The sequence below is a fragment of the Oncorhynchus kisutch genome, linkage group LG15 (assembly GCF_002021735.2).
Source record: "Oncorhynchus kisutch isolate 150728-3 linkage group LG15, Okis_V2, whole genome shotgun sequence".
In the NCBI taxonomy this organism is placed as follows: domain Eukaryota; kingdom Metazoa; phylum Chordata; class Actinopteri; order Salmoniformes; family Salmonidae; genus Oncorhynchus; species Oncorhynchus kisutch.
Genome location: NC_034188.2, coordinates 77,215,756 through 77,359,934, shown reverse-complemented (window position 1 = coordinate 77,359,934; position 144,179 = coordinate 77,215,756). Strand labels below are relative to the sequence as shown.

General features: G+C 43.3%; 5 protein-coding genes across 12 annotated transcripts; 2 read left to right on the top strand and 3 right to left on the bottom strand.

The window, feature by feature from the left end:
• Positions 1 to 34,488: 34,488 nt before the first annotated feature.
• LOC109905882 (amyloid-beta A4 precursor protein-binding family B member 1) lies at positions 34,489 to 45,447 on the bottom strand. 4 transcript variants are annotated; one of them, XM_031791144.1, is made up of 15 exons: positions 44,855 to 45,203; positions 43,556 to 44,164; positions 43,201 to 43,409; positions 43,021 to 43,080; positions 42,452 to 42,528; positions 42,277 to 42,337; positions 41,938 to 42,084; positions 41,426 to 41,553; positions 39,654 to 39,659; positions 39,302 to 39,416; positions 37,488 to 37,572; positions 37,320 to 37,400; positions 37,017 to 37,132; positions 36,727 to 36,903; positions 34,489 to 36,561 (listed from the first exon to the last, which is right to left on the bottom strand). In XM_031791144.1, the coding sequence occupies exons 2-15, from the start codon at positions 44,145 to 44,147 to the stop codon at positions 36,406 to 36,408; spliced, it is 2,010 nt and encodes a 669-aa protein (XP_031647004.1). In that variant the 5' UTR covers positions 44,148 to 44,164; positions 44,855 to 45,203; the 3' UTR covers positions 34,489 to 36,405. The 4 variants fall into 4 exon arrangements, with proteins under 4 accessions (XP_031647004.1, XP_031647003.1, XP_020359123.1 ...); XM_031791143.1 differs by having other exon boundaries at positions 37,305 to 37,400; positions 44,855 to 45,201; XM_020503534.2 differs by lacking the exon at positions 39,654 to 39,659 and having other exon boundaries at positions 37,305 to 37,400; positions 44,855 to 45,447.
• A 2,323-nt stretch (positions 45,448 to 47,770) lies between these two features.
• On the bottom strand, positions 47,771 to 76,334 carry LOC109905881 (integrin-linked protein kinase). Of its 2 annotated transcripts, none has more exons than XM_031791142.1 (13): positions 76,153 to 76,334; positions 67,456 to 67,704; positions 52,505 to 52,670; positions 51,955 to 52,050; positions 51,755 to 51,851; positions 51,561 to 51,644; positions 51,234 to 51,319; positions 50,960 to 51,069; positions 50,650 to 50,777; positions 50,316 to 50,437; positions 50,067 to 50,166; positions 49,788 to 49,918; positions 47,771 to 49,655 (listed from the first exon to the last, which is right to left on the bottom strand). In XM_031791142.1, exons 2-13 carry the CDS (start codon positions 67,542 to 67,544, stop codon positions 49,506 to 49,508), a joined length of 1,359 nt encoding a protein of 452 aa, XP_031647002.1. In that variant the 5' UTR covers positions 67,545 to 67,704; positions 76,153 to 76,334; the 3' UTR covers positions 47,771 to 49,505. The 2 variants fall into 2 exon arrangements, with proteins under 2 accessions (XP_031647002.1, XP_020359122.1); XM_020503533.2 differs by lacking the exon at positions 76,153 to 76,334 and adding an exon at positions 69,008 to 69,217.
• An 18-nt stretch (positions 76,335 to 76,352) lies between these two features.
• akt2 (v-akt murine thymoma viral oncogene homolog 2) lies at positions 76,353 to 98,183 on the top strand. Of its 2 annotated transcripts, none has more exons than XM_031791141.1 (12): positions 76,353 to 76,434; positions 87,606 to 87,779; positions 90,498 to 90,629; positions 90,892 to 91,003; positions 91,294 to 91,444; positions 92,858 to 92,989; positions 93,309 to 93,374; positions 93,494 to 93,685; positions 94,280 to 94,408; positions 94,707 to 94,921; positions 95,002 to 95,192; positions 95,311 to 98,183. In XM_031791141.1, the coding sequence occupies exons 2-12, from the start codon at positions 87,734 to 87,736 to the stop codon at positions 95,388 to 95,390; spliced, it is 1,446 nt and encodes a 481-aa protein (XP_031647001.1). In that variant the 5' UTR covers positions 76,353 to 76,434; positions 87,606 to 87,733; the 3' UTR covers positions 95,391 to 98,183. The 2 variants fall into 2 exon arrangements, with proteins under 2 accessions (XP_031647001.1, XP_020359120.1); XM_020503531.2 differs by having other exon boundaries at positions 76,354 to 76,806.
• Positions 98,184 to 99,273: 1,090 nt separating this feature from the next.
• Positions 99,274 to 112,104, top strand: ccnp (cyclin P). The gene is made up of 9 exons (XM_020503530.2): positions 99,274 to 99,427; positions 106,814 to 106,939; positions 107,376 to 107,451; positions 107,544 to 107,716; positions 109,742 to 109,840; positions 110,061 to 110,216; positions 110,440 to 110,598; positions 111,081 to 111,259; positions 111,394 to 112,104. Exons 1-9 carry the CDS (start codon positions 99,374 to 99,376, stop codon positions 111,569 to 111,571), a joined length of 1,200 nt encoding a protein of 399 aa, XP_020359119.1. The 5' UTR covers positions 99,274 to 99,373; the 3' UTR covers positions 111,572 to 112,104.
• A 13,386-nt stretch (positions 112,105 to 125,490) lies between these two features.
• Positions 125,491 to 138,989, bottom strand: LOC109905877 (sodium- and chloride-dependent GABA transporter 2). Of its 3 annotated transcripts, none has more exons than XM_031791138.1 (13): positions 138,602 to 138,989; positions 138,206 to 138,340; positions 137,241 to 137,381; positions 131,380 to 131,467; positions 128,919 to 129,051; positions 128,521 to 128,759; positions 128,211 to 128,335; positions 127,996 to 128,108; positions 127,769 to 127,906; positions 127,451 to 127,637; positions 127,123 to 127,223; positions 126,688 to 126,858; positions 125,491 to 126,154 (listed from the first exon to the last, which is right to left on the bottom strand). In XM_031791138.1, exons 1-13 carry the CDS (start codon positions 138,867 to 138,869, stop codon positions 126,032 to 126,034), a joined length of 1,962 nt encoding a protein of 653 aa, XP_031646998.1. In that variant the 5' UTR covers positions 138,870 to 138,989; the 3' UTR covers positions 125,491 to 126,031. The 3 variants fall into 3 exon arrangements, with proteins under 3 accessions (XP_031646998.1, XP_031646999.1, XP_031647000.1); XM_031791139.1 differs by having other exon boundaries at positions 125,787 to 126,154; positions 127,451 to 127,553; XM_031791140.1 differs by having other exon boundaries at positions 126,050 to 126,154; positions 126,648 to 126,858.
• Positions 138,990 to 144,179: the final 5,190 nt, after the last annotated feature.

Sequence of the window (144,179 nt, the reverse complement as noted above, 5' to 3'; positions counted from 1 at the left end):
ACATGTTGAACATCAATACGCCCACATGATGAACATCAATACGCCCACATGATGAACATCAATACGCCAACAAGATGAATATCAATACGCCCACATGATGAACATCAATACGCCCACATGATGAACATCAATACGCCCACATGATGAACATCAATACGCCCACATGATGAACATCAATACGCCAACAAGATGAATATCAATACGCCCACATGATGAACATCAATACGCCCACATGATGAACATCAATACGCCCACATGATGAATACGCCCACATGATGAACATCAATACGCCCACATGATGAACATCAATACGACCCACATGATGAATATCAATACGCCCACATGATGAACATCAATACGACCCACATGATGAACATCAATACGCCCACATGATGAATATCAATACGCCCACATGATGAACATCAATACGCCCACATGATGAACATCAATACGCCCACATGATGAACATCAATACGCCCACATGATGAACATCAATACGCCCACATGATGAATATCAATACGCCCACATGATGAACATCAATACGACCCACATGATGAACATCAATACGCCCACATGATGAATATCAATACGCCCACATGATGAACATCAACACGCCCACATGATGAACATCAATACGCCCACATGATGAACATCAATACGCCCACATGATGAACATCAATACGCCCACATGATGAATATCAATACGCCCACATGATGAACATCAATACGACCCACATGATGAACATCAATACGCCCACATGATGAATATCAATACGCCCACATGATGAACATCAACACGCCCACATGATGAATATCAATACGCCCACATGATGAATATCAATACGCCCACACGATGAATACGCCCACATGATGAATATCAATAAGCCCACATGATGAACATCAATACACCCACATGATGAACATCAATACGCCCACATGATGAATATCAATACGCCCACATGATGAATACGCCCACATGATGAATACGCCCACATGATGAACATCAATACGCCCACACGATGAATACGCCCACATGATGAACATCAATACGCCCACATGATGAATACACCCACATGATGAATATCAATACGCCCACATGATGAACATCAATACGCCCACATGATGAACATCAATACGCCCACATGATGAACATCAATACGCCCACATGGTGAACATCAATACGCCCACATGATGAACATCAATACGCCCACATGATGAACATCAATACGCCCACATGATGAACATCAATACGCCCACATGATGAACATCAATACGCCAACAAGATGAACATCAATACGCCCACATGTTGAACATCAATACGCCCACATGATGAACATCAATACGCCCACATGATGAACATCAATACGCCAACAAGATGAATATCAATACGCCCACATGATGAACATCAATACGCCCACATGATGAACATCAATACGCCCACATGATGAATATGCCCACATGACGAACATCAATACGCCCACATGATGAACATCAATACGCCCACATGATGAATACGCCCACATGATGAACATCAATACACCCACATGATGAACATCAATACACCCATATGATGAACATCAATACGCCCACATGATGAATACGCCCACATGATGAACATCAATACACCCACATGATGAACATCAATACACCCACATGATGAACATCAATACGCCCACATGATGAACATCAATACGCCCACATGGTGAACATCAATACGCCCACATGATGAACAACAATACGCCCACATGATGAATACGCCCACATGATGAACATCAATACGCCCACATGGTGAACATCAATACGCCCACATGATGAACATCAATACGCCCACATGATGAACATCAATACGCCCACATGATGAACATCAATACGCCCACATGATGAACATCAATACGCCCACATGATGAACATCAATACGCCCACATGATGAACATCAATACGCCCACATGATGAACATCAATACGCCAACATGATGAACATCAATACGCCAACATGATGAATATGCCCACATGATGAACATCAATACGCCCACATGATGAATATGCCCACATGATGAACATCAATACGCCCACATGATGAATATCAATACGCCCACATGATGAACATCAATACGCCCACATGATGAACATCAATACGCCCACATGATGAACATCAATACGCCCACAAGATGAATATCAATACGCCCACATGATGAACATCAATACGCCCACATGATGAATACGCCCACATGATGAACATCAATACGCCCACATGATGAATATGCCCACATGATGAACATCAATACGCCCACATGATGAACATCAATACGCCCACATGATGAATACGCCCACATGATGAACATCAATACACCCACATGATGAACATCAATACACCCATATGATGAACATCAATACGCCCACATGATGAATACGCACACATGATGAACATCAATACACCCACATGATGAACATCAATACGCCCACATGATGAACATCAATACGCCCACATGATGAATACGCCCACATGATGAACATCAATACACCCACATGATGAACATCAATACGCCCAAATGATGAATACGCCCACATGATGAACATCAATACACCCACATGATGAACATCAATACGCCCACACGATGAATATCAATACGCCCACACGATGAAAATCAATACGCCCACATGATGAACATCAATACGCCCACATGATGAACATCAATACGCCCACATGATGAATACGCCCACATGATGAACATCAATACGCCCACATGATGAATACGCCCACATGATGAACATCAATACACCCACATGATGAACATCAATACGCCCAAATGATGAATACGCCCACATGATGAACATCAATACACCCACATGATGAACATCAATACGCCCACACGATGAATATCAATACGCCCACACGATGAAAATCAATACGCCCACATGATGAACATCAATACGCCCACATGATGAACATCAATACGCCCACATGATGAATACGCCCACATGATGAACATCAATACGCCCACATGATGAATACGCTCACATGATGAATATCAATACGCCCACCTGATGAATATCAATACGCCCACATGATGAATACGCCCACATGATGAACATCAATATGCCCACATGATGAATACGCCCACATGATGAATATCAATACGGCCACATGATGAACATCAATACGCCCACATGATGAATATCAATACGCCCACATGATAAATATCAATACGCCCACATGATGAACATCAATACGCCCACATGATGAACATCAATACGCCCACATGATGAACATCAATACGCCCACATGATGAACATCAATACGCCCACATGATGAACATCAATACGCCCACATGGTGAACATCAATACGCCCACATGATGAACATCAATACGCCCACATGATGAATATCAATACGCCCACATGATGAACATCAATACGCCCACATGATGAACATCAATAAGCCCACATGATGAACATCAATACGCCCACATGATGAACATCAACACGCCCACATGATGAATATCAATACGCCCACATGATGAATATCAATACGCCCACATGATGAATATCAATACGCCCACATGATGAACATCAATACGCCCACATGATGAACATCAATACGCCCACATGATGAACATCAATACGCCCACATAATGAACATCAACACGCCCACATGATGAATATCAATACGCCCACATGATGAACATCAATACGCCCACATGATGAACATCAATACGCCCACATAATGAACATCAATACGCCCACATGATGAATATGCCCACATGATGAACATCAATACGCCCACATGATGAATACGCCCACATGATGAACATCAATACACCCATATGATGAACATCAATACGCCCACATGATGAATACGCCCACATGATGAACATCAATACACCCACATGATGAACATCAATACGCCCACACGATGAAAATCAATACGCCCACATGATGAACATCAATACGCCCAAATGATGAACATCAATACACCCACATGATGAACATCAATACGCCCACATGATGAACATCAATACGCCCACATGATGAATATCAATACGCCCACATGATGAACATCAATACGCCCACATGATGAACATCAATACGCCCACATGATATCAATACGCCCACATGATGAATACGCCCACATGATGAACATCAATACGCCCACATGATGAATACGCCCACATGATGAACATCAATACGCCCACATGATGAATACGCTCACATGATGAATATCAATACGCCCACATGATGAATATCAATACGCCCACATGATGAATGCGCCCACATGATGAACATCAATATGCCCACATGATGAACATCAATATGCCCACATGATGAATACGCCCACATGATGAATATCAATACGGCCACATGATGAACATCAATACGCCCACATGATGAATATCAATACGCCCACATGATGAATATCAATACGCCCACATGATGAACATCAATACGACCCACATGATGAACATCAATACGCCCACATGATGAATATCAATACGCCCACATGATGAACATCAACACGCCCACATGATGAATATCAATACGCCCACATGATGAATATCAATACGCCCACATGATGAATACGCCCACATGATGAATATCAATACGCCCACATGATGAACATCAATACACCCACATGATGAACATCAATACGCCCACATGATGAATATCAATACGCCCACATGATGAATACGCCCACATGATGAATACGCCCACATGATGAACATCAATACGCCCACACGATGAATACGCCCACATGATGAACATCAATACGCCCACATGATGAATACACCCACATGATGAATATCAATACGCCCACATGATGAATATCAATAAGCCCACATGATGAACATCAATACGCCCACATGATGAACATCAATGCGCCCACATGATGAACATCAATACGCCCACATGATGAACATCAATACGCCCACATGATGAACATCAATACGCCCACATGGTGAACATCAATACGCCCACATGATGAACATCAATACGCCCACATGATGAACATCAATACGCCCACATGATGAACATCAATATGCCCACATGATGAACATCAATACGCCAACAAGATGAACATCAATACGCCCACATGTTGAACATCAATACGCCCACATGATGAACATCAATACGCCCACATGATGAACATCAATACGCCAACAAGATGAATATCAATACGCCCACATGATGAACATCAATACGCCCACATGATGAACATCAATACGCCCACATGATGAACATCAATACGCCAACAAGATGAATATCAATACGCCCACATGATGAACATCAATACGCCCACATGATGAACATCAATACGCCCACATGATGAATACGCCCACATGATGAACATCAATACGCCCACATGATGAATATGCCCACATGATGAACATCAATACGCCCACATGATGAATATGCCCACATGACGAACATCAATACGCCCACATGATGAACATCAATACGCCCACATGATGAATACGCCCACATGATGAACATCAATACACCCACATGATGAACATCAATACACCCATATGATGAACATCAATACGCCCACATGATGAATACGCCCACATGATGAACATCAATACACCCACATGATGAACATCAATACACCCACATGATGAACATCAATACGCCCACATGATGAACATCAATACGCCCACATGGTGAACATCAATACGCCCACATGATGAACAACAATACGCCCACATGATGAATACGCCCACATGATGAACATCAATACGCCCACATGGTGACATCAATACGCCCACATGATGAACATCAATACGCCCACATGATGAACATCAATACGCCCACATGATGAACATCAATACGCCCACATGATGAACATCAATACGCCCACATGATGAACATCAATACGCCCACATGATGAACATCAATACGCCCACATGATGAACATCAATACGCCAACATGATGAACATCAATACGCCAACATGATGAATATGCCCACATGATGAACATCAATACGCCCACATGATGAATATGCCCACATGATGAACATCAATACGCCCACATGATGAATATCAATACGCCCACATGATGAACATCAATACGCCCACATGATGAACATCAATACGCCCACATGATGAACATCAATACGCCCACAAGATGAATATCAATACGCCCACATGATGAACATCAATACGCCCACATGATGAATACGCCCACATGATGAACATCAATACGCCCACATGATGAATATGCCCACATGATGAACATCAATACGCCCACATGATGAATACGCCCACATGATGAACATCAATACACCCACATGATGAACATCAATACACCCATATGATGAACATCAATACGCCCACATGATGAATACGCACACATGATGAACATCAATACACCCACATGATGAACATCAATACGCCCACATGATGAACATCAATACGCCCACATGATGAATACGCCCACATGATGAACATCAATACACCCACATGATGAACATCAATACGCCCAAATGATGAATACGCCCACATGATGAACATCAATACACCCACATGATGAACATCAATACGCCCACACGATGAATATCAATACGCCCACACGATGAAAATCAATACGCCCACATGATGAACATCAATACGCCCACATGATGAACATCAATACGCCCACATGATGAATACGCCCACATGATGAACATCAATACGCCCACATGATGAATACGCCCACATGATGAACATCAATACACCCACATGATGAACATCAATACGCCCAAATGATGAATACGCCCACATGATGAACATCAATACACCCACATGATGAACATCAATACGCCCACACGATGAATATCAATACGCCCACACGATGAAAATCAATACGCCCACATGATGAACATCAATACGCCCACATGATGAACATCAATACGCCCACATGATGAATACGCCCACATGATGAACATCAATACGCCCACATGATGAATACGCTCACATGATGAATATCAATACGCCCACCTGATGAATATCAATACGCCCACATGATGAATACGCCCACATGATGAACATCAATATGCCCACATGATGAATACGCCCACATGATGAATATCAATACGGCCACATGATGAACATCAATACGCCCACATGATGAATATCAATACGCCCACATGATAAATATCAATACGCCCACATGATGAACATCAATACGCCCACATGATGAACATCAATACGCCCACATGATGAACATCAATACGCCCACATGATGAACATCAATACGCCCACATGATGAACATCAATACGCCCACATGGTGAACATCAATACGCCCACATGATGAACATCAATACGCCCACATGATGAATATCAATACGCCCACATGATGAACATCAATACGCCCACATGATGAACATCAATAAGCCCACATGATGAACATCAATACGCCCACATGATGAACATCAACACGCCCACATGATGAATATCAATACGCCCACATGATGAATATCAATACGCCCACATGATGAATATCAATACGCCCACATGATGAACATCAATACGCCCACATGATGAACATCAATACGCCCACATGATGAACATCAATACGCCCACATGATGAACATCAACACGCCCACATGATGAATATCAATACGCCCACATGATGAACATCAATACGCCCACATGATGAACATCAATACGCCCACATAATGAACATCAATACGCCCACATGATGAATATGCCCACATGATGAACATCAATACGCCCACATGATGAATACGCCCACATGATGAACATCAATACACCCATATGATGAACATCAATACGCCCACATGATGAATACGCCCACATGATGAACATCAATACACCCACATGATGAACATCAATACGCCCACACGATGAAAATCAATACGCCCACATGATGAACATCAATACGCCCAAATGATGAACATCAATACACCCACATGATGAACATCAATACGCCCACATGATGAACATCAATACGCCCACATGATGAATATCAATACGCCCACATGATGAACATCAATACGCCCACATGATGAACATCAATACGCCCACATGATATCAATACGCCCACATGATGAATACGCCCACATGATGAACATCAATACGCCCACATGATGAATACGCCCACATGATGAACATCAATACGCCCACATGATGAATACGCTCACATGATGAATATCAATACGCCCACATGATGAATATCAATACGCCCACATGATGAATGCGCCCACATGATGAACATCAATATGCCCACATGATGAACATCAATATGCCCACATGATGAATACGCCCACATGATGAATATCAATACGGCCACATGATGAACATCAATACGCCCACATGATGAATATCAATACGCCCACATGATGAATATCAATACGCCCACATGATGAACATCAATACGCCCACATGATGAACATCAATACGCCCACATGATGAACATCAATACGCCCACATGATGAACATCAATACGCCCACATGATGAACATCAATACGCCCACATGATGAACATCAATACGCCCACATGATGAACATCAATACGCCCACATGATGAATATCAATACGCCCACATGATGAAACGCCCACATGCAATAAGCCCCACATGATGAACATCAATACGCCCACATGATGGAACATCAATACGCCAACAAGATGAACATCAATACGCCCAATTGTTGAACATCAATACGCCCACATGATGAACATCAATACGCCCACATGATGAACATCAATACGCCAACAAGATGAATATCAATACGCCCACATGATGAATATGCCCACATGATGAACATCAATACGCCCACATGATGAATATGCCCACATGATGAACATCAATACGCCCACATGATGAATATCAATACGCCCACATGATGAACATCAATACGCCCACATGATGAACATCAATACGCCCACATGATGAACATCAATACGCCAACAAGATGAATATCAATACGCCCACATGATGAACATCAATACGCCCACATGATGAACATCAATACGCCCACATGATGAACATCAATACGCCCACATGATGAATACGCCCACATGATGAACATCAATACGCCCACAGATGAATATGCCCACATGATGACATCAATATGCCCACATGATGAACATCAATATGCCCACATGATGAATACGCCCACATGATGAATATCAATACGGCCACATGATGAAACATCAATACGCCCACATGATGAATATCAATACGCCCACATGATGAATATCAATACGCCCACATGATGAACATCAATACGCCCACATGATGAACATCAATACGCCCACATGATGAACATCAATACGCCCACATGATGAACATCAATACGCCCACATGATGAACATCAATACGCCCACATGATGAACATCAATACGCCCACATGATGAACATCAATACGCCCACATGATGAATATCAATACGCCCACATGATGAACATCAATACGCCCACATGATGAACATCAATAAGCCCACATGATGAACATCAATACGCCCACATGATGAACATCAATACGCCAACAAGATGAACATCAATACGCCCACATGTTGAACATCAATACGCCCACATGATGAACATCAATACGCCCACATGATGAACATCAATACGCCAACAAGATGAATATCAATACGCCCACATGATGAATATGCCCACATGATGAACATCAATACGCCCACATGATGAATATGCCCACATGATGAACATCAATACGCCCACATGATGAATATCAATACGCCCACATGATGAACATCAATACGCCCACATGATGAACATCAATACGCCCACATGATGAACATGAATACGCCAACAAGATGAATATCAATACGCCCACATGATGAACATCAATACGCCCACATGATGAACATCAATACGCCCACATGATGAACATCAATACGCCCACATGATGAATACGCCCACATGATGAACATCAATACGCCCACATGATGAATATGCCCACATGATGAACATCAATACGCCCACATGATGAACATCAATACGCCCACATGATGAATACGCCCACATGATGAACATCAATACACCCACATGATGAACATCAATACACCCATATGATGAACATCAATACGCCCACATGATGAATACGCCCACATGATGAACATCAATACACCCACATGATGAACATCAATACGCCCACATGATGAATATGCCCACATGATGAACATCAATACGCCCACATGATGAACATCAATACGCCCACATGATGAATACGCCCACATGATGAACATCAATACACCCACATGATGAACATCAATACACCCATATGATGAACATCAATACGCCCACATGATGAATACGCCCACATGATGAACATCAATACACCCACATGATGAACATCAATACGCCCACACGATGAATATCAATACGCCCACACGATGAAAATCAATACGCCCACATGATGAACATCAATACGCCCACATGATGAACATCAATACGCCCACATGATGAATACGCCCACATGATGAACATCAATACGCCCACATGATGAATACGCTCACATGATGAATATCAATACGCCCACCTGATGAATATCAATACGCCCACATGATGAATACGCCCACATGATGAACATCAATATGCCCACATGATGAATACGCCCACATGATGAATATCAATACGGCCACATGATGAACATCAATACGCCCACATGATGAACATCAATACGCCACATGATGAACATCAATACGCCCACATGATGAACATCAATACGCCCACATGATGAACATCAACACGCCCACATGATGAATATCAATACGCCCACATGATGAACATCAATACGCCCACATGATGAACATCAATACGCCCACATAATGAACAACAATACGCCCACATGATGAATATGCCCACATGATGAACATCAATACGCCCACATGATGAATACGCCCACATGATGAACATCAATACACCCATATGATGAACATCAATACGCCACATGATGAATACGCCCACATGATGAACATCAATACACCCACATGATGAACATCAATACGCCCACACGATGAAAATCAATACGCCCACATGATGAACATCAATACGCCCAAATGATGAACATCAATACACCCACATGATGAACATCAATACGCCCACATGATGAACATCAATACGCCCACATGATGAATATCAATACGCCCACATGATGAACATCAATACGCCCACATGATGAACATCAATACGCCCACATGATATCATTACGCCCACATGATGAATACGCCCACATGATGAACATCAATACGCCCACATGATGAATACGCCCACATGATGAACATCAATACGCCCACATGATGAATACGCTCACATGATGAATATCAATACGCCCACATGACGAATATCAATACACCCACATGATGAATGCGCCCACATGATGAACATCAATATGCCCACATGATGAACATCAATATGCCCACATGATGAATACGCCCACATGATGAATATCAATACGGCCACATGATGAACATCAATACGCCCACATGATGAATATCAATACGCCCACATGATGAATATCAATACGCCCACATGATGAACATCAATACGCCCACATGATGAACATCAATACGCCCACATGATGAACATCAATACGCCCACATGATGAACATCAATACGCCCACATGATGAACATCAATACGCCCACATGATGAACATCAATACGCCCACATGATGAACATCAATACGCCCACTGATGAATATCAATACGCCCACATGATGAACATCAATACGCCCACATGATGAACATCAATAAGCCCACATGATGAACATCAATACGCCCACATGATGAACATCAATACGCCAACAACATGAACATCAATACGCCCACATGTTGAACATCAATACGCCCACATGATGAACATCAATACGCCCACATGATGAACATCAATACGCCAACAAGATGAATATCAATACGCCCACATGATGAATATGCCCACATGATGAACATCAATACGCCCACATGATGAATATGCCCACATGATGAACATCAATACGCCCACATGATGAATATCAATACGCCCACATGATGAACATCAATACGCCCACATGATGAACATCAATACGCCCACATGATGAACATCAATACGCCAACAAGATGAATATCAATACGCCCACATGATGAACATCAATACGCCCACATGATGAACATCAATACGCCCACATGATGAACATCAATACGCCCACATGATGAATACGCCCACATGATGAACATCAATACGCCCACATGATGAATATGCCCACATGATGAACATCAATACGCCACATGATGAACATCAATACGCCCACATGATGAATACGCCCACATGATGAACATCAATACACCCACATGATGAACATCAATACACCCATATGATGAACATCAATACGCCCACATGATGAATACGCCCACATGATGAACATCAATACACCCACATGATGAACATCAATACGCCCACATGATGAATATGCCCACATGATGAACATCAATACGCCCACATGATGAACATCAATACGCCCACATGATGAATACGCCCACATGATGAACATCAATACACCCACATGATGAACATCAATACACCCATATGATGAACATCAATACGCCCACATGATGAATACGCCCACATGATGAACATCATACACCCACATGATGAACATCAATACGCCCACACGATGAATATCAATACGCCCACACGATGAAAATCAATACGCCCACATGATGAACATCAATACGCCCACATGATGAACATCAATACGCCCACATGATGAATACGCCCACATGATGAACATCAATACGCCCACATGATGAATACGCTCACATGATGAATATCAATACGCCCACCTGATGAATATCAATACGCCCACATGATGAATACGCCCACATGATGAACATCAATATGCCCACATGATGAACATCAATATGCCCACATGATGAATACGCCCACATGATGAATATCAATACGGCCACATGATGAACATCAATACGCCCACATGATGAATATCAATACGCCCACATGATAAATATCAATACGCCCAAACCCCACATGATGAACATCAATACGCCCACATGATGAACATCAATACGCCCACATGATGAACATCAATACGCCCACATGATGAACATCAATACGCCCACATGATGAACATCAATACGCCCACATGATGAATATCAATACGCCCACATGATGAACATCAATACGCCCACATGATGAACATCAATACGCCCACATGATGAACATCAATACGCCCACATGATGAACATCAACACGCCCACATGATGAATATCAATACGCCCACATGATGAACATCAATACGCCCACATGATGAACATCAATACGCCCACATGATGAATATCAATACGCCCACATGATGAACATCAATACGCCCACATGATGAACATCAATACGCCCACATGATATCAATACGCCCACATGATGAATACGCCCACATGATGAACATCAATACGCCCACATGATGAATACGCCCACATGATGAACATCAATACGCCCACATGATGAATACGCTCACATGATGAATATCAATACGCCCACATGATGAATATCAATACGCCCACATGATGAATGCGCCCACATGATGAACATCAATATGCCCACATGATGAACATCAATATGCCCACATGATGAATACGCCCACATGATGAACATCAATACGCCCACATGATGAATACGCCCACATGATGAACATCAATACACCCACATGATGAACATCAATACACCCATATGATGAACATCAATACACCCACATGATGAATACGCCCACATGATGAACATCAATACACCCACATGATGAACATCAATACGCCCACACGATGAAAATCAATACGCCCACATGATGAACATCAATACGCCCAAATGATGAACATCAATACACCCACATGATGAACATCAATACGCCCACATGATGAACATCAATACGCCCACATGATGAATATCAATACGCCCACATGATGAACATCAATACGCCCACATGATGAACATCAATACGCCCACATGATATCAATACGCCCACATGATGAATACGCCCACATGATGAACATCAATACGCCCACATGATGAATACGCCCACATGATGAACATCAATACGCCCACATGATGAATACGCTCACATGATGAATATCAATACGCCCACATGATGAATATCAATACGCCCACATGATGAATGCGCCCACATGATGAACATCAATATGCCCACATGATGAACATCAATATGCCCACATGATGAATACGCCCACATGATGAATATCAATACGGCCACATGATGAACATCAATACGCCCACATGATGAATATCAATACGCCCACATGATGAATATCAATACGCCCACATGATGAACATCAATACGCCCACATGATGAACATCAATACGCCCACATGATGAACATCAATACGCCCACATGATGAACATCAATACGCCCACATGATGAACATCAATACGCCCACATGATGAACATCAATACGCCCACATGATGAACATCAATACGCCCACATGATGAACATCAATAAGCCCACATGATGAACATCAATACGCCCACATGATGAATACGCCCACATGATGAACATCAATACACCCACATGATGAACATCAATACACCCATATGATGAACATCAATACGCCCACATGATGAATACGCCCACATGATGAACATCAATACACCCACATGATGAACATCAATACGCCCACACGATGAATATCAATACGCCCACACGATGAAAATCAATACGCCCACATGATGAACATCAATACGCCCACATGATGAACATCAATACGCCCACATGATGAATACGCCCACATGATGAACATCAATACGCCCACATGATGAACATCAATACGCCCACATGATGAATACGCCCACATGATGAACATCAATACACCCACATGATGAACATCAATACACCCATATGATGAACATCAATACGCCCACATGATGAATACGCCCACATGATGAACATCAATACACCCACATGATGAACATCAATACGCCCACACGATGAATATCAATACGCCCACACGATGAAATCAATACGCCCACATGATGAACATCAATACGCCCACATGATGAACATCAATACGCCCACATGATGAATACGCCCACATGATGAACATCAATACGCCCACATGATGAATACGCTCACATGATGAATATCAATACGCCCACCTGATGAATATCAATACGCCCACATGATGAATACGCCCACATGATGAACATCAATATGCCCACATGATGAACATCAATATGCCCACATGATGAATACGCCCACATGATGAATATCAATACGGCCACATGATGAACATCAATACGCCCACATGATGAATATCAATACGCCCACATGATAAATATCAATACGCCCACATGATGAACATCAATACGCCCACATGATGAACATCAATACGCCCACATGATGAACATCAATACGCCCACATGATGAACATCAATACGCCCACATGATGAACATCAATACGCCCACATGATGAATATCAATACGCCCACATGATGAACATCAATACGCCCACATGATGAACATCAATACGCCCACATGATGAACATCAATACGCCCACATGATGAACATCAACACGCCCACATGATGAATATCAATACGCCCACATGATGAACATCAATACGCCCACATGATGAACATCAATACGCCCACATGATGAATATCAATACGCCCACATGATGAACATCAATACGCCCACATGATGAACATCAATACGCCCACATGATATCAATACGCCCACATGATGAATACGCCCACATGATGAACATCAATACGCCCACATGATGAATACGCCCACATGATGAACATCAATACGCCCACATGATGAATACGCTCACATGATGAATATCAATACGCCCACATGATGAATATCAATACGCCCACATGATGAATGCGCCCACATGATGAACATCAATATGCCCACATGATGAACATCAATATGCCCACATGATGAATACGCCCACATGATGAACATCAATACGCCCACATGATGAATACGCCCACATGATGAACATCAATACACCCACATGATGAACATCAATACACCCATATGATGAACATCAATACACCCACATGATGAATACGCCCACATGATGAACATCAATACACCCACATGATGAACATCAATACGCCCACACGATGAAAATCAATACGCCCACATGATGAACATCAATACGCCCAAATGATGAACATCAATACACCCACATGATGAACATCAATACGCCCACATGATGAACATCAATACGCCCACATGATGAATATCAATACGCCCACATGATGAACATCAATACGCCCACATGATGAACATCAATACGCCCACATGATATCAATACGCCCACATGATGAATACGCCCACATGATGAACATCAATACGCCCACATGATGAATACGCCCACATGATGAACATCAATACGCCCACATGATGAATACGCTCACATGATGAATATCAATACGCCCACATGATGAATATCAATACGCCCACATGATGAATGCGCCCACATGATGAACATCAATATGCCCACATGATGAACATCAATATGCCCACATGATGAATACGCCCACATGATGAATATCAATACGGCCACATGATGAACATCAATACGCCCACATGATGAATATCAATACGCCCACATGATGAATATCAATACGCCCACATGATGAACATCAATACGCCCACATGATGAACATCAATACGCCCACATGATGAACATCAATACGCCCACATGATGAACATCAATACGCCCACATGATGAACATCAATACGCCCACATGATGAACATCAATACGCCCACATGATGAACATCAATAAGCCCACATGATGAACATCAATACGCCCACATGATGAACATCAATACGCCAACAAGATGAACATCAATACGCCCACATGTTGAACATCAATACGCGCACATGATGAACATCAATACGCCCACATGATGAACATCAATACGCCAACAAGATGAATATCAATACGCCCACATGATGAATATGCCCACATGATGAACATCAATACGCCCACATGATGAATATGCCCACATGATGAACATCAATACGCCCACATGATGAATATCAATACGCCCACATGATGAACATCAATACGCCCACATGATGAACATCAATACGCCCACATGATGAACATCAATACGCCAACAAGATGAATATCAATACGCCCACATGATGAACATCAATACGCCCACATGATGAACATCAATACGCCCACATGATGAATACGCCCACATGATGAACATCAATACGCCCACATGATGAATATGCCCACATGATGAACATCAATACGCCCACATGATGAACATCAATACGCCCACATGATGAATACGCCCACATGATGAACATCAATACACCCACATGATGAACATCAATACACCCATATGATGAACATCAATACGCCCACATGATGAATACGCCCACATGATGAACATCAATACACCCACATGATGAACATCAATACGCCCACATGATGAATATGCCCACATGATGAACATCAATACGCCCACATGATGAACATCAATACGCCCACATGATGAATACGCCCACATGATGAACATCAATACACCCACATGATGAACATCAATACACCCATATGATGAACATCAATACGCCCACATGATGAATACGCCCACATGATGAATATCAATACGCCCACATGATGAACATCAATACGCCCACATGATGAACATCAATACGCCCACATGATATCAATACGCCCACATGATGAATACGCCCACATGATGAACATCAATACGCCACATGATGAATACGCCCACATGATGAACATCAATACGCCCACATGATGAATACGCCCACATGATGAACATCAATACGCCCACATGATGAATACGCTCACATGATGAAAATCAATACGCCCACATGATGAATATCAATACGCCCACATGATGAATGCGCCCACATGATGAACATCAATATGCCCACATGATGAACATCAATATGCCCACATGATGAATACGCCCACATGATGAACATCAATACGCCCACATGATGAATACGCCCACATGATGAACATCAATACACCCACATGATGAACATCAATACACCCATATGATGAACATCAATACGCCCACATGATGAATACGCCCACATGATGAACATCAATACACCCACATGATGAACATCAATACGCCCACACGATGAAAATCAATACGCCCACATGATGAACATCAATACGCCCAAATGATGAACATCAATACACCCACATGATGAACATCAATACGCCCACATGATGAACATCAATACGCCCACATGATGAATATCAATACGCCCACATGATGAACATCAATACGCCCACATGATGAACATCAATACGCCCACATGATATCAATACGCCCACATGATGAATACGCCCACATGATGAACATCAATACGCCCACATGATGAATACGCCCACATGATGAACATCAATACGCCCACATGATGAATACGCTCACATGATGAATATCAATACGCCCACATGATGAATATCAATACGCCCACATGATGAATGCGCCCACATGATGAACATCAATATGCCCACATGATGAACATCAATATGCCCACATGATGAATACGCCCACATGATGAATATCAATACGGCCACATGATGAACATCAATACGCCCACATGATGAATATCAATACGCCCACATGATGAATATCAATACGCCCACATGATGAACATCAATACGCCCACATGATGAACATCAATACGCCCACATGATGAACATCAATACGCCCACATGATGAACATCAATACGCCCACATGATGAACATCAATACGCCCACATGATGAACATCAATACGCCCACATGATGAACATCAATACGCCCACATGATGAACATCAATAAGCCCACATGATGAACATCAATACGCCCACATGATGAACATCAATACGCCAACAAGATGAACATCAATACGCCCACATGTTGAACATCAATACGCGCACATGATGAACATCAATACGCCCACATGATGAACATCAATACGCCAACAAGATGAATATCAATACGCCCACATGATGAATATGCCCACATGATGAACATCAATACGCCCACATGATGAATATGCCCACATGATGAACATCAATACGCCCACATGATGAATATCAATACGCCCACATGATGAACATCAATACGCCCACATGATGAACATCAATACGCCCACATGATGAACATCAATACGCCAACAAGATGAATATCAATACGCCCACATGATGAACATCAATACGCCCACATGATGAACATCAATACGCCCACATGATGAATACGCCCACATGATGAACATCAATACGCCCACATGATGAATATGCCCACATGATGAACATCAATACGCCCACATGATGAACATCAATACGCCCACATGATGAATACGCCCACATGATGAACATCAATACACCCACATGATGAACATCAATACACCCATATGATGAACATCAATACGCCCACATGATGAATACGCCCACATGATGAACATCAATACACCCACATGATGAACATCAATACGCCCACATGATGAATATGCCCACATGATGAACATCAATACGCCCACATGATGAACATCAATACGCCCACATGATGAATACGCCCACATGATGAACATCAATACACCCACATGATGAACATCAATACACCCATATGATGAACATCAATACGCCCACATGATGAATACGCCCACATGATGAACATCAATACACCCACATGATGAACATCAATACGCCCACACGATGAATATCAATACGCCCACACGATGAAAATCAATACGCCCACATGATGAACATCAATACGCCCACATGATGAACATCAATACGCCCACATGATGAATACGCCCACATGATGAACATCAATACGCCACATGATGAATACGCTCACATGATGAATATCAATACGCCCACCTGATGAATATCAATACGCCCACATGATGAATACGCCCACATGATGAACATCAATATGCCCACATGATGAACATCAATATGCCCACATGATGAATACGCCCACATGATGAATATCAATACGGCCACATGATGAACATCAATACGCCCACATGATGAATATCAATACGCCCACATGATAAATATCAATACGCCCACATGATGAACATCAATACGCCCACATGATGAACATCAATACGCCCACATGATGAACATCAATACGCCCACATGATGAACATCAATACGCCCACATGGTGAACATCAATACGCCCACATGATGAACATCAATACGCCCACATGATGAATATCAATACGCCCACATGATGAACATCAATACGCCCACATGATGAACATCAATAAGCCCACATGATGAACATCAATACGCCCACATGATGAACATCAACACGCCCACATGATGAATATCAATACGCCCACATGATGAATATCAATACGCCCACATGATGAATATCAATACGCCCACATGATGAACATCAATACGCCCACATGATGAACATCAATACGCCCACATGATGAACATCAATACGCCCACATGATGAACATCAACACGCCCACATGATGAATATCAATACGCCCACATGATGAACATCAATACGCCCACATGATGAACATCAATACGCCCACATAATGAACATCAATACGCCCACATGATGAATATGCCCACATGATGAACATCAATACGCCCACATGATGAATACGCCCACATGATGAACATCAATACACCCACATGATGAACATCAATACACCCATATGATGAACATCAATACGCCCACATGATGAACATCAATACACCCACATGATGAACATCAATACGCCCACACGATGAAAATCAATACGCCCACATGATGAACATCAATACGCCCAAATGATGAACATCAATACACCCACATGATGAACATCAATACGCCCACATGATGAAAATCAATACGCCCACATGATGAATATCAATACGCCCACATGATGAACATCAATACGCCCACATGATGAACATCAATACGCCCACATGATATCAATACGCCCACATGATGAATACGCCCACATGATGAACATTAATACGCCCACATGATGAATACGCCCACATGATGAACATCAATACGCCCACATGATGAATACGCTCACATGATGAATATCAATACGCCCACCTGATGAATATCAATATGCCCACATGATGAATACGCCCACATGATGAACATCAATATGCCCACATGATGAACATCAATATGCCCACATGATGAATACGCCCACATGATGAATATCAATACGGCCACATGATGAACATCAATACGCCCACATGATGAATATCAATACGCCCACATGATGAATATCAATACGCCCACATGATGAACATCAATACGCCCACATGATGAACATCAATACGCCCACATGATGAACATCAATACGCCCACATGATGAACATCAATACGCCCACATGATGAACATCAATACGCCGACATGATGAACATCAATACGCCCACATGATGAATATCAATACGCCCACATGATGAACATCAATACGCCCACATGATGAACATCAATACGCCCACATGATGAACATCAATACGCCCACATGATGAACATCAATACGCCCACATGATGAACATCAATACGCCCACATGATGAATATCAATACGCCCACATGATGAACATCAATATGCCCACATGATGAACATCAATAAGCCCACATGATGAACATCAATACGCCCACATGATGAACATCAATACGCCAACAAGATGAACATCAATACGCCCACATGTTGAACATCAATACGCCCACATGATGAACATCAATACGCCCACATGATGAACATCAATACGCCAACAAGATGAATATCAATACGCCCACATGATGAACATCAATACGCCCACATGATGAACATCAATACGCCCACATGATGAATACGCCCACATGATGAACATCAATACGCCCACATGATGAACATCAATACGCCCACATGATATCAATACGCCCACATGATGAATACGCCCACATGATGAACATTAATACGCCCACATGATGAATACGCCCACATGATGAACATCAATACGGCCCACATGATGAATACGCTCACATGATGAATATCAATACGCCCACCTGATGAATATCAATATGCCCACATGATGAATACGCCCACATGATGAACATCAATATGCCCACATGATGAACATCAATTATGCCACATGATGAATACGCCCACATGATGAATATCAATACGGCCACATGATGAACATCAATACGCCCACATGATGAATATCAATACGCCCACATGATGAATATCAATACGCCCACATGATGAACATCAATACGCCCACATGATGAACATCAATACGCCCACATTGATGAACATCAATACGCCCACATGATGAACATCAATACGCCCACATGTATGAACATCAATACGCCCACATGATGAACATCAATACGCCCACATGATGAACATCAATACGCCCACATGATGAATATCAATACGCCCACATGATGAACATCAATATGCCCACATGATGAACATCAATAAGCCCACATGATGAACATCAATACGCCCACATGATGAACATCAATACGCCAACAAGATGAACATCAATACGCCCACATGTTGAACATCAATACGCCCACATGATGAACATCAATACGCCCACATGATGAACATCAATACGCCAACAAGATGAATATCTATACGCCCACATGATGAACATCAATACGCCCACATGATGAACATCAATACGCCCACATGATGAATACGCCCACATGATGAACATCAATACGCCCACATGATGAACATCAATACGCCCACATGATGAACATCAATACGCCCACATGATGAATATGCCCACATGATGAACATCAATACGCCCACATGATGAATATCAATACGCCCACATGATGAACATCAATACGCCCACATGATGAACATCAATACGCCCACATGATGAACATCAATACGCCCACATGATGAATACGCCCACATGATGAACATCAATACGCCCACATGATGAATATCAATACGCCCACATGATGAACATCAATACGCCCACATGATGAACATCAATACGCCCACATGATGAACATCAATACGCCCACATGATGAACATCAATAAGCCCACATGATGAACATCAATACGCCCCACATGATGAACATCAATACGCCAACAAGATGAACATCAATACGCCCCACATGTTGAACATCAATACGCGCACATGATGACATCAATACGCCCACATGATGAACATCAATACGCCAACAAGATGAATATCAATACGCCCACATGATGAATATGCCCACATGATGAACATCAATACGCCCACATTGATGAATATGCCCACATGATGAACATCAATACGCCCACATGATGAATATCAATACGCCCACATGATGAACATCAATACGCCCACATGATGAACATCAATACGCCCACATGATGAACATCAATACGCCAACAAGATGAATATCAATACGCCCACATGATGAACATCAATACGCCCACATGATGAACATCAATACGCCCACATGATGAATACGCCCACATGATGAACATCAATACGCCCACATGATGAATATGCCCACATGATGAACATCAATACGCCCACATGATGAACATCAATACGCCCACATGATGAATACGCCCACATGATGAACATCAATACACCCACATGATGAACATCAATACACCCATATGATGAACATCAATACGCCCACATGATGAATACGCCCACATGATGAACATCAATACACCCACATGATGAACATCAATACGCCCACATGATGAATATGCCCACATGATGAACATCAATACGCCCACATGATGAACATCAATACGCCCACATGATGAATACGCCCACATGATGAACATCAATACACCCACATGATGAACATCAATACACCCATATGATGAACATCAATACGCCCACATGATGAATACGCCCACATGATGAACATCAATACGCCCACATGATGAACATCAATACGCCCACATGATGAACATCAATACGCCCACATGATATCAATACGCCCACATGATGAATACGCCCACATGATGAACATCAATACGCCCACATGATGAATACGCCCACATGATGAACATCAATACGCCCACATGATGAATACGCCCACATGATGAACATCAATACGCCCACATGATGAATACGCTCACATGATGAAAATCAATACGCCCACATGATGAACATCAATACGCCCACATGATGAATACGCCCACATGATGAACATCAATATGCCCACATGATGAACATCAATATGCCCACATGATGAATACGCCCACATGATGAACATCAATACGCCCACATGATGAATACGCCCACATGATGAACATCAATACACCCACATGATGAACATCAATACACCCATATGATGAACATCAATACGCCCACATGATGAATACGCCCACATGATGAACATCAATACACCCACATGATGAACATCAATACGCCCACACGATGAAATCAATACGCCCACATGATGAACATCAATACGCCCAAATGATGAACATCAATACGCCCACATGATGAACATCAATACGCCCACATGATGAACATCAATACGCCCACATGATGAATATCAATACGCCCACATGATGAACATCAATACGCCCACATGATGAACATCAATACGCCCACATGATATCAATACGCCCACATGATGAATACGCCCACATGATGAACATCAATACGCCCACATGATGAATACGCCCACATGATGAACATCAATACGCCCACATGATGAATACGCTCACATGATGAATATCAATACGCCCACATGATGAATATCAATACGCCCACATGATGAATGCGCCCACATGATGAACATCAATACGCCCACATGATGAACATCAATACGCCCACATGATGAATACGCCCACATGATGAATATCAATACGCCCACATGATGAACATCAATACGCCCACATGATGAATATCAATACGCCCACATGATGAATATCAATACGCCCACATGATGAACATCAATACGCCCACATGATGAACATCAATACGCCCACATGATGAACATCAATACGCCCACATGATGAACATCAATACGCCCACATGATGAACATCAATACGCCCACATGATGAACATCAATACGCCCACATGATGAACATCAATACGCCCACATGATGAACATCAATACGCCCACATGATGAACATCAATACGCCCACATGATGAACATCAATACGCCCACATGATGAACATCAATACGCCCACATGATGAACATCAATACGCCCACATGATGAACATCAATACGCCCACATGATGAACATCAATACGCCCACATATGAACATCAATACGCCCACATGATGAATATGCCCACATGATGAACATCAATACGCCCACATGATGAATACGCCCACATGATGAACATCAATACGCCCACATGATGAACATCAATACGCCCACATGATGAACATCAATACGCCCACATGATGAACATCAATACGCCCACATGATGAACATCAATACGCCCACAAGATGAATATCAATACGCCCACATGATGAACATCAATACGCCCACATGATGAACATCAATACGCCCACATGATGAATCAATACGCCCACATGATGAACATCAATACGCCCACATGATGAATATGCCCACATGATGAACATCAATACGCCCACATGATGAACATCAATACGCCCACATGATGAATACGCCCACATGATGAACATCAATACACCCACATGATGAACATCAATACGCCCACATGATGAACATCAATACGCCCACATGATGAATACGCCCACATGATGAACATCAATACGCCCACATGATGAACATCAATACGCCCACATGATGAATACGCCCACATGATGAACATCAATACGCCCACATGATGAACATCAATACGCCCACATGATGAATACGCCCACATGATGAATATCAATACGCCCACATGATGAACATCAATACGCCCACATGATGAACATCAATACGCCCACATGATGAATACGCCCACATGATGAACATCAATACGCCCACATGATGAACATCAATACGCCCACATGATGAACATCAATACGCCCACATGATGAATATCAATACGCCCACATGATGAACATCAATACGCCCACATGATGAACATCAATACGCCCACATGATGAATACGCCCACATGATGAACATCAATACGCACCACTGATGAACATCAATACGCCCCACATGTGAATGAACAACAAACGCCCACATGATGATGAAAATATCAATACGCCACTATGATGAACATCAATATGCCCAAATGAATGAACATCATAGCGCCACAGATGAACATCATACGCCCACATTGATGAACATCAATCGCCACAAGAATGAAACTCAATACGACCACATGTTGAACATCAATACCCACATGATGAACATATAACGGCCCACATGATGAACATCAATCGCCAACAAGATGAATATCAATACGCCACATGAATGAACACAATACGCCCCACATGATGAACATCAATACGCCCACATGATGAATACGCCCACATGATGAACATCAATACGCCACATGATGAACATCAATACGCCCACATGATATCAATACGCCCACATGATGAATACGCCCACATGATGAACATTAATACGCCCACATGATGAATACGCCCACATGATGAACATCAATACGCCCACATGATGAATACGCTCACATGATGAATATCAATACGCCCACCTGATGAATATCAATATGCCCACATGATGAATACGCCCACATGATGAACATCAATATGCCCACATGATGAACATCAATATGCCCACATGATGAATACGCCCACATGATGAATATCAATACGGCCACATGATGAACATCAATACGCCCACATGATGAATATCAATACGCCCACATGATGAATATCAATACGCCCACATGATGAACATCAATACGCCCACATGATGAACATCAATACGCCCACATGATGAACATCAATACGCCCACATGATGAACATCAATACGCCCACATGATGAAACATCAATACGCCCACATGATGAACATCAATACGCCCACATGATGAACATCAATACGCCCACATGATGAATATCAATACGCCCACATGATGAACATCAATATGCCCACATGATGAACATCAATAAGCCCACATGATGAACATCAATACGCCCACATGATGAACATCAATACGCCAACAAGATGAACATCAATACGCCCACATGTTGAACATCAATACGCCCACATGATGAACATCAATACGCCCACATGATGAACATCAATACGCCAACAAGATGAATATCTATACGCCCACATGATGAACATCAATACGCCCACATGATGAACATCAATACGCCCACATGATGAATACGCCCACATGATGAACATCAATACGCCCACATGATGAACATCAATACGCCCACATGATGAACATCAATACGCCCACATGATGAATATGCCCACATGATGAACATCAATACGCCCACATGATGAATATCAATACGCCCACATGATGAACATCAATACGCCCACATGATGAACATCAACACGCCCACATGATGAACATCAATACGCCCACATGATGAATACGCCCACATGATGAACATCAATACGCCCACATGATGAATATGCCCACATGATGAACATCAATACGCCCACATGATGAATATGCCCACATGATGAACATCAATACGCCCACATGATGAACATCAATACGCCCACATGATGAATACGCCCACATGATGAACATCAATACACCCACATGATGAACATCAATACACCCATATGATGAACATCAATACGCCCACATGATGAATACGCCCACATGATGAACATCAATACACCCACATGATGAACATCAATACGCCCACATGATGAACATCAATACGCCCACATGGTGAACATCAATACGCCCACATGATGAACATCAATACGCCCACATGATGAATACGCCCACATGATGAACATCAATACGCCCACATGATGAACATCAATACGCCCACATGATGAACATCAATACGCCCACATGATGAACATCAATACGCCCACATGATGAATATGCCCACATGATGAACATCAATACGCCCACATGATGAATACACCCACACGATGAACATCAATACGCCCACATGATGAACATCAATACGCCCACATGATGAACATCAATACGCCAACATGATGAATATGCCCACATGATGAACATCAATACGCCCACATGATGAATATGCCCACATGATGAACATCAATACGCCCACATGATGAATACACCCACATGATGAACATCAATACGCCCACATGATGAATATCAATACGCCCACATGATGAACATCAATACGCCCACATGATGAACATCAATACGCCCACATGATGAACATCAATACGCCCACATGATGAATACGCCCACATGATGAACATCAATACGCCCACATGATGAATATGCCCACATGATGAACATCAATACGCCCACATGATGAATATGCCCACATGATGAACATCAATACGCCCACATGATGAACATCAATACGCCCACATGATGAATACGCCCACATGATGAACATCAATACACCCACATGATGAACATCAATACACCCATATGATGAACATCAATACGCCCTCATGATGAATACGCCCACATGATGAACATCAATACACCCACATGATGAACATCAATACACCCACATGATGAACATCAATACGCCCACATGATGAACATCAATACGCCCACATGGTGAACATCAATACGCCCACATGATGAACATCAATACGCCCACATGATGAATACGCCCACATGATGAACATCAATACGCCCACATGATGAACATCAATACGCCCACATGATGAACATCAATACGCCCACATGATGAACATCAATACGCCCACATGATGAACATCAATACGCCCACATGATGAACATCAATACGCCCACATGATGAACATCAATACGCCAACATGATGAACATCAATACGCCAACATGATGAATATGCCCACATGATGAACATCAATACGCCCACATGATGAATATGCCCACATGATGAACATCAATACGCCCACATGATGAATACGCCCACATGATGAACATCAATACGCCCACATGATGAATATCAATACGCCCACATGATGAACATCAATACGCCCACATGATGAACATCAATACACCCACATGATGAACATCAATACGCCCACATGGTGAACATCAATACGCCCACATGGTGAACATCAATACGCCCACATGATGAACATCAATACGCCCACATGATGAATACGCCCACATGATGAACATCAATACGCCCACATGATGAACATCAATACGCCCACATGATGAACATCAATACGCCCACATGATGAACATCAATACGCCCACATGATGAACATCAATACGCCCACATGATGAACATCAATACGCCCACATGATGAACATCAATACGCCAACATGATGAACATCAATACGCCAACATGATGAATATGCCCACATGATGAACATCAATACGCCCACATGATGAATATGCCCACATGATGAACATCAATACGCCCACATGATGAATATCAATACGCCCACATGATGAACATCAATACGCCCACATGATGAACATCAATACGCCCACATGATGAACATCAATACGCCCACATGATGAACATCAATACGCCAACATGATGAACATCAATACGCCAACATGATGAATATGCCCACATGATGAACATCAATACGCCCACATGATGAATATCAATACGCCCACATGATGAATACGCCCACATGATGAACATCAATACGCCCACATGATGAACATCAATACGCCCACATGATGAACATCAATACGCCCACATGATGAACATCAATACGCCCACATGATGAACATCAATACGCCCACATGATGAACATCAATACGCCCACATGATGAACATCAATACGCCCACATGATGAACATCAATACGCCCACATGATGAATATCAATACGCCCACATGATGAACATCAATACGCCCACATGATGAACATCAATAAGCCCACATGATGAACATCAATACGCCCACATGATGAACATCAACACGCCCACATGATGAATATCAATACGCCCACATGATGAACATCAATATGCCCACATGATGAACATCAATATGCCCACATGATGAACATCAATATGCCCACATGATGAATACGCCCACATGATGAATATCAATACGGCCACATGATGAACATCAATACGCCCACATGATGAACATCAATACGCCCACATGATGAATATCAATACGCCCACATGATGAACATCAATATGCCCACATGATGAACATCAATATGCCCACATGATGAACATCAATATGCCCACATGATGAATACGCCCACATGATGAATATCAATACGGCCACATGATGAACATCAATACGCCCACATGATGAACATCAATACGCCCACATGATGAATACGCTCACATGATGAATATCAATATGCCCACCTGATGAATATCAATACGCCCACATGATGAATACGCCCACATGATGAACATCAATATGCCCACATGATGAACATCAATATGCCCACATGATGAATACGCCCACATGATGAATATCAATACGGCCACATGATGAACATCAATACGCCCACATGATGAATATCAATACGCCCACATGATGAATATCAATACGCCCACATGATGAACATCAATACGCCCACATGATGAACATCAATACGCCCACATGATGAACATCAAAACGCCCACATGATGAACATCAATACGCCCACATGATGAACATCAATACGCCCACATGATGAACATCAATACGCCCACATGATGAACATCAATACGCCCACATGATGAATATCAATACGCCCACATGATGAACATCAATACGCCCACATGATGAACATCAATAAGCCCACATGATGAACATCAATACGCCCACATGATGAATACGCTCACATGATGAATATCAATACGCCCACCTGATGAATATCAATACGCCCACCTGATGAATATCAATACGCCCACATGATGAACATCAATATGCCCACATGATGAACATCAATATGCCCACATGATGAATACGCCCACATGATGAATATCAATACGGCCACATGATGAACATCAATACGCCCACATGATGAACATCAATACGCCCACATGATGAATATCAATACGCCCACATGATGAATATCAATACGCCCACATGATGAACATCAATACGCCCACATGATGAACATCAATACGCCCACATGATGAACATCAATACGCCCACATGATGAACATCAATACGCCCGCATGATGAACATCAATACGCCCACATGATGAACATCAATACGCCCACATGATGAACATCAATACGCCCACATGATGAATATCAATACGCCCACATGATGAACATCAATACGCCCACATGATGAACATCAATAAGCCCACATGATGAACATCAATACGCCCACATGATGAACATCAACACGCCCACATGATGAATATCAATACGCCCACATGATGAACATCAATATGCCCACATGATGAACATCAATATGCCCACATGATGAACATCAATATGCCCACATGATGAATACGCCCACATGATGAATATCAATACGGCCACATGATGAACATCAATACGCCCACATGATGAATATCAATACGCCCACATGATGAATATCAATACGCCCACATGATGAACATCAATACGCCCACATGATGAACATCAATACGCCCACATGATGAATATCAATACGCCCACATGATGAACATCAATACGCCCACATGATGAACATCAATAAGCCCACATGATGAACATCAATACGCCCACATGATGAACATCAACACGCCCACATGATGAATATCAACACGCCCACATGATGAACATCAATACGCCCACATGATGAACATCAATACGCCTACATGATGAACATCAATACGCCCACATGATGAACATCAATACGCCCACATGATGAACATCAATACGCCCACATGATGAACATCAATACGCCCACATGATGAACATCAATACGCCCACATGATGAATATCAATACGCCCACATGATGAACATCAATACGCCCACATGATGAACATCAATAAGCCCACATGATGAACATCAATACACCCACATGATGAACATCAACACGCCCACATGATGAATATCAATACGCCCACATGATGAATATCAATACGCCCACATGATGAACATCAATACGCCCACATGATGAACATCAATACGCCCACATGATGAACATCAATACGCCCACATGATGAACATCAATACGCCCACATGATGAACATCAACACGCCCACATGATGAATATCAATACGCCCACATGATGAACATCAATACGCCCACATGAACATCAATACGCCCACATAATGAACATCAATACGCCCACATGATGAACATCAATACGCCAACATGATGAATTCGCCCACATGATGAACATCAAGACGCCCACATGATGAACATCAAGACGCCCACATGATGAATTCCTACATTGCAACAGCTTCTTGTCTTTCCCTTTTTCCATCTCTCCAGTACATCCTAGTTTTCTAGCTCAGCAGGAGAGGCTGTCTGGCGCGGTTCATCCATTGTTTCCTTCCCTCCTGATTCGTGTGAAGTTGATCTACATCTGTGTTGTGCAAACTCCCCTCCTGTGGTTGTGATTGATTCACTATGACCTGACTGACTCAGAGCCCAACAGTGTCTTTCCTGATTACCAGAAACTACAGATCTCCAAAAAAGAGGAAAAACAAAAGTAACCTTCTCAATAAACGCACATTTCCACCAGAAAGCCTCTAAGGGTTTTGAGAATCCTCATTCAGTGAAGTGGATATATTCACACCATGAGAACCAAGAGGAGGATGCATCCTACAGGGATTTCTACCATCTCTCCCAAACCTTGATACCAGGTGTAAGATGAAGCTGCTGTTCACTTCCTTTATCCAGGCTGTTCTCTAGATGTGTGATTAGATTAAAGTGCCCAGCAGTGAAGATATGAGCCCACTCCACAGCTCTTAGAGGAGAAGCAATGTTCCACAAGACTACACATTCATTACTCAAAATAAATCTCCATTACACAAATGCCGTATGCATAATTATAGAAATAATTATAGTTGTGATTATTTCCTCCGTGAGCCGAACTCCTTTAAATTGTGATTGACACATAGTGTGAAAGACTAACACAGGCACATGTGAATAAATAAATCTAGTCACATACACTCACACACGTTGAATATGCTTTAGAAATGTGCTTCAGCGTGATGGCAAACAGTAGAATAAAGAAACATAACAATGGGACTCAGCATGGATGGCTAAACACCACCGCTCATTCATAATTATATGGAACAGTATGAATACATTTGAGGATACAGGAAAATCAGAGACAGAAGTAATTATATTTCCTTGCTTTTGAAGAGCACATTTTCAAGTACATAATTTTCTAATAGAGATAATAACCAAGATCAAATCTATAGCATGTTGTTTAAGCATACAGATGTATAGGCTAAAAAAAACTCAGTTGTGGGTGGAAGTATGGGAGGGGAGCAGGACATTGATATGGATCACCTCCATCAACAACGCACTGAACTCAGACACCCTCCCACTGTGAGCCAGCAGGCCTCAAATTAATCAAACTACAGTACGAATGAGGGACGCGGGAACACAAGCAAAACCCCAAACACACAACCAACCCAGTCTGAATGGGGCGGGGAGCTGGCCGATCCCTTATAAAGGACATGATTACAGCCAAGCCCTTCATGTGTCCCACAGCACAGTAGTGCAGTCCCGCTGGCAGGGAATAGGAGAGATATCCTCGTGAAGGAGTGTCCATTACACGTCTGGGCCTGGACCACTTGATGTGCACCTTTCCCCCCAAAGCCATCTCCTATGGAAACAATAACCAGCCTATATACAGCATCCCTCCCTGGGCCTTTTGATTTCATCCCTCCCTGGGCCTTTTGATTTCATCCCTCCCTGGGCCTTTTCAATACAACAGGAGGGGGAAAGCATAGACATGAATGAACAGGTGACATGGGGTGACCTCTGCATGTTATTCACGCATGGGCCTTGCACCAATAGAGAATGAGAGGCCTTTCGTGGCCAAAAGGCCTTATTAGCATGGACAGCGCAATTGAGGGCTTCCACCATTTTAATCTAGTCAACTGGGTGGGACTTCCAAATTCATTGGCTGATCCCTCCTGGTGACCCTGTTGGAGTCATGTCCAACCGGGTCATCAGGAGGGATCAGCCAATCATGAAGATTGACTACTTAAAAATGATCCTCAATGGCACTGCCCATGCTGTCACATACGCTACAATGGCACAGATAAAGAGTAGTCCTCTATCTATCTCTATGCTTGCACCCCTCACAATACATTTGGTAAAACCAATGTCAGCAGGTTTCATACATATGCAAAGGACTAGACAGCCTGCACGGTCTGGCTTCGCTTCCATTTTAATGCGATTACCAGGAATGTCAGATAAAAAAAAACATTGATTGAAAATTGAGGATTTGTGTGGTTCTACCACCGGTTACGAAAGGAGACAATTTACAGACTAATCCACAACTGCCTTTTGGAATATAATCTCACCAATCCACATGGCTTCACTCAAACACGTCACACCAAAACCATGAAAATGATTCCATTAAGCGGGTGAGAAAAAAATGCAACACCAAAAATAAGATATGTTCACATGTATTTCTTGTGCAGGGACTTTATATACAGATACATTTTATACACCTCATTTACATGAATTGTGAAATAAATGTATCAGCTAGTGTTCCAATATTCCTAATTTTTAAAGTTGACTTTGGAAGTACTGACATAACAGAATTAGAAAAAGGAGCACAATGATAAGTGAACAGTGACATGAGATATAGTATTATACAATTCAATCCAGTCTAATTATGTCAGATAGTGTTTCTATATTTTACATCTTTAATTTTGTTAGTCAAATAACTATTGCACTAAAAACTTCTGACAAACACATTTCATCTGTATTTTTTATTTATTTTTACATAAAAACCACAACTAGTCTGATTTTTTCTCTAATACAATCAATAATGAGCAACTGTGCAACTGCTCCTCAGTAGTGTCCATTATAGTGTATGAAAACAATACAAAATACATTACTTAGAGGGACCATGGCCCAAACAGAGCAAAAAGTGGTACAAAAAAATGTAAATAAATAAAATCATAAATCATTCTCTCAATGTTATCCCTGTCCAGGGCGCTGACTAAGGGAGACAGATACTGACCTGCTCTCAGCTACTCAGTGGAAAGGACCTGACAGTGACAACTAATCTACTACTAGCTAGCTTATATAGTGATAGACACGGATACAGGCTAGTGACATGCCTTACAAACACTTATTAACAGGTACAGAATTCAGGCCTCTTTACCATGAAGTAGCACACATCTAGTATGTTACAATAACTAAGAGTTCAGCACTAAACCGCTGCAGGCAGATATGAAGCTGGTTATTCCTCTAAGCTATTTAAACATGCAGTGTGTGGTGAGGTCCTACACTACTATTTGGTGGTGGTGGTTACCAGCTGCGGTTGACTGACTCAGATAGAAAACTCAGGCCTTGAGCTGTTGTGTTTTCTAAGTCACTTTTCCATGATCAGAGGTCTATTTTCACCATTGCCTCTTTTTGTTGGCTAAGTCCTAGTCAGATATAGCCAGGCCCCTACATTAAAGAACCCACAGCAGTGTGTGCTGCTATATAACCGTTTGGAAGCCATTCTACCAACACCACATATAGGAAAGTCTGATTATTGCACAGAAGCACTGAACTTGCAAATGTTCATGCAAATGTAGGGGAAACGCAACTACAGTACACTCTGAAATCACTGGTTGTTCACTACGACGTGACACGATTATTCACTTCTTTAATGGAAGACTAAAACACACTGTTTGCAGTGGGGAACATGAAGCTCTCTAGGTGACCCTCTACTTGGGCTCTTAGAACCTCAGTTGGACAGGAGTAAGGGTGAGGAGTGTACAGGGTAATGACACGGTAGAAAACAAACATCAGGAGACTCTACTAGGCTCGACAGTGACTGCATGACCTTCTTCAGACACCAGTAGAACATTTTTAAAAAGAGGTGCTGTTACTGTTTGGGGAAGAGCACGGCCCCATGACTCAACCATAGTTGCAAACAAATTAGATGTATTTCTGTGTGGAATCACCCTAGCTTCCTACAGTGAAGAAACATGTAGTTACATCCCATAATATGAACGCTTCCTGCCAGACATGGTTTCTGCTAAAACACAAAAATAGTGACAAACAGATTAAATCCCAACAACAGAACAAACAATGGGCCGTTGTCAGGGCTCATTCAGTTTGAGTACAAAGCTAAAGGAGAGTTATACAGTAGATGTATAGAAAAACCCTTTGCAATCACTAGTAAGTAAGCATTTCCTCAGTTACATATAACTCCATGCACTAATGAAAGGACTATCTCTAAGGAAGGCCAAAAGGAGTGTAAGGCCGACAGAAACGGCAGAAAGAGAGAGCGAAAGAGAGAGTGGAGGAGTGAGCTGGAGCTGCTGTGATGGGTTAGTGTTGGTGGGGAGGAGATCTTCTCTCTTCTGCTCAGGGGGACTGGGACCCTGACCTATACTGCTTGAAGCTTCCCAGCAGACTCTGGACCCCCATCCTGACCCGGCGGGCCATGGAGTCAGCAGGCGGAGTGGGCAAGCAGGAGCCCAGGCTGGGAGGCCTCGCGTCCAGACACTTCTGGTAGCGCAGCTGTGGACAGAACACACACACACACAGCATGGCTCCATCAGTAGACACTGAAACACATCAATACCATTCCAGTTTATTAATAAAATGTTCTATACTATAGACAACATATCATCCTTCAGCCCGTCTCTCTAGACCACTGATTAATCAATAATCAGTCTGACTCACCATGCAGGCGGCCTGCACCGCCTCACTCAGGCTGGCAGCGTTGGGCTCACACCAGAACATGTGACAGATGAAGTCCCCGGGGCCCTTGGCCATGATGAAGGCAAAGGTGTGGATGTCCTTTCCCACACCCATGAACGACAGGAACCGCACCCGGCACTCTGACATCACCTCCTCAGTCTGAGGAGGACAGAGGACACAGCATGGTCAGGAGAGAGCCATACTGACATGACTGCTACCAAATGTCTGTGTGTAACGGAGAGGATGTTGTGGATGGGTTAGTTAGTAACTACCTCTCTGGTGAGGATGGTGAGAGTGGCAGGGGCCACGTTGACAGAGACGGGGGTCCAATCCTGCTTCCTTGTGCTGTTCATTGCAGCCTCCAAAGCATCATTGATTGTGTCCACACCTAGGAGACGAGAAAGTTTGCCTGTTAACAGTATCCACAGGGCAAGGTAAACTGCATGGGAGTAGCTAGCCACATGAAGCAAAACACAGTCCCACACAAAGCACAGCCATATGCTTTATTGCACAGCTAGATATATTTACCTAACTACTAAGTAAATAAAAGATTTCCTTACCCATGCGTCCCTTACCTACAGGCTTGGTCACAGGTACGTTACCAAGGTAATACACAAGGAAACGTTGGAAATTCTCATTTTTTGGAACGGGAAACTCTGCAGAGGAAGAAGATAGGGATGGAGTTAGTGTCTGGTGTTTTACTTCTGTTCTAAAATTAACTGTAGAACTATCACAGGGGTTACCTTGAGTAGGAATCTCCATGGCTTTGCACTGGTCAGAATTGTACCTGCTCAGAAATGGCTTGGATAGTTTCCTCTCTGTCATTATCTGAATGTAAAGAGAGACATGTTCAGCTCATTGTGAAACGAGATTCCACAGGAAATAGTATATTAGATATGTGACATACAGTGGAAGTCGTAAGTTTACATACACCTTAGCCAAATGCATTTAAAACTCAGTTTTTCACAATTCCTGACATTTAATCCTAGCAATAAATCCCTGTTTTAGATTAATTAGGATCACCACTTTATTTTAAGAATGTGAAATGTCCGAATAATAGTAGAGAATTATTTATTTAAGCTTTTATTTCTTTCATCACATTCCCAGTGGGTCAAAAGTTCATATACACTCAATTAGTATTTGGTAGCATTGCCTTTAAATTGTTTAACTTGGGTCAAACGTTCCAGGTAGCCTTCCACAAGCTTTCCACAATAAGTTGGGTGAATTTTGGCCAATTCCTCCTGACAGAGCTGGTGTAACTGAGTCAGATTTCTAGGCCTCCTTGCTCGCAAACGCCTTTTCAGTTCTAACCACACATTTTCTATAGGATTGAGGTCAGGGCTTTGTAATGGCCACTCCAATACCTTGACTTTGTTGTCCTTAAGCCATTTTGCCACAACTTTGGAAGTATGCTTGGGGTCATTGTCCATTTGGAAGACCCATTTGCGACCAAGCTTTAACTTCCTGAATGATGTCTTGAGATGTTGCTTCAATATATCCACATAATTTTCCTGCCTCATGATCCCATCTATTTTGTGAAGTGCACTAGTCCCTCCTGCAGCAAAGCACCCCCACAACATGATGCTGCCACCCCCGTGCTTCACGGTTGGGATAGTGTTCTTCAGCTTGCAAGCCTCCCCCTTTTCCCTCACAATGGTCATTATGACCAAACAGTTCTATTTTTGTTTCATCAGACCAGAGGACATTTCTACAAAAAGTACAATCTTTATCCCCATGTGCAGTTGCAAACCGTCGTGTTTTTCTTAATGGCGGTTTATGAGCAGTGGCTTCTTCCTTGCTGAGCTGCCTTCCAGGCTATGTCGATATAGGAATCGTTTTACTGTGGATGTAGACACTTTTGTACCTGTTTCCTCCAGCATCTTCACAAGGTCCTTTTCTGTTGTTCTGGGATTGATTTGCACCTTTCGCACATAAGTACGTTCATCTCTAGGAGACAGAATGCGTCTCCTTCCTGAGCGGTATGACAGCTGTGTGGTCCCATGGTGTTTATACTTGCGTACTATTGTTTGTACAGATGAACGTGGTACCTTCAGGCCTTTGGAAATTGCTCCCAATGATGAACCAGACTTGTGGAGGTCTACAATTTTATTTGCTGAGGTCTTGGCTGATTTCTTTTGATTTTCCCATGATGTCAAGCAAAGTGGCACTGAGTTTGAAGGTAGGCCTTGAAATACATCCACAGGTACACCACCAATTGACTCAAATGATGTCAATTAGCCTATCAGAAGCATCTAAAGTCATGACATTATTTTCTGGAATTTTCCAAGCTGTTTAAAGGCACAGTCAAATTAGTGTATGTAAACTTCTGACCCAATAGAATTGTGATACAGTGAATTATAAGTGAAATAATCTGTCTGTAAACAATTGTTGTAAAAATTACTTGTGTTGTGCACAAAGTAGATGACCTAACCGACTTGCCAAAACTATAGTTTGTTAACAAGAAATGTGCGTAGTGGTTGAAAAATTAGTTTTAATGACTCCAACCTAAGTGTATGTAAACTTCCAACTTCAACTGTAGAAGACATGGGAGTCTCACCCTGGAGCACATCTCATGCAGACTGGTGGCGATGTTCTTGGCAGGTGAGTCACAGCGGAACACGTGACACTTGAGTACCTGGGTCAGGTTGTCTCGCGCTACATAAGCAAAGTCTCTGTTGTAACAAATACAGAAAAGTACACCATTTACATACTGGTACATGAACCCACGCATTTCTCCAACTTTAATGATAACAACCCACAAGAAAAAAACTGGCAAAACAAAAATGATTGCATGCAATCATGTTAGATATGACAATACAATAAATGTAACTATATGCAGGATAAACAACATCAGACATGAGAATACATTTCTAAAAGAAAAACTGCAAATAATCATATCTGTACAATACCTTTCCCTGTATAGGGCAGCGAAACGCAGCATGAAAATAAATAATGATCAGTTAATCACAGTTATTACAAAAACACTAGCAGAAAATTCTAATCAGATTCGTAGTGAATGTCATTGAAAGGAAATGTTATTGCAATACCATGGACAACCCACCAGAGGGCAGCTGTATGGACAACCCACCAGAGACAACCCACCAGAGGGCAGCTGTATGGACAACCCACCAGAGACAACCCACCAGAGGGCAGCTGTATCATTGCAACACCATGGACAACCCACCAGAGGGCAGTGTTGTCTCATGGGTGCAGTTCTGTATTTAAGCATGCCATTGCCAAGTTGGGTTCAAATCCTGTTTGGACCCATAGGCCGCATTTACAAAGTCAGCCCAATTCAGATATTTTGTTCGCTAATTGTTCTTTTGACTAATCTGTTCAGGTCTAAAAAATTCTAATGTGTAAAAATCTGATGTGATTGGTCAAAATATCAAAATGTGGAAAAAATATCAGAATTGGGCTGCCTGTGCAAATGCAGCTGTAATGACTCACACAGCTGGGCAAAGAACTGCTATGTGCAAATTCAGCAGGAAAACAGACCCATATCCACAGGTCTAGGATGGGAAAACACTACCCTAAGGCATGAAGATGAACATGTTTTAATAACACTTCTTTATTTTACCTTTATTTAACCAGGTAGGCAACCTGGCCAAGATAAAGCAAAGCAGTTCGACACAGACAACAACACAGAGTAACACATGGAATAAACAAAATTCCAAAAGTATATATACAGTGTGTGCAAATGAGGTAAGGGGAGGTAAGGCAATAAAGTAGGCCATAGTGGCAAGGTAATTACAATATAGCAATTAAACACTGGAGTGATAGATGTGCAGAAGATGAATGTGTAAGTAGAGATACTGGGGTGCAAAGGAACAAAATAAATAAATACAGTATGGGGATGAGGTAGTTGGATGGGCTATGTACAGGTGCAATGATCTGTGAGCTGCTCTGACAGCTGGTGGTTGAAGTTAGTGAGGGAGATAAGAGTCCCCAGCTTGGAGAGCGTGCTGTGGATGGGTGCTGCTATGGTGACCAGTAAACTGAGATAAGGCGGGGTTTTACCTAGAAAAATGTAATGCTGCAATATGTAACTTTTTGGGGGGGCCCGACCAAATTCACATACAAATGAGAGTTATAGATCTGTCACTCATTGAAAGCAAGTCTAAGAAGTGGTAGATCTATTCTATGTGCACTATTTCTATGCTTCAATGAGAATGAATATTTTTTGTGTACACCAAATTCAAACAGCTAAAAATACAATATTTTTAGTTATGCAAAATATATTTCACAGCAGTTTAGAAGGTACAAACATTCTCTACACTTAAACTTGCTTGTTTTGTCACAAACTGAAATTTGGTAAACTATTAGAATTTTTGCAACCAGGAAATGGAGTAGCAATTTCTACAGTGTGCATCTTTAAGAAAATTGAACAAATGACCAGATATTATGTAATTCCCAGTGTCTAATATCTCTTAATTAGGTGTGGATGGGTCATGATGAAGTAATAGTTAAGTGACGGCTAAGACTAGATAAACAATTTACTAATAGATTGTGCTAAATAAACACTATATAAAATTCAAAATGTACAAATTCCAAAGAGTTAAACAGCATTTTCTGTTCCTGTAAAAGTAGCTACACCACTTAAATCGGACTGCAACAGTTGTGCAGTGCTTTACAACCTCCAGATGTGGTGCCAAACGGTGACTAACTAGTAGACACTGACCTGCCGTTGTCTCGGCCCACACCCCACACGCGGATGCTGGCAATAGGCTGGGAGTGCAGCAGAGTCTGGCCCAGTGGGTCGATCAGATTCATAGTGTCATTCTCCAGGACCATCAGCATGTCCTTACCCTGGTAACACAACACAAACATATCACAATCCTCCTGAAGCACCACCATGCACGGCAAATTGAACCAAATTACATTTGAATGTGCCATCTGTTCTACAACTGATAATATTCTAGCAAACACCTGTTAGACTTGGTCCCGTTTTAGATGGAGACATTCCCAAGCATTGGTGCATATGGATGACTATAATTACTCGGATGTTCAACATTATTCAACACAGAGCAGCTGCAGGGAATAGCAGTAAATGTGAGAGGTTGCTGGGTAAAAATAGACCAAGCAAGGTAAACAGAGGGTGTTGCCCAGACATCAACCCCATGCCCAGGCTCTTCCCCCAAACAGGAAGAGCCCACCCCAATCCCTTACTGTAGCCCTGCTCCTCAGACTCACCTCTCCCCAGATGCCAGCAGTGTCATGGAGGTTGTGTTTATGGTAGGACAGCTGTCTAATGCAGTTGTTGACAGCCACGCTGCTCTTCGCTGGTGCCATGTCCTCTTCAGACATCTCCACCCAGCCCAGGGAGCGTACAGCAAAATACTGAAATAGCAAATTGAGGTAGGAGAGAACACAGGATGGTCCAGAGAGAGGGAGAGGGATAAACTGACAGATGCAGTCCAATTAGGAAAGGGAAGAGTAGTTGTATGTTGACAGGGAAGGGACAGACAGATGACTACAGTCTTCCTGCCTCAGTGCATTAGTGAGTGTAAATGAAAGTGAATTTGAATGTACCTTAGCCTCCAAGTCAGTGCCATGGGGATCAAGGTTCTCCTCTTCCTCAGATTGGGAACAGCTAGTTACCAGGCAGATATAGTTTGAGAAAGAATAAGAGAAGGGTTTAAGAGAAACTGTTTTGGCTGAGAATGAGAAAGCTTATCACATAATGTACTACCACCACACCACTTACTTCAGGTTGATGGATGCATAGCGCAGGGTTGCCCCTTCAAACTCCTTCAGGCTCTGATCAGAAGCCACCTCTCCCTCCTGCAATCACGAAAAATACGAAGAATTTGTCAATTCATTATCACCAAGTTGATCAACATCTAGATGTGTTGCCTTCTAAACTCCACTGTTTCTAAAACTGAAATATTGAGGGTTGAAGCTGGGAAAGGTCGTGTGCTCTGTTATTGTATTATTATTTTGGCTATTGAAGCGTAATGCTCTGCTTCTGTCCCTTAGTACACGCCAAGACAGTAAAAAAAAAACGTAAGCCTACTTTTTCCTATGTCAACTATTTTCCACATAATAATGATTTATCCACAGAGTCTGTGGTAAGAGTTTACGTTGAATGTATATTACAAATTGTTTTTCAATTAATAATCGGAGACATAAAAATTACGTTTCCCATACTCATTAAAATAAATAGAACATATTTTAACTGTCAGTGTTGACCTTTTGGTATAAGATATCCTAAATGTGAGGTCTTAGCCATGTCAAGTTTCTCATGAATACTTCTTAATATTCCCTGTCTCTTACCTTCCACAACTCTCCATCACTAGTCCCTTCATCTGGGTTAGAGAGGTCTCCCCATGTTTCCTAGGAGTCAGACAAAAACATGATGCCGTTTTTATTCTAAATTGGGAGAGCATAGATATAAGTCTTCTAAGAACAGAACATGTCACAAATCATCCCTAAGGCCTATGAGTAAGAGCTCACCTCCTGCTCTTCCTCACAGGGTGTTGTCTCCAGGGACATACTGGAGGACATCATAGAGTCTCCCACCTTGTCCAGAGGGGAGGGGGGCTCCCACTGAGTAGTGCCAGTAGGGATGTGCCAGTAGTAGGTGCCTGAGGTGTCTCGAACCCGCATCCACCCAGAGGGCAGGTCTGTGTCCGCCTCAAAGGCCTCCGAGTCCCAGAAGGACTCTGTGTGGAGAGAAGGGGAGGGTTAGAACGAGGAGTCCGCCAACATTGCTTGCAACCTGAGAAGCACTTGTTATGTTAGACTAGACTATAATCATCATTGCTCCAACAAAACAGTCACACGACCGATTTCAACAACTCGCCCTTACCTTTGTTTCCATTTGGAGGGATTTCAGCAGTGCTTTCCTGAGACAGTGCAGGCCAGTTGGTTTCTTCATCACTTGGTGTTCCATTCACGTTAGAAAACAGCAGACAGGGATTTCTAGCCACCCCACCTCCCTCTCTTTCAGCCTCCACATTACTCTGTTTGGACTCCCTATCTTCCTCTTTAAAACTGCAGGCCTCTTCATCTGCCTCAGATGGATCTTCCTTTTCTTTGTCATTTTCTTCGCCCTCACCCTCTTTATCCTCGGCAGACAGTAGAGTATCAATGAGTACTGGCTCCTTGAGGATGGTCTTGGCGGTCTTGGGAGATTTGGTCTGCTCCTCGTTCCTCTGCTCCTCCTCAGTGGTGTTATGAGGGGAGAAGTCCTCTTGGTTTCCATTCTGGTCCTGATGTTTCTCAGCAACTTTCCTCAGCTGGTTCTGGCCCTCCTTGACCCACTTAGCATTGTTGCCGCCAGTGGATTCTTGGTCACTCCAAAGGCCACTGTCATTCAATTTGTTTTTCAGCACTTCATCTTGATGATGGTTGTTGGCTACATGATAAGACATATCATCATCATCATCATGGCCACCCATGGTACTATACAGCAGCTCTGAGGGGAATACAGGGGGGTATGGTTTGAGAGAAAATACATGCCTTTGCCCATCTGATCACTCGAATGTCCAGAAAAATAACTATTGAGAGGTGTGTCAGTTTAGTAATGAGAGAAAGTGACCTGGCTGGCTAGTCAACTGTTTGACATTGTAAGGTTAACTAACATTAGTTAACTTGCCAGCGAGGTAAATGTAATGTTAGCAAGCTAGCCAGGTAGCTAGCTACCCAGCCTAACTAGTTCGCTAACTAACGTTGACATATTAAAGTAGTAAGCTAGGTAGCTAATGTTAACTGCGCCATTAGCTAGCTACAGTACATTATCCATGATGACACAAATCGTTACTAGATAACGATAGTTGGCTAGGCCTCTCTAGCTAGCTTGCTAGTTGCTAATTTAGTAAGCAATCAATAACAATTTAAATGCCATGACAATGTCAAGCGCTAGCTACTGTATTATTGCTAATTTAGCATACCAGCAATGTGCGTTAGCTAACGTTAAGTCAACTAAAAGGTAAGGTACGCGGCTTCGTTAGCCTCCTTGCTAGCTAGCTACAGAAAATAGCTAGGTGACCATCTGAAAAAACGGGCATCATCCGCCATCATCATCCCATAATATAGCCAGAATTGGTACACGAACACAAAGGACGGCACTTTAAAATGTGCGCAGTTAACTACTAAATATACTTACTTGTGCTGTCAGTGTGTCTTCGATGAAATATGTTCTCGTTATTGTTACATATTTCCACACGTATAGAGGGGTCGTTTATCTGGATTCCCAGGCAATACTGATGCTGCGCTGTTGTGTATAGTGATGATGAAAGATGGGAAGGGGAGGCGGGCGAACGTCAAGAATTTGTCGCTGTGTTGCCTCGAGGTTCTCTGCCTCAACCCTCTTACGATCGCTGATCGGAGTCCACAGAATACATTATCAAAATAGATTTATAGAGGTGTTTTCGTACTAAATCAGTGCCATAGTACAGTGGTATGAACTAAATGACTATCGCCCCATAGCACTCACTCCTGTCATCATTTAGTGCTTTGAGACTAGTCAAGGATCATATCACCTCCACTTTACCTGTCACCCTAGACCCACTTCAATTTGCTTACCACCTAAATAGCTCCACAGACAATGCAATCTCCATCACACTGCACATTGCCCTATCCCATCTGGACAAGAGGAATAACTATTTACAAATGTTGTTCATTGACTATAGCTCAGCATTCAACACCAAAGTACCCTCCAAGTTCATCATTAACCTTGCGGCCCAGGGTCTCAACCCCGCCTTGTGCAATTGGGTCCTGGACTTCCTGGCGGGCCACCCCCAGGTGGTGAAGGTAGGAAACAACATCTCCAATTCGCTGATCGTCAACACCGGGGCCCCACAAGGGTGCGTGCTCAGCCACCTCTGGTACTCCATGTTCACCAATGACGCCTCCAACTCAATCAAGTTTGCAGACGACACAACAGTAGTAGGCTTGATTACCAACGACGACGAGACAGCCTACAGGGAGGAGGTGAGGGCTCTCAGAGTGTGGTGTCAGGAAAATAACCTCTCACTCAACGTCAACCAAACAAAGGAGATGATCGTGGACTTCAGGAAACAGAAGAGGGAGCACCCTATCCACATAGACGGGATAGTAGTGGAGAAGGTGGAAAGTTTTAGGTTCTTCGGCATACACATCACGGACAAACTGAAATGGTGCACCCACACAGACAGTGTGGTGAAGGCGCAGCAGTACCTCTTCAACCTAAGAAAGCTGAAGAAATTTGGCTTGTCACCTAAAACCCTCACAAACTTTTACAGATGCACAATTGAGAGCATCCTGTCGGGCTGTATCACTGCCTGGTATGACAACTGCACCGCCCACAACTGCAGGGCAGTTGGGTGGTGCGGAGGGTGGTGCGGTCTGCACAACACATCAACGGGGGCAAACTACCTGCCCTCCAGGACACCTACAGCACCCGATGTCACAGGAAGGCCAAAAAGATCAAGGACAACAACCACCCGAGCCACTGCCTGTTCACCCCGTTACCATCCAGAAGGCAGGGTCAGTACAGGTGCATCAAAGCTGGGACCGAAAGACTTTAAAACATCTCAAGGCCATCAGACTTTTGAACAGCAATCACTAGCACAGAGGCTGCTGCCTTCATACAGACTTGAACTCATTGGCCACTTTAATAAATGGAACACTAGCCACTTTAATAATGCCACTTTAATGATGTTTGCATATCTTGCATTACTCATCTCATATGTACACTACCGCTCAAAAAGAAATGTCCTTGTTTTTGAAAGAAAAGCTAATTTCTTGTCCATTAAAATAACATCAAATTGATCAGAAATACAGTGTAGACGTTAATGTTGTAAATGACTATTGTAGCTGGAATCGGCAGATTTTTTATGGAATATTTACAAAGGCGTATAGAGGCCCATTATCAGCAACCATCACTCCTGTGTTCCAATGGCATGTTGTGTTAGCTAATCCAAGTTAATCGTTTTAAAAAGGCTAATTGATCATTAGAAATCCCTTTTGCAATTATGTTAGCACAGGTGAAAACTGTTGTTCTGATTAAAGAAGCAATAAAACTGGCCTTCTTTAAACTAAATTAGTATCTGGTGCCTCAGCATTTGTGAGTTCGGGTTACAGGCTCAAAACGGCCAGAAACAAACAGCTTTCTTCTGAAACTCGTCGGCCTATTCTTGTTCCTAGAAATGAAGGACTTTCCATGCGAGAAATTGCTAAGAAACTGAAGATCTCGTACAGCGCTGGGTACTACTCCCTTCACAGAATACCCGCAAAACACCAGTCTCAACGTCAACAGTGAAGAGGTGACTCCGGGATGCTGGCCTTGACAGATATGGCATATCAAGAACCTTGTGCTGGTGACAATAAAAAAACAAATCTAAAATGTGCAGTTTTGCCACACAATGCAATGCCAGGATGTCTCAAGTTGAGGGAGCATGCAATTGGCATGCAGGAATTTCCACCACAGTTGTTGCCAGAGAATTTAAAGTTAATTTCTCTACCATAAGACGCTTTCAATGTCGATTTAGAGAATTTGGCAGTACGTCCAACCGGCCTCACAACCACACCAGCCCAGGACCTGCATATCCAGCTTCTTCACTTGCAGTATCGTCTGAGACCAGCCACCCCGAAAGCTGATGAAACTGAGGAGTATTTCTGACTGTAATAATGCCCTTTTGTGGGGAAAAACTCATGATTGGCTGGGCCTGGCTCCCCAGTGGGTGGGCCTATGCCCTCCCATGGCTGCGCCCCTGTCCAGTCATATGAAATAAATTCATTAGGCTCTAATTTATGCAAGTTCATGGATTTCCTTATATTAACTCAGTAAAATCATTGACCTTATATTTGTGTTCAGTATAGTAGACCTAATATCTTTTTTAGAAAGTCAGATAATTGAAGACAAGCATTTCGCTACACCCACAATAATATCTGCTAAATGTGTATGTGACCAATAAAATTTGATTTGACAAACTGTAGTAAATGCTGGTAATTCTGCCAGATACTTTCCTGTCTGTGCCCAACTGCATGAATTAACCTCCACTATCATGCACTAGTCTGAGAAAAACACCAAAACAAGATCTTTCGGACTAGATACCAACATTTTATTTTATTAATATACTTATAAATTACATACATTTGTATAAGACATGCTTGGTTTTGACGTTTACCCCAGTGATTCAGCAGAAATAAGCAAGCTGGTGGAGGCACAAAGAACTTATGTTCAAAAACAAATAAGTATTGGCCAATAAAGACGGAACTCATATCAGAGCACAACAATGCAGTGAAGTCAAAAAGCAAGCGGAAACAAAGTAACAGATAGCAGAATGTTAATGTTATCCCCTTATTGTCCATTTCATCTTCACTCACCTGTGAAAAGTTGAGAATTGCCTCAGGCATAAACATAGCCACAGAATTCAACGAAGATGAGAGTATAAGAAAACAAATCCCAATGATCTGAGGGCAGAAAATACTGTGGATGAAATATACCAAACTGTCTGATGCAGTGCACAGAGAGGTATGCTTCCCAGTCTAAAAAGTTTGTGCATATATTGGCAAAATGTTGTCATTTGTTTTGGTGTTCAGCAGCATTCGACAGGTGGTTTTTTCACCTGTTACAGCACACTTCTCTTCCTTGATGCAAGCTGAAGTTTGGTAGCCAAAGACCACGCCCTTTCATCAGTGATTGGTCAACAGGAATTCTTCAATTATATGTTGTAATTCTATGAGAAGTTCACACACACATTTTGTTAACTTGAGAAATACTGCAACATGCAGCTTAGATGTAAAATTGTGCAACTAAGACCTCAGCAAAAAGGTCTATATTGATTACAGATTCCTTGATTTATGTTAGATTAATTCAGGCAATTTTGAGGAAGTATTATGGCTGTGTTGTTGTACGGCTTCTGATGCAGGCTAAAGTAATATTGACGCTTCTTTCTCGTTTTTCAAGCAAATGTCTTAATGAAATATGCAAGGCACAGACATTCCCGTCGCCTAAACAAGTTATGCTAGGATCAAACCGAACCTAGTATGCGGATGCCTTATAAAGTCAGATACTATACTTCTGACTTCCCACTCAGAGGGTAGTTCCCTCTTTCAACATCCATTGGAATCAAAGATTAACAATTAACACAAAGTAGCGCACGTGTAAAAAGTGGTTCCGCTCATTCCCCTGCACTTCCTGAAGAATACTGGACATGGAAATGCTTTGTTGGATAAATAGTGTAACAGCAGGAGCAGTCCTATAACCCTGTTTGCATACATACTACTTGCACAAAGGAAACAAGCCATATAGTACACACTCAGTTCCACAAGACAAGCTTCAGGATAATACAGCAACGTGTCGTTTTCGGAAGAGCTTTCTTTATCAGGAATAATAGGTTGCAAGTCACTTTACAGCGTCTGACCCCTAGTTAGTGAGACCTCCTCCAAAGGTAAAGAAAGGAAGCAGTGCGAAAGACAGATAGTCATCCTGACCTCCACAGGTTATTCAGTCAGAGGCTTGTACTCAGTCCACATGATTAGAACACAACAGTCGTAAGTGTCAGTTCTTAGCTCCAGCATGGACGCGATAAGACAGTGACGTAGATGAAAGTATGATTAAAACGTGTCTTGATAAGTCAAGTAAAAATCATAATCAAGAAGAGAATAAGTGACTGTCGCCGGTTTCAGAGGCTTAAGTTAGTGACATTGAGGGCAGCGGTAAGTAGTGAGAGTAGGTCTAAGGCAACACTGGTAAGCACCACATCTCTGGATGATATCTAGGGCAAGATATCTGGGGTTTTGCTCTGCTCAAGGAAGAGCAAAAAAGCAGTTCACTTGTCCTGCATTTTCTCTAGGATGGGTACGATCATGTCAAATTTAGGCCTCTTGGCTGGATCTTCGTTCATACAGATCTTCATGAGCTTGCAGATGTGGGGTGAGATGCCCGGAGGAATTGTGGGTCGTAGGCCTTCCAGGGCCACCTGAGGGCAGAACAGAGATAGAACCATGTCAGAGACACTGGGAAGGACAAGACTAAACTGAGACATGTGTTTTGAGATTCCTGTTGTAACGAATCCTATAACTTCCAGCACCCTGAGCTCCAGCGGTCTCACCTTCATGCCTATCTCCATGTTGGAGAGGTCAGCGAAGGGCACCTCCCTGGTCACCAGCTCCCACAGCAACACAGCGAAGCTCCACATGTCTGCTGACCGCCGGTTGATCTCCTCAGGCTTCTTCTGCAGGGCTGCATGGGCACAGGACAGAGACAGAGGATCACACACACGTTCATGGCTGTGGGAGTTGTATGCCTTATAGTTACATAAAGCAAATATTTACATTCTCAACGGTGAAAAGCGATAAGCAGAGAAAAAGTTGCTGAGTGTGTAATGTACCTTCAGGGGCTACCCATGCTGGGGAGTACATCCTGCCAGGACACTGGAAGGAGAACTTGACGTCTGACATGCTGATCCTGGCTGTCATGTCCTCGTCGATCTGTCACGGAATATCAGGGCATTATAACAGTGGGGTTCGAACACAAAGTCAGTCATCCACCAAGGCATAAGAAGCATGAGTGAAACACATGACAACTACAGTACATCACTGTAGTGAATATGTAATGTTAATGTGAGGTCATCTCTCACCATGACACTCTTGCTGTTGAGAGAGTGCCGCGAGATCATGGGCTCGAGCGTGTGGAGGAAGGCCATCCCACAGGCAATGTCCAAAGCAAACTTCACCGCCTGTGTCTGGTCAACCACAAAGTCTGACAGAAGACAACAGAGCCGTGTCAGGCATTTTCACACGTCAGCAACAGCTGTAACATTGTACTCCATCTCTAGTAACTAGTACAGTAATATGAATTGCTCTCTTTTCCAATACTTAAGCCTGCACTTCCAAAAGACGTCCAGGAATATTCTATGAATCAATGACCTTATTGGAAGTCTTTAGTACAGTGCAGGTTAATGTGGTACTCACTGGTGCCCTCGTGAAGCACGTTGTAGAGGGAGCCATAGGGCATCCAGTGTGTGATGATGATGGGGTGAGGGGCGGGAGGAGACTGACACGCTCCCAACATGGGCAGCACATTGGGGTGGGAGAATATCCTGGGATGGGCCCCGAGGAAGAGGGACAGGGGGGGAGGAGACAGACAAATATGCATATAGGATGGGACATATGAGGGACAATCCAATAAATAAAAAAGGTACAAGAGGAAGACAGACATGATATCCACACAACAGGAGAAATTACACCAACAATGAACAATAAGCAGGTAAACCGTTATTACCGGAGTTTGGGATACTCCTCATTGAAGTCTCTGCTTTTTCTGGTGGACCAGTCGCGAACCTTCAACACTTTCACCACAACCTCATTCCCCTGCCAGCGGCCTTGCCACAACTAAAGAAGAAAGAAGCATTGAGACAAAGTTCCAGCATAACCTCCACAATATGACAATATACAGTATAACTATGCAAAACTAAACATATGCTGGTGTGAGATTGATGACTTTGTAACATGCCTTATTGTGGACATCAGTAACAGATAAAACAACAGCTCCATACCTCTCCAGACTGGTTCTCATTGATCTTAGCCAGGAGGGAGAGCTGTTTGAAGTCAATGCCCGCTGCTTTGTTCAACGTGCCATTACCTGTAGGCATTGACACACAGAGGACAGAGTTGAAGAGCATAGCTAAAGCCCGAGGTCTGGCAAAAAGCCTTACTATTTCTGCACAATTTAGCACACTGAAAGGCAGTGGAAATGTCATCAGGCACCTTGGGGACAACCAGAGACCTCAGTGAGACATTTACTGGATATTCATTCCGACAAACTGTACCCGATATTCACTTCTCTTCTTGCTAGTAAATGGCTTTGTGGCTGTGGGACTTACGGGGTCGAGTTCTGGTGGTGCCTTTCCAGAACGTGTCCTTGAAGGGGACCTTGGTCAAACTCTGGCCCAACTTCTCTGCTTTCTCTGAGAGGGGGGCGAACACAAAGCACGCATTGATTAGGTAACAGGGCTAACACACAGATAATAATCACCTTTTTCTTGCCAACATTGCAGAGTAATGGGATGTTGAATACCTTGGAGGGCTTCACGCAGGTGAGGTTTGGCTTTGTCCAGAGGAGTTTCTCCATACTTATTACAGATGTTCACCTGAGCTCCGTTAGTCACCAGGTCCTGAGGAAGACAGACATCAATGTAACTCTAGTGGTAAAAAAGCTGTTGTTCACACAGAAAACAGAGACAGTAGCCAGAGTAGGCCACCAGGGGGCATACTGACCTCAGCCACTAACTCCTGTCCCCAGAAGCAGGCGTAATGCAATGGTGTGTTGCCGTGCTCATTGGCAGTGTTGGTGTCTGCTTTGCACTGGATCAGCTAGGAGACCGAACCACAAGATTAGACACAACAAAAGGCTGTCCAGATCCTGTTTGGATTATATACAGTGATGCTAGTAATCCAACTATGGCAGGCCTGGTAAAGGATATCTCCTGTCTGCTCACACATTCCAGAGGTATCGTGACGTCTAATATTAAACCAAATCATAACCATGGTTATGCAGCGCTACCAAACCAGAAACTGCGACTGATGTCAGTCAGCACTGCAACAAGAGCAGACAAGTTTTAAACATGCAGTGAGTTGGGGTGTTGGGCAGCCATCAACTCTGGTTTCTTAAGTTATTCCTGGCCTTTAATAGCTGAAGCTATATCAACCTAAAGAGAAGCTGTATCAACCCAATGATATAATTGACATCAAGTGTTTGTGTGTGTGTAGTAAGTGCAGTGTGTATATATGCAAGTCGTTTTTGTGCAGTGTCTCCACTCAGCCCCACCTTGCCCACGATGTCTCTGTGGCCGTGGCTGGAGGCCAGGTGCAGGGGCGTGTCATCTCCTCTGTTCATGACGTTGATGCGAGCCCCTCTCATGATGAGCATGTCCACCACGCTGGAGCGGCCTTCCCTGCACGCCCAGTGGAGAGGACTGAAGCCATGGTCATCACTGAGGACAGAATAACATCACACCATACTGCTTTCACACCACGGACCGTTTACTACTAGCAAGGAGGAAACTACTAGCCCCTGGTCATTTAACAACAACCACCCAACCCTGTCATATAACAGCAGTATAGATCTTAAAGCGCCTAGCAGGACTCTGTCTGATTAATGGTGTAGGCCTATCTGGATTCTCAGTACTAAATGACATGATACTGCTACCTACAGCATAGCCTTGTTCGTAACTGAGAGGTAAGCAAAAACTCCCTGTGCCTGCTTGGCCTAATGGCTTATAGAGGCATGAAGTGCCTTTAAGCCTAAGCCTATCTAGTTAAAACAGCAGAGTTTGGCAGTAGGCAGGGGAATGCAGTGCAGCAATGCACAGCTGTGAGCAAAGAACAGAGAAATGATGAAAACAGATGATCATGACTGATAGTGAAATTCTGTCAACATCCAGCCAGGAAACAGGAACTTAATATGAACTCAGCCTGCCCAGCAGTCAGTCACAGAGCAACAGAGGAGATGTGCTGCTGGCAGTGGCAACCCGTCCCACTCTGCCTTAGTCACATTGACAGAAACACATGTTAGGACAGTAGCCTGACTGGCCTCTGACAGGAAAGGAGTGACACCTCATGACAGCGTCCCCGCGATGACCTTAACAACCTTAACAGTGACAGTCAGACAGAGGGGCAAGAGAGCATGGTTGGTGCGTTCAGTCCAATTGAACGTTTGGTACGTTGCGTAACGCTTTGCACTGAACAACATGTTTCTCCAAAACCTTCTTCACAGGAACTGTTTAACTGAAAATGTCACATTTTCTTTTTCATACTGAACCCAGCCCAGGCAGAGAATGTGTGCATGAAAAGGAAAGCGAAGTAGAAATGTGGACAGACCGAGAGCTGGCCAGCGTATGGTAGAGAGGCAGTGGAGACAGACCGAGAGCTGGCCGGCGTATGGTGGAGAGGCAGTGGAGACAGACCGAGAGCTGGCCGGCGTATGGTAGAGAGGCAGTGGAGACAGACCGAGAGCTGGCCGGCGTATGGTAGAGAGGCAGTGAAGACAGACCGAGAGCTGGCCGGCGTATGGTGGAGAGGCAGTGGAGACAGACCGAGAGCTGGCCGGCGTATGGTAGAGAGGCAGTGGGGACAAACCGAGAGCTGGCCGGCGTGGTAGGCCTGATCACCAACAACGACAAGACAGCCTATAGGAAGGTCAGAGACCTGGCCGTGTGGTGCCAGGACAACAGCCTCTCCCTCAATGTGATCAAGACAAAGATGATGATTGTGGACTACAGGAAAGAGAGGACCGAGCACGCCTCCATTCTCGTCGACGGGGCTGCAGTGGAGCAGGTTGAGAGCTTCAAGTTCCTTGGTGTCCACATCAACAAACGAACATGGTCCAAGCACACCAAGACAGTTGAGAAGAGGGCACGACAATGCCTATTCCATCTCAGGAGACTAAAAAGATTTGGCATGGGTCCTCAGATCCTCAAAAGGTTCTACAGCTGCACCATCCTGACTGGTTTCATCCCTGCCTGGTATGGCAACTGCTCGGCCTCTGACCGCAAGGCACTACAGGAAGTAGTGCGAATGGCCCAGTACATCACTGGGGCCAAGCTTCCTGACATCCAGGACCTCTAATACCAGACGGTGTCAGAGGAAGGCCCTAAAATGTGTCAAAGACTCCAGCCACCCTAGTCAAAGACTAGTCTCTCAGCTACCGCACGGCAAGCGGCACCGGAGCGCCAAGTCTAGGTCCAAGAGGCTTCTAAACAGCTTCTACCCCCAAGCCGTAAGACTCCTGAACGTCTATTCAAAATGGCTACCCAGACTATTTGCATTGCCCCCCCCCCCTTTTACACCGCTGCTACTCTGTTATCATCTATGCATAGTCACTTTAATAACGCTACCTACATGTACATATTTCCTCAATTACCTCGACTAACCGGTACCCCCATGTATATAGTCACGCTATTGTCATTTTACTGCTGCTCTTTAATTACTTGTTACTTTTATTTCTTATGTATATTTTTTAACGGCATTGTTGGTTAAGGGCTCGTAAGTAAGTATTTCACTGTAAGGTCAACACCAGTTGTATTCAGCGCACGTGACTACTAAAATTTGATTTGGTATAGTAGTGAGGCAGTGGGGACAGACAGAGCTGGCTGGCGTATAGTAGTGAGGCAGTGGGGACAGACTGAGCTGGCTGGCGTATAGTAGTGAGGCAGTGGGGGCAGACTGAGCTGGCTGGCGTATAGTAGTGAGGCAGTGGGGGCAGACAGAGCTGGCTGGAGTATAGTAGTGAGGCAGTGGGGGCAGACAGAGCTGGCTAGCGTATAGTAGTGAGGCAGTGGGGACAGACTGCGCTGGCTGGCGTATAGTAGTGAGGCAGTGGGGACAGACTGAGCTGGCTGGCGTATAGTAGTGAGGCAGTGGGGACAGACAGAGCTGGCTGGCGTATAGTAGTGAGGCAGTGGGGGCAGACAGAGCTGGCTAGCGTATAGTAGTGAGGCAGTGGGGACAGACTGAGCTGGCTGGCGTATAGTAGTGAGGCAGTGGGGACAGACTGAGCTGGCTGGCGTATAGTAGTGAGGCAGTGGGGGCAGACAGAGCTGGTTGGCGTATAGTAGTGAGGCAGTGGGGACAGACTGAGCTGGCTGGCGTATAGTAGTGAGGCAGTGGGGACAGACTGAGCTGGCTGGCGTATAGTAGTGAGGCAGTGGGGACAGACTGAGCTGGCTGGCGTATAGTAGTGAGGCAGTGGGGACAGACAGAGCTGGCTGGCGTATAGTAGTGAGGCAGTGGGGGCAGACTGAGCTGGCTGGCGTATAGTAGCGAGGCAGTGGGGACAGACTGAGCTGGCTGGCGTATAGTAGTGAGGCAGTGGGGACAGACAGAGCTGGCTGGCGTATAGTAGTGAGGCAGTGGGGGCAGACAGAGCTGGCTAGCGTATAGTAGTGAGGCAGTGGGGACAGACTGAGCTGGCTGGCGTATAGTAGTGAGGCAGTGGGGACAGACTGAGCTGGCTGGCGTATAGTAGTGAGGCAGTGGGGGCAGACAGAGCTGGTTGGCGTATAGTAGTGAGGCAGTGGGGACAGACTGAGCTGGCTGGCGTATAGTAGTGAGGCAGTGGGGACAGACTGAGCTGGCTGGCGTATAGTAGTGAGGCAGTGGGGACAGACTGAGCTGGCTGGCGTATAGTAGTGAGGCAGTGGGGACAGACAGAGCTGGCTGGCGTATAGTAGTGAGGCAGTGGGGGCAGACTGAGCTGGCTGGCGTATAGTAGCGAGGCAGTGGGGGCAGACAGAGCTGGCTGGCGTATAGTAGTGAGGCAATCACGAAAGGGGGACTAAAAGAACAACAGGACAAGCATTCTCTGCAGGCCTTATAAGGGTCGGGGAGACTTCCTTCACCAGGGGCACACACACACACACACACACACACACACACATACACAACTCCCCAGCTGCTATGTGTTATGTCCTGCTGCATTTCTCGGGCCTCTGCTGCTTTATCCTGTCACTGGCCTTCATCACCTCAGCCCCCCCCTCCAGATTGTTCCCGCACACGCCAAAACTTCTCCACTACCCTCCCTTCTACCACTAGCTCCCTCCCTCTTTCCTTCTCTCTCTCACAGCCTGTCAACAAATGGAGAGGAATTTGACGATGAAATGTTCCATTCTCCACTCATTCCTGAATGTCAGAAGAATTCCATAGGGCTCTGATGTGCTTATGATTTGTGCCAAGATGTGTGACGCTCTGTGTATAAATTAAATCATGCTGCACTTGCTAGAAACACGACAGTGAGAGAAAAGTGCTGAATGTTTCGATCTGGAAGTTGAGAACTGAGGGGGTATTGTGATGAAAACAGCCCCCTTTATGGAGTTCTAACCTTCCACTTCCACAACAACACAAACAGGAGACAGTGTTCCAGGGAAAACAGCATCAATGAGGCCCACAGAAACCCTGCCTCCCCTAACACACACCATCCAGAAACCTAGGTGGATGACCTGTAGATGTGCTCAGAACAGATTTAGCCCAATGTACTCATACAGCAGCCCTCTCCAGCAGACAATGATATCAAGTAGGACAGTAATTGTAAATCAATGATCCCAGCAGAGTTCATTCAGGATGAATACTATGGCTGTACAATATGGGCCCCAAAAAAATCTAATTGCAATTTGCTTTCACCAAATATTGCGATTTGACACACAATATGAAGCAAAACACTTAGATGAACTGTTGGAATCAAAGAAATGTAATGACTTGTATTAAGAAGTAAAGTGGAAAGCAGCATCGTTCTAGTTTGGAACAATCGGTTGACCGCATTTGACATAACAGAACAGCATGCACATTTATATTGAATCTCAACAGCGGGGAGGAGGAACCGCACTCTTTGAGTGACAGGGGGCGGAGCTTGGTGTGTGTGGGAAGCAGCCACAAGGAGAAGAAACAGAGTAAACAATAAATGGAGATGCATTTCAAAATATTGCATGCAATATAGATATTGAGCGTCAATATTACGATTTCAATGTGAATTTGATTAATTGTGCGGCCATAGTAAATACAGGCCATTTAAAGCGACCTATCAACCCCTCAGTTGGTCACTAAAGAAAGCAGCGGTGTAGTGGTGCTTGGAGAAATGGGTATACTCAAATTTAGCAAAACATTTCCCAAATTGCCCACCAGGCGAAGATAACCCCCGTGAAAAATGTAATGCGAAACAGTGACATACCCTCTGAATGACCTAAAATTATCAAATATTGGTCTTTCACAGTAAGGCCAACCCAAGCTGTAAAAAGAGTGTCAACTGATCCAGAAATTCACAGGTTTCAGATTCTTTTTTTCCTCAGTCACTTTTTTTTTTAATCGAAAAAAAACAATTCTGTTGTCGAAGTCCATAACAATGCTTAAACCACAACACTTGAGGTCTGTAGTTAGTTACCCTTTAATTCTAGTGCACAGGCACCTAGAACTGTTGTTTGGTTAATGGGGTTTCTCTAGCACATGAGATGGAGGTTGCTAAACAAATGGCCACTGGATTGACGCAAATAATCATGGCGTCTTTGTAGCTTAGTTAACATTTAATTGAGGTTTTTCGGAAAGCCTTCCCCTCTACCAGAAGACTGTTAGGCCCATCATTAGCATTGCTATATTTTTACTGTTCCTTAATTGTTTGAAATCTGGACGTTTCACTTGATATGAGGCATGTCTTAACTTGCTTCAAAGTACCCTCTTGCCCAAATCCCACCATAGAAACATGGAGGCAATAATTTGATAATGGCATAGGCATCCTCATATGCATTCTCTTGTTCTATTGGTTTTCTAAATTCTTTGTCTAGAAGCCAAAGTCATTATTCCTAGTGTTCCATCATAAGAGCTCCTCTAAATTTCTAACAGATATTTCCATCTCTGTCCATGACACTGCTCACATAAACAGTGCGCATTTTAGAATGGTCTTTTCCCACAAATTGCATTTTTGAACTTTCACACGTATACCAGTGGCGGATTGTGCCGTTTAAGTTGAGGGAGGACGATTATTTCTCTCTCTCTTCATGAGCATGGCCTTATTTCTATTACAGCATATTGGATGACTGTCATTCATATTCCATTCACCAAGTTCAATTTAACAGCAGTAGGTTTAGGCTACTACATGATACTCTAATTTTCCTTATACCCATCATGAGGTAGCTACAGCCTAGACTATGAATGAACGTTTACTAGGTGCACAGGTCGAGAGAAGATTGAGGTGACACATGGACAGACAGTGACACATTCAATAACGCCTCGCACACTCTTGCCTGTATCTAGCTTATCTAGGGTGTAATCATTAGTTCCTTAGTCCAAACAGCTGCATACGAGTTTCTATTATACAAATTCAGAAATGTTTAACACCATTTCATTCACTTCCATTTAAGATTTTTAAAATTTTATTTCCCCAACAGAATCAGCAGAATGAATACACCCTTGAGCACACGTAAACACAGTTCACTTTCATAGCAGCCACGTTGTATTCCTTCTTGCATCTATGTGCTCTCCTCTTATGACCCTTTTCCTTAGTTTGTGGACATCAAATGCACAACACATCAGTTGTGTTACCAGACCAAAAAAATAAATCAATAAATTCCAAGCCTAACCATATGAGGGAGGTCGACCGATTATAATTTTTCAACGCCGATACAGATTATTGGAGGACCAAACAAAGCCGATACCGATTAATAGGCCAATTAATTTTTGTTTTTTGTAATTATGACAATTACAACACTGAATGAACACTTATTTTAACTTAATATAATACATCAATAAAATCAATTTAGCCTCAAATAAACATGTTCAATTTGGTTTAAATAATGCAAAAACAATGTGTTGGAGAAGAAATTAAAAGTGCAATATGTGCCATGGAATAAAGTTAACGTTTAAGTTCCTTGCTCAGAACATCAGAAAGCTGGTGGTTCCTTTTAACATGAGTCTTCAATATTCCCAAGTAAGAAGTTTTAAGTTGTAGTTATTGTAGGAATTATGACTATTTCTCTCTATACCATTTGTATTTCATATACCTTGGACTATTGCTTGAAGCATTGCGAAGAGTTGCTGGCAAAACGCACGAAAGTGCTGTTTGAATGAATGCTTACGAGCCTGTTGGTGCCTACCATCGCTCAGTCAGACTGCTCTATCAAATCATATACTTAATTATAACATAACACAGAAATACGAGCCTTAGGTCATTAATATGGTCGAATCCGGAAACTATCATTTCGAAAACAAAACGTTTATTCTTTCAGTGAAATATGGAACCGTTCCATATTTTATCTAACGGATGGCATCCCTAAGGCTAAATATTGCTGTTACATTGCACAACCTTCAATGTCATAATTACGTAAAATTCTGGCAAATTAGTTTGCAATGAGCCCAAACTGTTGCATATACCCTGGCTCTGCGTGCAATGAACGCAAGAGAAGTGACACAATTTGACCTGGTTAATATTCCCTGCTAACCTGGATTTCTTTTAGCTAAATATGACGGTTTAAAAATATATACTTCGTTGCATTGATTTTAAGAAAGGCATTGATGTTGATGGCTAGGTACACGTTGGAGCAATGACAGTCCTTTTTCGCGAAAGTGCACCGCATCGATTATATGCAACACAGGACACGCTAGATATCTAGTAATATCATCAACCATGTATCGTTAACTAGTGATTATTATTGATTGTTTTTTTATAAGATAAGTTTAATGCTAGCTAGCAACTTACTGCATTCGCGTAACAAGCAGGTTCCTCGTGAGGCAGGTGGTTAGAGCATTGGACTAGTTAACCGTAAGGTTGCAAGATTGAATCCCTGAGCTGACAAGGTGAAAATATGTCATTCTGCCCCTGAACAAGGCAGTTAACCCACCGTTCCTAGGCCGTCAGTCTTAAGTGACTTGTAAAAATAAATATTAAAAAATATTTTAAAACGTGTCAAAATTGGCATCCAAAAATACCTATTTCCAATTGTTATGAAAGCTTGAAATCGGCCCCAATTAATCTGCCATTCCGATTAAATCGGTCGACCTCTAAACCATATCCTAACTGCTACACACAACTTACATCGTTGACACCATATTACCTACGGTCAACATAGCTAATAGAACTAACGTGTTACAAACTCACAGTAATGTTACAGAGTAGAGGTCGACCGATTAATTAGGGCCGATTTCAAGTTTTCACAACAATCGTAAATCGGTATTTTTGGGTGCAGATTTCCGATTATTTTTTAAATGTTTTAATATTTTTTTTATAACTTTTATTTAACTAGGCAAGTCAGTTAAGAACACATTCTTATTTCAATGACTGCCTAGGAACTGTGGGTTAACTGTCTTGTTCAGGGGCAGAAAGACAGATTTTCACCTCGTCAGCTCAGGGGTTCCAATCTTGCAACCGCACAGTTATCCAGTCCAACGCTCTAACCATTGCACTCCACGAGTAGTATGCTTGTTACGCGAATGTAGTAGAAGCCAAAGTAAATTGCTAGCTAGCATTAATCTTATAAGAAACAATCATAATCACTAGTTATAACTACTGATCCAGTTTAGCAGGCAATATTAACCAGGTGAAATTGTGTAATTTCTCTTGCGTTCATTGCACGCAGAGTCAGGGTATATGCAACAGTTTGGGCTGCCTGGCTCATTGCGAACTAATTTCCCAGAATTGTACGTAATTATGACATACATTGAAGGTTGTGCAATGTAACAACAATATTTAGACTTAGGGATGCCACCCGTTAGATAAAATACCGAACGGTTCCATATTTCACTGAAATAATAAACGGTATATGAAATAAATGGTATTGAGAGAAATAGTCCTATAAATACTATATTAACTACAACCTAAAACTTCTTACCTTGGAATATTGAAGTTTCATGTTAAAAGGAACCATCAACTTTCATATGTTCTCATGTTCTGAGCAAGGAACTTAAACGTTAGCTTTTTTACATGGCACATATTGCACTTTTACTTTCTTCTCCAACACTTTGTTTTTGCATTATTTAAACCAAATGTAACATGTTTCATTATTTATTTGAGGCTAAATTGATTTTATTGACGTTTTAAGTTAAAATAAGTGTTAATTCAGTATTGTTGTAATTGTCATTATTACAAATCAATCTTTTTTTTTTTTTTATAAAATCGGCCGATTAATCGGTATCGGCTTTTTTGGTCCTCCAATAATCGGTATTGAAAAATCATAATCAGTCGACCTCTATTGCAGAGTACAGTCAGTAAGCGTTTAGCACTTACACCGCCGGTAATAAATTAGTAAAACCAAAAATGTACCATGATTTGGAAGAGTTCCAGAGTTGTGTTGGATAGTCATAGCCTGCTAGCTAACATAGCATCCCTCTGTTTGAGAAAGGTGTTTGAGTAAGCTAAACTAGCTAGCTGCATTTGCTAGCTAAGTAAGAGAAACTGGAAAAAAAATACAAAATCTCTTGCTTCTCCTTCATTTCGGAAGAAATTCATTTTTAAAAACTGTTCAACTATTGTATTCATCTCAGAGTCAACTACTCACCACATTTAATGAACTGCAGTTCTAGCTAGCTGTAGCTTATGCTTTCAGTACTAGGTTCATTCTCAGATCCTTTGATTGGGTGGACAACATGTCAGTTCATGCTGCAAGAGCTCTGAAGGGTTCGAGGACATCCTCCAGAAGTTGTCATAATTTCGGTGTAAGTCTATGGAAGGGGGTGAGAACCATGAACCTCCTAGGTTTTGTATTGAAATCAATGTACCCAGAGGAGGATGGAAGCTAGCTGTCCTCCGGCCATACCATGGTGCTACCCTACAGTGCTGTTGAAGGTCTACAGTAGCCTCATTGCAAAACAGTGTTTTATCTATTATTTGGTGACATTAATATATTTAGTAGTTATCTAAAAAGAATCACTTTTAAAATGTTTCACAATTATTTTTTTATTCACCCTTCCTCCTTTGAGGAGCATCTACTGGCGTAGACCTACCGCCGTGTGCCCATTTCTATGCCTAAAATGTTAAGAACCATTAACATTTTAAGATAAACATTCTGATTGGTTCCATCCGTCTTAATTGTTACGGTGTGTGGGGATTAAGTAGTGAGTATTCTCAATGTCAATTGAAGAGTACGTGGGTATACAGCGTATACCCTCCACTACACCACTGCAGGAGATATTTCACAGAAAATAATGCTTGTTTAGTTGTCCGAGTTGAGTGACAAAGTAGCTTACTGCCCTCTAAGGTCTCTTCGTTGAGCAGAGCAGCCCAAGCAGAACCGTTGCTATGGATACGCAGAGCCGCAATAAGCAGAGTGCATGCAGAGAGGAGAAGCTAACGGATTTACTAAAAGGAAGTTATTTCTGATTTTGGCCTGAACCAGGCCAATGAATCAGTCAGTGGAGCCAGGAGTGGGGGTGTCTCCAATCTTTCCCAGCAAGGTTGACCAGGCCAGGGGGCTTCAGAGGTGCTTTCTCCTGCCTGTCCCCCCCTCCCAACCCCCTGGGTGGGGTTATTTCAGGCAGTTCCACCTGCCAACAGGGCTCAGATTTGTAGACTGAAGAGCACCATCTACACCCTGTCTGTCTCTTTGCTGAGCTCACTGTGAGATCATATGACTCACATCAATAGGCTGATACGGATTTACTCTTTCACACTAGTCTATTTGCACACTCTAAAACACACAAGAAACACGCCATCCACACAGCCACAGAAAGGAGAGTCAAGCTACCAATTAAAGAGGTATGACCTTGATTTGAGAAATCTCATACTTGTTTCGTGTCTGACTGTAGCCTACAGTAGGATTGGTTGCAGCTGGCTCTAGTGGGAGCTGGGAAGGCCCAGAGTATACAGCTGGCTCTACAGTTCACACCCCAGTCCAGCCCCTCTCACACAGACGTAACGTTAGGTTGGTGACCCTCCAAGACCACTATGTGAGGGGCCAGTCAGGGGCTAGGCGGGTGAACAATATTTACCAACCTCCCCTGGGGAATTAAATATAAACAGCATTCTCCATGACCATACACAACCCACCCTGCCTCCTCACCAAACAAGGAGCCTCTAACTCATTACCATGGTATATCACAGCACTGAATATAGACTGGAGGTCGACCGATTAATCGGAATGGCCGATTAATTAGGGCCGATATCAAGTATTCATAACAATCGCAAATCGGTATTTTGGGGCGCCGATTTGCAGATTTTTTTATATATATAATATATATATATATATATATATAATATATATTTAAAAAATATTAGCAGATTTTTTTATATATATATATATATATATATATATATATATATTATATATATATATATATAATATATATTTAAAAAATATTTGCAGATTTTTTTATATATATATATATATATATATATATATATATAAAAAAATCTGCTAATATTTTTTAAATAAATATACCTTTATTTAACTAGGCAAGTCAATTAAGAACACATTCTTATTTTCAATGACGGCCTAGGAACGGTGGGTTAACTGCCTTGTTCAGGGGCAGAATGACATATTTTCACCTTGTCAGCTCGGGGGATCCAATCTTACACTAAACTAGTCCAACGGAATAACGACCTGTCTCTCTCTCGTTGCAGTAAGCCAAGGTAAGTTGTTGAATGTGCTTTGACTATACTACGCCTCCAGCCATGGTTCACACTCCTTTGCCACCCAGCAAACTGGCGGAACAGTCTACAACACAAACAAGGTATTTTCAAGAGTGGGGAGTCGCATTTGTAATGTTCTGGTGTTTGCTTTTTCTATGCTAAGTGGACCAAATACACTAACCGTCTGAAAAACCTGCGTTTACACAGGCAGCTCTATTCTGGTCTTTTGACAAATTAATCAGCTCTTTTGCCAATAATTAATTTACACACTGCCTGTGTAAACGTAGCCAATATTATCTTTAAGAGCCTCAATCTTCAGTGTAGGAATTCTCTCAAATGTTCAATTACAGTTTCAGTTAAAATCAGAGATGGGTATAAGAGAAAATAAAAAATATTATGGTAGAGTTGGCCTAAATGAAAGATTCAACTTCAAGAAATAGCCTTATGCGGCATTTTAAAAAAGTGTCACTCATTTGCTGGTCCATCGTGAGGAAATATTGAGGGGAAATGAGTGGCACCATCTAATACCACTGGGAGAGGAGGACAGGAAACAGAAGAATGATTGAGAGGAAGGTGTTATGGCTCTGCCTGTGCATTCTTCTGCAAAAACTCACAAACTACATTTCATCCATAGTCAAGTAATTCCGTATAAAAGCAACAATAGCTGTGATGGAAATAGGAAGTTTCGGTACAATTTTATAAATGGCGACAGAATTTGTTCGTTCGACATGGAGGGATCATTTTGTGTCTGTAAATCTCATCATGCAAAAAAAGGCCGTGGAAAGAGCTTTATGCACAAATAGATTTATTAACCAACATCAACTACGTTATATGGAATTGTTTTAACAAGGGCAAACCAAGGATCATTTTACAATTTGATATTGAATTAAGACACCTTGAAGTATATAAAAAATATATTAAAAAAGTGAAAAACATTGTGTTTGCTTTACTGCCATACAAACGCATTGAATAACAGATTCACAACATGGAACAGATTGTCCCCCAACAAAATCTAAAGGAAGTGTGTTCTGAAGTGTCTGTCCTATATCTGAGACAGGAAAGATCAGGAAACCTTTCCATTTATTTAATGTGTATTTAACACTTTATTTTTGGCACTAAAAAGGTCTGCATATGTACTTCCATTAATTTTTTTCAGCTAGTTCCATGGACCTTCAGACGAGTCGTTTTATTACGCTAATTAGACTTCTGCGGGGGCGTGAACATCGACCTTAGGGGCTGAAGATAACATTTTAGAGGCCCACATCTTGGCAGTGTAGAGAAATCTTGCCATTTTAAAACCAATTTGCAGCTACTCTACAAATGTCTTCATGGAGCAGAGATAATTGTTTGCCTTTTAAAAACAAATTTACTGCAATTTCATGCAGTTTGCCATGGATAAAAAATACAATAATGCTAAAGTCAGGTGACTGTCTAGCTTCTATTTTAGCAATTGTTAGTTCTCAAAGATTATTCTAAGAAATATTTAGGTCCATCATCTTTTCTACATACTGTATATATGTTTTGTCATTTACGTTTGCACAGAAAGCATTTTACCGTCCCGGAAATGTATTTTTTAAACTGTTTGTACTTAGGCGTCCCGAAAATCCACAAGCGGCCAACACAAGGATTTCAATGGCAGACAAATCCTTGCACACACTAAGGCTGCGTTTGCCCAGGCAGCCGAGATCTGATCTTTTTTCCACTAATTGGTCTTTTGACCAATCACATCAGATATTTTTCAAAGCTGATCTGATTGACCAACTAGTGAAAAAAAGAGATCAGAAATAGGCAGCGTGTAGACAGGCGGCCCAACACACGTTTGCGCCCTACGTCCAGCCCACAACAATTCCCTGGTTTACACCTCCCCCTTTCTCTTGCTCATTTTTGGCGTGTTATTCCTTGTAAGGGAATGCAGCATTCCACTACGGTCCTTGTCTCACATTTACATTTGTGCATCCACACAGAGAAACGAGCTCACAATCACCTTCACTAAACCATCAATGAGAAAGTGTGGGATAGGAATATATAGGATATGGTAGGATTCAACAGGGTGGATGTGGGTTTTTGTACAGTCAGCTATAAAACCCATGTAATCACAGTTAATGCAGGGGCTGAAAGGCCCAGTAGGGATGTGTTTCTCCCATTGGGAAAATATACATAAACCTAACCGATAAGTGGGACTTGACAGGGAATCGGCTAATGGAGAAGGGTCACACGTGTTAGGTTGGCTGTGCAAACTCACACAAATACAATAGATCCATGCATGTGTATCCCATAGGCTACTTACAGTGAAGTACACACAATAGTATGAACGCAAAACTAAAAATGAAACAATGAACGCTGGTAAATAAAATCTATGCATAGTGCTCTGTAATGTCTAAGCAAGGTAATCAACAACAATCAAGCCTCTGCATGAGACTGAGAAAAACAGTTTCAGACAGCATTGCCCTGGGGGCAGCAATTGTGTTTCTCTATAGTTCTGAATGCAGAGATAACAGGCCTGAATATAGGACAGATGAGGTTAAAAAAATGTTGTACATTTTCTTTTAAGTCCTCTTCCTCCAGAAATGTCTGAGATCCAGCAGTTGTGACAAGGATACATACAGGAGAGTAGGCCAGGACGCATGATGTAGCCTGCTTTGTAAGGCTGTGTTCACACAGGCAGCCCATTGTGATATTTTTTTCCACAATTGGCCTTTTGATTAATCACATCAGATTTTTTCACATGGGATATTTTTCTGAGTTGATCTGACTGGTCAAATGACCGAAAAAAAGTTAGAATTGGGCTGCCTGTGTAAACGCAGCCTAATGGACCTCCAAATGCAACCATTAGAGCAAGGCTATAGCTTTGCAGTCTACAATAGAGTCAAATGAAAACAGCCACATAAACAAGCTACGGCAGGAAACACCCATTATTATTTATCTTCTCTCTGTCTTTGCCCAGTAACCTGATATAAATGGCAAACCAAACAAATGTTCAGGGCAGTGCATATTTCCAAGACATTTGCCATCCTTGGCTTCATTTTAAGTTCACATTCCAAGCCAAGTCACATGTTCAGAAAAAAGTGGATTCAAATCTCAGGTCACAATCACAGAGTTGGGGAGTCGGGCTGACTAGGAGTCCAGCAACAAACAACCCTAGACAACAACCACATCAAAAGAAAGACAATAACAGCGCAATTACCCAGCAATGTTACCCATCAGCTTTTGATGTACGAGTAAACCAATACACATCCATGTCCTCTCATTGTACATGGGATGATGTGGTGGGTATCTACATTCCTGGAAGTTTTCCCCATTTCAGCTGTGTGGAACTAATTGTATGCACAACTCAAGGGTCATTACATCACAGGGGATTGGCAAAGAACAGATGTAAAAGTATTAATTGCCAATATCTGAATCCGTCAAATGACTCCACCTAGCAACTGCATCATTTGTGTATTGCGCTATAGAATAATGACTGAGCAGTCCAACATTTGGATGTGATATCATATTTTAACATTGAAGAGTGTGTCCAATAGAGACATGGCTTCCTGATAGCGGGTCACAAGCTCCTGCCTACATGCATGATTCTGAGACTTGATACTGATAGCAGGTGAATTAATATCCTTGTATGTACAATTCAACATCTGACACAAAAATGTTTATGTAAAAAAAGGTGCTGATAAGTTACTCACCCCTGATTGAGGTCATTCTCTGTGTTGTCCAACCATAGGCGAACAGCTACTGCGTTGCCTTCCCGGCACTGGGTAAAAATATCATCCATGATGGCTCACTCTGCTTCTTCTGTTAACTTACACTCTGAGAGACGTTGATGGGACTGGGATACACAAGGGAGGCAGCCAAAGGAATTCAGGGGTGGCCTGGAGTGCATTCGTCCCTTAGCAAGGAGACAACAGCTACAGTGGAGTTCCAGTGACACAATCCTGAAAAGACAAACACGAGAAGTATGATGCTCAACGAACAGAACTACAGACAAAGATTCCTCGAAGTTCTTAAATACATTCTAAAACATGACAGCGAACACTGTTCCGACTAACAACCAATGTAATCTATAGACTAAAAACTTTGACGAGGTCACAGCAGGCTTTCAGGGCCCTAATTAGTTTCACAGCACTGGAGCACAAGGACTGTCTAGTTGCACTGCAACAGGAGACCTCTCAGGCATTGGGCAATCCAGTCAAACTCTGAATCAACTGCATTGGGTGTGCAGTAAAGCCAAGTTGTTTGTGATTTACCTAATACAGTGTTCCCCAAACGCAGGGTGCACGTTTTGGTTATTACCCTAACACTACACAGCTGATTCAAATTATAAAACTTTGATGATTAGTTAAATCAGCGGTGTACTGTGCTAGGGCAAAAACCAAAACGATTACCGAGTTTGGGATACCCTGACCTAATGCCTGGTCGTGACTCACACCTTGACAAACTCTGCAGTAATCCACTACTCGAGTAGAGTTAAAACCCTGTTTGAACAATTTTATGAAGGCTTCTCAGGGCTAGAACACAAACTGCATACACTTTCATTTTGGGTTTAGTTTAGACTGATTTGAAATTCATAGATTAATGTATTTGTAAAGTCAAGCAATGGTCATATTAGTGCCATTGGTGGATATTATCGTACATGCACAGATAAATAGCCCATGAGACCCATGGCATGAGCAGTGGCTGTCAGGGAGCATTCCACATTACATTTCACTAGCTAATCGCATAAAACTAGCTAATCTAACTAGCTAAAAAATAATGTACAAAAAGTACAAATACTGTATCTACCATTGTAGACACTAACAGCAACAATCAGGAATCATTGGCCAAAGGCAGCCCAACATGAATGTCATATCTAGCTACTAACGTTATACTAAGTTAGCTGGCCCGCTACTCCTACTATAGTACAGTACCTGGCTTTCGAGCTAGTTTGATAGTTAGCGTTACTTAGCAGCAGTTTTGAATACTGATAATAGGCTACTGTTTTCAGTCCAAAGTTATACTGTGGCTAGTTACTGCACTAGGTACTTAACTTTGTTCAACAACCATTTATACTTAGTTACATTATCAAGCCCCGTAAAGAGGGAAAACAGTTGGAGCCGTTTTCCTCCTCTTCTTCTTCTTGACTTCAGACCGGACGCCCGAAGCTAGCAATCTCGATAGCAAACAAACCCAATACATATTATGATTTCTAAGTGTGAATATACATCAGCGTAAAAAACCCCACAACTGAATTGAACTTACCCTATGGATTAAACAGGATATATTATTACACAGAAAGAGTTAGCTAGATTGGGATTAAAGCAGATTGTCTACGTCCCCAGCGTCCACACCCTGACCGTAGTTTTACGTGGGAGGAAAGATATTTGCCCTCGTCCACTACCAAATTACCCATACTAGCGCCCTCTATCGGAAAACAGCCACTTCTTTCCTGTGTGAAGATTCATTTCCGTTCCTCCAGGGCACGTTTTTCTCTCAGGTTTTAATGACACCTTTATTCTAGGCTTAGCTGTATATTTTCATTTCACCGAACCCAACATGACAACAAACATGTCCATTAAGAAGTCTCTGCTGGGGGGCTCCAACTGTGGTGAAGACGAGAGAATGAGGAGAGGACAGTGAAAGTACCCTCCAGACTTAATGATGAAAAGCTTTTTTGGCTGTGGCCATGCATCTTGGATGGTGATTCAAAGATTGTAGGAAGTTCTACGCTTTGAGAATAAGTGCTGAGGTATGTAATAAATAACATGTAAATGCAATGTCTCATCCTTCTCACTAGGTGGGAGTATAAACCAGCTTTTCTCGACAATGATAGGCAGATGAGCAGAAGAGCAAGAGCCCCAAGCTGCCTGCAGCATGTTTAAGATTCACTCAAAGAGTTAAAAGAGTAAAGAAGATGACATTTCATTCTGCTTGTCTCCTTCTCTCCAGGGGGTTTAGAGGTGTTCCACTGTGTTACATTAGAAAATCTTATGCTTCAGAAATCAAGGCTACAGACAATCTTAATGGGGATGAGATACAAAGCCACAAGCTCACTCATGAATTTGCACATTAAGATACATTTACACTTTTTCTCACTTGCTGAAACACACACACACCAGACTGATTGCATACATTTCACCCGCTCAAATGCACCCATTTCACCCGCTCAAATGCACCCATTCTCTTTGGTTGTAGGACTGACCAGGACAGAACCTCCACACTTGGGGGATGAAAGCCTCTCTGTATTAAACTGAGCAGAGGATGCATTCGAGTCTCTCCTGATTCAAGCACATTGGAAATAAGAATAAACACATAATCTATTTTGTATTTAGGAAATAAAAGGCTAATTACATTTCTAAAGCAACATTTGTCTATTTTACATTTTCTTCCTCTGTTCCCATTCCTCAAAGAGGGAACAAGTGGGTTAAGAGAATGCAGCATGATTTATATATACAGTACCAGTAAAAAGTTTGGACACACCTGCTCATTCCAGAGTTTTTCTTTATTGTTTTACAGTTTTCTACATTGTAGAATAATAGTGAAGACCTCAAAAACTATGTAACACATATGGAATCATGTACAGTTGACGTCAGAAGTTTACATTCACCTTAGCTAAATATATTTAAACTCAGTTTAACAATCCCTGACATTTAATCCTAGTAAAAATCCCCTGTTTTAGGTCAGTTAGGATCACCACTTTATTTTAAGAACGTGAAATGTCGGAATAATAGTAGAGAATTATTTATTTCAGCTTTTATTTCATCACATTCCCAGTGGGTCAGAAGTTTACATACACTCAATTAGTATTTGGCAGCATTGCCTTTAAATTGTTTAACTTGGGTCAAATGTTTCAGGTAGCTTTCCACAAGCTTCCCACAATACGTTGGGTGAATTTTGGCCCATTCCTCCTGACAGAGCTGGTGTAACCGAGTCAGGTTTGTAGGCCGCTTTGCTCGCACACGCTTTTTCAGTTCTGCCCACAAATCTTCTATAGGATTGATGTCAGGGCTTTGTGATGGCCACTCCAATACCTTGACTTTGTTGTCCTGAAGCCATTTTGCCACCACTTTGGAAGTATGCTTGGGGTCATTGTCCATTTGGAAGACCCATTTGCGACCAAGCTTTAACTTCTTGACTGATGTCTTGAGATGATGCTTCAAAATATCCACATCATTTTCCATCCTCATGACGCCATCTATTTTGTGAAGTGCACCAGTCCCTCCTGCAGCAAAGCACACCACAACATGATGCTGCCACCCCCGTGCTTCACGGTTGGGATGGTGTTCTTTGGCTTGCAAGCCTCCCCCTTTTCCTCCATACATAACAGTGGTCATTATGGCCAAACAGTTCTGTTTTTGTTTCATCAGACCAGAGGACATTTCTCCAAAAAGTACAATATTTGTCCCCATGTGCAGTTGCGAACCGTAGTCTGGCTCTTTTTAATGGCGGTTTTGGAGCAGTGGCTTCTTCCTTGCTGAGCGGCCTTTCAGGTTATGTCGATATAGGACTCGTTTTACTGTGGATGTAGACACTTTTGTACCTGTTTCCTCCAGCATCTTCACAAGGTTCTTTGCTGTTGTTCTGGGATTGATTTGCACTTTTCGCACTAAAGTACGTTCATCTCTAGGAGACAGAACACCTCTCCTTCCTGAGCGGTATGATGGCTGCATGGTCCCATGGTGTTTATACTTACATACTATTGTTTGCACAAATGAACGTGGTACCTTCAGGCCTTTGGAAATTGCTCCCAAGGATGAACCAGACTTGTGGAGGTCCACCATTATTTTCTGAGGTCTTGGCTGATTTCCTTTGATTTTCCCAAGCAAAGATGCACTGAGTTTGAAAGTAGGCCTTGAAATACATCCACAGGTACACCTCCAATTGACTCAAATTATGTCAATTAGCCTATCAGAAGGGTCTAAAGCCATGAGGGGCTAAGCCTGTTTGGCCCTGTCCGGGGATGTCATCGGATGGGCCCACAGTGTCTCTTGACCCCTCCTGTCTTAGCCTCAGCTGCAGAAGTTTGTGTCAGGGGCTAGGGTCAGTTTGTTATATGTGGAGTACTTCTCCTGTCCTATCCGGTGTCCTGTGTGAATTTAAGTATGCTCTCTCTAATTCTCTCTTTCTCTCTTTCTTTCTCTCTCTCGGAGAACCTGAGCCCTAGGACCATGCCTCAGGACTACCTGACATGATGACCCCTTGCTGTCCCCAGTCCACCTGGCCATGCTGCTGCTCCAGTTTCAACTGTTCTGCCTGTGATTATTATTATTTGACCATGTTGGTCATTTATGAACATTTGAACATCTTGGCCATGTTCTGTTATAATCTCCACCCGGCACAGCCAGAAGAGGACTGGCCACCCCACATAGCCTGGTTCCTCCTTAGGTTTCTTCCTAGGTTTTGGCCTTTCTAGGGAGTTTTTCCTAGCCACCGTGCTTCTACACCTGCATTGCTTGCTGTTTGGGGTTTTAGGCTGGGTTTCTGTACAGCACTTTGAGATATCATCTGATGTGCGAAGGGCTATATAAAAAAATTTGATTTGATTTGATGACGTACTTTTCTGGAATATTCCAATCTGTTTAAAGGCACAGTCAACTTATTGTATGTAAACATCTGACCCACTGGAATTGTGATACAGTGAATGATAAGTGAAATAATCTGTCTCTAAACAATTGTTGGAAAAATCCTTGTGTCATGCACAATGTAGATGTCCTAACCGACTTGGCGAAACTATAGTTTGTTAACAAGAAATTTGTGGAGTGGTTGAAAAATGCATTTTAATGACTCCAACCTAAGTGTATGTAAACTTCCGGCTTCAACTGTGGTAACCAAAAAAGTGTTAAACAAATCAAAATATATATATTTTTTTACATTAGACCGGTGGAAATCTGTCCTTTGGTCTGATGAGTCCTAATTTGAGATTTTTGGTTCCAATCGCAGTGTCTTTGTGAGATGCAGAGTAGGTGCATGGATGATCTCCACATCTGTGGTTCCCACCGTGAAGCATGGAGGAGGAGGTGTGATGGTGGTTTGCTGGTGACACTGTGTGATTTTTTTTTAGTATTCAATTCACACTTAACCAGCATGGCTAGCACAGCATTCTGCAGTGATATGCCATCCCATCTGGTTTGAGCTTAGTGAGACTATAATTTGTTTTTCAACAGGACAATGACCCAAAACACACCTCCAGGCTGTGTTAGGGCTATTTGACCAAGGAGAGTGATGGAGTGCTGCATCAGATGACCTGTCCTCCACAATCACCCGACCTCAACCCAGTTGAGATGGTTTGGGATGAGTTGGACAGCAAAGTGAAGGAAAAGCAGCCAACAGGTCCTCGGCATATGTGGGAACTCCTTCAAGACTGTTAGAAAAGCATTTCAGGTGAAGCTGGTTGAGAGAATGCCAAAAGTGTTCAAAGCTGTCATCAAGGCTACTTTGAATCTCCCATATAATATATATTTTGATTTGTTTAACACTTCTTTTGGTTACTACATGATTTCATGTGTTATTTCATAGTTTAATGTCTTCCCTATTATTCTACAATGTAGAACATTTTAAAAATATAGAAAAACCCTTGAATGAGTAGGTGTGTCCAAACTTTTGACTGGTACTGTATATATTTATTATTATACAAAATGATCAACTTACATCCCTACATCAAACATGTCTAACAAAACAAAACACAGGTATAAACAAGAAAATATTAAATACATACAACAACAAAAAATATAAATAACATTAAAAATATATATAAAACAAATATTTAAAAAATATGACAGTTCTAGTGCAATTGTATTCACTCAGAAAAAAGTATCATTGTAATGATTCAGCAAGATGCTATTCTTTTTGTTATTCACTATGGCTAATGTCTTAACAAGATATTTGTAATTTTGGTATAGAATTCTGGAATTTTTGTTTGTGTATAAAGTATTTGGCAGCAAGAATAAAAAGAATCACAATCATTTCAATGGTCTTGTTATCATTGCAATAGTAACATATTATATCCTTCATGTTAAAAACATGGGTAGTGTTAAAAAAAAGGTAAATAAGTACACTACAAGGTTTTTCCAAAAATATATCACAGATTTACATTCATAGAACAAGTGAGTCAGATATTCGCCGTCTTTTTCACAGAAAACGGAGATATCATCAATATCAACAAATTTCGACAACATAGAATTACATGGATATATCTTATGTAGAACCTTAAAAGTGCAGTTCCTTAAATTTGTTTGGGTATACAATATTTGTAAGGCATCAACCAGACAATGTCAGGAATAAGCATGTTCCAGAAATGTTTTCCTCTAGTCGTAAGTTGGTTCCGTGAATGGAAAATGTGTCTTATATATTTGTTACAACAAGATTTCTCTAGCTCACACCTTCCAAACTGAGTTCTGGATAAGCTCTGTGGTCATCACCAAAGTTAAGATGAGTTTTCATCCGTGTAGTAAGACCACTGGGAATGGTTTTGATCACAGAAATAAACTCTCTGAAAGGTATTGGAAACTCATTCAATGTTATAAATTGAAATGTGAAAGAAACATGAAAGAATATTACCCCTGTTGTCAAAAACATCAAGAACAAAGTTAATATTCTTTCTTCTCATGCCAGCTAGTGTAGAACAATTACTTATTCTTTACGGTTATGTCTGAATTATGCCACAAGAGCTTTGTGTTGTTAAAAATTGTGCAGGAAACATATTTTCCAGGACATTAAAGCTTGTTGGTGAAACCTAGCCAATTTAGCGGGTAATATTTCAGGAATATAATTACATTTCAGTTCAAACTGAAGACCTCCCAACTTATTAAACACATCGTTTAGAATTAAATACCAAATTGATTCTGTATTGACCAAACATATTTTCAACCAATTGGTCTTGAAAGTGTTATTTATGTCAACAAAATCCAACACTTCCAGACCTCCTTCAGATATTTTATATGAGAGGACTGACTTTTTTAGTTTGTAAAATGTATTTTTCCAGATGAAGTCAATAAAGGTGTTGTTGATGTCTTTATAGGTAGAGGGATTTACAAATAAAGATAATGAGGCGTACACAAAGCGAGACAGTCCCTCTGCCTTGGACAGAAGCACTCTCCCAAGTATAGAAAGATCCCTTTGTAGCCAATTATTAAATATATTATTGGTTTTCTTTAAAAAATTAATTGCGAGAAATGAATGTCTGACTAAGTGCTTTTTTGGTAGATGTATTCCTAAATATTTAACACAGCCCTTTACAGGAATATTTCTATTTCTTTACATCAGAGTCATATAATCATAAGATGTCACATTTAGAACTGTTCAGTTTGAGTTCAGATGTGATAGAGAATGCAGTGATAGCATTAAGGGTATGGACGACCTGGTCTTTGTCTTAAAAATTAAAAAAAAGAGTCGTTTATTTTTTATTTTTTTATTTTACCTTTATTTAACCAGGCAAGTCAGTTAAGAACACATTCTTATTTTCAATGACGGCCTGGGAACAGTGGGTTACTAGTCCAACGCTCTAACCACTAGGCTACCCTGCCGCCCATCAGCCAGTTGGGAAATTTTGATTGCTATGTAAAAATGGATAAGCCATGCAGATTTGTATTATTAAGAATATCTAGAGATAAAGTTCCACTACCAAAATAAATAAAAAGGCTGAAATTGGGCATCTCTGTTGTACACTTCTGTTGATACTGAATATTTTGGAAGTAAAGGTTTAATATCACATAACTATTTATCTATGTAAAGAAAAATGTGAATGACTTTGAAAACAATTTCTCCGAAACCAAAATGTTTAAGAGACCGAAAGAGAAATGAATGTTCAATTGTGTCAAAGGTTTTACAGAAGTCCAAAACTAAAATGACAGCATCGGAGTCAATTGCATCTGAACACTAAACGAGTGTATTGTAATCAATATTTAATAAAGTAATTGGTTTCCAATTGTCAATGAAAGAAGGGTATTTGTCAGGCTTCGGAATCAGTGAAATAAGGCCCTTTTTCATAGTGGAGACTATTTTACCATTTTCAATGACACCTTGAAGCATATTAAAAATAGGGTATTCTAGTATCTCCCAAACCTGCCTATAGAATTCATCTGACAGGCCATCAGGGCCAGGTTATTTCCCTTTTTTCATTGAATTCAGAGCCTCATCTATTGTCTTCGATTGACACAGGTGAATCGCAAACAGTGGAACTAATCTTCAATTACAGGGACATAATTCTGAATGTGGCAAATGTAGCTATCACAGCCATCTTCCTGAAATTGTGAGTTGTAAAGGTTTTCATAAAAGGACAAGACAAATGTTGATAATATCAGCTATTGTAATGGGATCTTTGCATTATTTTAACTTTATTTAACTAGGCAAGGTAGTTTAAAAAATATATTTTTTTCAATGACGGCCTAGAAATAATGGCTCATTTTTACCTTGTCAGCTCGGGGATTCGATCTTGAAACTTCTCGGTTATTAGTCCAACGCTCTAACCACTAGGCTACCTGCCGCCCATATACGCCATCAATTTTGAGTGCCATTACACATTTTATTTTGTAGTATCTCTTTTCAAGTGCAAACAAATAGTTGGTGTTTCTTTTCGAGATCTCAGTTGTTTCATGTGGGGTGGCCTCTCAAAACGTCATATCCTGTTTGTGAGCGTTTGGACGGGGCCTGCTGATTATAATTGAAGCACCAGCAATAACAGGGGACTGAAGGTAAAAGCAAAGATTGTTATAACGTAAAACGTAAAAAAATACATATGAACTGTAATTCCAAATCATAACGATTTGTAATTCTTTAAAAGTTTACTAGTAAAAACTAACGTATAATTCGCGAGTTTACACGACCACCGTTTTACTAACGTTATGCTAAGTTAGCTAACTAACCTGCAATAACACGCCGCCGTTGTGGGAAGAAAAACAAGCTCAGCTGGCATTCGTTGGTTATTTTTTGGAGGATGTGAGACAGAGATCAATACACCACCTTGGAGAATCTGCAGAGGATTTGCTACTTCGTGAGAGCGTTATCCAGTTTGCTATTATTTCGGGGAGAGGGTCTCTTTGGCTAAAGTATCTACAGAAGTCAAGGTAAGGAGCTTATCGTCAGTCGACGCAGAACTCGAATGATTGAGAACTATCTGTTAGGAACTAACCAGCGAATGTTAGCCAGCTAGCTGCTAACAACACACAACTATAGGCAGTAAAACGTTAATTTACTATTCAATTCAAATGGCTTTATTAACATGGGAAACATGTGCCAAAGCAAGTGAAATAATCAATACAAAATGTACAGTAAACATTACATTAACAAACGTTTCAAAGGAATAAAGACATTTTAAATGTCATATGGCTATGTACAGTGTCATAATTATGTACAAAAGGGAAAATAAACATATATGGGTTGTATTTACAATGGTGTTTGTTCTAAACTGGTTGCCCTTGTGCCAACAGGTCACAAATCTTTCTGCGGTGATGGCACAATGTGGCATTTCACCCGATAGATATGGGAACAAAATGTAATATGTTTTCAAATTCTTTGTGGATCTGTTTAATCTGAAGGAAATATGTGTGTCTAATATGGTCATGCATTTGGAAGGAGGTTAGGAAATGCAGCTCAATTTCCACCTCATTTTGTGGGCAGTGTGCACATAGCCTGTTTTCTCATGGGAGCCAGGTCTGCCTACGGCGGCCTTTCTCAATAGCAAGGCTATGCTCACTGAGTCTGTGCAGTCAAAGCTTTCCTTACTTTTGGGTCAGTTACGTGGTCAGTTATTCTCCCTCTGTACTCTCTGTTTAGGGCCAAATAGCATTCTAGTTTGCTCTGTTTTTTTGTTAATTCTTTCCAATGTGTCAAGCAATAATTTTTTTGTTTTCTCATGATTTGGTTGGGTCTAATTGTGTTGCTGTCCTGAGGCTCTGTGAGGTCTGTTTGTGAACACAGCCCCAGGACCAGCTTGCTTAGGGGATTCTTCTCTAGGTTAATCTCTCTCTAGGTGTTGACTTTGTTATGGAAGGTTAGGGAATCTTTTCTTCGTAGAATTTGTAGAATTTAACGTCACTTTTCTGGATTTTGATAATTAACGGTTCTAGGCATAATTCTGCGCTGCATGCTTTATTTTGTGTTTTACATTGTATAAGGAAGATGGATGTTTTTGCAGAATTCTGCCTGCAGGGTCTTAATTTGTGGTTTGTCCCATTTTGTGAATTCTTGGTTGGTGAGCGGATCCCAGACCTCACAACCATAAAGGGCAATGGGTTCTATAACTGATTCAAGTATTATTTTGCCAGATGCTAAAGGCCCTCCTTGTCTTGTCACTCCGTACATGTTGGACCACCAATAGAGCTGATGAAAATGACTAATCAAGCCATGTCTTTGTTGGTAACTAGCAGTTTGTTTGGTTGATAACGTTAATGTGAACAAATTGGTCAGGTCGTTGGCTAACTTTCACAGGTTACCGGCATCTTTGGCCTTATTTTAGCATGTTTAGTAAGTAACTAGCTATCTACTAAGGTTAACGTTTTGTCTTGCTAACGTTGCTTAGTTAATGTTAGCTAGCTACGCTAGTTGGCTATTAATTTCAGTAGGACATACAGGATGGCTAATTGTAACTTCATTTTGTAAACATCAGTCATTGGTAGCTAGGTAGAGATAGCCAGATGGCTAAGCTAACCGGCCATTGTTCACAGCAGGTCCTGCAGAGGCGAATTTAGTTCAGAGTGTGTTAACTAACCATTATCCATTGTTGTTCATTCACCCACGCCTCTATGCAGTGGTGTCATTTTATCTGTCAACAACATTTTTACAAGGGGCAGGTGTAGATGGCGACCTAGCCGATTAAACTAAACTCCACGATTTATGATGACTTGAGTCGGCTAATATCGATTCCTGGTCACCGTTCGACGTAACGCTACTCTGAAAAGGCCCGGTCATTTAAGGCTTCAGTAGAGGTAGCCTCTTGTTTCATGCAGTAATGTTATTTGGCTAAGTCATGTCACCCACACGCAAGTTTTTCTTTTGAAAGTAGCAACCTACCCACCTAGTTGATGCTGTTATTTGTGTTTGAATTTGTATCAATTCAAGTGTCTTACTGGTACCCAGTTCTCATCTAAATCAACCCATTAAACAGGCCACAGATTTACACTTGATTATTTTAATAATATATTTGGAATTGACTAAGTGGAAGGGATCCATTGGATTTTATCTCTGCAAACAGTACAGTTCAAACAGACACCAGTCACTTCTGTGTAATGTCAGGCCCCTCTCACTGTTTATCATTTTATTTTGTTAACAAATAATCATTGAACATTTGACTACTCCTCTCCCAATAGAATATGGTTAAATCTATGTAGCCTATCCTGTAGCAGTCCCATTGTGTTTCTAGGAATTGATAATGCTGGTTCCCCTGTGGGGAGGCAGGTAGCCTAACGGTTAAAGGACAATTTCACCCAAAAATGGTCTTTCGGTATTTGTTTCATTAGTCTCTATTTTCAAAGTTAAATGTCTTAAACTTGATTGCTGACATGCAAAACTTTGGGACTATATCAATAATGGACTAATAGTTTTTGGGTGGAGTTTTCCTTTTAAGAACTTTGGACAGGTAACCAAAGGTCCCCGAGCTGACTAGGTGGAAAATCAGTCGATATGCCCTTAAGCAAGGCACTTAACCGTAATTGCTCCTCTAAGTTGCTCTGAATCAGTGTGTCAAATAAATGACTAAAATATATAATGTTATGCTATTTCTGCCATCTTGGAGATGGGAAGCAAAATGTTTTGGATCCCAACAGACATCTGACCTATTAGTTGATGAAGGGAAAAGCTCATCCTCTAAAGCAGAACAACTTCACATGTGATTCTTTGAAACTCACATGTCAATCTATTGGCCAGGAGACCAGTTGCCATGATGAGCTGCAGTTTGGATTGTGCTTTGTAGTAGAGGTCGACCGATTAATCGGTATGGCCGATTAATTAGGGCCGATGTTATGAAAACTTGGAAATCTGTATTTTTGGGCGCCTAGTTATTATTATTTTATTTTTTTACACCTTTATTTAATCTTTATTTAACTAGGCAAGTCAGTTAAGAACACATTCTTATTTTCAATGACGGCCTAGGTTAACTGCCTTGTTCAGGGGCAGAACGACAGATTTTCACCTTGTCAGCTCGGGGGATCCAATCTGGCAACCTTACAGTTAACTAGTCGAACGCAATAACGACCTGCCTCTCTCTCGTTGCACTCCACAAGGAGACTGCCTGTTAGGCGAATGCAATAAGCCAAGGTAAGTTGCTAGCTAGCATTAAACTTATCTTATAAAAAAACAATAAATCAATCATAATCACTAGTTAACTACACATGGTTGATGATATTACTAGATATTATCTAGCGTGTCCTGCATTGCATATATTCTGACTGAGCATACAAGTATCTGAATGAGCAGTGGTAGGCAGAAGCAGATGCGTAAACATTCATTCAAACAGCACTTTCGTGAGTTTTGCCAGCAGCTCTTCATTGTGCGTCAAGCATTGCGCTGTTTATGACTTCAAGCCTATCAACTCCCGAGATGAGGCTTGTGTAACCGAAGTGAAATGGCTAGCAAGTTAGCGTGCGCAAATTGTCGTTATGTTGCAGGTTCGAGCCCAGGGAGGAGCGAGGAGAGGGACGGAAGCTATACTGTTACACTGGCAATACTAAAGTGCCTATAAGAACATCCAATAGTCAAAGGTTAATGAAATACAAATAGTATTGAGGGAAATAGTCCTATAATTCCTATAATAACTACAACTTAAAACTTCTTACCTGTGAATATTGAAGACTCATGTTAAAAGGAACCACCAGCTTTCATATGTTCTCATGTTCTTGAGCAAGGAACTGAAACGTTAGCTTTCTTACATGGCACATATTTTACATGGAACATATTGCACTTTTACTTTCTTCTCCAACACTTTGTTTTTGCATTATTTAACCCAACTTGAACATGTTTCATTATTTACTTGAGGCTAAATTGATTTTATTGATGTAATATATTAAGTTAAAATAAGTGTTCATTCAGTATTGTTGTAATTGTCATTATTACAAACAAATAAATAAATCGGCACATTAATCGGTATCGGCTTTTATGGTCCTCCAATAATCGGTATCGACGTTGAAAAATCATAATCGGTCGACCTCTACTTTGTAGGTCTAATTTGAGATTTGACACTGCAGTGTTCAGGCATGTTGCCCATCCCTTGGAACAAAACAAATCGCTAGTGACATACCAGTAGAGAGCTCATCTCTTTACCTGGCAACACCAGAGTACCAGTACTGTTGCCTACCTCCATCTGTCATTACGACTTGCATCATGCCATTTTCTTTTGAAATGTCAGTTGGAAGTCAGAGTAATGGGTAAACAAACCGAAAAGAGGTGACAGCTCAAGCTAGCTGCAAAAGATTTGACCCAATAAGGTCATGTTACTACCATGATTGTAGCACTAGTTCTGTTTGTCTTGTTCCTCTAGAGCAATGGTTCCCAAACTGAGGGGTCGGCAGGAACTCAACTTACTCTTTAAAGTTGTAATTGTAGAATGCACCTTGGGTATTGCATCGTCAGTTCTTCTGGTCATGTTTTCTAGCCCATATATATTGTTTTAGTCACTCAAATATCACATGAATAGACATGGCAAAATGTATAGAATTGCAAGAAAATTTGCTTTAAACCCACAAAATGTCTCCACCAACAAGAGGGATGTGAACAGTTTGTGTCATCGGCAGTGCTTGTGCGCATAGAAATAGACGTGGATCGTGCGCGGGGGGAGGCAAGATGTTCCCCAATGCTGGAATGGCGGCCCGAGTGAAAAAGTTTGGGAATCCCTGCTCTAGAGGACTTCACGTGTGTATGAGTTGGGTAAATGAGATAAGGAAGCAGCAGCGGGGGGTGGGGAGATGAAAGGTAGTTGGCAGTTATTTGATTGTGTAGCCTAGTTGTGTAACAGCCGGTGGGCAGTGCATCACAAGGTGGGGATTATTCGGCAGTGCGTTGCCCATGGTAACCAGTAGTACGGCCAGCCTGTGCCAGGGCAAGCTGAGACAGGTGGCCGCTGGGCTCTAACTGAACAGAGCTGGCTGCAGAACAGACACTGACCCAACACTTTCTGGTGATGAGGATTCACATACACACGGGCCAGAATCAGAAAGAGGAGTCAGTCAACAGAGACTTGATGATTTAATAAAAAACGTCAGCCTTGCTGGTCCAAATTTTTATTTATTTTTGCTCTCATTTTACACCTGCATGCCTGTAAAGGCATCCACATGCTTCCCAACCATAACAGTTTGGAACAGTTAGGGCATAAGTTTTGACATTTTGAACAGATATGTAATTGTTAATTGGATCAGTCTAAAACTTTGCACATACACTGCTGCCATCTAGTGGCCATAATCCAAATTGCACCCGGGCTGGAATAATACATTATGGCCGTTCTCTTTCTCTCTTCAAAGATGGTACAAAAACAAAACTCATGTTTATTTTCTTTGTATCACCTTTTACCAGATGTAATGTTAAATTATCCTACATTAATTTCACATTTCCACAAACTTCAAAGTGTTTCCTTTTAAATGCTTCAGGTCCTGAGCTACAGGCAGTTAGATTTGGTCATTTTAGGCAGAAATTGAAAAAAGGGTCAGATCCTTAAGAGGTTTTAACAAACAATAGAACTATGCACAAGGACTACTTTTAAAAATGGCCACTGAAAATGTTACCAACACATTTACAGTGCATTCGGGAAGTATTGACACCTTTTTCCACATTATGTTACGTTACAGCCTTATTATAAAATTTAGGAACACATTTAAAACAGATTCATTATGTACATAAGTATTCAGACCCTAGCATCCCGAGTGGTGCAGCGTTCTAAAGCACAGCAACGCAGGTCTATCTGCATCACTACAGATCCTGATTCGATCCCAGGCTGTGTCGCAGCCTGTCTTGACCGCAAGACCCATGTGGCGGCGTACAATTGGCCCTGCGTTGTGTGGGTTAAGGGAGGGTTTGGCTGGCCGGTTTGTCCTTGTCCCATCTCGCTCTAGCGACTTCTGTGGCGGGCCGGGTGCAATGCACGCTGACATGATCGACAGGTGTACGGTGTTACCTCCGACACATTGGTGTGCCTGGGTTCTGGGTTAAGCGAGCGTTGTGTCAAGAAGCAGTGCGACTTGGCGGGGTCATGTTTCAGAGGACGCACGGTTCTCGACCTTCGGCTCTCCCGAGTCCGTACGGGAGTTGCAGCGATGGGACAAGACTGTAACTACCACTTGGATATCATGAAAAAGAGGTGAAAAAATATATAAATTATTCAGACCCGTGGCTATGAGATTCGAATTTGAGCTCCGGTGCATCCTGTTTCCACCTGTGGTAAATGCAATCGATTTGACATGATTATGAAAGGTACACACCACAGTTGACAGTACATGTCAGAGCAAAAATCAAGCCATGTGGTCGAAGGAATTTTCCGTAGAGCTCCAAGAGAGGATTGTGTCGAGGCGCAGATCTGGGAAAGGGTACCAAAAAAATTCTGCAGCATTAAAGGTCCCCAAGAACACAGTGGCCTCCATCGTTCTTAAATGGAAGAAGTTTGGGCCTTGGCCAGGGAGTCGACTAAGAACCAGGAACACCAAGTCTAGGTCCAAAGGCAGCTTCTACCCCAAAGCCATAAGGCTCCTAAACAGCTAATCAAAGGGCTACCCACACCCCTCTTTTATGCTGCTGCTACTATCTGTTTGTCTTTTATTTAATTTTTACTTCATACTTTTTTCTTTACTCCTTAAAGCGTTGTTGGTTAAGGGCTTGTAAGTAACCATTTCACTGTAAGGTCTACACCCGTTGTATTCGGCGCATGTGACATACAATTTTATTTTATTTTGATTTGAATCCGATGGTCACTCTATAGAGCTCCAAAGTTACTCTGTGTAGATGGTTGTCCTTCTGGAAGGTTCCCCCATCTCTGCAGGACCAATCGGGCCTTTAGTAAAAGGCACATGACAGCCCGCTTTGAGCGTGCCAAAAGGCACCTAAAGACTCTTAGGCCATGAGAAACAAGATTCTCTGGTCTGATGAAACCAAGATTGAACTCTTTGGCCTGAATGCCAAGCAACACGTCTGGAGGAAACCTGGCACCACCCCTACGGTGAAGCGTGGTGGCAGCATCATGCTGTGGAGATGTTTTTCAGTCGCAGGGACTGGGAGGCAAGTCCGGATCGAGTGAAAGCTGAATGAAGCAAAGTTCAGAGAGCTCCTTGATGAAAACCTGCTCCAGAGTGCTCAGGACCTCAGACTAGGAGCGAAGGTTCACTTTCAATAGGACAACGACCCTAAGCACCCAACCAAGACAACACAGGAGTGGCTTCGGGACAAGTCTCTGAATGTCCTTGAGTGGCCCAGCCGGAGCCCAGACTTGAACCCGATCGAACATCTCTGGAGAGACCTGAAAATAGCTGTGCAGCGACACTCCCCATCCAACCTGACAGAGATTGAGAGGATCTGCAAAGAAGAATGGGAGAAACTCCCCAAATACAGGTGTGCCAAGCTTGTAGCGTCCTACCAAAGAAGACTCCAGGCTTTTTTTCAACCACTCCACAAATGTCTTGTAAACAAACTATAGTTTTGGCAAGTCGGTTAGGTTAGGACATCTACTTTGAGCATGACACAAGGAATTTTTCCAACAATTGTTTACAGACAGATTATTTCACTTAAAGTTTCTCACTGTCTGCATGTTTTATGGGCAAATGTTTGTTATTGTACTGTCCAGAGCATTAACGTCTATATGTTGGATAACATTTACATGAATGACATGACTATTGTTGTCTCTTGCTAGGCACGTGAGGTTGTCAAGACTGCTAGGGTTGGAGCAATTGTAGCACAGTATTAAAATTATCCTGGCCAAGCAGCTGAATTATGAAAACAAGTGATTTTAACCTTAAGATTGTATGAATTCTACAAAAAATGTATTTAAATAGCCTGTAGAGCAATGGTTTCCCAACCTTATTCAGTTAATGTAACACCAAGTACATTTTGCTCTGTTCAGAGTACCACTGAAGTACCCCTTTATGTATATTTTACCAGTAGGCCTATGGTCTCATGAGTCTTCTCAAGTACCCCCTGTGGATGGGCCAAGTACTCCCAGAAGTGGAAAGCCAAATAAGTTGCAAACAATATATTCTGGGCACCATCAGACTACTCAAGATGTTTTGAGAGCAACAAAATGTTCATGCAGAAACAGGGGTGTAACTGTAAATATTGGTTATGTAAAGAAATAGCTATATATGATGATATGAAGCCAATAATGGCTGCTCGATATGCACTAGGCTAGATATGCACATTGGCTGCCTAGGCTAGATAATTTGCTAATTCATAAACGTTAATGATATACAGTGCATGACACAAGTAATATTTCCAACAATTGTTTACAGACAGACTATTTTGCAAATAATTCACTGTGTCACAATTCCAGTGGGTCAGAAGTTTACATATACTAAGTTGACTGTGCCTTTAAACAGCTGGGAAAAATTATGTCATGGCTTTAGAATCTTCCGAGGCTAATTGACATCAATTGGAGATGTACTTGTGGATGTATTTCAAGACCTACCTTCAAACTCAGTGCCTCTTTGCTTGACATCATGGGGAAATCAGCCAAGACCTCAGAAAAAAAATGGTGGACCTCCCTCCAAGTCTGGTTCATCCTTGGGAGCAATGTCCAAAGGCCTGAAGGTACCACGTTCATCTGTACAAACAATAGTACGCACGTATAAACACCATGGGACCACGCAGCCATCATACCGCTCAGGAAGGAGAAGTGTTCCGTCTCCTAGAGATGAACGTACTTTGGTGCGAAAAGTGCAAATCAATCCCAGAACAACAGCAAAGGACCTTGTGAAGATGCTGGAGGAAACCAGCTCAGCATTGAAGAAGCCTCTGCTCCAAAACCACCATGAATAAAAGCCAGACTACGGTTTGCAACTACAGATGGGGTCAAAGATCGTACTTTTTGGAGAAATGTCCTCTGGTCTGATGAAACAAAAACAGAACTGTTTGACCATAATGACCATCGTTATGTTTGGAGGAAAAGGGGGAGGCTTGCAAGCCGAGGAACACTATCCCAACTGTGAAGCACGGAGGTGGCAGCATCATGTTGTGGTGGTGCTTTGCTGCAGGAGGGACTGGTGCACTTCACAAAATAGATGGGATCATGAGGGAGGAAAATTATATGGATATATTGAAGCAACGTCTCAAGACATCAGTCAGGAAGTTAAAGCTTGGTTGCAAATGGGTCTTCCAAATGGACAATGACCCCAAGCATACTTCCAAAGTGGTGGCAAAATGGCTTCAGGACAACAAAGTCAAGGTATTGGAGTGGCCATCACAAAGCCCTGACCTCAATCCTATAGAAAATGTGTGGGCAGAACTGAAAAGGCGTGTGCGAGCAAAGAGGCCTACAAACCTGACTCGGTTACACCAGCTCTGTCAGGAGGAATGGGCCAAAATTCACCCAACGTATTGTGGGAAGCTTGTGGAAAGCTACCTGAAACATTTTACCCAAGTTAAACCATTTAAAGGCAATGCTACCAAATACTAATTGAGTGTATGTAAACTTCTGACTCACTGGGAATGTGATGAAATAAAAGCTGAAATAAATAATTCTCTCTACTATTATTCTGACATTTCACATTCTTAAAATAAAGTGGTGATCCTAACTGACCGAAGACATGGAATTTTTACTAGGATTAAATGTCAGGTATTGTGAAAAACGGAGTTTAAATGTATTTGGCTAAGGTGTATGTAAACATCCAACTTCAACTGTAAATGTGATTTGTCTAAACCCTGTTTTTGCTATTGTGTGTTTAAAATGGATTTAATTAGATTAAGGCTGTAATGTACTATCCCTTACTCTACCATTGTACAGGTGACCATCACAAAGTAGCCTTCTGACATTGTAATCCTACTTTTTATTTTTTTCATGCCACCTAAGTCAAGTTTTTCTTTATTATTATTATTATTATTATTAGAGATGGAAAAACGTGGTATAAATAAATAAATAAATATATATATATATATATATTTTTTATTTTTATATATATTATTTATTTACATTTTATTTTTATATATATATATATATATATATATATATATATATATATATTTATTTACATTTTATTTTTATATATATATATATATATATATATATATATATATATATATATATATTTATTTACATTTTATTTTTATATATATTATTTATTTATTTACATTTTATTTTTATATATATTATTTATTTATTTACATTTTATTTTTATATATATTATTTATTTATTTACATTTTATTTTTATATATAATCTTTAAGAACTTACAAAATAGAAGCTAGACAGGCAGAATAGAACATTCAAAAAACAATGAATTTAGAAGTATTTTATGTTTGAGCAAAAGAACACCCGGGCAAAATCTATAGAATTGCAGGAAACTGGCTTTAAAACGGCAAAATGTTCTCTCAGCTCAATGGAGAAATTTGTACAATTTGCAGGAAATTGGCTTCTGCGGCACCAAGATGGGGGCCTCTATAATGTACTCTAAAATGTAGCCTCCCCGACGACCAACCACGCTCATTGCCACACCCCCTGCCATGCAACAGTGTTTTTCCTATCTGACATTGCCTCTTATTTCCAGTTTACATTACACACACATCTTGGAAAGTGATGTTTATGTAATTGTCATGTGGGCAATTATTTTCCATTGTCATAAGCCAACGCAGTGACGTGTTTTCATGATCATCAGTACTCAGCTTTTCATTTGTAATAATAATCAATGAATATGTATTCTCTTTCAATTGCGGCTAATATCTTTATCTTTGGTCTTTCTGTCCCCCAGGTATTGAGTGACGTTTTTGTCAGAGACACATCTGACGCCCTTCGCCAACAGTCACAGCCCCCCCCCCCCCCCTATTCCCCCTGTGACCCCACCCTGACACCCAGCAACCCTCCGTCCTCTGCCCCAGCATGAACGACATCAGTGTGGTCAGAGAGGGCTGGCTCCATAAGAGGGGTGAGCTGAGCTTCACTAGTTGCTGTTTCACTGTGTCTGTTACTCTGTTTCTAGAACACTGTGTCCACTTTACTCAGAATTAGTTAAACATAAACCCTAATACAGTGGGGAGAACAAGTATTTGATACACTGCCGATTTTGCAGGTTTTCCTACTTACAAACCATGTAGAGGTCTGTAATTGTTATTATAGGTACACTTCAACTGTGAGAGACGGAATCTAAAACAAAAATCCAAAAAATGACATTGTATGATTTTTAAGTCATTTAATTTGCATTTTATTGCATGACAAGTATTTGATACATCAGAAAAGCATAACTTAATATTTGGTACAGAAACCTTTGTTTGCAATTACAGAGATCATACGTTTCATGTAGTTCTTGACCAGGTTTGCACACACACTGTAGCAGGGATTTTGGCCCACTCTTCCATACAGACCATCTCCAGATCCTTCCAAGTTTCGGGGCTGTCGCTGGGCAATACGGACTTTCAGCTCCCTCCAAAGATTTTCTATTGGGTTCAGGTCTGGAGACTGGCTAGGCCACTCCAGGACCTTGAGATGCTTCTTACGGAGCCACTCCTTAGTTGCCCTGGCTGTGTGTTTCGGGTCGTTGTCTTTCTGGAAGACCCAGCCACGACCCATCTTCAATGCTCTTACCGAGGGAAGGAGGTTGTTGGCCAAGATCTCGCGATACATGGCCCCATCTATCCTCCCCTCAATACGGTGCAGTCGTCCTGTCCCCTTTGCAGAAAAGCATCCCCAAAGAATGATGTTTCCACCTCCATGCTTCACGGTTGGGGTGGTGTTCTTGGGGTTGTACTCCTCCTTCTTCCTCCAAACACAGCGAGTGAAGTTTAGACCAAAAAGCTCTATTTTTGTCTCATCAGACCACATGACCTTCTCCCATTCCTCCTCTGGATCATCCAGATGGTCATTGGCAAACTTCAGACGGGCCTGGACATGTGCTGGCTTGAGCAGGGGGACCTTGCGTGCGCTGTAGGATTTTAATCTATGACGGCGTAGTGTGTTACTAATGGTTTTCTTTGAGACTGTGGTCCCAGCTCTCTTCAGGTCATTGACCAGGTCCTGCCGTGTAGTTCTGGGCTGATCCCTCACCTTCCTCATGATCATTGATGCCCCACGAGGTAAGATCTTGCATGGAGCCCCAGACCGAGGGTGATTGACCGTCATCTTGAACTTCTTCCATTTTCTAATAATTGCGCCAACAGTTGTTGCCTTCTCACCAAGCTGCTTGCCTATTGTCCTGTAGTCCATCCAAGCCTTGTGCAGGTCTACAATTTTACCCTGATGTCCTTACACAGCTCCCTGGTCTTGGCCATTGTGGAGAGGTTGGAGTCTGTGTGGACAGTTATCTTTTATACAGGTAACGAGTTCAAACAGGTGCAGTTAATACAGGTAATGAGTGGAGAACAGGAGGGCTTCTTAAAGAAAAACTAACAGTCTGTGAGAGCTGGAATACTTACTGGTTGGTAGGTGATCAAATACTTATGTCATGCAAATTAATTACTTAACTTCTTATGGTATTGGGGACGCTTGCGTCCCACTTGGCCAAAAGCCAGGGAAAATGCAGCCAGGGAAAATCAAACTTTCATTAAATCACACATGTAAGATACTAAGTTAAAGCTACACTCGTTGTGAATCCAGCCAATATGTCAGATTTTAAAAAGGCTTTTCGGCGAAAGCATAAAAAGCTATTATCTGATGATAGCACAACAGTAAACAAAGAGGGTAGCATATTTCAACCCTGCAGCCGCTACACAAAACGCAGAAATAAAATATGAAACATGCCTTACCTTTGACGGACTTCTTTTTTTGACACTCCAATATGTCCCATAAACATCACAATTGGTCCTTTTGTTTGATTTAATTCCGTCCATATATATCCAAAATGTCAATTTATTTGGTGCGTTTGATCCAGAAAAAAACAGCTTCCAAATTGCGTAACGTCACTACAAAATATTTCAAAAGTTGCCTGTAAACTTTGCCAAAACATTTCAAACTACTTTTATAATACAACTTTATTGATCTTTAAACGTTAATAGTCAATCAAATTGAAGACTGGTCTATCTGTGTTCAATACAGGAAGACAACAAACCAAGCTACTTTTCAAGTCTTGCGCAACTCTCAACCGTGTTACGCAGTTCCTAGATGGCCGTACTTCTTCATTGCACAAATGAATAACCTCAACCAAATTCCAAAGACTGGTAACATCCAGTGGAAGCGGTAGGAACTGAAAACAAGTTCCTAAGAAATATCGTCTCCCAATGAGACCTCAGTGAACAGACAGACTTTAAAAAAACACTTTTTAAAAAATCTGAACGGTTAGTCCTCTGGGTTTTGCCTGCTACATAAGTTATATTATACTCAGACATGATTCAAACAGTTTTAGAAACTTCAGTGTTTTCTATCCTATTCTATTCTTGGCATGAGTAGCAGGAAGTTGAAATTGTGCACGCTATTTATCCAAAAGTGAAAATGCTGCCCCCTATATCTTAAGTTAAAAATCATACAATGTGATTTTCTGGATTTGTGTTTTAGATTCCGTCTCTCACAGTTGAAGTGTACCTATGATAACAATTACAGACCTCTACATGCTTTGTAAGCAGTGTATCAAATACTTGTTCTCTCCACTGTATGTATGGCTCATGTGCCCCTCTAACTCCCGCTCTCCCCCCTCTCTAACTCCCGCTCCCTGCAGGAGAGTACATTAAGACGTGGAGGCCGCGGTACTTCATCCTGAAGAGCGATGGCTCCTTCATCGGCTACAAGGAGAAACCAGAGATGTCGTCCGACCACAGCCTCCCACCCCTCAACAACTTCTCTGTGGCAGGTTGGTCTCTGTCAGTTTTGGGAAAACTTCTAGAGCCTGGTGGTACTTGGATGAGAGTTGCTTGGTGGTGTTCACACAGATTGGCTCTCTTAATTTTTTTTATTTCATTTTTTATTATTCCTTGTGTTTCCTCTCCTCACATCATAAGATTTTTAAAGGTTTTTAGAGAAGACTGGAGGAGAGGAATCGAGGGACGACCATTGAGATTCACTCAGTGTCTAGAGTAGCACACTCTAACTTCTCGATTACTCCCTGTCTGCAGAGTGCCAGCTGATGAAGACAGAACGGCCCAGGCCCAACACGTTTGTCATCCGCTGCCTACAGTGGACCACAGTCATAGAGCGCACCTTCCACGTGGAGAGTAACGAAGAAAGGTGAGAACAGAAAGGTCCAGAGGCAGGGACAACATGGAAGAGTTGAGTGGGTGTTTGTTTCTCTGTAAACTGGTCAATGCCCTCCTTCTCCAAGTTGTATTATTTTTACTTAACCAACTTTCAGGATTAGAGGTCTGCAATTGACCCCATTAGTGACCTCAATTGACCTCACTAGTTAATCACCCTCATATCCACCATAGCTACACACAAACACACATGCACTCAGTCAATGTACATTAATGTCTTTTGGGCTTGAAGTGATCTACATTTAACCTCCTCTCTCCTTCCAGGGAGGAATGGATGAGGGCGATCCAAGCGGTGGCCAACGGCCTGAAGATGCGAGAGGAAGAGGCGCCCATGGACGTCACGTTTGGCTCCCCCAGCGACTGCAGCAGCATGGAGGAGATGGAGGTGGCCATGTCCAAGTCCCGCAACAAAGTGGTCAGTGTTCTGCTGCCAACCTAGCAGACCTGTCATTGTCCCACTAGCAACCTAGCAGACCTGTCACTGTCCCCCTAGCAACCTAGCAGACCTGTTACTGTCCCCCTAGCAACCTAGCAGACCTGTTACTGTCCCCCTAGCAACCTAGCAGACCTGTCACTGTCCCCATAGCAACCTAGCAGACCTGTTACTGTCCCCCTAGCAACCTAGCAGACCTGTCACTGTCCCCCTAGCAACCTAGCAGACCTGTCACTGTCCCCCTAGCAACCTTGCAGAACTGTCAATGCCCCGCTAGCAACCTTGCAGAACTGTCAATGTCCCCCTAGCAACCTAGCAGACCTGTCACTGTCCCCCTAGCAACCTAGCAGACCTGTCACTGTCCCCCTAGCAACCTAGCAGAACTGTCACTGTCCCCCTAGCAACCTAGCAGAACTGTCACTGTCCCCCTAGCAACCTAGCAGAACTGTCACTGTCCCCCTAGCAACCTAGCAGACCTGTCACTGTCCCCCTAGCAACCTAGCAGACCTGTCACTGTCCTCCTGTCCCCCTAGCAACCAAGCAGACCTGTCCCCCTAGCAACCAAGCAGACCTGTCCTCCTGTCCCCCTAGCAGACCTGTCCTCCTGTCCCCCTAGCAGACCTGTCCCCCTAGCAGACCTGTCCCCCTAGCAGACCTGTCCCCCTAGCAGACCTGTCCCCCTAGCAGACCTGTCCCCCTGTCCCCCTAGCAGACCTGTCCCCCTGTCCCCCTAGCAGACCTGTCCTCCTGCCCCTCTAGCAGACCTGTCCTCCTGCCCCTCTAGCAGACCTGTCCTCCTGCCCCTCTAGCAGACCTGTCCTCCTGCCCCTCTAGCAGACCTGTCCTCCTGCCCCTCTAGCAGACCTGTCCTCCTGCCCCTCTAGCAGACCTGTCCTCCTGCCCCTCTAGCAGACCTGTCCTCCTGCCCCTCTAGCAGACCTGTCCTCCTGCCCCCCTAGCAGACCTGTCCTCCTGCCTCCCTAGCAGACCTGTCCTCCTGCCCCCCTACCAACCTAGCGGACCTGTCACTGTCCCCCTACCAACCTAGCATACCTGTCAGTGCTCTTTGTGTTTGTCCAACAGCCCTCCTCTAGATGTGGCTGCGTTTGTCCATTGGAACCTCTGTATCCTAGTTCTGAATATCTCCTCCTTAGTAACAGTACCTCATCACAGCGGGTTTACCATCTCCCTATGTGACCTGGGCCATAGTGTGTGTTGGTGCGTTTTCTGCTCCATTCTCTGCCCGTTCTTCATCTAAAACCGTTGTGCAGGTCTATGTAAACTCTTTATTACTTATACTCTGTAATTGTCATGGTCAAATAAATCCTGTCATCCAAACTGTCTTGAATAAGCCTGAGATCTGAACTCTCATGGTGTTTGTCTCCCCCCCCACAGACCATGAGTGACTTTGACTACCTGAAGCTGCTAGGGAAGGGAACGTTTGGTAAGGTGATCCTGGTGAAGGAGAAGGCCACAGGAATGTACTACGCCATGAAGATCCTGAGGAAAGAAGTCATCATCGCTAAGGTAACCATTTGGCATCAAAGGAAATGACAGTCGCTCAGACAGAGGCGTCCAAATGGTTCCTTATATATGGCGCTACTTTTGACCGGTACCCATAGGGCGCTGGCCAAAACTAGTAGTGCACTATATAGGGAAAAGTGTTCCGTTCTGTACGAGGCCAGACTTCTGCACCCATACCCTTGGAAGTATGCTGCTTTTGATGACTGTTACTTCTTGGTTCTATTGTGGGTTCTTGAGTGGCTCAGAAGTCCAAGTCCAGCTGTACACTGCTGGGTGAATGTCTGTCCCTCATGGTGTGTTTTTGTGTGATGTGTTCCATAAGGATGAGGTAGCACACACGGTAACAGAAAGCAGAGTCCTTCAGAATACAAGGCATCCCTTCTTAACGGTGAGTTCCTATCTGACATCATCTGACCTTACTGAACACTGATTACAACATTTCATCAAGGAGCCACCTGATTCAAATGTGGTCACTAATTCTGACTCCTCCCCCCACCTCACACACAGACACTGAAATACGCGTTCCAAACACATGACCGGCTATGCTTTGTGATGGAATATGCAAACGGAGGAGAGCTGTTCTTTCACTTGTCGCGAGACCGTGTGTTCACAGAAGACCGGGCACGGTTCTACGGTGCGGAGATTGTGTCTGCGCTGGAGTACCTCCACTCACAGGACGTTGTCTACAGAGACCTGAAGGTAATGGCCGCTTCCCTGTCTGGATGTCTGGCTGATGTTTCCCTGACGCACCTCCTCACATTGAAAGTATATTCTCAAGACTAACATTTTGCACAATATGAAATATGGTCTGTTTTCCTGGACCCAGATGAAGCCCAGTCTTGGACTAAAAGTGCTTCTGAATTAGTATAGGACTAGGCTCAATCCTACCACAGACTGCTTAATCTGGGTTAAGGAAAACAGCCCATATTTCCTGTTGTTTGAAATGTTTCCGTACTGTTTCACCCATTTCATATGTAAATACTGTATTCTAGTCAAGCCCATTCTATTCAGCTATAGCTTTGTGTGTGTGTGTGTGTGTGTGTGTGACTATTCTATCCTACGTGTTCTTCAGATATACTACATATTCTGTCCACAACGTCTATACATCCCATCATATATAAATATGTGTATGCGACAATACATTGTGATTTGATTTGAGCACCAGCCTCTTGGTGAAAAGCCTGTAAGTCTGTGGTCCATTCTACAGTTAGCTGTCATGTCAGCGGTGGTGTTTTCTGCTGCTGATTCTCCTGTGGTCACTCACTCTTCATTCTCTCTGTCTTCCTCTTCCAGCTGGAGAACTTAATGCTGGATAAAGATGGACACATAAAGATCACAGATTTTGGACTGTGTAAAGAGGGAATCACAGACGGGGCTACCATGAAGACATTTTGTGGGACTCCAGAATACCTTGCACCTGAGGTAACTACAGCACAGTGAACAAAATCATACATTCTAGTTGTGCTTTGAACAGTACATGGCAGTGTGCCCAGTTAACAATTCCAGATGCATACCTTGCTGGTTTCTCATCTTGGATTGGTTTCCAGTCAATAATTCTCTATCCAGCAAAGAATGCTTAACATACAAAGTTAATAACTCTACCATTGTAAAGTAAATGATTATCAACCGGAATAGACAGCCCGTCTGCAAATAGTTCACATTGCGATGGATTCCATAGAATTGGATTTGCTATTTCTCTTTGTATCTCTCTCCCCTCCAGGTATTAGAGGACAATGACTACGGCCGGGCGGTGGACTGGTGGGGTCTGGGTGTGGTCATGTATGAGATGATGTGCGGTCGACTGCCCTTTTACAACCAGGACCACGAGCGGTTGTTTGAGCTCATTCTCATGGAGGAGATCCGCTTCCCCAAGAACCTGGCCCCCGAAGCCAAGGCCCTGCTTGCTGGCCTGCTCAAAAAGGACCCCAAGCAGAGGTGTGTATTTCTGTCTTATATTTATATATATTGAGTGAAGAAAATAGTGACGATGCTGATGATTACTGATCATTTTGTAGGCTTGGAGGTGGACAAGAAGATGCCAAAGACGTGATGACTCATATGTTCTTCACCACCATCAACTGGCAGGATGTGGTAGAGAGGAAGCTCTTGCCTCCCTTCAAGCCCCAGGTGACGTCAGAGACGGACACGCGATACTTTGACGATGAGTTCACGGCACAGACCATCACCGTAACTCCCCCGGACAAGTGTGAGTTGAATGTGTCTCTTTGTTTGTCTCACTGTTTAAAAATGTTTTTTAATTGTAGGAAGAAAAATAAAACATTTCCTTGTTTGTGTATTAAATCTCCTGGTTCTGTCTACTCCAGACCACAGCTTAGACGCAGAAGACCAGGACCAGCGCACACACTTCCCTCAGTTCTCTTACTCCGCCAGCATACGGGACTGACCTCTCTCGCACACACTTCCCTCAGTTCTCTTACTCTGCCGCCAGCATACGGGACTGACCTCACACACTCACATGAGCAGGCAAGCTACCACATGTTCACACACTAGCACTGCTGGGGAAATGGGTGCGCGTGTGCACACAAACTGACACGCTCAAACAAACACTTGCACAAGACACACACACACACACACCATGAAGTGGTGAAAACATGGATCCTAGAGCATGACGTGATGACTGACCTCAGCAGGCCTGTGTGGATAGACTGGGGGCCCTGTCTCTCATTCTGATGGGACCAGGTGGCACAGGACAGGGCTACCCTTGGCCATGCCTGCAGGACCCCACCTGTCTGCCCTCCACACTACTACTACACTGGGCACATCAAAACATCAACAACACTTTACCATCCCTGGGTTATGCCAGCAAATACCACTCCACCTCCAGCCAAATGCATGCTGCACCTATCCAACACACACAAACACTCTGACAAGCAACACATCAATCCTTCCATACACTGCAGATGATTTATTTTAATTTTTTACTACTGGATAAAAATAATAATAATAATAATCCAAACAAATGTAGAAACACATGAAAGAAGAAGAACAATGTTTTTTTTGGGGGGAGGGTGAAAAATATTTAGACTTATTTTTATTTTTATTGTTACGGTTTTAAAAGCCATATTTCTGCAATTTACAAGTGCTCTTGCTGAAACTTGCTGTTACAAGTCGTGTGGACCGTTCCTACAGAGGGAAAGTGGGTCGGGAGTGGGAGAGGGGTAAGAAGAAGTGTGTACCTTGAAGAGTAGCCATTTCCCTGCTTGCACTGTGTATAGGAATGGGTTTCAGTGTGTGGAAGAGAATGTATGAACAACCATTTGAATTTCAACATCAGTTTTATGTTTATGCATCTGCATGGATATCTTTGGATTCTGCATGTCGGCTGAACAAGGAGAAGAAAGGACACTACAGCACAGTCGATGAGACTTTTAAAGGGAAAAGAGAGGTGGTGGAGTTGTAGCTTCAGCAGCCCTGTGGATTGACTTGTTCCCCTGGTGGTTAGAACAGTCATGAGTAAAGAAAGAATGGAGGAGTGACCACAGCACCAGCCTGACCAATCCCCTGTCCGGAGCCCAGTCCAGATCCCCACACAGCCATTCACATTTTTCCAGTAGCTGTCACTCCCTCTGAGCAGAAATATCCTGGAGAATAGCTGTCAATCATTTTTTCGAATCATCTGTTCACTTTTTATTTTGATGTAAAGATCTGTTGTTTTTTAAATAATTGGAACGTTTCCATATTTAAGGATGAAAACGTTTTAATCATGGATCAATTATTATTTGTGATGAGGCCAAGCTAGACTCATCACGAGGTTGATATTGAAGGTTGTGGTTTGTATTTTTAAAGTAATATAAGACACAGACTAAGTCATTTGTCAGTATGCCGGAGTAGGACCATGTAAACAAGGGTTGGGGTCAATTTAGGAAGTCAACGGCGTTAGTCATGGGTTGAAATGGAATTGACTCCAATTCTGGTGTGATGCTGTATATAATGACGAGATGGTCTTGTCTCTGCTCAAACAAAGGGAGTCGTCCCAAAAGCGGGAGGGTAGTCAATCTGCTTATCGCTGTATTCTCTCGTAGACAGATTTTGACGGGAGCGGAACCCTCACATGATGCACCAGTCTTTAATGCGTGCCTACTCCCCGTAAGGCATATAGAGAAGTGGTCACAGGTGAAACAACCATTGTGAGCCACAACTAAGTGCTGTGACATTTCATTTTTGCCTTAAAAAAAAAAAGATTCCTTCACTCATGGAACATTTCATTTATCTTTGTTCTTGATATAAGTTGTTCCCTTTTGGTCCACCTATTCCATAACTTTGGAAGACATTGTCTCAATTATATATTATATTAAATGTGTGTGTGTGTGTGTGTGTGTGTATAAAACAAGTTTAAACATGTTATTTCTTTAGGTTGTTCATTTTGATCATTCATGTGTTCCTTTTTGTGTGTGTGTGTGTACTCATGCACAGCAGCAGGTTGATGTGGGGCATTGTAGAACAGCTCTCGAGTCTGTGCTCTGTACATGTATCCTCCGTACCTCAGTGGGTTAGTATAGTCTGACTGCTGTACTCCAAGGCTGAGGCTATGAGAAACATCCCTCCACCATCCCTTCTTGACTAAGGCCCATATTCAGCCCTGGTAAATGCAGCTTCAGAAACGGCAGGACCGGATTTCAGGAACAACCTCCCTCTGATGGACCTCTCATGTCGTCTTCAATGTTAGGATGGCCACGAGGGGGTGTTGTGGACCTTTTGTAATGTTGACATTGGCAGTAAAGCCACACGTCTCTGAACCTTGTTGCTCTCTGTCTCAATAAATTGAACATGCTTTGTCTAGTAGTGTGTACACCTAACATGCAAGCCAACACCCCTGACCTCTCTTGTAGGCTTTACACACAGACAATCGATATGGAACTCTTCACTGGCAATGTAAATACCAAAAAGGTTTGATGAATGCATCATTTATAGGCTAGAAGAGGGGAAATCCACAGCTTTGTAGATAGAATGTGAGTTGTAGCTTTACAATGATTACCTTGCTTCTCTGTATTTTGAATGTGATCAATAGTCACGAATGTCATATCGCAATGCTGGTGTACCAAGAGTTCTTAGCTTGTTTTTGAGTTGAGGTTTACCTGGGGAGGAGCTATGTTTTTAGGGAGAAGACTATGTCCTGGTAGACAGCTTTGGCTCCCTTGTTACAAGTATGTGCCAGTAAAGACTTTTACTGAATTAAGTGTTTGTCTCTTTCTTCATTTGGTTACCAGCTTCAATGTCCCGTATGCTACCTTCTGCCGTTGTGCCCTCGAGCAAGGCACTATACCCCTAATTTCTCCAGTGCCCTGCTCCCAGCCTGTGATGTGTTTGAGGACCGAGCACGTCCCCATTCTCATAGGCAGGGCTGCAGTGGAGCAGATTGAGAGCTTCAAGGTCCTTGGTGTCCACATCACCAACAAACTAACATGATCCAAGCACAAAAAGACAGTCATGAAGAGGGCACGACAAAATATGTTCCCCCTCAGGAGTTTGAAAAGATTTGGCATGGGTCCTCAGATCCTCAAAAGGCTCTAGAGCTGAACCATCGGGAGCATGGTTGCTGGTTGCATCACTGCCTGGTTTGGCAACTGCTCGGCCTCTGACCGCAAGGCACTACAGAGGGTAGTGCGAACGGCCCAGTACATCACTGGGGCCAAGCTTCCTGACATCCAGAACTTCTATACCAGACGGTGTCAGGGGAAGGCCCGAAAAATTGTCAGACTCCAGCCACCCTAGTCAAAGACTGTTATCTCTGCTACAACACGGAAAGCTGTACCGGAGTGCCAAGTCTAGGTCCAAGAGGCTTCTAAACAGTTTCGACCCCCAAGCCATAAGACTCCTGAACATCTAATCAAATGGCTGCCCCGACTATTTGCACTCTGTATCTGTACCCCCCTCTATATAGTATCGCTATTATTATTTTACTGCTGTTTAATTACTTGTTACTCTTCTCTTATTCTTAAATGTTTTTTTAACTGCATTGTTGGTTAAGTAAGCATTTTACTGTAAGGTCTTACACACCTGTTATATTCGGCGCATGTGACTCATGCCTTTTGATTTGATGTTGTGTGTCGGTTTGGGTATCGTCACAACAAAAATGTAAATAGACTAATAAAGCAAGCATTGTATTGTAAAAGTTTTGATGTAGGCTAATTCCTTATCTGCCACATGTATGCTGAATATGTAAGAGTGTAAACTGATCAGGGATCAGTCACACACATGCAAATCATGACGTCTACCTCCCCAACCCCAATTAGTCAATCACGTGTGTTTATTAACGGACTGTCAGATAATGTTGACTGTTTTGTGTCTCGCGTCTCATCTGCCACTCGTGGTTTCAAGTAGCTGCAGCGCCTCGAAGTGAATTTGCTCTCTCCGGATCGAAGCGTCATGGCGAAGACCGGATTCTGCGATTCCATACCACTGCTGGACTTGCACAAGAAGGTGAGTTTAAAGTTGAAATAAAATGCGTACAGTTTTGTGTATTCGACGTCCCATAATGTGTCCAAATATTTAAATGGCGCACAACACCGGTGACCCACACCTGCGAGTTTGTTTATCCCTTTCCAAGTAAATCACATTTTATTTGTCACATTCGCCGAATGTAACAGGTGTTAACCTTCCCGTGAAATGCTTACTTAGAAGCCCGTAACTCTATTTTAACTGCATGATTGGTGAATAAAATATTTTCAAAATAAACTGGTTATATCTTTATACCCGTCGCACGACCCACTGGTTGATGCTCAAGTTATAAAACCCTCTTAGGCCTCACTCACCCTAAGATACCTACTTTAGCCCTCGTCCTCCACATACAACACCCGTTCTGTTCTGCCAGTCACATTTGGTTAAAGGTCCCCAAAGCACACACCCCTGGGTCGCTCCTCTTCAGTTCGCTGCAGCTAGCGACTGGAACGACCTGCAAAAAAACACAAATCCATCTCTTCATTTAAAGACTCAATCATGGACACTTACATACAGTTGTAGCTGCTTCGCGTGATGTATTGTATCTGCCTTACCTTTGTGATGTTGTCTGTGCCCAATAATGTGTGTACCATGTTTTATGCTGCTACCATGTTGTGTTGTCATGTGGCGCTAACATGCTGTGTTCTTAGGTCTCTTATGTATTGTGGGTTCTCTTGTGATGTTTGTTCTATGTCCCAACCCCACAGTGGTGCTTTTGCCTTTTTGGTAGGCCGCAATTTTTAAATAATAATTTGTTAGTAACTGACTTGCCTAGTTAAATAAAAGTATTAAATCAATTGATTTATTTTCTGGTTTTGGGTGGGAATGGTTTCATAGATCATTTGTAGCCCTTGATCATGATGCTCAGGTCCATTACACATGTCATTGGACAAAGGCATCTTCTGTAGGAGGGAGTTTTGTTATTAAGGGTGTTTACACATCGTCCTCGTAATAAAATAAGCCATCTCAGTCTTTAAAGTGAACTCTGGGGTAAAATAAGCCATCTCAGTCTTTAAAGTGAACTCTGGGGTAAAATAAGCCATCTCAGTCTTTAAAGTGAACTCTGGGGTAAAATAAGCCATCTCAGTCTTTAAAGTGAACTCTGGGGTAAAATAAGCCATCTCAGTCTTTAAAGTGAACTCTGGGGTAAAATAAGCCATCTCAGTCTTTAAAGTGAACTCTGGGGTAAAATAAGCCATCTCAGTCTTTAAAGTGAACTCTGGGGTAAAATAAGCCATCTCAGTCTTTAAAGTGAACTCTGGGGTAAAATAAGCCATCTCAGTCTTTAAAGTGAACTCTGGGGTAAAATAAGCCATCTCAGTCTTTAAAGTGAACTCTGGGGTAAAATAAGCCATCTCAGTCTTTAAAGTGAACTCTGGGGTAAAATAAGCCATCTCAGTCTTTAAAGTGAACTCTGGGGTAAAATAAGCCATCTCAGTCTTTAAAGTGAACTCTGGGGTAAAATAAGCCATCTCAGTCTTTAAAGTGAACTCTGGGGTAAAATAAGCCATCTCAGTCTTTAAAGTGAACTCTGGGGTAAAATAAGCCATCTCAGTCTTTAAAGTGAACTCTGGGGTAAAATAAGCCATCTCAGTCTTTAAAGTGAACTCTGGGGTAAAATAAGCCATCTCAGTCTTTAAAGTGAACTCTGGGGTAAAATAAGCCATCTCAGTCTTTAAAGTGAACTCTGGGGTAAAATAAGCCATCTCAGTCTTTAAAGTGAACTCTGGGGTAAAATAAGCCATCTCAGTCTTTAAAGTGAACTCTGGGGTAAAATAAGCCATCTCAGTCTTTAAAGTGAACTCTGGGGTAAAATAAGCCATCTCAGTCTTTAAAGTGAACTCTGGGGTAAAATAAGCCATCTCAGTCTTTAAAGTGAACTCTGGGGTAAAATAAGCCATCTCAGTCTTTAAAGTGAACTCTGGGGTAAAATAAGCCATCTCAGTCTTTAAAGTGAACTCTGGGGTAAAATAAGCCATCTCAGTCTTTAAAGTGAACTCTGGGGTAAAATAAGCCATCTCAGTCTTTAAAGTGAACTCTGGGGTAAAATAAGCCATCTCAGTCTTTAAAGTGAACTCTGGGGTAAAATAAGCCATCTCAGTCTTTAAAGTGAACTCTGGGGTAAAATAAGCCATCTCAGTCTTTAAAGTGAACTCTGGGGTAAAATAAGCCATCTCAGTCTTTAAAGTGAACTCTGGGGTAAAATAAGCCATCTCAGTCTTTAAAGTGAACTCTGGGGTAAAATAAGCCATCTCAGTCTTTAAAGTGAACTCTGGGGTAAAATAAGCCATCTCAGTCTTTAAAGTGAACTCTGGGGTAAAATAAGCCATCTCAGTCTTTAAAGTGAACTCTGGGGTAAAATAAGCCATCTCAGTCTTTAAAGTGAACTCTGGGGTAAAATAAATGAAGGCAAAATCATTTTTTGTACTGCCTTTTGGGTGAGAACTCAGCTCTTTTTCCAGTTCACATCCCTTTCTTTTGTTTAGGCTTCTGTTCTCTTTGCATTCACATTGCTATATTTAGGAACAAACCAAGGTCTTTTTACAACAGTCACTCAATGCTCTCAGGGTTTTACATGGTAAAGCACAAGCCATTCCATCAGGATGTGTTAATGAACAGTGTGTGTGTGTGTGTGTGTGATATATATATATATATGTATGTATGTATGTGTGTGTGTGTGCCTACGTATATTTAGGAAGCTAATAGATTGCATTTAGTTAAAAGATTAGACGTAATTGTAATCAGAAGCTACTATTAACATGTAAATAGTATTGGTAACAGAAGAAATGGCAGAATAACTGCAGATGGATAACTGCTTTAAATAAAATTGTAAACCCAAGGTAGGTTACTGCCCCTTTTAAGAGCTAGAATTGCTTTTTTATTTTACAGATTTATTTGATTGTGATTCCCACCAACTGTTGCCTAATCACACTATTCAACCCCCACAATCAAGTAATCAGTTACACGCTGTCTTGACCTATAGATCAAATACTACATACAAATAATCATAACTATAAACCCCCCCCCCCCCACGAGGCTGCACGTCATCTTCTCTTGTTGTGTAATGGCAGGGGAAACTGTGTTGCACTAGTTTAGTGTGTGGTGTGGGAATAATGACAAACGCACCTGGGGAGCTTTGTTTTCACATTGCCCTGAAAAAGGGAACCAGACTGAGAAATTCAAGCAAATAGTGGGTCAGGGTTTCCACGCGGCCGTGGAGGGTCAGGGTTTCCACGCGGCCGTGGAGGGTCAGGGTTTCCACGCGGCCGTGGAGGGTCAGGGTGATTGTTTGTGGAAAACAGTATCTGCATATCTGTGTGTATCAGGAGACGGACACCACAAAGATGTTGGCACTAAAAAATACTGTTGGCTGCAACTGTTACAACCAGTTAAAACTGTACAGCAGTGGAGGCTGCTGAGGGGAGGATGGCTCATAAAAATGGTTGGAAGGGAGAAAATGGAATCTATGTATTCGATACCATTCTGCTCCAGCCATTACCACAAGCCCATCCTCCCAAATTAAGGCACCACCAGCCTCTTGTGGTATGCAGTGTATTTTGCATTTGTGAAATACTTTTGATGTGATATGAAAGTAGAGGGATTTGTTTCTAGAACTATACCGCAACTGAGCATTGGTTCACGTTTAGATGCATTTGGTTGTTTTGGTTTGCCTGGTTTTATAAAAGTAAAATGCCTTTAAACATGTCATGCTATTCTACATACTTTTACATATTAGCAGATTTTATTTTTATACCACACAAATGACCTAAATTACAGGCTAAGAATGGACATCGATTCTTTAACTGCTGGCTACTCTTCAGTGAGTAGCTAAAACAACGGAGGCAGCTTATGGTAGAGAAATTAACATTAAATTCTTTGGCAACTGCTCTTGTGCTCCCTCAACTTGAGACATCTGTAGCGACATGTTTTAGTGGCTTTCTTTTTCCCATAGCACAAGGTGCACCTGTGTAATGGTCATGCTGTTTAATCAGCTTCTTGCTATACCACAGCTGTCAAATGGATGGATTATCTTGGCAAAGGGGAAATACTCACTAACAGGCATGTAAACAAATTTGTGCACAATTTGAGAGAAGCTTTTGTACTTATGGAACATTTCTGAGATCTTTTATTTCAGCTCATGAAATATGGGACTAACACTTTACATGTTGCGTTTATAGTTCAGTCTTGATTACTTCCCAAGTGAAGTTTGCCTCTAAATGTCAATAACAATACAAGGATATCTCAATATGCATCTGATGTAATGTAAGTTACTTGAATCTGGTGTTTTGTGAAGTCAATAACTCTGATAAATACATCATGGGAAATAATTATTGTAGTAGTAGTAGCAGCAAGCTATCAAAGTTGCTCTCTGGTCCTCCTCTATGCACTCTCCTTCTTACTCTGAACAGAACATAGACTAGTCTGTGCACAATATGGTATATTTTTTGGGGGGACCAAGCCTAATCAAAAACTATTTTTGGCAGAAACCGTTGACTCCACTCCTGAACTGCCACCGTAGCTCTACACTGCACAGCCATTGGTTAAGAAGCACACAAACTATTTTGATCAGCAAGAGAAGAGCAGACGGGCATAGGGTTGGAATATCTATTGCAGTGTGTAAACTGCCTAGTTTTATTTACACCATCCCAGCATCTTAGAAATATAACTTTGATCTGTGCTTAGTAGCTTGTTAATCAAATGATTGAGATCACATTAAATGGCCTATAGGCACATTTGATATTGCCCGCCCAGGGGAGAATCAGAGATGAGGGGTGGCATCGCGCATGTGTCTGCACCTCATTTGGAAAGTAAGTCAGACCCCTTCCACATTTTGTTTCATTACAGCCTTATTCTAAAATAGTTTTTTTTTTAAATACAATCTCATCAATCTAGACACAATACCCCATAATGACAAAGCGAAAACAGGTTTTTAGAAATGTTGGCTAATTTACTTACGTATTCAGACCCTTGCTATGAAATTTATCTCAGGTGCATTCTGTTTCCATTGATCATCCTTGAGCTGTTTCGACAACTTGATTGGAGTCTACCTGTGGTGAATTCGATTGATTGGACATGATTTGGAAAGGCACACACCTGTCTATAAGGTCCCAGAGTTGACAGTGCATGTCAAAGCAAAAACCAAGCCACAAGGTTGAAGGAATTGTCTGTAGAGCTCCGAGACAAGATTGTGTCAAGGCACAGATGCAGGGAAGGGTACAAAAAAATGACTGTCATTGTTGGGCCCCTTCGAACACAGTGGTTCCAAACTACTTCCAAGACTTCTGGCCAAACTGAGCATTCGGGAGAGGAGTGCCTTGGTCAGGGAGGTGACCAAGAACCCGATGGTCACTCTGACCGAATTCCGGAGTTCCTCTCTAAAGATGGCAAAACCTTCCATAAGGACAACTATCTCTGCAGCACTCCACCAATCAGGCCTTTATGGTAGTGGCCAGATGGCAGCCACTCCTCAGTAAAAGGCACATGACAACCCACTTGGAGTTAGCCAAACGCCACCTGAAGGACTCTCAGAACATAAGAAACAACATTCTCTGGTCTGATATAACCAAGATGGCATTCAGGCCAAAGAATTCAAAGCGTCACATTTGGAGGAAACCTGGCACCATCCCTACGGGGAAGCATGGCGGTGGCAGCATCATGCTGGGGGGGGGGGGCGGGGGTTCAGCAGCAGGGACTGGGAAACTAGTCAGGATTGAGGCAAAGCTGAACGGAGCAAAGTACAGAGACCCTTGATGACAACCTACTCAGGACCTCCGACTGGGGCGATGGTTAACCTTCCAACAGGATAACAAGCCTTAGCACACAGCCAAGACAACACAGGCATTGCTTCTGGACAAGTCTCAATGTCCTTGAGTGGCCCAGCCAGAGCCCAGACTTGAACCTGATCGAACATCTCTGGAGAGACCTGAAAATGGCTATGCAGCAACGCTCCCCATCCAACCTGACGGGGCTTGAGAGGATCTTCAGAGAAGAATGGGAGGAACTCCCCAATACAGGTGTGCCAAGCTTGTAGAATTACACCCAAGAAGACTTGAGGCTGTAATTGCTGCTGAAGGTGCTTCAACAAAGTACAGAGTAAATGGTCCGGCTACTTATGCAAATGTTTCAGTTTTTAATAGTTAATTTCTAGACCTGGTTTCTCTGTCATTATGGGGTATTGTGTGTAGATTGATTGATTTGATTGGGGGGGGGGGGGGGGGGGGGGTTGAATCCATCTTAAGAGGCTGTAACAGCATGTTTAATAAGTGCAGGTCTGAATACTTTCTAAATGCATTTTCAATTTGTGGATGGTTTAGTGATTTTTAAATCTAGTCCAGGGGAGGGGCATTGTAATTTGTCAATTCTGTTTTTAGAATGCTTATTAGGATTTAAACTCAGAAAAAAAAAGAAACGGCCCTTTTTCAGGACCCTTCCTTTCAAAGATAAGTTGTAAAAATCCAAGCAACTTCACAGATCTTCATTGTAAAGGCTTGAAACAGTTTCCCATGCTTGTTCAATGAACCATAAACAATTAATGAACATTAAATCAAAGTTTATTTGTCACGTATTTGGCGCACAACTGGTGTAGACCTTACAGTGAAATGCTTAACATGCACCTGTGGAACGGTCGTTAAGACACGAACAGCTTACAGACAGTGGGCAATTAAGGTTAGTTATGGTAACTTTGGACACTGAAGAGGCCTTTCTACTGATTCTGGAAAACTCCAAAAGAAAGATGCCCAGGGTCCCTGCTCACCTGCGTGAATGTGCCGTAGGCATGCTGCAAGGAGACATGAGGACTGCAGATGTGGCCAGGGCAATACATTGCAATGTCCGTACTGTGAGACCCCTAATACGGCACTACAGGGAGACAGGACGGACAGCTGATTGTCATCGCAGTGGCGGACCACGTGTAACAACACCGGCACAGGATCGGTACATCCATACACCTGCTGGACAGGTACAAAATGGCATCAACTGCCCGAGTACTCAGACTGTCCACAATAGGCTGGACTGAGGGCTTGTAGGCCTGTTGTAAGGCAGGTCCTCACCAGACATCACCGGCAACAACGTCGGCTATGGGCACAAACCCACAGTCGCTGGATCAGACAGGACTGGCAAAAAGTGCTTTTCACTGACGAGTTGCGGTTTTGTCTCACCAGGGGTGATGGTCGGATTCGCGTTTATCGTTGAAGGAATGGGCGTTACACCGAGGCCTGTGCTCTGGAACGGGATCGTGTTGGTGCTGGAGGTTCCGTCATGGTCTTCGGACTTTGCTTGTCATTGCAGGCAATGCTGAGTTTATATAGGTAACCGTTGTGTACATTTTCATCCGTCCCTAAGATGTATTTTTGGCTGCCTCCAATACAGGTGGTGGAAGAGAGACGAGCCCCCTTAAGAGCCTTGGCCAATGCCTGTGGGCCCAAAGAGCGTTGGCAGCCCCAGGAGGGAGAGTCCAAGGGGACCTACCAGAAAACTGAGCCAGAGGCCAGATGGGTACACCTCTTTCATTCTAATAGAGCCTGACCTGCCTTCTATTCCATTTCCTCTTCCCCCTGGTAACGCTCTTCCATCTGTTCTGGAGTGTAATCATTAGTCCATACTGTAAAATTTGAGGTTCTATTGGACAAATTCAGGTAGGTTCCTTTCAGTTGGCTTATGTTTAAGGAGTGTTTTGCAACAGAATTGGCATAATGAATAAACCCCAGCTGCGAAGGCCCACATTCAAGTGCATATACTGTCTCACCCCATTGCTTGCTCTCTAGTCTTTATGCATCGAGTACACTTCACATCAAATCATTTATTGAAGTCTCAGAACAGTATGTGGAGTCTCCATATTAATGCAGTCTTACAATACCATATTTTGATATCTTATCCTTCCTCTGTGCCACGCTCTGTGTTAATGTGATTGTCCTGCTGTGTATGTCTGCAGGCCAGGAGGCTGCCTGTGTCAACAGATGATGGCATTATCATGGGCTTCCATGAGGATGACAGCCCCTCTCATTCAGGTCACTGCAATATATTCCTGTACCAAATATAACATATAATTGTGTGTCAAGCCATGTCTGTACTAAGTTAACCCTATCTCTACTAAGGTCAGGTGGCTGTATGGAGGAAGAGGCTGTGCTGATCTACCTGCATGGCCTCCAGGGCCTCTATAGCCTGCAGGCGTTGGTGCCTGGCATGCTTCGTCATGAGACTGAGCTGGCCATGGAGACGCTTGGTCTTATCTACGACAGGAGCTACGCATGGGACATCTTCTCTGACATGATGGTGGGGGGTGTAATAGAGGTGGTTCCATGTAATGAGTAGCCTTGCGTCAGACCCAGATAGTCTTGTTAGATCCCAGAGTTAATTCCTAGGGTTTTTAGCTTCCTAGGCTTTAGCTCACACTCTTGTCACAACTTAGGAAAGTTGAACAAGATTGGGAGTAGGCTTGTATTGTTAGTCAAGAATCGCTCTACATTTGAATCAGTATATCGGTTTCCATCTACAGTTTTTATGCTGGTAGTCATACCGTATAATAATAAAAAAATAACACGTCAGCTGTGCTGCAACAGGAAGTTTTGGTACAATTTTATAAATGCGGACAGAGCATTTGTTCGTTCAACATGGTGTGATCTGTCTAAAATTAATTCAGTAAGCTATTGATTTTAGCAACCATAAACTTTGAGTCACGAAGGCCAGAGTCTGCACATTTGCTATTTAATGCAACCGTTTCTGTGACAAAACTATCGGTAGAGTTGAAGCTGTGATGGAAATGCAAACTTTATTTTTGTCTGCAAATTTCAATTTGGTGGATACGCCACTGGGAAATTGTTTGAATAGCCGCATGAAAATATTTTGCCAATGGGCTGGAAACCAAGCTAGTGGAGTTATTTTGTTGGTTTGCTGTACTTCTGTCATTGACACGAGGTCGGCCGATTTAATTAGGGCCGATTTCAAGTTTTCATAACAATCAGAAATCGGTATTTTTGGGCACCGATTTGCCTTTTATTTATTTTAATTTGAATACCTTTATTTAACTAGGCAAGTCGGTTAAGAACATTCTCATTTTCAATGACGTTCTAGGAACGGTGGGTTCACTGCCTCGTTCAGGGGCAGAACGACAGATTTTCACCTTGTCAAATCGGGGGATCCAATCTTAGTTAACTACTCCAACACAAAAACGACCTGCCTCTCTCTCGTTGCACTCCACAAGGAGTCTGCCTGTTATGTGAATGCAGTCAAGGTAAGTTGCTAGCTAGCATTAAACTTATCTTATAAAAAACAATAAATCAATCATAATCACTAGTTACCTGCACATGGTTGATGATATTACTAGATATTATCTAGTGTGTCCTGCATATAATCTGACTAAGCATACAAGTATCTGACTGAGCGGTGGTAGGCAGAAGCAGGCGCGTAAACATTCATTCAAACAGCACTTACATGCGTTTTGTTGCACTGTTTATGACTTCAAGCCTATCAACTCCCGAGATGAGGCTGGTATAACCGAAGTGAAATGGCTAGCTAGTTAGCGCGCGCTAATAGCGTTTCAAACGTCACTCGCTCTGAGCCTGTGGTTCTTTCCCTTGCTCTGCATGGGAAACGCTGCTTCGATGGTGGCTGTTGTCGTTGTGTTGCTGGTTCGAGCCCAGGGAGGAGCGAGGAGAGGGTGGAGAGGGACGGAAGCTGTACTGTTACACTGGCAATACTAAAGTGCCTAGAAGAACATCCAATAGTCAAAGGTTAATTAAATACGAATGGTGCTTCTACACCTGCATTGCTTGCTGTTTGGGGTTTTAGGCTGGGTTTCTGTACAGCACTTTGAGATATCAGCTGATGTATGAAGGGCTATATAAATAAATTTGATTTGATTTGGTATAGAGAAATAGTCCTATAATTCCAATAATAACTACAACTTAAAACTTCTTACCTGGGAATATTGAAGACTCATGTTAAAAGGAACCACCAGCTTTCATATGTTCTCATGTTCTTGAGCAAGGAACTGAAACGTTAGCTTTCTTACATAGCACGTATTGCACTTTACCTCCTTCTCCAACACTTTGTTTTTGCATTATTTAAACCAAATTGAACACGTTTCATTATTTACTTGAGGCTAAATTGATTTGATTGATGTATTATATTAAGTTAAAATAAGTGTTCATTCAGTATTGTTGTAATTGTCATTATTACAAATACATTTTTTTATCGGCTGATTAATCGGTATCGGCTTTTTTGGTCCTCCAATAATCTGTATCGACGTTGAAAAATCATAATCGGTCGCCCTCTAATTGACACTGCCTCCTTTTCCAGAGGAGTCAGTTGCGGTTCACCTTCCCCAATGCAGACCTACCCAGACCTTTCACATACACCACCCGTGCCATCCTGGTCGACTGGCTCATCCAAGTCCATGTGAGTTCCCCTCGTGTCCCTCTACTATTTATCTAGAAGGATTTCCTGGTTAAAATGTACTCAACTTGCTACTTCTCATATTTAGAAAATGTGCACTTGACAACAGGTTGACCCTCAAGTGAAGCAGGTTTTAAGCAGATGCCCTTCAGCGTACCTAAGACTAAATGTATGTGGTAGAATTCAGGCCATTGTGTCCTCCCATCACCCCTGCCTCTTACAGGAGGTGTTCCATTTCTCAGAGGAGACCCTCTACCTGTCTGTCCACCTCCTGAACCGCTGCCTACACCAGATCAAGGTGAACACAGCCAAACTGCAGCTACTGGGAGTGGTCTGTCTCTTCCTGGCTGCCAAGAAAGAAGAGTGTCTTCTCCCTGAGGTACTCTACATCAAACCTAGGTCAGACACATATGGTGTTCTTCACCAATGTTTTCCCTCCCTGAAGCCATTATGCCTAGCTTGGTCAATTAAGAGTTGGATATATGTCTGGTTCTTCCAGACTTTCAAACACTGACAGTGGGAGCTAGAGAAGGGGATTGTGCAGGGTTGTTTTTGGACCAGGGCTTTCTCTAGTGTTCTCCAAACCCCCTCCCTCTCTCCAGGTGTCTGAGCTGTGCTTCCTCATGGAGAATGGCTACTCCAATAGACAGCTGCTCCGTATGGAGCGCCGAGTCCTCACTGAGCTGAAGTTTGAGCTTTCCCACTGCTCTCCCCTGCACTTCCTGCTCCTCTCTGCCTCAATCGCCCACTGCAGTGCCAAGGTGGGTGAACCCTGAACACTTTAACCCTGAGCAGTTCAGCCAGATTCTAGAATGGATGCCATGTTGGCTCCTTTATTCTCTAAATGTTGGAGAGTTAACAAGACGAGTGCCTCTGACAGTTCCCTCAAATGACAGAGCAGTGAATTTAACACCCGTTTTGTTTTGTTTAGCATTCAGGATAATATGTAAATTGGTACGGTATTGTGATGTCAACAAATTGCATGTCTACCTTCACTGGACATCTTAATAGGGATATAAAACTTTCAGAAATAAACCGCAGAATGTCAATTAGCAAGTGCTATGTGGCGCCCTGGGAATGTTCAGACAGAAACCGCATTGGCCAAATGACTGCTTTAACCTAGTTGCTAGTCAAACTGCTCAGATTATCAGATCCACATGAAAATATTAGTTATCTGAGATGTGCAGCACAACCGCAATTAAGACAACCTGGAACGTCCCCCTTTACGTGTCTCTACGTCCAGGTGGTGTGGATGGCCCGTTACCTTCTGGAGCTCTCTCTGTTGGAGGGACAGTGTGTTGTGTTCCTGGCTGCCCACCTGGCTGGTGCTGCCCTCTGTCTGTCCCGCAGGGTACTGCAGGAGCCCCCCACCCCAGAGGGAGAGACTGCCTGGTGTGTTGCCTCAAGTATCCACGTAGGCAGGTGAGAAGAGGCTCTTTTCTTGATTGCAAATATACTTGACATGATACCCAATCATTTTCACTATTAGACTTTGAAGTGGAATGTACTTCTGTTGTGTTTTGACTCAACCTTTGTGTCCTGTCTGCCTCCTTCAGTGAGACGACCCTGCTGAGGATAATGCTCATCCAGGCAGGGGCTGCAGCCCGGGCCCAGAGCAAAGACACTCGCGCTACTTTCCTCAAGTACTCCACAGCAGGGACCATGCATGTCAGCAGCCACCCGTCCCTGCTGAGTGCCCCCTGTCTGTTGGGCCTGCCAACTACACACACCTGAAGCCACACAGTAGCCTACACATGAGGTGCGCGTCACTGTTTTTCTCTGGGAATGGGCTATTTTAGGAGGAATCAGTATCACATTTTGAGGAATGGAGACGGACATCCTAAATGAGGACTGCTGACCCTTAGTCACCTTTTACTTCCAGACATTTCATATTGTAAACGAGAGAGCTTGAGATGAAGGCTTGCGAGATTACATTTGACCCACCACATCAAGAAGAGGTGTGAGGGGGAGGAAGGGGATGTCAGTATAATATGCAGTACCAAACTGACTTGTATGGTTAAGCAGGACTTGAGTGCCTGTTCTGGACTGGCCAGTGCCACATTTATTTTATGCTCTTATCTTGTATCTAATTGTGAATAAAATTTAAAAAAATGTTTTGTCTTTTGATGATGTTTATCTTTTTTACTGTTTCTTGTAAAATGTTGGGACAAAAAAAGCAGGCTTCCATTGTTTAAATGTGAGATGGTTTAATGGAACTTTTATAATAATGTTCAATAAAGTTGTCTGCTAGCATTTGTTGTATGCTACCTTTAAGTTTCTGCCTGCACTTATTTATATAGCCTGGCTACATCTGCCCCTTAGCTCAGGGATTCTTGAAAGTTGGGACAATCCTTGTCCAGCAGATATACTGTCTACTGTGATTTTGGAACTTATTCAGACCTATTTCTCCACATTTTGTTACATTACAGCCTTATTCTAAACATTTATGAAAAACAATTTAATACCTCTACATATAATGACAAAGGAAAAACAGGCTATTAGGGAAAAAATGTGCCCATTATATTTTTTTACCTGTTTGAGATAGGGGGCAGCATTTTCACATTTGGATGAAAAGCGTGCCCAGAGTAAACCGCCTGCTACTCAGTCCCAGTTGCAAATATATGCTTTATTAGTAGTATTTGATAGAAAACACTGAAGTTTCTAAACTGTTTGATGGCTTTGAGTATAACAGAACTCATATGGCAGGTGAAAACCAGGAAGTGGGAAATCTGAGGTTTGTAGTTTTTCAAAGCTTGGCCTATCGACTAGTGTCAACAGTATTTAGTGCTCGTACCTCATGAAGATGGATTACTGGGCTGAACGCGCTAACAAGTAGCTATGTGGACATAAATGATGAACTTAATCAAACATTTATTGTGGAACTGGGAGTGCATTCTGATGAAGATCATCAAAGGTAAGTGAATATTTATGCTATTTCTGACTTATGTTGACTCAACTGGTGGATATATCGCATAGTATGCTTTGTCCGTAAAGTTTTGTTTAATATCTGACACAGCGGTTGCATTAAGGAGAAGTCTATCTTTAATTCTGTGAATAACACTTGTATCTTATCAATGTTATGAGTATTTCTGTAAATTGATGTGGCTCTGCAAACTCACCGAATGTTTTGGAAGCAAAACAATACTGCACGTAACGCGCCAATGTAAAGATGTTTTGATATAAATATGCACTTTATCGAACAAAGCATACATGTATTGTGTAACATGATGTCCTATGAGTATCATCTGATGATCATCAAAGGTTAGTGATTCATTTTATCTATTTCTGCTTTTTGTGACTCCTATCTTTTGGCTGGAAAAATGGCTGTGTTTTTGTGACTTGGCTCTGACCTAACATAATCATATGTTGTGCTTTCGCTGTAAAGCATTTTTGAAATCGGAACAATGGGTAGATTAACAAGACGTTTATCTTTCATTTGGTTTATTGGACTTGTTAATGTGTGAAAGTTACACATTTCTAAAATATATTTTTGAATTTTGTGTGCTGCCTTTTCAGCGGAATGTTGAGGGGTTCCCTTAAGTATTTAGACTCTCTTGCTATGAGACTCAAAATGGAGCTCTAGTACATGCTCTCGCCATTGAGCATTCTTAAATGTTTCTACAACTTGATTGGAGTCCACCTGTGGTAAATTCAATTGGTTGGACATGATTTGGAAAGGCACACACCTGTCAAGTCTCAGTTGACTGTACATGACAGAGTAAAAACCAAGCCATGACGTGGAAGGAATCGTCTGTAGAGCTCTGAGACAAGACATGGGGATGTTTTTCAGTGGCAGGGACTAGAAGACTAGTCAGGATTGTGGTAAAAATGACCTGCGCAAAGTACAGAGCGAGCCATGATGAAAACCTGCTCAGGACTTCCAACTGGGGGGATGGTTCACCTTCCAACAGGATAACGACCCTAAGCACAAAGCCAACACAACACAGGAGTGGCATCGGGACAAGTCTCTGAATGTCCTTGAGTGGCCCAGCCAGAGCCTGGACTGGAGCCTGGCACTCTGGATCATTGCTACTCATACAAAGCCCTCCCTCGCCCTGCTTTCGGCAAATCTGACCGACTCCATTTTGTTGCTCCCAGCCTATAGACAGAAACTAAAATGGGAAATACCCGTGCTCACGTCTTTTCAACGCTGGTCTGACCAATCTGATTCCATGCTTCAAGATTGCTTCGATCACGTGGACTGGGATGTGTTCCGTATAGCCCCAGACAACAACATTGATGTATGACCCTGATTCAGCGAGTGAATTTATTAGCAAGTGCGTTGATGAATTTGTACCCACGGTGACGACTAAAACCTTCCCCAACCGGAAACCATGGAATGATGGCCTTGAGAGGATCTGCATTCGCTGCCATGTTTTAAATCATGGCAAGGTGACCGGAAACATGGCCGAATACAAACAGTGTAGCTATTCCCTCAAAGGCAATCAAACAAGCTAAGTGTCAGTATAGAGACAAAGTAGTCTCAATTCAACGGCACAAATACGAGACGTACAGTGGGGCAAAAGTATTTAGTCAGCCACCAATTGTGCAAGTTCTCCCACTTAAAAAGATGAGGCCTGTAATTTTCATCATAGGTACACTTCAATTATGAGTCAAAATGAGGTGAAAAAATCCAGAAAATCACATTGTAGGATTTTTAATGAATTTATTTGCAAATTATGGTGGAAAATAAGTATTTGGTCACCTACAAATAAGCAAGATTTCTGGCTCTCACAGACCTGTAACTTCTTCTTTAAGAGGCTCCTCTGTCCTCCACTTGTTACCTGTATTAATGGCACCTGTTTGAACTTGTTATCATTATAAAAGACACCTGTCCACAACCTCAAACAGTCACACTCCAAACTCCACTATGGCCAAGACCAAAGAGCTGTCAAAGGACACTAGAAACAAAATTGTAGACCTGCACCAGGCTGGGAAGACTGAATCTGCAATAGGTAAGCAGCTTGGTTTAAAGAAATCAACTGTGGGAGCAATTATTAGGAAATGGAAGACATATACAAGACCACTGATAATCTCCCTCGATCTGGGGCTCCACACAAGATCTCACCCCGTGGGGTCAAAATGATCACAAGAACGGTGAGCAAAAATCCCAGAACCACACGGGGGGACCTAATGAATGACCTGCAGAGAGCTGGGACCAAAGTAACAAAGCCTACCATCAGCAAGGGCATTGAAGATGAAACGTGGCTGGGTCTTTCAGCATGAAAGATGGCGTAGCAGTAAGTCGTCCTGTCGTGTCGTGTCCCTGTATATTTTGTTTATATTTTGTTTATTTTTCGTTTTTTTACATATTTTTCGTTTTTTACATAGCTATCCCTTTTTAAAAACATTTTGCTAAACCTAAGCTTCCAAATACGCTGGATCTTCACAACTAGCTATCTAGCTAAAACGCAACCCTGGACGATTACCCCTGGCTAGCGTTTCCACCCACTTAGCTTGAAGCTAGCCCTGCCTGCGCTACCACCGTAGCATACTCCTGAGCTACAATACCCGGGCCCACGACCGGTCTATCGATGTCACCGCATGAAGAGGAATAAACAGACTCACCCCATCGCGACGTCCCCCAAAGGCTAACTCTCTAGCCCTCGCTATCTCCCTGCTTGCTAATTCGGCCTGCTAACTGCTAGCTTGTCCAGCTCCGGTCCGCTAACTGCTACCTTGTCTAGCCCGGGCCTACAAACTGTTAGCTTGTTAGCACAGGCCTGCTAACCGCCTGAATCGCCGCGTCCCAAACGCCCACCGGACCCATATTTACTTTCTATCTCTTTTGACTTTTAATTTGTTTATACCTTCCGGAAACCTGCCTCACCCAATGTGATACGGGATCGCTATTATTTTTTATTTATTTTTAGAACACACTCAAGAACCTCCAGAAGCTAACCAGCTAACTAGCTACAAGCTATTTAGTCATTGTTCGTTTTTTTTAACCTGGATAACACTCGCCAGTCCAGCTTCCCTTCCCCATCCACCGCTGCCCCCTGGACACTGATCTCTTGGCTACATAGCTGATGCACGCTGGACTGTCCATAATTCACGGTACTCCATTCTGCTTGTTTGTTTTATCTGTTGGCCCCGTTGCCTAGTCTACGCCATTTTACCTGCTGTTGTTGTGCTAGCTGATTAGCTGTTGTCTCACCTACTGTTTTAGCTAGCTTTCCCAATTCAACACCTGTGATTACTGTATGCCTCGCTGTATGTCTCTCTCAAATGTCAATATGCCTTGTATACTGTTGTTCAGGTTAGTTATCATTGTTTTAGTTCACAATGGAGCCCCTAGTTCCACTCTTCATACCCCTGATAACTCCTTTGTCCCACCTCCCACACATGCGGTGACCTCACCCATTACTACCAGCATGTCCAGAGATACAACCTCTCTCATCATCACCCAGTGCCTGGGCTTACCTCCGCTGTACCCGCACCCCACCATACCCCTGTCTGCGCATTATGCCCTGAATATATTCTACCATGCCCAGAAACCTGCTCCTCTTATTCTCTGTCCCCAACGCTCTAGGCGACCAGTTTTGATAGCCTTTAGCCGCACCCTCATACTACTCCTTCTCTGTTCCGCGGGTGATGTGGAGGTAAACCCAGGCCCTGCATGTCCCCAGGCACCCTCATTTGTTGACTTCTGTGTTCGAAAAAGCCTTGGTTTCATGCATGTCAACATCAGAAGCCTCCTCCCTAAGTTTGTCTTACTCACTGCTTTAGCACACTCTGCTAACCCTGATGTCCTTGCTGTGTCTGAATCCTGGCTCAGGAAGGCCACCAAAAATTCAGAGATTTCCATACCCAACTATAACATCTTCCGTCAAGATAGAACTGCCAAAGGGGGAGGAGTTGCAGTTTACTGCAGAGATGGCCTGCAAAGTAATGTCATACTTTCCAGGTCCATACCCAAACAGTTCGAACTACTAATTTTGAAAATTACTCTCTCCAGAAATAAGTCTCTCACGGTTGCCGCCTGCTACCGACCCCCCTCAGCTCCCAGCTGTGCCCTGGACACCATTTGTGAATTGATCGCCCCCCATCTAGCTTCAGAGTTTGTTCTGTTAGGTGACCTAAACTGGGATATGCTTAACACCCCGCCAGTCCTACAATCTAAGCTAGATGCCCTCAATCTCACACAAATCATCAAGGAACCCACCAGGTACAACCCTAACTCTGTAAACAAGGGCACCCTCATAGACGTCATCCTGACCAACTGGCCCTCCAAATACACCTCCGCTGTCTTCAACCAGGATCTCAGCGATCACTGCCTCATTGCCTGTATCCGCTACGGAGCCGCAGTCAAACGACCACCCCTCATCACTGTCAAACGCTCCCTAAAACACTTCTGTGAGCAGGCCTTTCTAATCGACCTGGCCCGGGTATCCTGGAAGGACATTGACCTCATCCCGTCAGTTGAGGATGCCTGGTCATTCTTTAAAAGTAACTTCCTCACCATTTTAGATAAGCATGCTCCGTTCAAAAAATGCAGAACTAAGAACAGATACAGCCCTTGGTTCACCCCAGACCTGACTGCCCTCGACCAGCACAAAAACATCCTGTGGCGGACTGCAATAGCATCGAATAGTCCCCGTGATATGCAACTGTTCAGGGAAGTCCGGAACCAATACACGCAGTCAGTCAGGAAAGCTAAGGCCAGCTTCTTCAGGCAGAAGTTTGCATCCTGTAGCTCCAACTCCAAAAAGTTCTGGGACACTGTGAAGTCCATGGAGAACAAGAGCACCTCCTCCCAGCTGCCCACTGCACTGAGGCTAGGTAACACGGTCACCACTGATAAATCCATGATTATCGAAAACTTCAATAAGCATTTCTCAACGGCTGGCCATGCCTTCCGCCTGGCTACTTCAACCTCGGCCAACAGCTCCGCCCCCCCCGCAGCTCCTCGCCCAAGCCTCTCCAGGTTCTCCTTTACCCAAATCCAGATAGCAGATGTTCTGAAAGAGCTGCAAAACCTGGACCCGTACAAATCAGCTGGGCTTGACAATCTGGACCCTCTATTTCTGAAACTATCTGCCACCATTGTCGCAACCCCTATTACCAGCCTGTTCAACCTCTCTTTCATCTCGTCTGAGATCCCCAAGGATTGGAAAGCTGCCGCAGTCATCCCCCTCTTCAAAGGGGGAGACACCCTGGACCCAAACTGTTACAGACCTATATCCATCCTGCCCTGCCTATCTAAGGTCTTCGAAAGCCAAGTCAACAAACAAGTCACTGACCATCTCGAATCCCACCGTACCTTCTCCGCTGTGCAATCTGGTTTCCGAGCCGGTCATGGGTGCACCTCAGCCACACTCAAGGTACTAAACGACATCATAACCGCCATCGATAAAAGACAGTACTGTGCAGCCGTCTTCATCGACCTCGCCAAGGCTTTCGACTCTGTCAATCACCATATTCTTATCGGCAGACTCAGTAGCCTCGGTTTTTCGGATGACTGCCTTGCCTGGTTCACCAATTACTTTGCAGACAGAGTTCAGTGTGTCAAATCGGAGGGCATGCTGTCCGGTCCTCTGGCAGTCTCTATGGGGGTGCCACAGGGTTCAATTCTCGGGCCGACTCTTTTCTCTGTGTATATCAATGATGTTGCTCTTGCTGCGGGCGATTCCCTGATCCACCTCTACGCAGACGACACCATTCTATATACTTTCGGCCCGTCTTTGGACACTGTGCTATCTAACCTCCAAACAAGCTTCAATGCCATACAACACTCCTTCCGTGGCCTCCAACTGCTCTTAAACGCTAGTAAAACCAAATGCATGCTTTTCAACCGGTCGCTGCCTGCACCTGCATGCCCGACTAGCATCACCACCCTGGATGGTTCCGACCTAGAATATGTGGACGTCTATAAGTACCTAGGTGTCTGGCTAGACTGCAAACTCTCCTTCCAGACTCATATCAAACATCTCCAATCGAAAATCAAATCAAGAGTCGGCTTTCTATTCCGCAACAAAGCCTCCTTCACTCAAGCCGCCAAGCTTACCCTAGTAAAACTGACTATCCTACCGATCCTCGACTTCGGCGATGTCATCTACAAAATGGCTTCCAACACTCTACTCAGCAAACTGGATGCAGTCTATCACAGTGCCATCCGTTTTGTCACTAAAGCACCTTATACTACCCACCACTGCGACTTGTATGCTATAGTCGGCTGGCCCTCGCTACATATTCGTCGCCAGACCCACTGGCTCCAGGTCATCTACAAGTCTATGCTAGGTAAAGCTCCGCCTTATCTCAGCTCACTGGTCACGATGGCAACACCCATCCGTAGCACGCGCTCCAGCAGGTGTATCTCACTGATCATCCCTAAAGCCAACACCTCATTTGGCCGCCTTTCGTTCCAGTACTCTGCTGCCTGTGACTGGAACGAATTGCAAAAATCGCTGAAGTTGGAGACTTTTATCTCCCTCACCAACTTCAAACATCAGCTATCTGAGCAGCTAACCGATCGCTGCAGCTGTACATAGTCTATTGGTAAATAGCCCACCCTTTTCACCTACCTCATCCCCGTACTGTTTCTATTTATTTACTTTTCTGCTCTTCTGCACACCAATATCTCTACCTGTACATGACCATCTGATCTTTTATCACTCCAGTGTTAATCTGCAAAATTGTAATTATTTGCCTACCTCCTCATGCCTTTTGCACACATTGTATATAGACCCCCCCTTCGTTTTCTACTGTGTTATTGACTTGTTAATTGTTTACTCCATGTGTAACTCTTTGTTGTATGCTCACACTGCTATGCTTTATCTTGGCCAGGTCGCAGTTGCAAATGAGAACTTGTTCTCAACTAGCCTACCTGGTTAAATAAAGGTGAAATAAAATAAAATAAAAAATAAAAATGACAATGATCCCAAACACACCGCCCGGGCAACGAAGGAGTGGCTTCGTAAGAAGCATTTCAAGGTCCTGGAGTGGCCTAGCCAGTCTCCAGATCTCAACCCCATAGAAAATCTTTGGAGGGAGTTGAAAGTCCGTGTTGCCCAGCAACAGCCCCAAAACATCACTGCTCTAGAGGAGATCTGCATGGAGGAATGGGCCAAAATACCAGCAACAGTGTGTGAAGACTTACAGAAAACGTTTGACCTCTGTCATTGCCAACAAAGGGTATATAACAAAGTTGAGAAACTTTTGTTATTGACCAAATACTTATTTTCCACCATAATTTGCAAATAAATTCATTAAGAATCCTACAGTGTGATTTTCTTAATCATTTTGTCTGTCATAGTTGAAGTGTAGCTACGATAAATTACAGGCCTCATCTTTTTAAGTGGGAGAACTTGCACAATTGGTGGCTGACTAAATACTTTTTTGCCCCACTGTATATACTGTACTCTGTACCATCTACTGCATCTTGGCTAAGCCACACAGCCATCACTCATCGATATATCTATATGTACATATCCTTATTCATTCCTTTACACTGGTGGATAAGGTAGTTGTTGTGAAATTGTTAGATTACTTGTTAGATATTACTGCATGGTCGGAACTAGAAGCACAAGCATTTCGCTACAGTCGCATTAACATCTGCTAACCATGTGTATGTGACCAATACAATTTTATTCGATTTTGACTTGAACCTGATCAAACATCTCTGGAGAGACCTGAAAATGGCTGTGCAGCAAAGCTCCCTATACAACTTGAGAGGATCTGCAGAGAAGAATGGGAGAAACTCCCCAAATACAGGTGTGCCAAGCTTGTAGCGTCATACCCAAGACTCGAAGCTGTAATCGCTGTAATATTTATGTAAATATATTTCAATTTTTTTATTTTGTGTAACCGATGTGAAATGGCTAGCTAGTTAGCAGCTAATAGCGTTTCAATCAGTGACTTCACTCGCTCTGAGACCTTTACGTAGTTGATCCCCTTGCTCTGCAAGGGCCGTGGCTTTTGTGGAGCGATGCTCATTGTTGATGTGTGCAGAGGGTCTCTGGTTCGAGTCCAGGTAGGGGCGAGGAGAGGGATGGAAGCTATGCTGTTACATTGATGCCGTTGACCCGGATCACTGGTTGCTGCGGAAAAGTTGTTATTTTACCTGAAATGCACAAGTTCCTCTACTCCAACAATTAACCCACACATAAACGATTCTGTTTGCCGTTTTGTAGTCATCTCTTCTCCTTCCAGGCTTTTTCATCTTTGAACTTATATGGTGATCGGAATCTAAACTTTCATTGTATTACCACACCGACCGGCAACACAGTTCGTCTTTCAATCACCCACGTGGGTATAACCAATGAGGAGATGGCACGTGGGTACCTGCTTCTATAAACCAATGAGCAGATGGGAGAGGCAGGACTTTCAGCAAGATCTGTGTCAGAAATAGAAAGGAGTTCTATTTTAGCCCTTGGCGTGGCATTCGTTGGCTTTTTGTGCTCGTGACCACCGCAAACTTCCCAGATGTGATGATGCCAGCGTACTCTCGCAACCGCTGGTCCTGTGTCTTCTTCATTGTCTACCTCTCCATAGAGCTTTACTTCATCATAGAGCCTCTTCCTCTTCCCCATAGGCCACCTTCGTTGGCGCGCGCGAGCAGTGTGGGTGCAATAATTGAATTTCTAAATGTATTTTGTGCCGCTCGCTACGTGTCAGGTCTAGTCAGCCGGTAAGAATCGCTCTCGCTCTTCAAGGGACTTTATTGGCATGGAAAACATATGATAGCATTGCCAAAGCAAGTGAAGTAAATATATACAGTTGTAACGATGTGAAAATGGTTGAAGTTAAAAAGGGAAAATAAACATAAATTGGGTTGTATTTACATTGGTGTTTGTTCTTCACTGGTTGCCCTTTTCTTGTGGTAACAAGTCACAAATGTTGCTGCTGTGATGGCACACTAGTATTTTTTTCCACCTTTATTTAACCAGGTTGGTCAGTTGAGAACAAGTTCTCATTTACAACTGCGACCTGGCCAAGATAAAGCATAGCAGTGGCGACACAGAGTTACACATGGAATAAACAAACACAGTCAATAACACAATAGAAAAATATATATACAGTGTCTGCAAATGTAGTAAGATTAGGGAGGTAAGGCAATAAATAGGCCATAGTGGCAAAATAATTACAATTTAGCAATTTAACACTGGAGTGATAGATGTGCAGAAGAGGAATGTGCAAGTAGAGATACTGGGGTGCAAAGGAGCAACAAACAAAAATCGAAACGTGGCTAAAGCAATGGTTCCCGAGCAGGGGTACTAGGACCCCAGGGGGTACTTGGCCTATCCACAGGGGGCCTATCCACAGGGGGCCTATCCACAAAATGTACTTCAGGGGTACTCCAGGCAGAGCACAATTCAGTTAGTGGTACAGTAACCAAAAAATGGTTGTAAACCACAGTACAATAGTGAAAGTGTGTCTGCTCTGCCGAAGTTGTGATGTTAGGTAAAGGGTAGGGGAGAAGCCGCAGGCTGTGACATCGCACGTTTGATACACATCATGCACGTTTGTCCTAGTGCCCCTTTGTTTACTAAAGAATACCATAGAAATGTACCCATTAACAAAAGCTTAGTTGGAACATCATGAAACCTGCCATTGGGTACCATCATGTACAAGAAAGTGTCAGTTCTGCATCTATATTGGCCCCTGAAAACACTACTTTGTGCCTGCTAAAAAAGCTTGAAGCGCAAATAGATGTAATTTTGTCAACTTTTGTTTATTACATACATTTTTTAACCAATCATTCTGCTTTCAAGTCTGTCCAAATACTGACTTAAATCTTTTCTGTGTGTGTGTGTGTGTGTGTGTGTGTGTGTGTGTGTGTGTGTGTGTGTGTGTGTGTGTGTGTGTGTGTGTGTGTGTGTGTGTGTGTGTGTGTGTGTGTGTGTGTGTGTGTGTGTGTGTGTGTGTGTGTGTGTGTGTGTGTGTGTGTGTGTGTGTGTGTGTGTGTGTGTGTGTGTGTGTGTGTGTGTGTGTGTGTGTGTGTCAGAACAGAAAGGATGGGGTCGAACTCCTCACTAGGTCATTTTTCCTTTTACTTGGAGCCGAAGAGTCTCATATGACATGAGCTTTTTGAAGTACCATAGGCCTATGCATTTTAAAACATTCCAGTGAAATGTTACTAGATGATGTGTATTTGGTTGTCCATCAGTGCTCAGTATGCCTCTGGAACAGGGTTGTCTAAGTGGGCGAGAGCCACGCGCATCCAGGAAGAATACCAAGGACAGGAGCAACCCTGTCACCCTCCTGGCCTCAAGGAGTACTGCAGACAGAGTCCATCGGAAGAGGCTCTAGCAGCTGCTCTGAAAAATATTCTGGATATTCCGGTGAGGGAGAACGTTCCGGACACTCGGGGAGGACCGGGGTAGCAGCATGAGTGAGCCCAGGGGAAGGAGGGTCTTCAGGGCCAGGTCAAGCACGAGCAGGTCCCTCTCCAGGGGAACGACTTCCTGGTCCCCAGCCCCGGAGGCCCCCGACCTCACCCCCACCTTCATCATCAAGAACATGGTGTTCAAATAGAACGTTCCGGACACTCGGGGAGGACCGGGGTAGCAGCATGAGTGAGCCCAAGGGAAGGAGGGTCTTCAGGGCCAGGTCAAGCACGAGCAGGTCCCTCTCCAGGGGAACGACTTCCTGGTCCCCAGCCCCGGAGGCCCCGACCTCACCCCCCACCTTCATCATCAAGAACATGGTGTTCAAATAGGTGCGAGAGGTGGGAGGCAGGCTTGGGGTCAATTCCATTTCAGTTACAGTCAATTGAGAAATTAATCCAAATTTCAAATGTTCCTAATTGAAAAACATGGAACTGACCCCAATCCCTGGTGTGAGGAGGGAAACGGAGGAGGAGAGCATGAAACTGGAACAAAAGAGTGTAGGAGGTTGCCAATCATAGGACAGCAGAACTAAAAGGAGAGAAATAAATGTTGTGACAGGTGGAGGAAGAAGAGGTGACAATGGATGGGTAGAGTAGGTGGAGGTGGAAGAGGTGACTGGTGGAGGAGGTGGAAGAGGTGACTGGTGGAGAAGGTGGAAGAGGTGACTGGTGGAGGAGGTGGAAGAGGTGACTGGTGGAAGAGGTGACTGGTGGAGGAGGTGGAAGAGGTGACTGGTGGAGGAGGTGACTGGTGGAGGAGTAGGAAGAGGTGACTGGTGGAAGAGGTGACTGGTGGAAGAGGTGACTGGTGGAGGTGGTGACTGGTGGAGGTGGTGACTGGTGGAGGTGGTGACTGGTGGAAGAGGTGACTGGTGGAAGAGGTGACTGGTGGAAGAGATGACTGGTGGAAGAGGTGACTGGTGGAAGAGGTGACTGGTGGAAGAGGTGACTGGTGGAGGTGGTGACTGGTGGAGATGGTGACTGGTGGAGGTGGTGACTGGTGGAAGAGGTGACTGGTGGAAGAGATGACTGGTGGAAAGGGTGACTGGTGGAAGAGGTGACTGGTGGGTAGAGGAGATGACTGGATGGGTAGAGGAGGTGACTGGATGGGTAGAGGAGGTGACGGATGGGTAGAGGAGGTGACGGATGGGTAGAGGAGGTGACGGATGGGTAGAGGAGGTGACGGATGGGTAGAGTAAGTGACTGATGGGTAGAGGAGGTGGAAGAGGTGACTGATGGATAGAGGAGGTGGAAGAGGTGACTGATGGATAGAGGAGGTGGAAGAGGTGACGGATGGGTAGAGGAGGTGGAAGAGGTGACTGATGGGTAGAGGAGGTGGAAGAGGTGACGGATGGGTAGAGGAGATGGAAGAGGTGACGGATGGGTAGAGGAGGTGGAAGAGGTGACGGATGGGTAGAGGAGGTGGAAGAGGTGACTGATGGGTAGAGGAGGTGGAAGAGTTGACTGATGGGTAGAGGAGGTGGAAGAGGTGACTGATGGGTAGAGGAGGTGGAAGAGGTGACAGATGGGTAGAGGAGGTAGAAGAGGTGACGGATGGGTAGAGGAGGTGGAAGAGGTGACGGATGGGTAGAGGTGGAAGAGGTGACGGATGGGTAGAGGAGGTGACGGATGGGTAGAGGAGGTGGAAGAGGTGACGGATGGGTAGAGGAGGTGGAAGAGGTGACTGATGGGTAGAGGAGGTAGAAGAGGTGACGGATGGGTAGAGGAGGTGGAAGAGGTGACAGATGTGTAGAGGAGGTGGAAGAGGTGACGGATGGGTAGAGGTGGAAGAGGTGACTGATGGGTAGAGGAGGTGGAAGAGGTGACTGATGGGTAGAGGAGGTGGAAGAGGTGACGGATGGGTAGAGGAGGTGACGGATGGGTAGAGGAGGTGGAAGAGGTGACTGATGGGTAGAGGAGGTGGAAGAGGTGACGGATGGGTAGAGGAGGTGGAAGAGGTGACGGATGGGTAGAGGAGGTGACAGGTGGAGGAGGAAGAGGTGGAGGAGGAGGTTACAGGTGGTAAATGTCACAGTGAGCCAAGTCAAAACGACTGAATGATTTTAGTGATGTATTTGATGGCACCATTAGACTCGGATGTGTAGAGGAGGTGGAAGAGGTGACGGATGGGTAGAGGAGGTGGAAGAGGTGACGGATGGGTAGAGGAGGTGGAAGAGGTGACGGATGGGTAGAGGAGGTGGAAGAGGTGACTGATGGGTAGAGGAGGTGGAAGAGGTGACAGATGGGTGGAAGAGGTGACGGATGAGTCTCATCTAAGGGAATGCCAATACACACATTTCTATGTGACAAAGACAAAACACGCTTCATTTTTTTATCTACTTTAATTGGTGTTTCTAGAAAAACATCCTGTTTCTGATGTCTAGTAAGGATTATAAAAATGCAAGGGAAGGTTAACGTTGAGGTAAAGCACTAATTTACAAAACAAAAATGCCATTAGTCTGAGTTGCTGTATATTAGCCAAAGGTGGTCTTTCATAATAAGAAACTGACAATCTAGATGACATTTTATATCTGACTACAACTGCTACCATGGAAACTGGATTGAGTGACTTCAGAAAGGAAAGTCATGGGCTGCCAGTAACCCATGTTAAGCCCTGAGTGGGGACAGTTGAAAGAACATTGTTTTGTGCAATGTCAACCTACAGTGTCTCTAGGTTGCTTGAGCTATGTCCTTTCAAATGTAAGGTGGCAACACTTCAAATATGGAACATGATGACACTGTATTGAAACATGCACCATTGTTCATTATCAATGAGTTTTTCTCAACGTGTTGGTAAAGATACAAGAGTTCAGCTAGGTGTTAAAATAAACGTTCAGTATACGAAGAGCTTTTCTGGGTGTGTGTCAGTTGTCTGTGCTATCCCCTGCTGCAGTCATGAGTGTACCTCCATCTCTGCTCCAGAGGACAGCCTTTCTCTTCCGGGTCAACGGGAGGTCATTGTCTGGCCGACACAAGTGGAGGAAACGCTGGGGAGTTGAGGGGAAAGTCAGAACATCAACATGGTTGTTGGTTTCTTCAATATTTTATAGTGAATTAATAATACCTACCCACTCAGTTTACAAAAATAATTTAAGATCTATATGTCCTCCAATTTGACCCTCTAAACATAATTATTCTATGACTAATCCACAAAGGAAACCAGAGTTTTAACTCCAGTCACAGGGCAGTCCCACTCTCACCTCTCTAAGGCTGCCTGTCACAGGGCAGTCCTACTCTCACCTCTCTAAGACTGCCTGTCACAGGGCAGTCCTACTCTCACCTCTCTAAGACTGCCTGTCACAGGGCAGTCCCACTCTCACCTCTCTAAGACTGCCTGTCACAGGGCAGTCCCACTCTCACCTCTCTAAGACTGCCTGTCACAGGGCAGTCCCACTCTCACCTCTCTAAGACTGCCTGTCACAGGGCAGTCCCACTCTCACCTCTCTAAGACTGCCTGTCACAGGGCAGTCCCACTCTCACCTCTCTAAGGCTGCCTGTCCCGGTGCAGTCCCACTCTCACCTCTCTAAGGCTGCCTGTCCCGGTGCAGATCTGCAGCAGGGCCCACCCGGGGACCAGGACGATGGAGGAGAGGGCCAACAGCCAGCCCAGAACATACACCCATCCTGGGTACACATACCAGCGGTTGAAGGTCAGGGGCTGGTACTCCACCAGAGAGCAGATGAACGACACCTGGGAGAGACGAGGGAATGAGGATTTCTTCAACATTAATGCTTTTAACTTGTAGAATAACTCCAGATCAGTCCTTGTTTACGTGAGCATGTGAACATAGTTGCTTGTGTAAAGCAAGTCAACGTCCAAATGCAACAGGTACCATTTGGCATAACATGAATTTGTAAACTATTGCATTGTGATAGTGCCATCTCCTGGTACCTTAGAGGATTGCACAATGTGAGTCTTGCTTGCCGTTACTGTCCATCAAAGCCTGAAACTCACCAGAGAAACCAGAGGGGTCAGGTAGAGCCAGCAGAGCTTGAAGATGGGGTTAGGCCTCATCCCTGTCATGTCCTCTATTACGCCATACATACGCTCTGCACCTGGTGGGCAAGATTGGGTGCACGTTAATGACATTATCGACATGTTGTATTGATATCAGGTTTATCATCTCAATAAGATTGATAGTGGAATGATACTGGTTTACCATTCTATAGGATTCTATGGCACTACAGTGTTTATCTTTTATATATATTTTATAAATGATATTTTTTATTCGACAGAAATCATTGACAGAAATGTATTCCAGGTTAGTTCAAATCAGCCTCACCAAATATCCATCCCATGGCCAGGGACTCGAACACAGAGAGGAAGAGTAAACAGGTTCCGTTACAGGCATAGTAGTCAAACAGCTGGAACACATACATCCCACCCTGGGGACAGGAGGAGAGATGTGTGACTAGGACAAACACTCTCTTTAAGTAGATCACAGAGATCTGGAACACATACATCCCACCCTGGGGACAGGAGGAGAGACGTGTGACTAGGACAAACACTCTCTTTAAGTAGATCACAGAGATCTGGAACACCATTCCTGGCATTTCTCTCTCTCTCTTCTCTCTCTCTCTACCCTCTCTTTCTCTCTGACCTCTGTGACCATGATGAGTTGGAAGAAGAAGCAGGTGAGACAGAAGAAGAGGAGGAAGAGCTCCCTGCGCCCAGTCCTCCGCAGCACCGTGGGAAACAGGTCTGATGCTGACGTCATCACCACCTCCATGGCAACAAACTGGATGGGGGGAGGAATACAGAACACCTTTAAACTTTAGAGATGAATGTGTGAACTATTGTGTGTGGACTGTGTAGATAATAGCTAACCTGTGTATCCAGACCCAGTAGAATGATCATGATGAAGAAACAAGCAGCCCACATCTGAGGCAGGGGCATCATGGCTACTGCCTGGGGGTACGCTATGAATGCCAGCCCAGGACCTGAGAGAACCCAGTTTAAAATACAATGTATTTGTTTCACTTCATTTCATCCAAGTGTCCAACTGTCCTGAAAATAACAATAAAAACTCATTTGTGCAGTACCTGACTCCGCCACCTCCTCAATGGGGACGCCCTGTTCATGAGCCATGAACCCCAGGACTGAGAAGACTGCGAACCCAGCAACCACGCTGGTGACGCTGTTCAGCAAGCACAGCCACAGGCAGTCTCTGAAACATACACAGACACAACATTCGGTCACCACACACAGTGTCACCACACACAGTGTCACCACACACAGTCACCACACACAGTGTCAACACACACAGAGTCACCACACACAGTCACCACACACAGTGTCAGCACACACAGTCACCACACACAGTGTCAGCACACACAGAGGATAAGGACTCACTTGTAGCAGTTGTTGTTGTAGGTATTGTAGGAGCCCAGAACGGTTAAGGAGCCCACTCCCACACTGTAGGAGAAGAAGATCTGGGAGCCAGCCTCCATCCACACCTGGGGGTCAGAGAGCCTGTCTGGTTCAGGGTAGAGGTAGAACAGGACCCCCTGCAGGGCCCCTGGCAGAGTCAGGCCTCTGATCAGTAGTACCAGCAGCATCGCGTAGGGGAAGGTAGCAGTGAAATATACAACCTAGAGAGAGCGTGTGTATGGATGGAGACAGGGAGAGGGTGTAAAATCACAAAGACAGAAAGCCAAGAGAGAAAAAGGATAAGAGATTGTACTGTTTCAATGCTAAACAGAACATATGTTGTGTGTGTGTGCATATGTGCTGTGCACAAAAACACACACCTTGCCTGTTGACTTGACGCCTTTCCAGATGCAGAAGTAGCAGATGACCCACATGACGATGAGACAGAGCAGCACCTCCCACCTGACACTGCCCACCTCCTCTATGCCCCCCGAGATGGCCAGCACACGACGCCTAGATGGATAGAGGGGAGAGACACAAAGGGGAGAGACAGAGAGAGGGGAGAGACAGAGAGAGGGGAGAGACAGAGATAGGAGAGAGACAGAGATAGGAGAGAGACAGAGAGAGGGGAGAGACACAGAGGGGAGAGACAGAGATAGGAGAGAAGCAGAGAGGGGAGAGACAGAGATAGGAGAGAAACAGAGGGGAGAGAAACAGAGAGGGGAGAGAAACAGAGAGGGGGAGAAACAGAGAGGGGAGAGAAACAGAGGGGGGAGAGACAGAGATAGGAGAGAAACAGAGGGGAGAGACAGAGAGGGGAGAGACAGAGAGGGGAGAGAAACAGAGGGGAGAGAGAGAGGGGAGAGAAACAGAGAGGGGAGAGAAACAGAGAGGGGAGAGAAACAGAGAGGAGAGACAGATATAGGAGAGAAGCAGAGGGGGGAGAGACAGAGATAGGAGAGAAACAGAGGGGAGAGACAGAGAGGGGAGAGAAACAGAGGGGAGAGAGAGAGGGGAGAGAAACAGAGAGGGGAGACAGATATAGGAGAGAAGCAGAGGGGGGAGAGACAGAGATAGGAGAGAAACAGAGGGGAGAGAGAGAGGGGAGAGAAACAGAGAGGGGAGAGAAACAGAGAGGAGAGACAGATATAGGAGAGAAACAGAGGGGAGAGAGAGAGGGGAGAGACAGAGAGAGGGGAGAGACAGACATAGGAGAGAAACAGAGAGAGGAGAGAAACAGAGAGAGGAGAAACAGAGAGAGAGGAAGAAACAGAGAGAGGGGAGAGAGAGAGGGGGGAGAGACAGAGGTGAGAGACAGAGATAGCAGAGAAGCAGAGAGGGGAGAGAAACAGAGAGGGGAGAGACAGAGGTGAGAGACAGAGATAGGAGAGAAGCAGAGAGAGGAGAAACAGAGAGAGAGGAAGAAACAGAGAGAGGAGGGACAGAGAGGGGAGAAACAGAGAGGGGAGAAACAGAGGAGAAACAGAGAGAGGAGCGACAGAGAGGGGAGAGACAGAGAGAGGGGAGAGACAGAGGGGGGGAGACAGAGAGAGGGGGGAGACAGAGAGGGGGGAGACAGAGAGGGGAGAGACAGAGAGAGGGGGGAGACAGAGAGGGGGGAGACAGAGAGGGGGGAGAAACAGAGAGAGGAGAAACAGAGAGAGGAGGGACAGAGAGAGGGGAGAGACAGAGGGGGGAGACAGAGAGAGGAGAAACAGAGAGGGGGAGAAACAGAGAGAGGGGAGAAACAGAGAGAGGAGAAACAGAGAGGGGAGAAACAGAGAGAGGAGGGACAGAGAGAGAGGAGAGACAGAGGGGGGGAGACAGAGAGAGGAGAAACAGAGAGGGGGAGAAACAGAGAGGGGGGAGAAACAGAGAGAGGAGAAACAGAGAGGGGAGAAACAGAGAGAGGAGGGACAGAGAGAGAGGGGAGACAGAGGGGGGAGAGACAGAGAGAGGAGAGACAGAGAGGGGGGAGAAACAGAGAGAGGAGAAACAGAGAGAGGAGGGACAGAGAGAGGGGAGAGACAGAGGTGGAAGAGACAGAGAGAGGAGAAACAGAGAGGGGAGAAACAGAGAGGAGGGACAGAGAGGGGAGAGACAGAGAGGGGGAGAAACAGAGAGGGGGGAGAAACAGAGAGAGGAGAAACAGAGAGGGGAGAGACAGAGAGAGGAGAGACAGAGAGAGGAGGGACAGAGAGGGGGTGAGACAGAGATGGGTGAGAAACAGAGAGAGGAGGGACAGAGAGGGGAGAGAGATGGGTGAGAAACAGAGAGAGGTTAGACAGAGAGAGGAGGGACAGAGAGATTGGTGAGAAACAGAGAGAGGAGAGACAGAGAGGGGGTGGGACAGAGAGAGGAGAGAGAGAGAGAGAGAGAGTAGGGACAGAGAGGGGGTGAGACAGAGAGAGGAGGGACAGAGAGATGGGTGAGAAACAGAGAGAGGAGGGACAGAGAGATGGGTGAGAAACAGAGAGAGGAGAGACAGAGAGAGGAGGGACAGAGGGGGGTGAGACAGAGAGAGGAGGGACAGAGAGGGGGTGAGATGCAGAGAGGAGAGACAGAGAGAGGAGGGACAGAGAGGGGGTGAGACAGAGAGAGGAGGGACAGAGAGATGGGTGAGAAACAGAGAGAGGAGAGACAGAGAGGGGGTGAGACAGAGAGTTGGGTGAGAAACAGCAGCAACTCCCACGTGACACTGCCCACCTCCCCTTATACCCCCCAGATGACCAGCACACGACGCCTAGAGAAAGAGACTTGTGGAGAATATAGACAAACTGACATTGTCTTTTATGTTGTGGCCAACTGGAATATCAAGGTATGTTGAATCAGTAAACTTACTCCCAGAATTCAGTGGCTGCAGAGGTTGAGTTATTCTGTCCAGTCCAATTGAAAGTACGGTTTTGAGAGGAGAAGTCAACACAGTCATCTAATGGGGAAGAGAGAACATAATGTTTTATTTTATTTTTATATATTTTATTTTTGCATTTTCCAATTAAGAACATTCAAAACAAAAGTGAAAAGATATTAGACAACGATAGGACAAAGTGACAGTAACAGACGAGCGTAAAATTTTAAAAACTTTTTTTTTTATATAAACAAACATACAATAAGAAAAAAAATAACGAGACATTGGATCACCTGCCGTAGGCTACATATTATACATTACATGTGAAACATTATGTGAGGATTATATAGAGATTCAATCAATGAGATGTGGGGGGAGATTCTCCATATAGTCAATAAAAGGTTGCCAAATTCTGTAAAATGTCTTTAACTTTTTCCTCAAGCAGTAAGTGATTTTCTCCAAAGGGATACAACTATTAACTTCCGATAGCCACATTGCAACTGGCAGGGAGGAACCAATTTCCATTTCAAGGCAATACATTTCTTGGCAATCGCTAGCAATATTTCTGTTAGCTTTATAGTATGGCTTTGCCTAAGATTGGTGTTAGTAAAGTTACGCAGTAGACAGACCTCCGGGTCTAAAGGGAATGCAACCCCGTGAATTGAGGATATGGTATCGCATACCCCCTGCCAGAAACCGCGTAGTTTTGAACACTGCCAAGTGGAATGGAGGAATCTTCCTTCATCTGAGCCACATCTAAAACATAGGGAGGAGATATCTGGGTTGAACTTGTGCAGTCTAGATGGGGTGATATAGAGCTGATGGAGGAAATTAAACTGGATCAGTCTGTATCTGGAGTTCAATGTGGATGTAACACCATCCCGGCATAGGTCACTCCATAGATCCTCATCAAGATCAATACCCAGATCTTTCTCCCATCTAAGTCGGGGTTTATCTAGCCCAGGCAGTGTTAGTCCTGACATAAGAGCATCGTATACACGGGAAATGGTCTTGAACAGTGGTTGGTCTGTGTGGCAGAGTTGTTCAATAGGTGACATCTTAGGTAGGTTCCATTGTCCCTTGAGAGTCACCCTAATAAAGTTTCGTAGTTGTAGGTAGCTAAAGAAGTCCCTGTTAGGCAAGTGGTATTTCTGTTTCAGCTGATCAAAAGACATAAGAACTCCCTCCTCGTAACAATGTTCCAGAAGAGTGATCCCCTTATCAGACCATGGTCTAAAGTTACCATTCTGGAAAAACATAGGGATCAATCTATTGTTCCATAAAGGGGTTTTAGGGGAAAGGAATCCCCCTCGTCCGAACAGCTCATGCAGTTTGCACCATGCCAGGACAGAATGTATGATTAAAGGGTTGTCTGTGATGGTTTTTATAGATTTTCTGTCCCATTTGTAAAACAATTCTGCCCCAGTGTCATCATTTACCTCAAGCTTTTCAATGTTCAACCATGAGGGAGAGGGACCATTGTCAAACCTCTGAGCCAGAAACCTAGACTGTGCAGCCCAGTAGTACATTCTAAAATTGGGGAGGTTTAAGCCCCCTTGACTGTAATCAAGGGTCAGTTTATCCAGGCCAACCCTAGGGGTTTTGCCATGCCAGATAAACCGTCTAGTCAGCTTGTCGAGAGAGGAAAAGAATGCTGCGGGAACAGGGATAGGGAGAGATTGAAACAGATATAGAAATCTGGGCAGGACATTCATTTTAATTACATTGATTCTACCCAGTAGAGTGAGAGGTAAGTCCATCCATTTACAAAGGTCAACCTCCACCTTTTGCAACAAACTGTCCAGATTGAGTTTATAGAGGTTGTTCAGATTACCATCCACCATTATGCCCAAATATGTGAAGCCCATAGGCGACCATTTAAAAGGAAACTTGTGCTTGATGGTATGATGGTCAAAGACAGACAACGGTAAGATTTCGATTTTATCAAAATTGACCTCATATCCAGAGAAAGAACTATAACTCTGTAGTAGGATCTGCAAGTGAGAGAGGGAGTGTTCTTGGTTTGTTAGAAATAAGATACGGTCGTCCGCAAAGAGTGATAATTTATGGGTATGGGGGCCCACCTCAAAGCCATGTATGTCAGGGCACGTTCTAATAGCCTCAGCCAATGGTTCGATGGCGAGGGCAAAGAGGTGGGGGCTAATTGGGCAACCTTGTCTGTTCCCCCTATAAAGAGGAGGAAGTAATCCCATTGGTAGCAATCCTAGCTTTAGGAGATTTGTAGTGATTTTATCAAATTTACAAACACGGTACCTAAACCAAACTTTTCCAAGACGCGAAAGAGGTATGGCCATTCAACCCTATCAAAGGCCTTTTCAGCGTCGAGGGAGACTGCGACACTAGGTATTTTGTTTTTGTTAGCAAGGTGAATTATATCAAAGAACCTTCTGAGATTATTGGAGGACAATCTATTAATTATGAAGCCAGTCTGATCTGGGTCGACCAACAGGGGAAGACATGACTCCAGTCTCTTAGATAGCATCTTGGTGACCAGTTTACAATCTGTGTTCAGGAGAGAGATTGGTCTATAGGAGGCGCACTTTAGCGGGGTTTTCCCTTTCTTGTGGATTACAGTAATCACTGCTTGAGAGAAGGATTCTGGAAAGCAGTTGTCTTCTCTGGCTTTTTTAAGTACCTCCATAAGGTAGGGGACCAACAGCTCCCTAAATTCTTTGTGGAACTCTGGAGGGAAGCCATCCTCCCCTGGAGATTTATTAGAAGGTAAGGATTTAATGGCCTCCAACAATTCAGGAACTGTGTTCACTCAGGCGCTCGCTGTCTTCCCCTGACAGGCATGGGAGGTTGAGAGAGGAGAGAAAGGAGTCGATCTCTGATAGATCATGGCTTGATTGGGAAGTGTAGAGGTCTTCATAGTATCTCTTAAAAGTATTATTCATTTCAGTAGGGTCGAAAGATATCTCATTAGTAAGAGTTTCTATGGCATTAATTGTCCTCTTACTTTCCTCTGCTTTCAGTTGCCATGCCAATACTTTGTGAGATTTCTCTCCAAGCTCGTAATAACACTGTTTTGATTGAGTGATGGCCATCTCAGCTTGATATGTGTTCAGAATATTATATTTACGTTTTTTATTTACCAAAAGCCTGTATAGATCTTTAGTCGGGCCTCTTTGGTAGGTTTTCTCTAGCTCGGAGATTTCAGATTCAAGGGCACTCAGTTCCGCACCGTGTTTTCTCTTCAGCCCTTTAGTATAGGAAATGATCTCTCCCCTCAGATAGGCCTTCAATGTGTCCCAAAGAATGAAGCTGTCAGGAGCAGAGGGTTTGTTTGTCAAAGTAAAAATATTGATCTGCTCTTTGATGAATGCACAAAATTCAGGTTGCTTTAGGAGTGTAGAATTTAGTCTCCATCTATATGCTCCATTTACCTTGGTAGGAATGGAGATTGATAATACCAGAGGAGAATGGTCACTAAGCAATCTTTAGAGAGGAAGCAGTAAACATAGAAAAAAAAATCCCACCCACCCCAATTGTCAGACTAAAACAACAATCCCAACAATCAAACATGAATACACTTGTAGAGATACGTTGCTGCTCGCTTTCCATCTTGCTCTTACTAGCTAAACCTTGGCGGAAACTAAAACCTGCGAGCTCTCTAAATTGAAAACAAACGTTGTGAATAGATATACGGTTAGTTGAAAATGTACAAATCAATTATAGTGACCGGGAGATACCAGTTCAATCCGGATAAGAGAAAACAAACTAACTGGATTTTATCCCCCAGAGAGACCGTCCTGGCTCAGACGTTGCATCTTATCCCCCAGAGAGACCGTCCTGGCTCAGACGTTGCATCTTATCCCCCAGAGAGACCGTCCTGGCTCAGACGTTGCATCTTATCCCCCAGAGAGACCATCCTGGCTCAGACGTTGCATCTTATCCCCCAGAGAGACCGTCCTGGCTCAGACGTTGCATCTTATCCCCCAGAGAGACCGTCCTGGCTCAGACGTTGCATCTTATCCCCCAGAGAGACCGTCCTGCCTCAGACGTTGCATTTTATCCCCCAGAGAGACCGTCCTGGCTCAGACGTTGCATCTTATCCCCCAGAGAGACCATCCTGGCTCAGACGTTGCATCTTATCCCCCAGAGAGACCGTCCTGGCTCAGACGTTGCATCTTATCCCCCAGAGAGACCGTCCTGGCTCAGACGTTGCATCTTATCCCCCAGAGAGACCGTCCTGGCTCAGACGTTGCATCTTATCCCCCAGAGAGACCGTCCTGGCTCAGACGTTGCATCTTATCCCCCAGAGAGACCGTCCTGGCTCAGACGTTGCATCTTATCCCCCAGAGAGACCGTCCTGGCTCAGACGTTGCATCTTATCCCCCAGAGAGACCGTCCTGGCTCAGACGTTGCATCTTATCCCCCAGAGAGACCGTCCTGGCTCAGACGTTGCATCTTATCCCCCAGAGAGACCGTCCTGCCTCAGACGTTGCATCTTATCCCCCAGAGAGACCGTCCTGGCTCAGACGTTGCATCTTACCCCCCAGAGAGACCGTCCTGGCTCAGACGTTGCGCAGTTCTTTGAGAAAAGTGTGCACTTCTCCCGGTGTGTTGAAGAGATGGCTTCGGCCTTTGTACTGAACTTTCATCCGCGCAGGGTGGATGAGGTAGCCGGTGATGTTCTTCTCCTTCAGTGCTTCGGCGGCAGACATCGGAACTGCTTGCGATGTCTGGCGAGATCCGCGCTCATATCTGGGAAAAGGCTGACCCTCTTTCCATCGATGGTGATGTCCCCTTTGGCTCTTGCGAGTTGCAGTATCTTCTCTCTGTCTTGGAAACAGAAGAACCTGATCAGGACGGCTCGAGGGGGCTCATCTGGCCGGGGTTTCGGCACTGATGTTCTGTGGGCGTGTTCGATTTCCAGCGGCTTGGTGAAGTTGATTATGCATAGGACCTCCGGGATCCATTGAGTGAAGAAACGGACCGGGTCACGGCCCTCGCTGTCCTCTTTCAATATTCAATATTACTACGTCTACTCTGGTTCTCCATCTGATCTACCTTGTTTTTGAGGTAGGCATTGTCCTTTTGCAGTTGTATCAAGACCTGGTCATGTCTAGATGGTATCTTCAACTTTGCTAATGCGCAACTCTGCCTCAGTCGTTCTCAAAAGGAGATCATTCATGGAGGATTTCAGGTCGTCAATGGAAGAATGGAGTTCAGCCGATTTCTTATCAATTTTCAGAGAAAGACCTCTGTTACCATCCTGAATTTCCCGGAGGAGAGTAGCCAGCATGTCGGCAGGCTTGCAAGAGGCTGCTGAGAGCAACAGTCTGGAACTGTCGTCTGAGTTATGAGGGCTAATGCTAATCTTGCTAGCTGTAGCATTATCGTTATCTTGGGAATCAACAACGTTTTGGTCGTCGTTCTTGCCTCTCGGTCGGAGGTCCATGGCTCTTTGGGAAGGTAAGTACTTGACAATTTATCAGCCGATGTTAGAATATTGTTTCAACGTTGCTATTTAGGTAAAAATAGAATAACTTTGAAGAGCTTGGTTTGTCAACGTCTGCTCAGCTCCGCGGCATCACGTGCTCTCGAGAACATAATGTTTACAACTAAAACTTGCTCTAACAATTCTTACGGTAAAGAACACCCTTTACGTTATAATTTTTTACTATTTTACCAGGTGAGTTGACTGAGAATATATTCTCATTTACAGCAATGACCTGGGGAAAGTTACAAAACATAGTCAAAATACATACCAAAAACGTGAGTGAAATTCACCTGGAGGAGATTTGGAGTACTACGTACCAATGGTGCAGCCAGCCCAGGGTACCTACCAGCGTTCCAGGGGTTGGTGCAGCCAGCCCAGGGTACCTACCAGTGTTCCAGGGGTTGGTGCAGCTTGCCCAGGGGAGCTGAGCGCTGAAGGAGAAGACCAGGTAGAACAGAGCCCAGGCCAAAATGATGATGTAACACATACAGCTGTAGAGGAGGATCAACTGCCCTGCATAGCCGATACCTGAGAGGGAGACACATTGACAGACTACATAACCAGATGATTTTCACATGGTCCTGAATGGACAGGTGTTACACTAACCCTAACTTTATCAAGAGTGAATTACCACACTATCTTTCTGCCAAAGGTTGGGGAACAAGGCTCAGACAAACAGTTCCCACTCATCTTCCATCTCTTCAAAGAGGAACTTGATTACTTGATTACAAAAAGGAACTATTACTCCCCTCTCCCTCTAACAAAATGTAATAAAACCTTTCCTGCTCTAACACTTGTCTTTTCCTTCTAGCACTGACTTTGCTGATAGCTGCTCTACTGAATGAAAACATGTACTTACTATTACTGTGATATGTGTTTGTCTCACCTAGCCACCTTAAGATGATTGAACTAACTATACGTTGCTCTAGATAAGAGCATCTGACTCAAATGAAAAATGTATATGTAAATGACAGAAGCATTTACCTTTGATCTGTGAGAAAGTGTCCCCAGACTTGGCACTTGTTGTGCCTCCAGCCTGCTTACATGTTAACCCCTCTGTATTCACAAATTAACCTCTTCATGTCATTCTTATCCAGTGGCACCGAGGCCACAGGTGTCAGTGTTTTCGGCCTCCTAGAACGGCCATGGATTCCTTTCATTTGTCGTCAGGAGTTTGTGTCAATTTATTTAGGATTAATTGGAAATCCACACTAATTACACAGTCCAATTCAGATTAATTGAAATAGTTTGAGCATCATGTATTCCTATGTTCTTCTGCCTGTCCTGTCTACAGCCCTGTTTCTGTGACTCCTCAGTGGGTGGGGGTGTCATCGTGTTGCCATGGTACTCACCCTCGGCCAGTGGGCACAGCCTCTTCCAGCAAGTGATGCCCCCCTCCTGAGTGTACTGTCCCATGGCCGTCTCCAGCAGGAACAAGGGCACCCCGCAGGTAATCACAAACACCAGGTACGGCACCAGGAACGCCCCTGACAAATACACACCACCAGATCACTACATGAGAACAAAATGATAGCTACTATATAGCTACTATAAAGTACCTTATAGAAACAAGAAGAGAAATGCCATGCTTCCATACCTTGGCTTTGTGATCTCTATACCTGGTCTGTACGAACGGTACTGTATCAAACATACTGTATGATACAGGGGTTTAAATGATTTAAGTTGCCTAATTTGATCAGCTGATCATCATTTGAAAAACAATGGCACCCTCTCCTTCATGGACTCACCTCCACCATTTTTGTAGCAGAGGTAGGGGAATCTCCACACGTTACCTAGTCCCACCACGTTCCCTGCTACGGCCAGAAGAAACTCCGTCTTGCTGCCCCAGTGACCTCTCTCCTCCATCTTCACCTTCGCTGATCCCTCCTTCACTGCACATCCTTCCTTCACCATCACCAACATTTCCTTCTGACCCAGGTCGTCATCCTTTCTTTTTTCGCCCTCTATCCAGGCTTTTCCTTTTGTTCCATCTCTCCCATATGCCTGTCCATCCATTGTTCTGAAGGCTGGTATCTATCCCAAGTTCAGCCAGCGTGACTGAAGCAGCAGGAGTCTGAAATGTACTCATTGACTCAGACAGACACATTCCAACTTCTACCGTTGCGTTTGGACGACTACAATTCTTCAATAAGTTACTGAGGCCTGAAAGGACCCTACTCAAAGACATGGGCTCTAGAGTTCATCAATCAGTTACTGAGGCCTGAAAGGACCCTACTCAAAGACATGGGCTCTAGAGTTCATCAATAAGTTACTGAGGCCTGAAAGGACCCTACTCAAAGACATGGGCTCTAGAGTGCATCAATAAGTTACTGAGGCCTGAAAGGACCCTACTCAAAGACATGGGCTCTAGAGTACATCAATAAATTAGCATGATGAGTTATGATTAACGTACATAATCTACTTAGGGTTCAAAACAATAAAATGTTCAAAGAAAGGGGAGGAATGGCATTCCATCTCCTTGCATTCATAAAGTTTTTAATTTAATTGAAATCGAAATGTATTTTGTCTCAACCATTAACACTGTGCCATTTGTTCTGTTCAACAGTGTGATCATGATTCCTGACAGAAATGAAGGGGAAATTCCTAACTAGTCGAACCTGTCTGCTGTACGTGTATGAGGAAAAGTGACGTGCTACTCGGAGTCTGTGATGCAATCTTTGCAAGGGACCAATCAGTGTGTTGTACAACAAGGTAATGAGGCATTGTCAACAAACCCACAGTAACAAAAGTGTGAATGGAAACTCGTCTCTTCACACTCAAGGTGCACACATCCATCTTCACATGAAGCTTATCTTGATTTGGGCTCTGCTTTGCAGCCATACCATACCATATCATACCATACCATACCATACCATACCTTATCATACCATATCATATCATACCATACCATATCATACCTTATCATGCCATATCATACTATACCATAAAATGTCATATCATACCATACTATATCATACCATACCATATCATACCATATCATATCATACCATATCATACCATATTATATCATACCATATCATACCATATCATATCATACCATATCATATAATATTGTACCGTATCATACCATATCATACCATAACATATCATACCATATCATACCATATCATATCATGCCATACCATATCATGCCATATCATACCATACCATGTCATACCATATCATACCATATCACACCATATCATATCATACCATATCATACCATACCCTATCATATCATATCAAACCATACCATATCATACCATATCATACCATATCATATCATACCATATCATACCATATCATATCATACCATACCATATCATACCATACCATATCATACCGTATCATACCATACCATATCATACCATACCATGCCATATCATACCATATCATATCATAACATATCATACCATATCACATCATACCATATCATACCATATCATATCATATCATATCATACCATACCATATCATACCATATCATACCATACCATACCATATCATACCATATCATATCATACCATATCATACCATACCATATCATACCATATCATATCATACCATATCATACCATATGCAGGTGGGTGTATTTAAGGACATTTACATGGCACATGTATTCTTTATATTAATCACATTAACCATATCTTTTCTTAACATATTTATAATTACATTTTCTCTCTGCATGTTCTGTTGTTATGCAGATGCTCAGGTCCTCCACCTACATCACATATGGTCAGAGGGTGTGGCAGGTCTGCCAGAGTTCATGGGGTCGTGGAGTGTAGATGAGAGAACCATCCTCCAGTATGACAGTAGCATCATGCACATGGACGCTGACGCCCCAATAGCTGATTGGCTCAGCAGCAACGAGGGTCTCTCTCGTTGGAGGGGAATGAACTTCGTCTCCAGAATCATTCACAGGTTTTTGGGATTCACCTGGACTACGATTGGGCAGCATGATAACCTTACAGGTGAGTGCTGTCGACTCAATGTCTTTGTATAGCCATTAGATTATAATCTTGATAATTTATTTACAAAATAACAAGTTAAACAACAGGATGTCGATTTTTTTCTATTTCAATTTCATTGAAGAATAATGAACTGTATGTATTTACACCTCCATATACACCCTTGACAATTCTGGGCAGACCTGGGCGGCTGCAGTCCTTCAAGCTGTCCACTTCATGAAGTGCAGAGCCAACGGGGCATTTGATCTGGAGAGCCTTTACTACAAGTGCATCGAAAGGCTAAAGACCATTTAAATACGCACCTTGGATCCACAACAAAAAAAAGGTAGACAAAGTTTAGTCTTGAAATGAAAATTACATCAGTGGTAGAGACAATGTTGACAACACTATGAACGTTGAGGTGGCTTGATTACGTCTGGCGTTCTCGCAGTCCCTCAAGTGTGTGTTATTGATTGAAGAGGCCTACAGATGACCTCCACCTTGGAGGGTATGTGACAAGGTTCTACCCGCAGGCAGTGCAGGTGGAGTGGCTGGGCGCACAGGGTCTTCCCCTGGTGGACAGGGTGAGCAGTGGAGAGGTGCTGCCCAACGGAGATGGTTCGTACCAGCTGAGGAAGAGCCCGAGTGTCCCACAGGGATCCCAGGACACCCAGAGGTACAGCTGCTCCACAGCGGTGTAGCCAGGAACATCACAGTAACCCAGGATAAGGGGACATTAATTTGTGTCATCTTTCCATTTGTTAAGGAATCAAATCAAAATCAAATCAAATTTATTTATATAGACCTTCGCACATCAGCTGATATCTCAAAGTGCTGTACAGAAACCCAGCCTGAAACCCCAAACAGCAAGCAATGCAGGTGTAGAAGCACGGTGGCTAGGAAAAACTCCCTAGAAAGGCCAAAACCTAGGAAGAAACCTAGAGAGGAACTTGGCTATCTGGGGTGGCCAATCCTCTTCGGCTGTGCCGGGTGGAGATTATAACAGAACATGGCCAAGATGTTCAAATGTTCATAAATGACCAGCATGGTCAAATAATAATAAGGCAGAACAGTTGAAACTGGAGCAGCAGCACGGCCAGGTGGACTGGGGACAGCAAGGAGTCATCATGTCAGGTAGTCCTGGGGCATGGTCCTAGGGCTCAGGTCCTCCGAGAGAGAGAAAGAAAGAGAGAAAGAGAGAATTAGAGAAAGCACACTTAAATTCACACAGGACACCGGATAGGACAGGAGAAGTACTCCAGATATAACAAACTGACCCTTGCCCCCCGACACATAAACTACTGCAGCATAAATACTGGAGGCTGAGACAGGAGGGGTCAGGAGACACTGTGGCCCCATCAGAGGACACCCCCGGACAGGGCCAAACCGCAAGGAATTAACTGTTACCTACAGTATGAGGAAAATGTAACCTGTTCATTTGGAACGTCATTTTTAAATTACTGACACTTTGAACTGTCTTCATGTATGTCCACAGTTCAAGACCCGATCCAGCTTCTGGAGGAACAGTATCTTAACAGTGATTGGCTCTCTGTTTCAGTCTGTGTTGGTCTGTTGTGGAAGAGAGGAGCAGTCAGAGAGACCTCCACTGTGACTCCCAAGTCTGACCACGGCATGACCCAGTCCAGGTACTGCAGGCCACAAGTCACTGTTTTGCGTCAACCGAGAGGAAGGAGCTCATTTGCTATAACCAGTGGCTTGGTTGATGTGCTTTTATCCTCAGCCTATGACAAGACAGAGGCTTAAACCAGACTTGTAAAAACATGTCATACTGTAATGAACACAATAGGAGACAGAGCTGAAGGTGTTTAATGGAAGGGACCAGGAGGCAGGCAGGTCATACACAGTAGGTCCAAAGTGGCAACAGTACAGTGAGGGAATAGGCAGAAAGCATTGTGAGTGAGGCAGAAAGCATTGTGAGTGAGGCAGAAAGCAATGTGAGTGAGGCAGAAAGCATTGTGAGTGAGGCAGAAAGCATTGTGAGTGAGGCAGAAAGCATTGTGAGTGAGGCAGAAAGTATTGTGAGTGAGGCAGAAAGCATTGTGAGTGAGGCAGAAAGCATTGTGAGTGAGGCAGAAACCAACATAGGACTGAAGGATGGGAAAAAGAGCTGCGAGAGTAAGTGTCACAAAACAAACAAACCTCTGTTAGGTTCTAATTTCTCAGAGTAAATAACTCACGCACACTAGAGAAGCTTAACCAAGTTTAATTATTCCCAAAGTGTCGTTACAGCTGTAATTCAGACAGAAAGATTCACTGATTTTTAACCCTCTCCTAGGCGGAGTCAGTGGAAAACAGTGGTTTTCCTATGAGAAATTTAACAAAAATGTACTTTGTGGCCCATGATGAACACAAAGGTATTTTGGTAAATTAATCCACAAAGTGAAATGTTTATGTTTGTGCACGAGATGTGTTTAACCTGCACTGGTCCCCAATCGTTTGTCTTGTCAAAGGGATTTCCAGTGCTAGGTTGAGTGGTTTCCAGTGCTAGGTTGAGTGGTTTCCAGTGCTAGGTTGAGTGGTTTCCAGTGCTAGGTTGAGTGGTTTCCAGTGCTAGGTTGAGTGGTTTCCAGTGCTAGGTTGAGTGGTTTCCAGTGGTTGCTTGAGTTCGATGTCTTTTACTGGTCTCACAGCAGAGCTTGAGTTGTGTCTATATGCCACGCATGCTGACCTACAGTAGAACAGTCCAAATTAAACTCAAAACCAGATATAGCTTGGCAGCCAAGTTTCTTATTTTCAATTACATTTTAGTCATTTAGTGCCTTGCTCAAGGGCTCATTGACAGATTTGTGTCGCTTTGTCGGCTCAGGGATTCAAACCAGCAACTTTTCAGTTACTGGCCTAATGTTCTTAACCCCAAGGCTACCTGCCACCCATCCCATAGAGTTAGTTAGAGGACTTATTATGGATATAAGATTTTTTTGCATTGACATTGCCATTAAGTGCTTCCACCAGCTTGATTTTGACTTCTGACATTTGGCTTGCATAGTAAACAGCACAGTAAGTAAGCATTTCACTGTAAGTCTACACCTGTTGTTTACAACTCTCCTTCCGTGGCCTCCAACTGCTCTTAAACGCAAGTAAAACTAAATGCATGCTTTTCAATCGATCGCTGCCCGCACCTGCTCGCTCGTCCAGCATCACTACTCTGGACGGCTCTGACTTAGAATACGTGGACAACTACAAATACCTGGGTGTCTGGTTAGACTGTAAACTCTCCTTCCAGACTCACATTAAGCATCTCCAATCCAAAATTAAATCTAGAATCGGCTTCCTATATCGCAACAAAGCATCCTTCACTCATGCTGCCAAACATACCCTCGTAAAACTGACCATCCTACCGATCCTCGACTTCAGTGATG

What these genes read in the sequence shown, in the direction of transcription:
- LOC109905882 (XM_031791143.1), bottom strand. Translation starts at nt 44,147, where the DNA reads ATGGGTGGCCATGATGATGATGATGATATGTCTTATCATGTAGCCAAC. An exon ending in CCTGTGAGGAAGAGCAGGAG is followed by an intron (nt 43,081 to 43,200) that starts GTGAGCTCTTAC and finishes TCTGACTCCTAG; the next exon opens with GAAACATGGGGAGACCTCTC. An exon ending in CATGGAGATTCCTACTCAAG is followed by an intron (nt 37,401 to 37,487) that starts GTAACCCCTGTG and finishes CTTCCTCTGCAG; the next exon opens with AGTTTCCCGTTCCAAAAAAT.
- LOC109905881 (XM_031791142.1), bottom strand. Translation starts at nt 67,544, where the DNA reads ATGGATGATATTTTTACCCAGTGCCGGGAAGGCAACGCAGTAGCTGTT. An exon ending in CACCACCAGAACTCGACCCC is followed by an intron (nt 51,320 to 51,560) that starts GTAAGTCCCACA and finishes CAATGCCTACAG; the next exon opens with GTAATGGCACGTTGAACAAA. An exon ending in AGCATGGGTAGCCCCTGAAG is followed by an intron (nt 49,919 to 50,066) that starts GTACATTACACA and finishes GTGCCCATGCAG; the next exon opens with CCCTGCAGAAGAAGCCTGAG.
- akt2 (XM_031791141.1), top strand. Translation starts at nt 87,734, where the DNA reads ATGAACGACATCAGTGTGGTCAGAGAGGGCTGGCTCCATAAGAGGG. An exon ending in AAGAAGTCATCATCGCTAAG is followed by an intron (nt 92,990 to 93,308) that starts GTAACCATTTGG and finishes GTGTTCCATAAG; the next exon opens with GATGAGGTAGCACACACGGT. An exon ending in CGTAACTCCCCCGGACAAGT is followed by an intron (nt 95,193 to 95,310) that starts GTGAGTTGAATG and finishes TGTCTACTCCAG; the next exon opens with ACCACAGCTTAGACGCAGAA.
- ccnp (XM_020503530.2), top strand. Translation starts at nt 99,374, where the DNA reads ATGGCGAAGACCGGATTCTGCGATTCCATACCACTGCTGGACTTGCAC. An exon ending in TGACAGCCCCTCTCATTCAG is followed by an intron (nt 107,452 to 107,543) that starts GTCACTGCAATA and finishes TACTAAGGTCAG; the next exon opens with GTGGCTGTATGGAGGAAGAG. An exon ending in ACATCTTCTCTGACATGATG is followed by an intron (nt 107,717 to 109,741) that starts GTGGGGGGTGTA and finishes CTCCTTTTCCAG; the next exon opens with AGGAGTCAGTTGCGGTTCAC.
- LOC109905877 (XM_031791138.1), bottom strand. Translation starts at nt 138,869, where the DNA reads ATGGATGGACAGGCATATGGGAGAGATGGAACAAAAGGAAAAGCCTGG. An exon ending in CACCAACCCCTGGAACACTG is followed by an intron (nt 131,468 to 137,240) that starts GTAGGTACCCTG and finishes CTTCCCCATTAG; the next exon opens with ATGACTGTGTTGACTTCTCC. An exon ending in GCAGCCACTGAATTCTGGGA is followed by an intron (nt 129,052 to 131,379) that starts GTAAGTTTACTG and finishes CTATCCATCTAG; the next exon opens with GCGTCGTGTGCTGGCCATCT.